The 122467-nt window shown below is 33.5% G+C and overlaps 14 protein-coding genes across 17 annotated transcripts; 10 read left to right on the top strand and 4 right to left on the bottom strand.

Moving 5' to 3' along the window:
• Positions 1-12448: 12448 nt before the first annotated feature.
• LOC133701336 (uncharacterized) lies at positions 12449-14389 on the top strand. Its single transcript, XM_062125219.1, has 2 exons — positions 12449-12938; positions 13764-14389. The coding sequence occupies exons 1-2, from the start codon at positions 12684-12686 to the stop codon at positions 14031-14033; spliced, it is 525 nt and encodes a 174-aa protein (XP_061981203.1). The 5' UTR covers positions 12449-12683; the 3' UTR covers positions 14034-14389.
• A 247-nt stretch (positions 14390-14636) lies between these two features.
• Positions 14637-17741, top strand: LOC133701328 (reticulon-like protein B11). The gene is made up of 6 exons (XM_062125207.1): positions 14637-14965; positions 15136-15316; positions 15647-15788; positions 15889-15958; positions 16047-16216; positions 17403-17741. Exons 1-5 carry the CDS (start codon positions 14905-14907, stop codon positions 16214-16216), a joined length of 624 nt encoding a protein of 207 aa, XP_061981191.1. The 5' UTR covers positions 14637-14904; the 3' UTR covers positions 17403-17741.
• A 579-nt stretch (positions 17742-18320) lies between these two features.
• On the bottom strand, positions 18321-21778 carry LOC133701319 (protein TIC 21, chloroplastic-like). Its single transcript, XM_062125196.1, has 4 exons — positions 21412-21778; positions 20612-20869; positions 18947-19150; positions 18321-18571 (listed from the first exon to the last, which is right to left on the bottom strand). Exons 1-4 carry the CDS (start codon positions 21715-21717, stop codon positions 18458-18460), a joined length of 882 nt encoding a protein of 293 aa, XP_061981180.1. The 5' UTR covers positions 21718-21778; the 3' UTR covers positions 18321-18457.
• A 12345-nt stretch (positions 21779-34123) lies between these two features.
• LOC133701038 (receptor protein kinase-like protein At4g34220) lies at positions 34124-37897 on the top strand. The gene is made up of 2 exons (XM_062124803.1): positions 34124-36147; positions 37044-37897. Exons 1-2 carry the CDS (start codon positions 34497-34499, stop codon positions 37706-37708), a joined length of 2316 nt encoding a protein of 771 aa, XP_061980787.1. The 5' UTR covers positions 34124-34496; the 3' UTR covers positions 37709-37897.
• Positions 37898-43432: 5535 nt separating this feature from the next.
• Positions 43433-45766, top strand: LOC133699624 (probable carbohydrate esterase At4g34215). Its single transcript, XM_062122954.1, has 2 exons — positions 43433-44263; positions 44493-45766. The coding sequence occupies exons 1-2, from the start codon at positions 43718-43720 to the stop codon at positions 44721-44723; spliced, it is 777 nt and encodes a 258-aa protein (XP_061978938.1). The 5' UTR covers positions 43433-43717; the 3' UTR covers positions 44724-45766.
• Positions 45767-48152: 2386 nt separating this feature from the next.
• Positions 48153-51303, top strand: LOC133668415 (D-3-phosphoglycerate dehydrogenase 1, chloroplastic-like). The gene is made up of 4 exons (XM_062088255.1): positions 48153-48722; positions 49540-50027; positions 50115-50210; positions 50327-51303. The coding sequence occupies exons 1-4, from the start codon at positions 48185-48187 to the stop codon at positions 50996-50998; spliced, it is 1794 nt and encodes a 597-aa protein (XP_061944239.1). The 5' UTR covers positions 48153-48184; the 3' UTR covers positions 50999-51303.
• Positions 51304-51871: 568 nt separating this feature from the next.
• On the bottom strand, positions 51872-57531 carry LOC133693122 (sodium/proton antiporter 1-like). Its single transcript, XM_062114254.1, has 10 exons — positions 57022-57531; positions 56281-56457; positions 56025-56153; positions 55712-55888; positions 55253-55359; positions 54414-54534; positions 53162-53223; positions 52749-53051; positions 52156-52450; positions 51872-52085 (listed from the first exon to the last, which is right to left on the bottom strand). Exons 1-10 carry the CDS (start codon positions 57289-57291, stop codon positions 51966-51968), a joined length of 1761 nt encoding a protein of 586 aa, XP_061970238.1. The 5' UTR covers positions 57292-57531; the 3' UTR covers positions 51872-51965.
• Positions 57532-59113: 1582 nt separating this feature from the next.
• LOC133678419 (stress enhanced protein 1, chloroplastic) lies at positions 59114-61024 on the top strand. The gene is made up of 4 exons (XM_062100714.1): positions 59114-59266; positions 59351-59455; positions 60225-60403; positions 60772-61024. The coding sequence occupies exons 1-4, from the start codon at positions 59218-59220 to the stop codon at positions 60874-60876; spliced, it is 438 nt and encodes a 145-aa protein (XP_061956698.1). The 5' UTR covers positions 59114-59217; the 3' UTR covers positions 60877-61024.
• Positions 61025-61175: 151 nt separating this feature from the next.
• Positions 61176-63577, top strand: LOC133678397 (ADP-ribosylation factor 2-like). Its single transcript, XM_062100690.1, has 5 exons — positions 61176-61778; positions 62279-62349; positions 62449-62568; positions 62814-62932; positions 63072-63577. Exons 1-5 carry the CDS (start codon positions 61631-61633, stop codon positions 63160-63162), a joined length of 549 nt encoding a protein of 182 aa, XP_061956674.1. The 5' UTR covers positions 61176-61630; the 3' UTR covers positions 63163-63577.
• An 86-nt stretch (positions 63578-63663) lies between these two features.
• Positions 63664-65318, bottom strand: LOC133678405 (uncharacterized). Of its 2 annotated transcripts, none has more exons than XR_009835957.1 (4): positions 65129-65318; positions 64941-64990; positions 64174-64319; positions 63664-64066 (listed from the first exon to the last, which is right to left on the bottom strand). XR_009835957.1 is itself a non-coding variant. In XM_062100701.1 (4 exons), the coding sequence occupies exons 1-4, from the start codon at positions 65287-65289 to the stop codon at positions 63979-63981; spliced, it is 480 nt and encodes a 159-aa protein (XP_061956685.1). In that variant the 5' UTR covers positions 65290-65318; the 3' UTR covers positions 63664-63978. The 2 variants fall into 2 exon arrangements, 1 of the variants encoding a protein (XP_061956685.1); XM_062100701.1 differs by having other exon boundaries at positions 65094-65318.
• An 18907-nt stretch (positions 65319-84225) lies between these two features.
• LOC133694259 (receptor-like protein 19) lies at positions 84226-85834 on the bottom strand. The gene has a single exon (XM_062115754.1). It carries the CDS (start codon positions 85578-85580, stop codon positions 84417-84419), a length of 1164 nt encoding a protein of 387 aa, XP_061971738.1. The 5' UTR covers positions 85581-85834; the 3' UTR covers positions 84226-84416.
• Positions 85835-89875: 4041 nt separating this feature from the next.
• Positions 89876-93458, top strand: LOC133690870 (cyclase-like protein 2). Its single transcript, XM_062111138.1, has 6 exons — positions 89876-90448; positions 90587-90631; positions 91200-91272; positions 92297-92394; positions 92760-92830; positions 93140-93458. The coding sequence occupies exons 1-6, from the start codon at positions 90034-90036 to the stop codon at positions 93263-93265; spliced, it is 828 nt and encodes a 275-aa protein (XP_061967122.1). The 5' UTR covers positions 89876-90033; the 3' UTR covers positions 93266-93458.
• Positions 93459-97163: 3705 nt separating this feature from the next.
• LOC133684393 (cyclase-like protein 2) lies at positions 97164-101070 on the top strand. 3 transcript variants are annotated; one of them, XM_062106831.1, is made up of 7 exons: positions 97164-97694; positions 97866-97910; positions 98131-98203; positions 99083-99180; positions 99271-99341; positions 99727-99864; positions 100479-101070. In XM_062106831.1, exons 1-6 carry the CDS (start codon positions 97298-97300, stop codon positions 99850-99852), a joined length of 810 nt encoding a protein of 269 aa, XP_061962815.1. In that variant the 5' UTR covers positions 97164-97297; the 3' UTR covers positions 99853-99864; positions 100479-101070. The 3 variants fall into 3 exon arrangements, with proteins under 3 accessions (XP_061962815.1, XP_061962816.1, XP_061962817.1); XM_062106832.1 differs by having other exon boundaries at positions 100468-101070; XM_062106833.1 differs by having other exon boundaries at positions 100453-101070.
• An 11252-nt stretch (positions 101071-112322) lies between these two features.
• Positions 112323-115172, top strand: LOC133679862 (cyclase-like protein 2). Its single transcript, XM_062102581.1, has 7 exons — positions 112323-112840; positions 113753-113797; positions 113903-113975; positions 114230-114327; positions 114473-114543; positions 114619-114756; positions 114959-115172. The coding sequence occupies exons 1-6, from the start codon at positions 112423-112425 to the stop codon at positions 114742-114744; spliced, it is 831 nt and encodes a 276-aa protein (XP_061958565.1). The 5' UTR covers positions 112323-112422; the 3' UTR covers positions 114745-114756; positions 114959-115172.
• Positions 115173-122467: the final 7295 nt, after the last annotated feature.

Here is a 122467-nt window from a genome sequence, read left to right as displayed (position 1 = left end):
CCCTTCATTTAAAACATTGTTTTTATTTTTTATGTGAATTATGGTCCTCATTCTTATAACCTCTTTTTTTTTCCTTTGCTAAATTGGATATTATTTTCAATTTCATCTTTCAATCAAATGAAAAATTAATTTTATATTTTAATTTTTATTCTCATTCTCATTCTTTTAATTGCTATTTTAAAATCCTTTTAAATAATTGAAATTATTTTTTCACTTTTATCTTTCAATAGTTAATTGATTGAGAATTGAACTTTATATATATATGTATTAGGTGTTTGGGGTTAATAACCTGAGTCACAAGGGTTTGAAAAGTTAACATGGTTTTTTTTAAAAAAAAATATTTTATAATTTTTTTTAATTTTTTATAAGGTTATTTGAATCTCATGATCTAAGCCGCAGGTTTGGTGAGATATCTCGAGTTGGATCAATCTTAATTACCGAGGATACAAGTTTGTCATAACTAGTGTTTTATGTTATTTTTAATCTAATTTCAACATCTAAATATTAGTTTTTTTATAAAAACAAAATAAAATTGTTTAACCTCAAAGTGCGGATACCAAAACCAGTAGGAATACTAATTATAAGTATTTTTTATTGGATCTTGAAGGTCTCCCATGACACATCCAGACAAACTAGTTACATGACCCGCGCGATGTCGCAGGTCAATTTTTTTTGTATAAAAAACATTTTAAAAAGCTAAGATTTAAAAGTATTAGGTTTTTTTACAAAGCTATATCCAAGAGTCTTCGATTTGACTGCAACGCCTGATCCAAGAGTAATATTTATAATAACATTCAACTTGAAAGACCCAAGTTTAAGTGGGTCTGGCTGCAATACCAAACCCAATAGTCTTAGATATGAATTTGGCTGCAAGGTTGTGTCATAAAAGTGTGATACTTAAATAGATTAATTAAAAAAAACAAAGAAAAAAAACCAACATGAAGAAAAAAACTAATGAAGAAAAAGAAAAAAAATCTGAATTAACTGGGTTTACTTGTCAAACCTGAGATCCGTGTCATGAAAGTCTGATAACTAAATAGAAAAAAATTTAATATCAACAAAATAAATAAATAAAAGTTAATTAAAAAAAAGCATCAACCTTTTCACCGTGGACTGTACTGTACAGTCCATAGTGAAAGGCATAAAAAGAAAAAAAAGAGAAAAAAAATTAAAAGCATCAGCCTTTTCATCATGGACTGCATGTAATATTAAAAGATAAAATCGGAATAACAAAACTAATGAGGAAAAAGAAAAACAATCTGAATCAACTGGGTTAACCCGTCAAACCTAGAATCTTTGTCATGAAAGTCTAATAATTAAATAGAAAAAAAATTAATATTTAGAAACTAAATTAAAAGAATAATTACGAAACAAAAAGAAGAAGAAAAAAAGACAAAAAAAGAAACTAAAAACATCAGCTTTTTTACTGTGGATTGCATTGTGCAGTCCACATTAAAAGGCTTAAAAAGAAAAAGGAAAAAAAATAAAACAAAGGCATACGACACGGGTTATTTTTTTTTCTTGCATAAAAAATATCAAAAAATGCTAAGATCTAAGAGTGTTATGTTTTTATACAAAGATATACCCAAGAGCCTTTGGTCTAGCTGCAACACTTGACCCAAGAGTAATATTTATAATATTTATAATAATATTAAACTTACATGACTCAAGTTTAAGTAAGTCCGGTTGCAACACCGGACCCAAGATCCTTGGATATTGGTCTGGCTGAAAGGTCGTGTCATAAAAAATATGATAATTAAATAGATTAATTAAAAAGAAAAAAATAAAGAAAAAAATCAACAGAAAGAAAAAAAACTAATGAAGAAAAAGAAAAAAAATCTGTATTCACTGGGTTAACCCTTCAAACTAGGTTAACCCGTCAAACCTTAGATTTGCATCATGAAAGTTTGATAACTAAATAGAAAAAAAATTTGATGGGTTAACCAGTCAAGCTCGGGATACGTGTCATGAAAGTCTGATAATTAAATAAAAAGAAATTTAACATTAATAAACTAAACTAAATGAAAAAAATTAATGAAAAATAAAAAAAGCAAAAAATAAATAAAATTCCGGGTTAACCCGTCAAACTCGGGATTCGTGTCATGAAAGTCTAATAACTAAATAAAAAAAATTTACCATTAACAAACTAAATTAAACAAAAAAATTCATTAAAAAAAACACAAAGAAAAAAGCAAAAAAAAAAAACCCATAAAGGCAAAAAATGTATATATATATATATATAATTATAATTATAATTATAATTATAATTATATATAAGTATAATTAAAAGGCATGAAAAAAATACAGTATTTTCTCCACATATTGTTTTTTAGAGTATTTTATAATATAATAATAATTTGTATTAAATTCATCTTCCTATGACTTTCACTGGGAAATGAGTGGTGCTAGGGATAATTAGAACTCTCTGTTGTCATGGATCCGAATTTAGTCGTATTAATTTAATTTAATTTTAACAAACACTAGAAGATGTGGAAGATTTACCGTGCAAAAATATATTATACATCCTCTCACTAAACTGTGCACTATTCATAGTTTTTTTTTTTCCAATACTTTTTTTTTTTTTGCCCTTAGAGGACCAAATTATAGGCAATTTAGATTAACTTAATAGAAAATAATAGATAAAAAATCAAACTAGAAAAAATAAAAGAGATTGATGGCTTTTTAAAAACTTTGGATGAAATGCTCGTTGTGAACCTCATACTTTTTAAATTATAAATATTAAATCCCTCTAATTTTCTAGATTTTTTAAAGAATTTCAATTTTAATCAAAAACTTAATTTTCCTTGTCTCCAAGTCCATGGTTAGAGAGAAAGTCGCTAAATTCAGGCGATAAATATAAAAAATTAATATTGACACCGATTTCGACCATTTAAATAGTCGTTTTTAGTATCAACATGTTTTATTTGGTGAAAGAAGTTCCACTTATGTTTTTTCCACCTTTAGATTTCCTAAAAAATCAAAACTAAACTCGAAAAATTCTTTGGTTTTGGTTTGATATCAAGTTTTTTATTCGATTTTTTAATGTTTTTAATAATTTTACCAAGGTGTGTATAGTATTTTTCTAGATGTTTGGGTCAAAATGGATTGAAAATTGAATTTTCAAGCAAAAAACACCCAAGGCTTGATTTCCCAACAACCCTTATTTTTAAATTACTGGCAGTAAATGACGGGTTGTATGTTGTTTTTCTTTTTAAATTAAAAGATAAACAATGTGTCATTCATCCTCTATTATTTAAAAAAATAAAGGTGTGGCTCGCTGACCAGGTCTTTTTATAGGCCAGGTGTTTGTATGCCCACTCACTGGCTTATTTTTTTAATGCATTTTTAGCTGTTTAAAATTAAAAAAAAAAAAGACATCATTTCATTGTTTGTTTTTACTTGACTTGAAAGAAAGAAAAAAAGTCGTTTTGTTATTCATAATAAAAAGAAATAGGGTTTTTTTTTTATTTTTTTTCAGTTCCATGTATAATCTCTATTTTATTTTTTATTTTAAATTGTTTTTGATATATATAAAAAATCCATTGCATCTAGTTGATGCATAATTAAATGGTGTGTATAATCTAGATTACAGGTTTGGTAGATTAATCTTGATTATATCAAGTTTTTTTTTTTTTTATCTTATCTAGCTTAAATGTTTTTATTTTCATCTCCAGCATTCAGCCTTTTGCTTTATATTGACTATTAAAAAATATATTGAAAGAATCTGCCTATTCACATGTTCATTCTTTTTCTTAAAAACAAATTCCGACTGCGGTGAATAATTGCGGGTGAAATGGGTAGATGCACCTAAAACTTTTCTTATTTAGCTGTTGAGTGGTAGAAATTGAATGGCACAGCAGCACCGGCACGCAAAAAGAGTTTAGATGAATTAAAATAAAATTGAAAAAGTCGAATCATGGTTCTATAAATACGAGAGAATTGATCATACAAGCCTGCGGAGGAAAACAACCTCGGAGCAACTAGCCAACTAGGATGCGATGACAGAGCATCAAATGACAAATTTTGTTAATGTGTGTCAGACCAGGAAAAAAATAAAAATAAAAAAAACTTGAAATAAGTGGAGGATTTTTTATTAGGACGAGCCGTTTTATCATTTCGTGAACGTGAAAGAGAAAAAAAATAGGCTCACACACACCTCCATGCGTATCGATCCCCTATGCGCAAATGTACAAGTACATTCTAAATGTATTTCATCTTAAAAAAATTAAATTAATATTTTTTAAATAATTTTAATATATTAATATTAAAAATAAAAAAAATGTAAAAACAATCGTTTTACGCTTCAAAAAAAAAAAAACACGGCCACAGTAACAAACAACTGTTGCCAAGAGGAAAAGTTACTGGACAGGCTGGAGCGCAATTACGCGACGTTTTCTGTTTTGTTTTGTCGTTTAGTCAATTGCGGAGTTCCTAGGGGGTGCGCGGATGTGATGACATGGACACAACGACAAAAGGAATTAGAGAAGCGATGTTTTCCGACAAGTTGGCAGTCCATCCAGTCTAGTCTGTGAAGCTGACACATCTTTGAATGATAACGGCTCTTCTTGTCACCGACATGAAGCGGTCACCGACTCAACCGAATGTTATTATATATTAATTAAATGAATTTCTAAGAAATTTAAATCTGATTTATCACTGTCAGTTCACTGCAGTGGCTGGAATAATTGATTTTAAAAGCATCTAGTTGATGAGGAAAGCAACTCTTCAATCCAAAGACAGACCCCGTGCCAAGAAACGGAGCGGTGATGGGCTTGGATAACTTGAGCTCACTCTCTTCTTTCATGAATTAAATTCTTGATGATCAATTATTTAATTCTTTTTTATTTCATCTTTAAAAAACAGTGCCCAATATCATGTTGAAACACACAATTCTTTCTTCTTAAGTCGCTTAAAATGTCGGCATTTTTTTCTGAAATGTCCATTGAAACTAGCTAGTTTTGCTGTCGAACATATATGGAATCTATTGACAATTACAGCACTTTGTCCTAACTCCTAAGGTCACGGATGTGGACAAAAACACAAGAAGACTATAAGCAAGGGCATTATACTGTGTCGATCATATACAGACAATTTTCTTGCTGCAGCACCGATCAACATAATGTTGAATTCAAGGTATAAGAAAATCGAATTTTTTTTAAAAATCATCGCATTTTCTAGATGAATAGCTGTAAAACATCATCTTCTAGTCACTTAACAATGCAATATAAGTGTTTTTCTCATTGATTTAAAACAACTTTTTTTTTTGCTCTAGATGAATATCAACACAAGGTGTGTAGGAAAATTGAAACAAGGCTCGATCTTGGAAAGCTAGCATAATATATATTTGTGCATGTTGCGAATGTATTTTTACTCGCAAATTAAGTGCATTGGGGTATGGACATGATATGAGTAGATTATCATATAAGCAATGTGCACGTGTTAAGGAATAATCGAGGATGTTTCATTTTCAGAACAAAATGGTGGATATTACTTTCCCTAGGCATTCACATGTGCTGCACTCATTGCAGGAAAAGAATCAAAACTGGATTTTTATTCACACAAAGGATACCAACTTGCAATATTTATCTAGGAATACAACCAACTAAAGACGACTGGCCATATTGAAACTCCCCGAACAGAAGACATGCTGCAGTCAACAGCACTGAACCCTTAACATAAATTATAAAAGCAGCATAGGCTAGTGCAGTTAGGTATGTTCTCGTTTTGAAATCAAAGTGCATTGGACACTGGGGTTTTTGATATAGAAATAGCTATTAAAAACGATATTTTCATGGCAGGGAACCATGGAGGATGTTTCCTTTGCTGTTGCTACCTCCGAAAAAGTTAATAAAATTCAGGGCTTGCTTTTCCCAAGCAAGCGTTGCACATGTTGCTATCTTGATTGCAATCGAAAGTGATGATGATGCTAGAATGCCTCGAGCCGGTGGTTGATTGATTCCGCTTTGAATTTGTATTTATGTGATTCAAGAAAGTTTCGGGTGACATAATCGGGACAGGGGAAAAAGATTAGAGGTTGACGTGTCAGGAGAAAAAGGTTGCTTTTTGAACGCCTTCGGTATGAAGGAGGGAGGCAACTTAGGAGAAAAGGGAAAATAATAAATCACTGGAAATTCGTAGCTGAGTGGACGCGATCACACTGTACACAGATTTTGATATTTATTCTATCCTTTTGGTATAATGCTTGCTTGCTTTCTTAGTGTGGTATGAATCGAGAAGAATTATTTAGTACACTCGAAATTACACTATTTTCTCTCATTGAGGTCTTTCAATGTACATATGATCTCATTAATTTAATTTTAGGATTAAGAAAAAAAGTAAGACTTCGGAGTATTTTCTTAAAGTGATCCGAATTGCATATGACAGAAACAAATCAGATGCCCGTCTTAAACTAACACTTGTGTTTGGCTAAAATGGTGTGTTGTTATATTACTTCGGAAAAATTCTTACAATGACGTGGAGTATCCTGGCATATTCTTTGTAATCTAGATTTATTGATTTATCAATGGTTTTCTTTAGTAAAAAATAGATTTCAAACTTTGGCTTGAAATCTCCTTTTCTTCTATATAGCATGGAGTTTTTTATTCATAAAAAATAATCTAGTTTTTAACAAGGTGTAATAGAGTTGAGACTCTAATTTCTTTTCCATCTTATATAAATTTTCGGTTTGACTGAAGTATAATGATCTAATTTTAATTATACTGATAATGACCTCATTCGTAGTGCATATGGTATTCAAATGTAAACAAATACACATCGTTAATTTGGATGCTCTTTCCTATTATGTTTTTTAATTTTTGTTTTCTTTTATCTCATTTATAACACAACCATTTTATTTTTTTTATAAACAACTATTCAACTTTTCAGAGCCATTTTTTAAATTAATGACTATCTTTTAATTAATACATTCAATCATTTTTGTTTTTTTTTATTAAGCATTCTCCATTAATCACATTCAAATGAAGTAGTTGTTCATGTTAGGCTCTATAGGGATAGCCTAGGTGAATCTAAGAGGGGGTTAATTAGATATTCAAAGTATAATTGTGGTTACAAGTAAGTAATATAGAATAGATAGACTTTCTTTAATGTGAGTGAGTGGTCACAAATGGGAATCTTGGTTAAATGTCATTTTTAGTTTTCGTTTGGTAGTGTAGTTGCAAGTGAGGTTCACCCGTAACCACATATATTACCATTTGCTTAAGAAAAAAAAGTGATTTATGCTGGTAGAACCCACCAATTTTGCAGTTGTGCCGCATGTTTTGTAGAAGCAGTATTTCCTGCTTCTCGTGGGGCGGGGGGGAATCAGTAAACGGTGGAGGCATGCTCCACTGTATAGTGATCTGGTCAGACCGAGTCTGGTTTAAAGCTAAAAATACATTAAACCGGGTCTGATCAAGCAAAATAAAAATAAAAATAATTTATTTTTATTTTTAATTGTGTTTTATTCGAAAAACTAGTGTTAAATATTATTCAATAACACTACATAAATTAAATGGAGATCGCTTGATGACGTAACATTTGGAAAATTTGATCGCAATCTCAATTTTATAGATAGTTTAATGGAATAATAAAAAATATTTTATATAAAGTATTATTTATTTCATGATATAATAGTAATAGTTAAATTTACAATATTTAAATTAAAAATCATATATATTTCATCATTTTTTAGGAGTTGTCCAGCAATGGCAAGATTGTCATCAAGGCGTTTGATGTGCATGAAGTATTCATTGGTTGTGTGGTTGGTTTTGCGGGCTGGAGAAAGTTGAGATCACACTCGAATCACTTGAGTCTTGGATTGAGATTCAAAAGAGATGGTGAAAGCTAGCCATACTTCACGAGGAGTGGTGCGATGAGCAACATCGGCAAGAACCTCATTAGCGAGAGAGGTATTAAAACACATTCCAACCCAACCTAGCTTAGAACACATACTGTTGCTGGGGAGGCAATTAACCAGACCCTGTCGGACCCATTTCCATTTTCATCTCCATCTGTATTCGGCTCTCTGACATTTTAATGGTCTTCTGCTCTGCACACTGTATTCATGGACCTCGTCTTATGGGTTAAGAAACTCCAATTTGGTTTTAGCTGGCCTTCGATCACTTATTTTAAGCCCGCCATTTTATTATTAATTACGAGCAATGTTTCACGTGCTTTGCTGGGGGCTGCTTACGAATTCCATATTTATTATTGTGCAATAGTTATGGAGAGATTAATTGATCTTTCAAGAAAATAGTGAAATGTTAAACCTGCCATTGAAGCATGGTAAGTACATAATTCTATTAACAATTATAAATATTAAATTAATAAAAAAAAACTAAAAACTAAAAGGAGTAATGTTTTTATTTACCATCACTTTACAAAATACTATTTATTTTAATGGTGTTTTTTTTCTAAATCTATGTTTTTTTTTCTCTAATTTTTTTCTTTAACATTTTATTTATTAGATATTGAACTTTAAAATTTATTGCGGTATGCTTTCTATATCTTTAGCTCTGTCTCATGATTCATGTTGTGAGCTTGGCGGTTTAACCTGATAGACTCGATATTTTTTATTTTTTTATTTTTTTTTAAGTTTCATCCTTCAACATAGAATTGATTAGGAATTAGACTTCATAAGGCTTGTTTTCTATAAGGTTATCCCTGTCTCATGACTCGGTTTGCATGTTTTGCGGGTTAACTTAGGTAAATTCAGGTTGTTTTATTGTGTTTTATTTTTAAATTGATTTTTAAAAAAAATTTCATCATTAAATAATGAGTTTATTGAGAATTGAGCTTCATAATTTCTTTTTTTTTTATGGAGTTATCCAAGTCTCATAACCTAGGTCACGAGTTTGACAGGTTAACTCGAGTTGTCTCGAGTTATTTTTTCTGTTTACTTTCTATGAAGTTTTTCGGTCTTATAACCAAAATCACAGGTCTGACATGTTAACTCAAGTCATCCTTTTTATTATGGTCTTATGACCCGAGTTGTAGATTTAGCAGGTTAACCTAATTGATTTAATATGTTGTTATTTTAATATTTTTTTTAAAAAAAATATTTTCTTAAATTTTTTTAAGAAATTATATTTTTACATATCGTTTGAGGTTTTTTTAAAAATTATCAAGTTAATTAAATCACATTAAATCAATCTACATACAACTTAATTTTTTTTATTAGAAAAATATTGGTAATACTTATATATTTGTTTTGAAATGTAAAAAAAAATAATTATCATGCAGCGTAGCACGGCCAAGGATCTAATCATATTTCTATTTAACAAGGATTGAAGGATGAAAATAAAGGATGGCATTAAAGCTTCAACATATGGCAAAAGCTGTTTGCTATGTTCCATCAGTCATGTACAAAACAATGATTAAACATTTTTCCAAAAAAAAAAAAAGAAGCTATTTCTAATACAGCAAACTTTGAATATCGTGTTGGCCCTTGTGTCAACTCAGAAGAAATGCCTAACAGTTCAGAGGACATGATAAATCATCTAGGATAGCCGGATGGTTTTGGAGCTGAACGGAGAAAATACAAATGTCTTGCGACTTCATAGACAGCATAATAGTGAGCAAGCACGTGTGTGACTCTGCTTCCACATGTGTTAGCAGCTTTTGGAGGCTTAATTACGTGTCGTGGCTGTGCAGAGCTGCATTGGAATAAAGCTCGAGTGGTCAGGTAAATATGTGCTCGATTGACAGATACTCGGCGCAGTACCTGATTTGTGCATTTCTTTTCAGGGGAGGGGTGTGGTGGTCTGGGAAGTTGCTCTTCTGAATTGGTGGTTCTCTGGGGATGGAGAAAAGGGCAAAAGATCGACCACAGAAAGCCAAACAAAAGATGTTATGTCCGAAAAATGAACTGAATGCATAAAGATTGCACGTGTCACCTTTTTAACCCGAGCGAGAAGGCTAAAAATTGAGGCATGGTTTCGGAGGGTTTTTCTCTCGAAAAGCGACACCTTTCAGAAGTAAATAAATAAACACAAACAGAAAAGGATCTTGAGAAATATAGTTATAGGACCAATGTTTTCTCCATCAATTTCTTTTGAAATATGTATTAAATCCTAAATACAAACCCCAAACCTTACGTTCTAAATCCAATTTCTTAGATTCAAACGTTGAAATTCATTTGGGAAATTCCAAAAAGGCGCCATCTTTTGTGTGCATATCACCTGATGGGACATCCTTTGATTCGAGATGTAGAGGAAGAGGAGTTTTCATCGTCGATTCAGCTAGAATTCGAATCGACAATTGCTTCTTTTTACACTTCACAGCAAAATGAATTTTAGTCCAAGAGGGCCACGGGACCTTCATATCTAGCTACTTCCTAGGACAACATTCTACTGTTGGAGGGGATCTAGGCGAGAGATTTTTCAGGTGCTGGCATTGACCTTGGAAGCAATGACGATGCAATCACGGATGTTCTTTTCAGCTCCCTCTGGTGTGTTATCAAAGGGGTTAGGCCAACACTAGTCTGGAAACATTCAAGTAATAGCATTGCCCATGAATTTCAAGGTTTAAATTTAGAATTTAAGTTTAATTCTATAAGGTTTGGGTTTAGGATTTTGAATTTTGAGTTTAATATCTAGGTTTCGGGGTATATTTAATATTTAGATCCTATTTGTCTGCTAAAAAGTATTTTTTTTTAGAAAATGAATTCCGAGAAAATGAATTATTTTTCAATGTTTGGTAGTGTAATGAAAAATAAGTTGGAATACACTTTCAAGAGTTTGGTTATGTCATGTAAAATGAGCTGGAAAATAACTTATTAATATTTTATTTTTTTCAAGCTTATTAAAATAACGAGAAACAAATCTTACAAATTAAAAAGTTAAATGAGAATGAAATTGAAAAAAAAATATAATTTCATAAATTATCTCAAATAAAATAAATAATAATCAAAATAATAGAGATCAAATTGAAAAAATTAAAAATTAAAAGATGAAGAAATTAAAATAATAATAATTAACATTTCATAAATTATTTCAAATAAAATAAGTAACAATCAAAAGAACGAGGACCAAATTTGATAGATAAAAAATTTCAATTAAAAAATAATAAAGGAAAAGCAAAATAAAAATGAGGACCAAAATTAATATAAAAATTAAATTCTAGAGGATGAAATTAAAAAACAAATATTCAAAAAAAAATATAAATATAACAATCAAAAATTTGATGACCAAATTTGATATAATCAGCAAATAATATGATATTTCTAAATTTTTCATAATTTTTGAAAAGTATTTTCCGTCTAAAATAAAAGGAAAATACTTTCCTGAAAACCAAGCTAAATTTTTCTTTAACTGGAAAGTGTTTTTCATTGACCAACTTTTCTAATAACAAACAAATATATAAAAATTTAAAAATTAATTTTTAAAAAATTACTTTTCAGAAAATAAATCATCAAAGAGAAAATACTGCTGCGAGCCGAGGACATGCGTTTTCACTCTAGCTATGCTTTTTTTTTTTTTTTTTCCTGCGCGTGCTATCTTCCCTATTTGTTTTTCTTGAAATGTGCTATTTGTATTTTTTTTTTAAAAATGATTTTAATGTCAGGATATCATGAAACATGATCGTGTTTATTTAACCTTTGAGCAAGGCCCATTCTGTGTATCTTGTAAAATCATAACCCTCATTTTACATGGGTAATAACAATGTAGGCCTGGGCCTGCAATCTAAGCCCACGCATATAAGCTTGGGAAGCCGAGATCTTTATTTATAGATAGTGAGGAGAGCATCGTTTACCTGCAACATTTTTTTGGTCGTGAAACTTGTTTTTGGTCATTATGCACTTTGAAAAACCAAATTTAGACCTTTAAAAATTCATTTGCAACCATAAATAAAATTTAATTAGTTTAAAAACTTAAGGAATAAATCAAATTTTAAAATAAACTTAAGAGCTTATCTATTTTTTTCTAGTATCATTAAAGATTAAAAACATTTTAATTGAGTTGATCTTTCAAAGCTAAATCTATAAACACTAAAGTTTTTCGATGATTTTTTCTTAATTTTCTTAATTTTTAGGAATTAAAACATGAAAATAAGTTTTAAAACATGAAAATAAGTTTTAAAATCAAAATATAATAACCTAAAACAAAAGGGATTCAAGATGAAAAAATGAAAATGTGAGGGATCAAATTAAACTTTTTACATGCCTTCTGCAAAAGGGGGCTGCGTTTGTTCCAATTTTAGTTCTTAATTTCTCAATTTTGTTTATAAGATGAAATTAATTGTTAATTTGATGTTAGAATGTCTTATAATATATTATTCAAGCGAGAGAAAACAAATCTAAATAGATTAAGTTGACAAAATAACTTTAAAGAAATAAATTAAAAATAAATAAAGTTAAGTGATGTAAGTATAAAACAACAAAACGCTGAAGGATCTAAAAAACAATTTAACTATAACCAACGGGGTGCACATGTTAAGGGATGAACGGTGGTTATCAAAAACATCGACCGCTTTTATTGGAGTTTTATTTTCTGCCTTTTCTTTCTCTTTTTGGATAGCTTGGTAATCGAGCACCGTGAAATCTCCAAACCAAGTCCGATACGAGCGATTAACACTAAATTAAACCCATCCATTATTTTTCAATCGATAATTATTTATAATCACATCAAAACCGATATCCAAAACGACAGAAACCCTGAAGCAGTGAATTAGGGTTTTGGATCAGAATGTCGACGGGCGGGGCCAAGGACGGTGAGTTGCAGGTAGTAGCAGCGCCGGAGAAGACAAAACCGGCGCTCCCTCCGCTTCCACTTGCGGCAAGGACGGGATCGACGGCGTTGGTGGAGTACACGGCGCCAGTACTCAAAGAAGAGGAGGAGGACCTAGAGGTGAAGCTTCGAAGAATACTTGAGAATGTGCCAGTTCGAGTTAGTAATACCTCCGGTAGTTCCGCGGGTTCTGGTTCCGGTGATTTTCACCAGGTAATATGATCAATTGATCATTTATTTTTTAATTTCTAAATTGTAAGCCGAGAAGTTTTTGTGTAATAGTTTTTTCAGTTTGCAACTTTCTAAAGTGTTTTGTATTCGTGTTATATAGATAAGAGTAAATAATAATTGTACTGCAGGATTAAGATTAGGGTTTTATTTGTTTGATATCAGGAGAGATCGATGCTGGATTGATTAACGTTTGTCTAGACGAGTATATTCGGTAGAAACTGAATGTGATTTGGAACTTGGTTTTAGGCAGTATCGAGTTAGCAGTCGTTGCCACTAAATGCAATTAACACTGATTCATGCTGATGACCTTTTCCGCCATGACCATAGCGCTTTATATTAGAGATGCATGCTCATGGCGTTGTGACAGTAGTGATCCTATTGTATAATCTTTGCCCGTGGAATGCATTGGCTCAAACCTCTTCTATTAGAAAAAGGATTCCTCTGCCGTTTATGGTTTGGTGGCACCCACTATAAATCTAGAAAAGCAGGAATACAGAGGTCTAAATGCACAGGACATCTTGGTGATCTCAAGAGATCAAAGTAATTGGATTGTAACAGACTGAGGGTTGTATTGAAGTTGTGTTTGGTGTCGTTGAAAGAAGAATCATGCCAGGTTAAACTTATCTAATAATACCATGTTGTTTTGCATCATCTGTGTGCTCAATGTCTAACATGTATTATATTTGTTCATCGGTGAAGCAGGAAGACATGAGTGCTGTGGGTGGGTGTGCGTGTGAATATCCATGTTTGCATATGTTCGTCTCACTATTTTGTTTTTTGGTTTTTTATTTTTTTGGGTCACAACAGTATCGGCAAATGAGACGGAGAGAGCAAGACAGGCTTGCAAGGATGGATGCTGATTACCAGAGAAGGAAAGAGTTAGCTGAATTTACTATGAGGAGAGAGCAAAGGATGAAGGCTGCAGAGGAACAAACAGAGAAAAAGCGTTTGAAAAGGCAGAGGAAAAAGCAAAGGAAAAAAGAGAAGAAGATGAAACCAAATGCTGGTGGAGAAGAGTGCCGGAGAGAAGATGACGACGAGGACTCTGATGATGATGGCGATGAAACAAGAAACTAAACAGGCTTTTACCTTATCGTTTTAGTCCAAGCTTAGGTTCAAGCTTGATTCCTGCCGGAATCTTTAGGCAATGACCTCAATCAGCTTTCTAGTTGTTATGCTCGAACTTCCTAATTATTGAAGTAAGATTCCCTTGTTTGTAACCGGTGAAGTAGTGCCTCTCCATAGAGAGATGGAACTGGACAAGGAAAGAGTCAACTTTGAAGGGTAGCCTGATGGCCTGATGGCCTCGTCTTGTTGATCATCAGAGTGCCGGGTAAAACATATAAGATGAAATTTCATCATTGCCAAGCAGGTTTTTTATTGTAAAGCACTTGTGTTCTTTTGAATGAGCGAGTGAACTAGTTAATGCCCAAGACTTCAATTGCAACAAAATTCCTAACCGGCCCATTTTCTACCATAATTTATACACCCAATGAGCAAGCAAGAATTATTTTTCAAAGGCTAGACATCAACAGTCAACACTAATCAGCACGCATATCAAAACTAATTAGTTCATTCAACTCTGATGATAAGCTACAGATAAAGGGAGGCATTACCAGTAGCATATTTACCGTGAAAACATTAATTTAGAAATAAATGACTTCCAATAGACCCTGCAGGAAGTAATTACTACAGGATGGCTAGAAAGTGATGTTAAGCAACGATATCTTTAATGTAAAACCTTAATGCCTGGGCTGATTCCATTTTGACCCAGCCCAGTTCTACATCGTCCAGTCCTCAGCGGACGTTATGAGCTAGATTTTGCGTCGGTTTTCTGTTTAGTAATAGAGCCACCGTTTGGTATTTTATAGTATTCTCTCTCACACTTCCTCTATCAGTCAACTCTTCGATCGATCTCTAAATTAGCTACCTCTAAAATTGAATCACAATGGGCGAGTCCGTCACCCCTCGTCGCATCTCCGTCCATCAAGCTCTTGGCGGCGGCCCAGGTATCCGTTTACCTGCACGTATACACGTATTTATGCATGTATAGGAATACTGGTGTGCATCAAAACCATATACCTTCCTCGATCATTTTGATTCTAAATAGATCTGAATATTTTTTTATATCAACCTATAATCTTGATTTTAATGTTAAGTATTGGTGTTAAATGTGTAGTGGCTGATGTGTTGTTATGGAAGAGATGGTACGCAAGCGTTGGTGTTTTAGTGTCTGCAACAACTCTGTGGATCTTATTTGAGAAAGCTGGTTACAATTTGTTATCGTTTGTGGCTAACGTGTTGTTCCTTCTTGTTGTTATTCTCTTCTTTTGGGCTAAATCTGCCTCGCTTCTCAATCGGTAATTAATTTATGCTTTTTTGCACCTTTTTAAATGTTCGCGATTTTATTTGTCTAAATCTTTTTTGTGGTTATTGATTTCGTATGTGAAATTCTAACACATTTCACAATTTTTTATTGGTATAAATTTTTAGTTATGGATGTTGTTTTGTCTTAATTTTTTTGGTGGATTACATGCATCAAAGAGAGATGTTTCATATAATTCTTAAATTTCAATTTTATTTACTGATTTTCAGTCACTGTTTGCTGTTTTGGGTGACGAAATCTAGATTTGTGTGCATGTGTGGTTTTGGATTCTAGGAATGAATATTTATTAGTAGTTGTGATTTAGGCCATTCCCTCCACTTCCAAATTTGGAAATTCCCGAGGAGATTGTTGCCAAGGCAGCTGGTATTATTCACGTGTATGCCAATTATGCATTGTCGATTGCGCGTGAAATCGTGATCGATAAGAATTTCAAGGTTTTCCTCCAGGTTAGTAGCCATTTCTATCTTTCCACGAAAGAATTAGCTATACTTTTGTTGATCGCAAGAGGGTGGAATTTATATGTGTGATGCACATGTGGTTCTGCAGGTTGTTTCTGGTTTCTGTGTAGCATCTTATATCGGTAGTCTCTGCAACTTCCTAACTCTTGTCTACATTGGTGAGTTCTTTATTGCTTATTGTGTTTTCTTAATCAGTCCATTATATGAGGGCAGACATTAGTTCATTATATTTGATTACATCTACAGGGGTTCTTCTTAGTCTTTCGGTTCCTTTGGTATATGACAAGTACCAGCACCACATTGATGAAAAGATTTGTTTAGCCCATAAAATAATTCAAGAACAGTATAAGAAAAGTCATGATGCCATCTTGAAGAAGATTCCATTACCATCAAACAAGGAAAAGAAAACACAGTAGGTAAGTTGCTGCCTCTCTCGTAAATATAGACTAAAGTAGGAAGAATTTCATTGGTAAGCATTTATGATTCCGTGTCTAAATAGTGCACATCTGACTGAGATTATGGCTGTGTTTTTATATGGAGCCAAAGCATGCTGTGGCCTTTATTATGTTTGAAATTTTGATAATGTCATTGGTGCAATTTCAATGTCATTATTGTTGAGACTTGATGATTTTGCTAATGTTGTGGAAGGATACATGACTGATTAGGCAACATGATGAAGGCTCTGGTAGAGTATTTGTTACAAAAATCTGATAATTTACCTCCAATAGGTTAGAAGTCTTCATTATAATGGGCTGCAGTTAGGTTGCTTATGACAAGGGCATTTTGAGTATATGGTACTTTTATGTTGAGGATCTGATAGCTTGTGCGTAAAATGAACATTACATCTTTGCCACATTGGATGCGCGCTGAAGAGAGGCATGCTCATTTGCTGTCTTAGTTGCTTTTTATTTTTGTGTGAATTATAAATAACATACTTGGTGCATTTTGCTTGAAACTGTCACCATGGTGAAACTAACCTGTGATTTAACATGTCGATAGATTAATGGACTTGCCTTGGTATAGTTTTTTCTTCTGAGACTTCCTTGGAATATCATTTTCCATAAGAAATTGAGTTTTCATGAATGTTGCAACGAGGAGTTGAATTAGCACAGATCATACTGAAATTTGCCAATACATGGGTCTCCAAGCTTCTTGCATTCAGGATTATTATTAAGGAGTCACTGTTGAAAAAATGTACGATTACAAATATTGTTCTCCAAATTTGCTTTCTCTGGTGAAAGTCATCCTGATTATATTTTCATCTTATGCTGATTCACTGGCCTTCCTCCCATCTGGTCGCTCATTTCAGCATTGTTTACTTCCACCTTCCCTGTAACTGTCTCCACATGAACAGCTTCGGTAGGCGGGATGAATGTCCTAGGTTGTCTATTTATCAGCATGCTACCTTCATCTTGCTCATCAATTTGCTTCCTTTATTTGTTACATGGATATCCATATACTGCATTTGTTGTCAGAATTAAAACCATTTTGGACAAACTCAATTCATACTGGATGGATCTGGTCACTGGTGGTTTACTCTGTCCTCTATCTCTCTGGCTTTTGTTCGTTGAACAACTTTGAGTAAACTATCTTTGGATACAGGGTTTCAAGTTGTTCAGCAGACAGTGACTATATGAAGCTGTTGAGGGGTGATTTTTCTTTTTGGTTGGGATGCTGTCAATATTAGCATCGAACATCAGCTACTCATGGTAGTTCTTTAGGAGCAGAACTAACCTTAATACCACCAATGAAGAACAGTAGATTTTTCATTATTTTTTATCTGCAAGAAAGCCATTGTTTTGATTCTCTTGATCTGTAATTTTGTCAGTCCTTGCTGTTGTTTTTATTTCTCACTATTTCATTCCCACTGGATTAAGTTCTCCGATTGTGGAGAGGAAACTAGCTTTTGATAATGGAAGTCTATGATAGCCAACTTTTTTACTTCTTTCTTTGAAGAGCAAGTAAGCTTCTTGGTATTATCACAGCTTTGTGCTCGTTTAATCGCTTCAACTTTTTACGTTACTGCCGTACTGCTCGCTTCCTCTACCCCCTCCAGTTGTTGGCATAAGAGGTATTGGGTCTGTCATTTTACTGCGTTGATTCACCTGGTCTTTCGACCTTTCAGTCCTGGAACACAACCATCTTTTTTTTCTATTTTTCATAAACAACGGTTTTTATTAAATTCAACTTTACGATTGCAAGCGTGACGCGCGGATCTACCACCTTTCAACCTGTTTGCATTTCCTTTAACAATTGAATTGAAGAATAGCATCCCAGACAAGTCCAAATGTATTGCTTCATCCTACTTCTTAGAGTTGTTTCTTCTGAATACACCAACGCATGCTCCCATGCTGCTTCCACGACATAATAACGAGGGCAAAATTCTCGCTGTTATGCAACTACCGTACCATAGAAACAGGTTTTTAACCTCCCTTGTCACTCTGTTGCTGGTGGATGTTATTACGCATGAGTGTAGAAAGGATTGATTTATACCACGAGATCAATTGCAAGTGCTCGAGGTTTTGGAATCAATCATATTTCATTGGAACAGTAGGCTACAAATTATCACTATGAGAATTGCGCGCATTTTGTAGTGTCCTGCATAAGTTTTAAAATCACTATCTTCAACCTCGGCTACAATATCACGCAGAAGAAGCTTATGCCACCTTAAAGACTGGAATATTTTCTGATGGTGGTAGTGTCACTGAGCGTAAAAGTTCCGAGGAGAACACAAGTCCCAGGAAGTGAGAAAGGATGGTGTTCGCTGATGCCTGCACAAGAGAAACGGTGAGGGCTGATATCAATCAAATAACTGGGACCAAAATGTTTACCCCAATTAAAAGTTATCATTGATTTATCCGAGAACTGAACACAGATGTTGGGTTAAAAGAACATCACTTTAGTAAATTGATAGAAGGTAAAAAATTTTACTTCTTCCATCGTATAGGCAAATATTAAAGTTATCCTTTGTATCCTCATTGATTCATTTGTTGATTTATTTGGCTGAGAGCATAAATGCTAAAACTGATAAAGCTACAGTGACTTCTATAATAACACAGAGTGATTTCTGAACCTAACTCCTACCATGAGTCTGTAGTCAGCAGAACTTTAAAATATGATGGTAATTAGATCTGTATAATATTTACCTGCACCAAAAACACATCCAATGCAAGAACTGGACTGTAACCAGGAGAGATTTGCTGGTAATAAGGATTTGCAGAAGAGGTTAGGGCCTTCGCAACCAACAATCCAACTGTGGCTTGCATCCCAAGAATGGCAGCACCCATTCCCAACAAATTCAGTATTATGCCATTTTTAAAGCTTTTAACAACATCAGCACGAGGAGGTGCCTGAAAATATAAAAAATAAACAGAACACCAAGCATAGAAAAAATATTTTAGAATTATGTAAACAATATATATCTGGTTATTTAACTTCAGCAAAAAGAGTCTTTGAGTAACAGTATGACAATCAAAGGAGCCACTTCATGTGTGCTGAATTCTAGCACCATATTTAGACCACATCATCCTCACGAGAACCTAATGCGATCCACATTTAGGTATGGTTTTCTATTTTTCTTGTTTCTTTTAACAGGTGTGAAAAGCTGTACAACCCAAGCTCAACAAACACTAGCAGTTTACTATTGATGATCTTCTGCACTTCAATGGTATGGAGTTCATCTTACTTGTGTAGTCCAATGACTCACATGAATAAAGAAGAAAAATCACATGGATAGATAGATGGGAAGCAAAGACAAAGGATACAAGATGAGCCAGCAAATACAAACTGCATGAAAGTTCCTTCAAGAGATTCTCGTTGACAAAATAAACCTCCCCAGTCATTTTTAAACTACAAGGACTATTTGTAGATATAAAAATGGGATCCAGACTCTAATTGCCTCTTATCATTCTTTTCTCTTTAAGAGAAAAAAATATCAAGGAAAATATTTGCTAAATTTGAATGTCCACTTATCACAATATCCCAACCATTAAGTTTCTTGCTTCAACATTGGACTTCTCCTTAAATTACCGCAAATGGCATTTGAAGGAAACAATGTCTCCATTTCCCTAAAGCGCCACATTACCAATTAATTCTTTGGCATACAGAAACAACAAGATTCTCTCATGTAAACCCACCGACTTCATCATGCATAAGTTGTACAAACTGCGACTACCATAAACAAAGTACTTTGCCCAAGGTCAATGAGAACAATCAAATTCTTAAACAGACTGCCAGGTTATTTCTGTCAATCAACCAATAAACCCTGAGGGTTGAAATTACGAGAAATATATAGGCCCTCACAACATGCCTGGCTCTCACGATAGGACATTGCCAATTGTAAGGGACACATGGCACTCCCACCTTAATCTACCTAATGCAGGGAGGACAGTACAAGTGACAGTCGTACCCAAAGCAACATCTCCTCCTGACACTTTCGACAGGCCACGGATCATCATGAATGGGCCTACCACAAACATAGGTACACAATGAGGCTCGTTTTGCAAGTTGCATTATGACTCTTGCTCAATTTGGCAGCCCACGTTTGAGGCCCGTCATCAAGCTCGTCATGTTACCAAATCCAAAAGAACTCAAGACGAGAGGAGACCTCATCAAAAAAATCATTCAGAATACAAATGACAACTAAAACAATCATTCAGAATACAAATGGCAACTGAATAAGTAACATGTCCTTTCCAATGATTAAGTTGAAAATCCTTGGAAACAACCATTATTCAGAACGATCAAAATAAACACTGTTTATGATTGCGAATAACACATAGTAAAAAAACTAAAACAGTATGTATACATACCTTGGAAGGATCATTGGCAGTTTTTCGGAGCTTCTCAGAAAGCCGGATGTACCCAAATGACCAGAAAACAGAAATGAATGCAGCTGCAATGCCACCAAGAGTAGCATAAAAAGTGGGAGGCGAAGTGATCTTCCCAGTGACAACCACAGAAAAGGAAAGAATCACAGCTGCCACTGTACTACATATTAGCTGCCCCCAAAATCCTAGACTACCCAACCGCTTAAAATACCTTGATGTATTCTCTAATCTCTTAGCCACCTGCACACACAATAGCAATAATCTTAATCTAGTCTCCACAACAGTTCCCACATTTTTCTTGGAAACCAAATATAAAAATCGGCAACCAAGAACGGAAACTAAAATGACATTTAGAAACCCGTTTTAAAGCAGCTCCTTTCCTCAACTCAAGTCTCATATTCACAAAAAATTGCATTTCGCTTCGATTTCTCTTCATTCCCATCATCTCTTAGTAGTCAAACAGAAAACTTACCACACAAAACGCAAAACGAAAATGACATTTAAAAATTAAAATCCCATATGAAAGGCAGCTCCTTTTTTAGACATGTTAATGGGTTTCCAAAATAATGCATGTATAGCCCCCCATCTAAGCAAAGAGAAATTAGTGCATAAAACAAAAATAACATCAAGAGAAAACAAAAACCCTTATAAAAGACAGTTCCTTTTCTTTTACTACACAAATGGATGGCCACATAACAATGTGAGTTAGTAAATTAGACTTCAAATTCTAATGTAACTTTCTTTTAGAAATCTTGAGCAAAGAATTTGGAGAGGGTTTGAACCTGAGCGAGTTTTGCCCTTTCTGCCTCGTCGTTTTGGGAATTGAAAGCAGGAGCAGTGGTATTAGAAGCGTTTGTTTGGGTAAATAATTTTTTTGGTGTTTTGTTCCTAAGATGATCATAAATAGATAATGAGCTAATGTAAGAGAATGATGGGAGAGGTTGTGTGGATTTGTGAAAGATTAGGATGGAGTTTGGAGGAGGGAGGAGAGGTAGGTGTTTTGCACGGTGGATAAGGGGAGGCGTTGAAACAGCCGCCATGGATGCCGCCGTGCCGGAGCGAACTGCCGGCATGAGTAGCGTTTGCATTTTTCCCGAAAGTGTGACTGTGAGCGGAGTAGGCTAGTTCGAGACAATGTACTGCTAAATACGAATCAATTTTTTTATATGAGCTGCATGTCGTTTAATAAGGTCATGTAAGAAGCTTGTCGTGCCACTATCTGTCGTCCATGTACTAAAAAACAATGTGTCGTCTGATGTGTAGACGACACTCGTCGTACTTGGATTATTATTAACCTCAACTAACTGAGGAGGGAATTCATTTTTCCTTCTCACAAAAGTTTTTTTTCCTTCAAATTTTTTAATTTATTCTTCAATAGAATTGTTTATTATGATTTCATAATTCTGATTGCAGATTTGGTAAATTAAATGAGGTTGGCTCAAGTTATTTTTTATGTTTGAATTGTTTTTTGAACAATTAAATTGATTGTATCATATCAGGTTAAACTTTAAACAGTTTGATTTTTTTTTGTTAGAAAACACATTAACAATACCTAGATATTTTTTTATATTAAAAAAATTGATCTAACTTGTGGTGTAGCCAGATTAACTCGAGTTGTTTTGTTATTTTTTTAATTTTATCATTTAATATTGGATTGATCGAAAATTAAAATTTATAATTTTTTTCATTTGCTTTCTATGGAGTTATCCTAATTTTCTGACTTGAGTTTGGTAGGTTAATCCAAATTGATTTCAGTTATTTTTTTATCCTTTTATTTTATTTTTTCAAATTTAATTCTTCTACATTTAATTATTTGGGAATTGAGCTTCATAATTTTTTTATTTGCTTTCTATGAGGTTATCACAATTTTATAACCCGAGCCACAAGTTATGCTAGTTGACTCAGTTTTTTTTTCTATTTTAATTATTATTATTTTCAATTTCATCATTCAATATTGAATTTATTGAGAATTAGGCTTCATAATTTATTTTGGTTTGCGTTCTATAAGGTTATTCGATCTTATAACTTGGGTCATCAGTTTTGTCAGTTGACTAGCGAGGTGTTTTGTGTCCTTTTTAAAATTAATTTTTTTTAATTTTATTTTTCACCATTTGGTTAATTAGAAATTCAACTGCACAAATTTTTTTATTTGTTTTTTATTGGTCTCATGATCCAGATTTGGCAAGTTAACCCAAGTTAACTCGACTCATTTTTTTAGTTGAATTTTATTTTCAATTTTATCTTTTAACATTATTGAGAATTGAATTTAGTAATTTTTTATTTATTTTCTATAAGGTTATCAAGGTTTCATGACTTGGATAATGGATTTAGCAGGTTAACTCAAATTAATCAAAGTTGATCTAATATGTTGTCGTTTTAATAGTTTTTAAAAAAGTTATTATCATGATTTGTTTTAGTCAAATTATATTTTTAAATTTGTCAAGTTAAATAGGTCATATCAAGTAAATCACTATATAGTTTAAATTCTTTTACGCTAAAAAACAAATTAAGAACACCTGAATATTTTTTTATATATATAAAAAAAGTTATCTACCTTGCAATGTAGTGTGAGAAATGATCTAGTAATAACTAATTGGGGTATTGTCTGTGTTGGATGATGCATGACTTGTTTGAAGGGAATTTTTTTTCCCTATGGTATTTTAAGGTCAATTTTCATGTACATAGGATAGGATGAGCTTTTTTCCAATTAAATTTAGATAAACTACAAGCTATTTAACTCGTGATTTACCGTGGGTCAGATATTTTTTTCCACTAAAAACAATCAGACATGTAGGCTTATTCAACCCATTTTCTTACATGAAAAAAAAATCCTAAGTGTATATTAAAAAACCTACACACGTATCTAATTAAATAAACAAAAAACTTAAATTGAAAAGTTTATACATGTATCTAATTAAATAAATAAAAAATTACCTGTGTAAATGAATGAAAAAAAAAGTCATTAACGATACCGAAAAACAAAACTAGAAAAATAAAGATATATATGAAGAGCAAAATATTTAATCTTGCCATATAGAACATTTAGTTGGTTGTGTTTATTGAATTTATTTATTAAAATTATTTTTTTATTCAACCAAACGATAAGAGAAATAGATACCCACATGAAACTAATTGAATAAAATAAAAGAAAAAAAAATATTATGCAAGGTTATAAATATTAGAAATATTATCTAAAACTAAATATTTTTTTTATTTTAAAATTTTGTTATCTATATAAAAGATAAAATAAAACTATAGATAAATTAGAATAATGTCTTAAAAAATTAAATATACACAAAACAATTAAAAAACAAAATCTCAATTCAAAAAGGATAAGTAAAAAAAAAAGAATTCACACAGGAGGGATACTTATCAAAACAAAAATTAAAAAATTATTAAAAAAACTAATTAAAAAAAGTACTGATTAACCAAAAAAGAAAATTAAAAAGAAAAAAAATAGCCTAGTCTTTACGGTTTAATCTGTCAAACTTGTGATCTTGATCATGGACTCAATTGGACATTTTCTCTTAAATTTATATTTAACCTAGATAAAAAAAAAAAAAAAAACTCAATCACGGTAGCCTATAGTTTAGCATGTTTGGACCATTACAAGGTAGAGACCAGACATGTGGGTGGGCCTTCAAGCTTAGACCCATGAGCCTGAACTTGGTTTTATTTATTTTATTTGTTTTTAAAAGTCCACCCAGTTTTTTTTTTAAATAGACATGCAACTGTGATGGCTGGAAAATTAAGGCAGTGTTCTTTAGGCTTTTAAAAATGATTTTCAAGCCATTTCAACCACCTCCTCATCAACACTTTTATAACTCCTATAAATCAATACATTGACCCAAAAAACCTAAAATACTATCAAAGAAATTGAAATCAAATCGGGTTAGATTTGTCTTTTTTAATTTAAATTTTTTTTTTTAGACGACATTGAGGCTCCAAATAACCATAACCAAACCCCTCCCATCGCATGGAATCTGTGGACACAAAGAACAATCATTTTGGTGGTAAAAAATGACATCAAGACTCTCTCTCTCTCTCTCCCCAATTATCTCTTTCTAACTAGGAACTGAAAAATAATAAAAATAAATTTTCATACCAAAATAGAATTTTCAAAGTTTAAAGAGACCTAAATTGTATTATTTTAAAGATTGAGAATCTAAGTACTGTATTTTTTTCAAAAACACTGGAGAGACCACCCATTATTGATTTGTTTCTTGTCTTGGTCTCTCTTATAATTTCATATTTTCTTAAGAAATAAAAAACTATTGGTCTTTAACTAAGATGAAATCATCTAAAATTAAAGTTTGATAACTAACTTGAAAATTAAAAAAAAATACAGTGCATCCACGGTAATATACTAGTGTGTGAACAATGTTTTTTTAATATTGGAAAGACCACACTTTTTAGATTTCTATTAATATTCATATTCATACTCATCTGTTTAAATAAATAATAATAATAATAATAATAATAATAATAATAATAATAATAAATAGTATTTATTGCTTTTATCAGTAAATATGGGAATTGCATTTGTTTCTATAGGGGTCAATCTCCAACTATTCGAATGAAAGTGGATATGGAAGGATGTTTGTGACGATAGAGGTTGTTAATGGATATTTACAGAAAAATATATATCTAAAATAAAATTATGTAGTTTTTCTCTTATATTACTTATATTAGCTTTGGTTGATACATGTAAAATATTTTAGCCTTTTTTTAATGGTTATAAACTTTCTTTAACAAAAACAGAGTGTGAAAACAAACATGGGATAAATTGATTTAGAAGCCAAATTCAAATGGAGAGTATTATGTCAAATCTATGTGTAAACTGCTTTCATCCCCAAATCATATTAACTCCATTAATGGTTTGTAGAAAGAAGTGGTCCCGCTGAAAACTGAAGTCTTTTGTTGGCTGAGCTAGAAGAGAAACTATTGATACTGATGCTCTATGTGCCCAATTTGCTTACTGTCAGAGGAATATGTTGATCGTCTCCTTGTCAACTGTCAGAAGCATCGGTTTATATGGTCTAAATTTATACATTTGTGGGGTCTTTCTTGGTGTTGTTCCAGGAGCATGTCGGCCTTGTTTCAGCAGTAGGAATATCTGGCATAGGAGTATTTCAAAGGAAGGTATGGTCTGTGCTATTTTTTGCTATATCATGGTCATTATGGCTTCTGCGAAATGAGTTTATTTTTAATCTTAAGAAGCCTGACTATGATACAATCTTCATTGTGTGTGGATTAAAGCCTTATTTCCAGATTTCCATTGTTTTGCTCTTGACTTGTTGATGGATTGCTTAAATGGACTAATACCAAAAAAATCTAGACCTCTAATCATATGGTCTGCACTTGACCCTTCAGCTTTAAAATGAAATGTGGATGGATCTTCTTCTGGTAAGCTTGGTCCTGCTGGTATACGTGTATTTTGTACTGGGTATTTTCTCCATCCCTGCAGGGATCAGAGACTCCAATGAAGCAAAACTGTTAGTTGTGGTTAAAACCCTGGAATTATCCTCTTCTAGAGAAGATTTATCTGGTGTGAAGATTATTGTAGAATTTGACTCTTAATTCTAATGTGGTAAACTGGATGCATAAACCATATTAGGCCATGGTATTATCATGAAATCTTTGTCCTTGCTACTCATTTCTCTTCTCGCATGGCTGATGGTCTTGCTCAACAAGGTGTGTCTGGGAATTGTGATTTTATAGCATGGCTGTGAATTCTACAGAGTTTTCTCTAGGGATTTGGTATTTTTTGAAGCTGCTGGAGATATTTTACAGTGGCTGAGTTTTGTAATTTGCTTCACTTAATTATTTTGAAGAACTGCTTGGAGTAAAGTTGAGAACAAGGGTATGGTTGCTTCGACACAAGTTGTTAACTCTGTTTTTTTTGTCTTGTTTCGGGGCTCTGTGGTCTTGTTTCGGTAGCTACCATGTATAAAAGGGTGAAGACAATATATATATATATATATATATATAAGTTAAAAAAAATTATGGACTGAAGTTCAAGTGTAAACAACCAAGAGGAGGGTATAATTAAGTCAATAGGCCATGTGAAAAGACATGAATGTCTTTGAAAGCATGTTTTAAGTTTTTTAGATGAAGAGATAAAAATACCATTATACTGTTTCAGTAAATAATAACTATAAATCTGGAGTTAAAATATTTTTTCTAGAGGTTTTAGTTCTTTTTAAAGCGATGATTTTTTAGATTTTATAAGAGAAGTCATTTAAGATACTGAAGAATTTGAAAAAACTTCAATGAATTTCTGGGATTTTCCCTCACTAGTAGTGGATTGAGCTGTATTTTTATGGTTGGGTTACTTGTAAAAACAAAAACTCGACGCTTAAGTCACTTTGATTGTTTTTTTAAGTTATTAAGCATGTTAGGAAAATAAAAAAATTCAAAAAGATAAATTGTGTGTGTTTTTGTTTTGTATGGATCATAAATCCTTTACCTCACAATGATCCCTAAGTTGTTATTGAATTATCTTTATCTTTTTCAAGGAAAAAGGTTACATGTAAGGCAACATAACTATTTGTAGCTAGATGCATGGAAAGGTTTTTATGGAATAATAATAAATGAGTTTTATTGGTTTAGAGAATGGTATTTTATTGATTATATTGGTTTTCTAATAAATTTATTGATGTGAATACAGGTAGAATTTATAGGATTGAATGCAAAAGAAAGTAAAAGAATCTATAGAATTGTGTATAGAAAAATATTTAAAATAATTGTATTTACAATGAAAGAAAGAGTAGAAGAAAATATACATAAAAATATATAAAATAAAATAAAACATGCACAAAAACATTCACATTTTTCTTGGAAGTGTAGTTATTGTTATTTTTCAAAGTGTTTTTCACTCAGAAAAGTATATTAATAATATTTTTTTATTTTTTAAAAATTATTTTTGAGATCAGCACATTAAAATGATTTAAAAATATCAAAACATATTAATTTAAAAAAAATTTAAATTTCTTTAAAAATACTTTTTGATCGCTAATCAGATTGCGCCTTATGGCGTGTTCAAATACCTAAGCTGAGCTCAACCAAGCTTGATTAAACCTTTAGAAATTTTTATTTTTTTTAATTTCTTGGCACATCATGAACTAAACATTCCCGTGTTTGTTAAGCCAGAACATCTCATGTTTCAAGAAATCTCAAATGTCCCATTGCATTAGGTTGCTTGCAAGACTAGGAATTGAATTCTTTTCCAAAATGAAATGAATTTGAGATGCCCTGTAGGAATTTAAATGCCAAGAATATTTCTTTTTCATCTTTTATAATAATATTAAGCTATCTAATATCCCTTTGCTCTGATCACCGGTAATTATACAATTTTTTAAATTTAAATTTATTGTTGGATATATTCACTTCTATATATTAGTTTTAAACACAAAATAACATAAGTGTTTGTATTAACAAAGATAAATATGATATTATCAAATTGTATACGTTAAATTTTAAAAATAAAATACTAATTTGTCTCCTAATTAAATTTTTAATGATAAATTAAATACAATAAAAGCATATTTTCCATTTTTTTTAATCTTTTTGATAATTATATATATTTTCAGTAATGACATCTCAACAAAACATGTAGTAATCCTTGTATAAAGTATATATTCGCGCAAGTTTGCCATGAGAGGGAATTCGAGATATTTGGTAAAGATGCAAGGTCCAATATGGCAAACACAATTGTCTCTTCAAACACCCACAGTAATTAAGAAAAAGAAACCAGCACACCCCCAGTAAGAAAAAGAAACCAGCGCAGAGCCACAGGCAGAGGTGCTTCTCAACAAGCTCCTTGAGCATTTTGATCAATGTAGACTGGAATGGATTGGCAACATGTTTATCCACAAGGAATGGAGAAAATGGTTACATATGTGAAAGAGAGATACAATAATACTCCTATCCTATGATCATCACAGAGAATGGTAAGTACAGAAGCTAAAAGAACTTAATTTAGCTAGATAAATTTTCTTATATAGATGCAATGCCTCTTGTGGGTATATGCACAGAAGAACAATTCAAACCTCAGCATGGAAGAATGTCTCCGTGATGTGAAAAGAGTAGAATACATGTCTAGCCATTTGGATTCCTTGCTGACAGCAATGAGGTAAAATATGTAAGAATCCATTTTCCCGCAGAAGGTCGTCTTGAAGCTTCTGCTAAACATAGTCCAGCCAAATATATTAGAGTTCCAAAACAGAAGGGATCGGAGAACTGATTTTTGGCTAATTTTTCAACTTTTTCTTGCAAAATCTTGCCCCTTCCATTTCCATGCAATCAGGAAAGGAGCAGACGTGAGAGGGTATTTTGCCTGGTCCTTTCTCGACTGAATTTTGCCTCCAACCTTGGATTGCCGTTGTTATTCTGATTTTCAGGCTGAGCTGCACAATATATGCTAGCATGTCAGAAATTACTTCTGGTTTGAACAAAGAAAGGAATACAAACTTCTTGTTAACTGTTAAGAGTCTATTCGCAATATTGATGATGAAATAGTATTTGAATTTTAAAAATTATTATTATTAATTTATTAAAAAATATTTTCTATTTAAAAAAGTAGATAGATGAGGTAACTTTCCAGAGAGCTAGCTAAAATTTAATTAAAAAATAAAGAGAATGGAAATGAATTAATGCCCCTACTATATCTCTCCACTCGTTTTGATCTTGACCCGGATCTAAAACTGTTGCTTTTCATTTCACGTGCAGACGTAGGTAAATGAGACAAACGTAGTAGCTGCCACAGAACCCAAGCCGTGTATCGCAACAGTTACATTATGATGATACTTGAAAGATAGGATATCTGGACAGGTTTTCTGCGTCCAATTCACATACATGGACAACATGGGGGGGGTAGCATTCTAGCTGCTCTTCTTTGGAATAGTGAGATGCAGTTCCTATCTAGAAAACTTTCTAACTAGCTCACGGAATTTGGGATAGACAGGAAACTGTGAACTGACCGGGGTTCATGTGGGTGTCTAATATAAAACACGAGAAATGAGCTCAGTTTGACCATGCATGACTTGGTCATCATTTGCTGATATTCTGTCTGAAACCCAAAATGAATAGCCTATAACGCTGAGAGAATTAGAGAAAATAGAGTGTTGGTCGCGATATATCAGAAGGTGAATTAGGATATGGTTCTGCTCAGCCAGCTATAATCCTAGATCGAAGGGGAGTAGTGCTCAAACATGCTGCTATAACCCTTTGAATGGGTCTTTCAAAACAACATTTAAATCCTCTATCACGAGGCAAACAGCGGTATATTGTGAGTTAGGATACAGCCAAACCTTGTATTTAGCCACTGTCCCTAGTTGCAGAACATCTGCCCATGGTGAAGTCTAGGCTCCATAGATTCTTGGGAGTCTCTCTAAGCTCGAATGTGGATCCAATGATTAACATGATTTGGAGTGACTGATTTCAAATAATTAATTGTATATTAGTTGAGATGATGTAAAAGATCCGCGCGTACCCTGCTGTCTGTGAACATATGGAAGATATATATCTTCAACCATTTCTAGATAAACAAGGACGACGGTAGCAGACTGGTTTGGAAAAAAAGGGCAGTGCTGGTAAATGGTGACATAGAAAGTAAAATATTCTGAGTCAGGAACAGGAGGGGCATATGAATGCACATGGTTGAAGTCATCTGAAGTGTTAAATTGTTCTAGATGCACACCATTTTCACGCTTGTTACTTTTTAACCAGGTGATGCAATCCAAGAGTATTTAGACTTCCTTCCATCAAAGTACATTTGATTCTATTATGTTCTAGTAGCAAGGAGAAAAAAGAGTAAAATTCACCGTTGAATCGAATGAAAAAGGTTTCCGTTACGTTTTACTAAAGTTTATGAATGCAAGTAGAAGGAATTAATGTACTCTGTTCTCAATCATTTGCAATAAATGGAAACGACCTGCTAAGACATTATGTAGGAGCTGAAGAGGACATGAATTCTTGCCAAACCTAGCTAGCTTCTTCACTTCTTTACTCATTCATTGAACTTTTATGGGCATTAAATTTGAAAGCTCATTCATTATATTATGAAAAGAAATTTTTGGATATCCTATTTGTCTAAGCCCGTACTGGTGGTAGCTCTAGTTTTCACCAAGGGGCATGGTCTGCGTGTGAATCCTGTCAAAACTAGACAAAATTAATTCACATTTCAATGCTTAGTTTAGATCTGCTTAAATTAAAATGGGTTTCAATGAATCAATCAAGCGGCAGGTGGAGCTAATCTATGGCAGCATAATTCTCAACATTTGTAACAGTGGCAGCACATGCTAGATAACAGGCCAAGCATCCCAAGGCTATAGGTACAATGGAACCGCAGCATATTATCGTAGTATGCGTGATGATTCTCATATAAAACACAGAGAAACCGAATTAGATGCATGTGCAGGGAAAGCAAAAAAAACTTAGGATCATCAGAAAAATGTTTTATCGGTATTGGACGAAAAAGGAAGTCGATCCATTAATGATATGTTATAAATTAAATTCTTGATTAAGAATTATTGAATCAAACTTAGAGCGACAACTTTTTTTTACTGTAACTTAAAAATGACTGGTTCTTATTACAAAATCAAGGCAGCCAGTACCACTATGGCATCACATCCCCTGACTTGCCAAGGAAAGATATTGGACACTTTCACACCACAAGATCTACACGTGCAGTTCAGACAAATCAGAAACGTTGCACCATTTTTGGAGAGGGGAGAGTTGGGTTAATTTGGGACCATTTTTTGCTCCTGCAAGATGCACCGTCCCACTATGGCGTAAGTCTTGTCGTGCTCCCTCGTTAATTTAGGGTCAATCCAAGTTTATGAAACAATACCGGCATGCATTTTCACGGGTAAGGATCGTAAACAATACCGGCTATAAAGAGAACTAAACTTTTGGTGTGGTAAGAATTGATGAGATTCTTGAATCACGAAGGAACTATGAATCTTCAAGTTGGTTTGACATAGTTTTAGACATTAAACCTTGCAGTATCATGCTGACAGGGCTGGCCGGAACTAGGTTGAATGATGGGGTAATGGCACCTCAAACTTTAAAGATATTTACATTTTAGTTCTTTCTTCAATTATACCCTTTAAAATACAGTTTATTTTATAGGAAATACACGTTTTGCTTTCTCAAAAATCGTTTATAATCTGTGTGGATTTCTCTTTGTTATCTTATTTTCCAGCTTACCATGTTTGTTTTTTTAAATTGGCCCCTGATCCTAAATTTAAGCTTACGCCCCTTGTACCGTGGCCTTTTTTTAGTTAAATCTTAACGAGCTTGTGATTTATGAATTTACGAGTCTTGATACTTGCGAGCATTTGCTCTTCATTTTATAAGAGTTTTCCAAACTTACTCGCATGAACAGAACTATATTTATAATTCTTGGGGCTTGGTTTGATTTGGCGGAGTTGGTAGGCAAATCTTATATCCTCACAAAATCATGCTCGTCATATATAATTTAGCAGACTTAAATTATCATTCAAATATGATGTTCTATGAAGTCATCTAAGATTTGATAAAATTGACTCGGCTTCTTCGTATATCTCCTTGCTTGGAAGCTTGCCAAATTTCGGGACTGTTTGATGTGAAGAGCATCAAGAAAATAAGTTCTCGTAGTTAATACCTGGTGATCAATTATCAAGTGACATGAACCCGTGACTCTGATCTAAAGGTGCCTAGGGGTTCGGATTTTATGCTGTTCAAAGAATTTTGAAAACCTTTCCTTGATTTCAAGCATGCGTAGAACAAAACATCATGGCCCCACAAATAAAGCACTAGCCATAATGGAGTTGTTTATCAACTTTATAACTGGATTACCATAACCGAGTATTTCTAATAAAAATCGTTAACTGATAGGGTGAGGCGAGCTGCAGTAAAAGATGGAGAAAGGGAGGAGTGGATATGGCCATGGATGTTTCTTTTCAAGTGTGTACAAGGCTGGTTGTCCTGGCTTTCGGCTATGGGAGTAGTTTTATCTGGCAGACCACTAGCATACGAACGTCCAGATTTGATCGAAAAAAGAATTATCCTTGGTCAGGGCCCCTTTCCTGTGTGTCAAGAACACGTCAAGTCTTTTTCCTCCCCTCCACAAATTAATGACTTGATTTAACAGGGATTAACTTGACTATTTTAGGGTTGTAAAGAATTTCAAGTTACATGCACTTGAATATTGCAGATGCTGAAAAATGGGAGGAATGTTTATAGATTAATGGGTTCACTTACTTTCTTTTGTGTGGTACAGGAATTTAATAGCTCTTTTTTTTTTTTTGAATGAAGTTAAAAAGGGAAAATATAAATAAAAAAAACAATTCTACTATGTAGATTAAAGTGAATTAATATGGTTTTTAACTGGTTTGAGGTCACTGATTTGAGTCTCATAAATCTTAAAATTATTGAAAATTTATATGGTTGTTAACTTCAGGGTCCGTAAAATTAATGGAAATATACGCAAGCTGGTTCAAATACTCACGTTAATAAAACAAAATTGATTAACATAAAAAAAAATGATATAATTATGTATTGTTTGGATATATTTGCGTATGATACAAATTCAAATTCTAGTTTTAACATAAATGATTTATCTTACTAAAAAAAATTAAAGTCTACCAAGAGAACAAATTTGGTTTGACAAATTAAAAGAAAAACTATAAATTCTTAGATTCTTTTAAGAAAAAAATATTCAACATAAAAAGATATTGTAGAACGAGGCAAAATAAATTTAATAAAAAGAATCTTACTATTTATTATGCATGGAAACAATATAATTAACACGTAAGCAATCATGTTTTTTCACTATAGTATTATTATTATTATTATTATTATTATTATATTTTTTAACCCCTTGTTTGGATTCTCAAATAGATGAGCCATCTAGAACGCAAAATAATGCGTGCTTGAAAATTTATTTTTCTACTCGGAATCATAATTTAAAAATCTGGTACAGTGTGAGAGGCTGATTGAGGACTAAAAGTCTAAAACTGGGCTTAGTTTAAACAAAATAAAAAAAGAAGATAAAATCTCAGGTTTATCCTGGTTAATTCAGTAAAAACCTGTCAAGAATCTGGTTATAATTTGTTAATTTTTTAATAAAAACAATACCCTTTTGTTTTTTTAAAAAAAAATTAGAGGCGAGGCCTGGAAACAGTTTGTCTACCGGGCAGGTTAAAAAACTATGTCTGAATTGAGCCCTGGACAGGCAACTTAGCAACGTTAATTATTTCTTCTTCTTCCGTCTGACATGGGATGTTCAAATTGAGTCAATACTGAATAGGATGGTGGACTTATAGGGTCCTCTGCAATCTGATGAGCTCCAACTCACATACGTGTCTTGTAGCAGCAGATACAAGATTCTTTCCTCCCTGCTTTCCAAAAATAAAAAAACAATTTATTAATTAAAGTTAATATTAATTCAATGGCTCCATTTGGACCATTTCTATTGTTTCTCTTCACTATACCAACTACATGAAGTACACAGTAAATAATAAAGAACCACTCTTTTTGCTAGCCTCCCTCTCTGCAGCCATATCCAAACAAACCAGCTTTTTTCCTCTCCAGGGCATCCATTCTTGCATCCAAAAACATAACATTAAGCAAAAGACACAGCTAAATTTCTGTTATGTCCCATGTCTAGTTAAGTTCCTTTCATTACACCCACAGCACTTTAACTACATTAACTGCTTCTGTCCGTCCCTCCTCTGCTCCATCCTTTTATTCTCATCGATTTGGTCACCAGAACAACTACAACTGCAGTGGGTCACCATCTCCTTCTCTCTCTCTCTTTCTCAAACTATGAATACGTGAAGCGCAGTTCAACTCCAGGCATGGTTCAGTAGCTCAAGAAACCATGAGTTCCAGTAGCATCAATTATCTCCATTTCTTTGCTTTTTTCCTTCTTGGGATTGCACTTCCAACCTTTGCTCTCAGCACAGATGGGGTACTTTTGCTTTCTTTCAAGTACTCCATCCTTAGAGACCCATTATCAGTCTTGGAAACCTGGAACTATGAAGATAAAACACCATGCTTTTGGAAAGGAGTGACATGCACAGAATTAGGCCTGCCGGGAACACCAGATATGTTCAGGGTCACAAGTTTAGTCCTCCCCAATAGTCAGCTTCTGGGTTCTATCCCACCAGACCTGGGCTACATTGAACACCTAAGACATCTTGATCTTTCCAACAATTTCTTGAATGGGTCATTGCCAAGTTCGTTTTTTAATGCAACTGAGCTACAAGTGATTTCTCTTTCAAGCAATGAGATCTCTGGTGAGTTGCCTGAGTCTATCGGTGCATTGAAGAGTTTACAGCTGTTGAATCTTTCTGATAATGCCTTGGCTGGGAAGGTACCTGAATATTTGACAGCTTTGCAAAATCTTACAGTTCTTTCTTTAAGGACTAATTACTTTTCAGGTTCTGTTCCTAGTGGCTTCAATTCTGTTGAGGTGTTAGATCTGTCTTCTAATCTACTCAACAGTTCTTTGCCTCTTAATTTTGGTGGGGATAATTTGCATTACTTGAATCTCTCTTACAACAAGCTTACAGGACCAATTTCACAAGCTTTTGCAAAGAGAATTCCAGAGAAAGCAAGTATTGATCTCTCATTCAACAATCTAACTGGAGCAATCCCAGAGTCTCTATCTTTGCTCAGCCAAAAAACAGATTCTTTTAGAGGAAACCTGGACCTTTGTGGAAAACCTTTGTCAAATCTTTGCTCAATACCTTCAACCATCTCTACTCCGCCAAATATTTCAACTACTTCACCAGCTATTGCAGTCATACCCAAATCATTGGACTCGGGCTCCCCACAACTAAACTCAACAGGAACCAGTCCAAGTTCCACTCGAAATCAAGCCAAAAGTGGGCTAAAACCAGCCACAATTGTAGCCATTGCAGTCTCGGACTTGGCCGGTATAGCCATTCTTGCTTTGGTCATTCTTTATGTGTACCAAATCAGAAAAAAGAAGACACTCGTCAACCAAACCAACCCACCGAATAAAGAGCGAAAACTCCCACTTCCTTCAACAACCGTTGCAGTAAAAGAAGAGATCGAAACAAGGAAGCCTATAAATTGGCCGTGCCTAACGTTAAAAGGAGACGAAACATCGGGAACAACCACTTCTGATGACGATCAAGACAACGAAGATACCAACAACGCAAACTGCAGCGAGAGCAATCAAGAAAAAGATAGTAAGCTGGTGGTACTAGATGGGGAGACAGAACTTGAGTTGGAAACATTGCTAAAAGCATCAGCTTATGTACTGGGAACAAGTGGAAGAAGCATAGTGTACAAAGCAGTTCTTGGTGATGGTACTGCTTTTGCAGTGAGGAGGATTGGAGAGAGTGGAGTTGAGAGAAGAGACTTTGAGAATCAAGTGAGGCTTGTTGCCAAATTAAAGCATCCAAATTTGGTTAAGATTTGTGGTTTTTACTGGGGAGGTGATGAGAAGCTTGTTGTCTATGATTATGTCTGCAACGGCAGCCTCGCAACCGCTGGTTACAGTAAGTCCTCTGTTCTCTCTCTCTCTGTTTCTAGCGCATGTTAGCATACTTCCCTGCTTTTTGCTAAGTGACGCTAAATTATCAGGTTCCTTATACATAGTGTTCTGTCACAATTTTTTGCTAACGCGCGCTTTCTTCCGCTTCACCTAGCTTTGAGGAGCAAATAGTTGTAAAAATCTTGGGCTTTCGCTAAACTAGGCTGTTTGGGGTTAACAGTTAGATCTTTCCACGTGGGATCCACTGTTAGTTGATCAGACGGTCCAAAACTAAGGAGTCAAAACTCTTTGACAAAGCCTGATTTTATGGAAACATTCGTTTAGCTTCGATCTGAATAATAATCACGTAGTTTTAGCTCGGCTTTCAAGAATCAAAGCTTATTTTTTTCAATTATCAGATTTTACATAGAACATTTGCACCGAAATATTATTTTAATATATTTTTAAATAAAAAATATTTATGAAAACTTTCACAGTAAAAAGAGAACGCATGATGCGCCGGTTCACGTGTCACTTTCGTAGAAAAACAGCAATAAAAAACCGACCTTTTTACTTTATATTTAATTGAACACCACCACTTCTTAAATTCCGAAAAAGGAAAAGAAAAGAAACCTACTACTTGGTACTTATTGTATAGCAATCTAGGAGACACCTGCTACTGGAACCCGTGTTAGCTCCTCGTGAGTTCTGGACTGTGTTTTTTGTCTGCATCCTTCTAGTGTTAGTTTAATTCATTATTACACTATTCCTCATAGATCTTGTATTAACTGACAGCCATTGGAATTAATCCTCTAGTTTAATGATTGATTAACATCTCATTAGTTTAATGGCCTGTCTAATATTCCGGTTCTTTTTTTCTTTTTCCCCCCTCAAATATGTTATTATTTCTATACAATTCAGGGAAACCAGGTTCATCACCGAGTCATCTACCACTTGAAGTCCGGTTCAAGATAGCAAAAGGAGTGGCTAGAGGACTAGCTTTCATTCACGGGAAGAAACATGTGCATGGCAGCATTAAACCAAACAACATCCTCTTGAACCTTGACATGGAGCCAATAATCTCGGATTTCGGACTAGACCGGCTTGTATTAGGCAACAATAGCAACAAAACGAGCAGCTCGAGTCGCCATTTCAGTAGCCAAAGGTTCGCCTCCACGACGCAAGACCTCTCTATAAATGCCAGCAGCCACTATGCGCCTTCCAGCTCCTCCGCGGCAAGCTCATTGCCATATCAAGCGCCCGAGTCATTAAATAATCCAAAGCCAAGCCCTAAATGGGATGTCTATTCATTTGGCATTGTGTTGCTTGAGCTTCTCACTGGAAGAGTGTTTTCAGATGGAGACTTGAGCCAGTGGACTGCCGGTTCAATCATGGAGGACAAGAACCGGGTTCTGAGATTGGCTGATGTGGCAATCCGGACCAACGTGGAGGTTAAGGAGGATGCCATTGTGGCATGTTTGAAGTTGGGTTTTAGCTGTGCTTCTTTTGTACCCCAAAAGAGACCGTCCATGAAAGAAGCGCTTCAAGTCCTAGAGAAGATCCCTTGCTCTAATGTTTCAAACTAATCACATATTTGGGTCCCATAAAAGTGTCCTTTGTTGTATTAAAGAGTAATTGTTTCTTTTTATCTTTTGTTGACTTGAATATTGCATAAGAACAAAAGGAATTAATGTCGATATCTTAATTGTATGAGGAGGTGATGTATGTACTCTTAATTAATTAATTAATCGAATGTTGTTTCCTAAATATAATAATACTATATGGTAGCAATATTTGTCTGCTTTGTTTATAATTTGATAGTTTTTTGGGGTACAAAAGATTCTAATGGTATCTATCCATGTTCTCATTAACAGATGTTTGAGATTGTATTTAGATAATATTTTTAATTTTTTATTATTTTTTATGTTTTTTTAATTGTTTTTTATGTGATTATGTGAAAAATATTATTTTAATATATTTTAATAAAAATTACCATACGTACTAAGACTAAGAATTATTTATGCTCTTTTTTTTAAAAAAAAAAGAGAGGATACATGGAATAATTTTTCTAAATGAATATTAAATCAACCATCTCCATTCAAATTAATTGTTGAATGAGAGATTTTCTTTTGACAATCTTATTTTATATTTGAAAATGAGATAATAACCATCATGCTATCTAATTTGCTTTCAGCTTAGATGTGATTTGAGAATGTCATCCATATATAATTTTAGATATGCAACGATTATTCTTGTGGTCTCAAGTTTGAACCAATAGTTATTAATATTGATAACCACCAGAAACTTTCTTGATCGTTAACTTCAAAACTTATAAAAATTAATTGAGATATACGTAAATTGACTCCAACATCTCCACGTGAATAAAAAGAAAAAAGATATGCAATACTTAATTTGAAGTGGGTATCCAATCAATTTTTTTTTTTTTTTAGTTTTGGCGAGTTCAAGAATTAATGTTCCGAAATGGATTGGTCATGTATTCTGGGTGGCCAAACATGATGGATTGGTTGGCTTCTTGTTGGGGAAGGAACGACTCCAAAGGTTGTTATAAAAATGGGAATTATAGCAGCAGGCCCATCTCAAAAGCAAAGGCATAGAATATTCAAAGTCATTGTCAATGTCGTGATCCAAAATGGACCATTGCGGTCTATGGATGATCGTGACCCAGCACCAATGGACAAGGAGACGGCTCCAACGTACCAGCCGAACGTGGACCTCCTAATTCTTATGTTAGAAATATTTGTTCAGCATAATATCTCATAAGCTCCCAAAACAAAGAGGGTGTTTACTTAGCATGAAAAAAGTTTATCAATTAAAAATCCTTTTCAATTAAAAATTTTGATTTTATTTTTAAAAAGTATTTTTTTTATTTTAAGTGGAAAATATTTTTCAGAAATTGTAAAAAATTTAAAAATATCATATTATTTGCTGATTATATCAAATTTGATCCTCAAACTTTTGATTGGTATATATTTTGTTTGAATCCTTTTTAATAAAAAATTTATCCCTTGAAATTGAATTTAATTTGATTTTTATATTGACTTTGATTCTTATTTTTATGATTCTTATTTACTTTTCTTTTATCAATTTTTTATTTGAAATTTTTTATCGTTTGGGCCTCATTCTTTTGATTGATACTTATTTTATTTGAAATAATTTATGAAATTATATTTTTTTCAATTCTATTCTCATTCAACTTTTTAATTTGTAATATTTGTTCTTTTTTATTTTAATAAACTTGAAAAAATATAAAACATTAATAAGCTATTTTCCAGTTTATTTCTTATAACATAACCAGATACTGGAAAATGTTTTTCAATTTATTTTTCATGATACTACCAAACATTGAAAAATAATTCACTTTTTAGGAATTTATTTTTCAAGAAAATTATTTTTAAAAAAAAAACTACTTTCCAACAAATAAATGGACGTTAATGTGTTTTTGCCCTTACATTAGTTACCACCTAATGGGTCGGTTGGGCTCAATAGTCAAAGAAAGAAACCAGCCCCAAATTTATCTTACAAAACTTAGGAGTTGTAGTTGGACCCTAATTAGTTCTTCAGTTCTTTTAGCCCATTAACATCTGGAAACGGAAAAAATGGCCCAAGCAACCAAACAGATTTTCATCTTAGGATGGCAGAGCAACAGTTCCGGTCGCGGCGGCGTCGTCAAAGACTCCAACCACCCCCAATAAGATCTGGGACGGAGCGGTACCACTAGAGTGCCGACCTCACCCAAACTTCCTCCGTTAACCAGCCAAACAGGAACAGGAACAGGAACCAGCAGATGAACCAATCCACGCCGACATTGACACCAAAATGAAGTCTTATATTAAAATTTTTTATTATCTCTGGGTCATCTTTTTAGGATAATACCAAATGTTAGTTTATTTATCCTTGGTGGTTCGATCATGAGAGATAAATTTCTTAGTCAAAACTTAAAAAATATATTTATTTCAATGATGAGCAAAAAATATTTTTTTTCAAGTAATTTCAATATTGTTTTTTATCAATTTTAAGGATAAAATCATTGATGGTTGAGAAAATTCATTAAATATTTATTTATCTCACGTCAATATAATAAAAAAATATGATTTAAATAAATGTTTTTATTATTACTTTTACATTCACTGTTGAGTACTTCTAAAGATAAAAACCTAGTGAGGTTTTTAACTCATGTCAACTTATGATACTAAATTCTTTGAACAAATATTTAGGAGTTAAGAAAAAATATTATTATTAAAAAAAACAATTCAATTATTAACTTAACAGCTAAAAAAAATCAATCAAGCACATTTTACTAATGTTTTCATAATCAATTTAAATCACAAAAATTATATATATCAAACAACATTTCAACCATAAAAAAAAAATCAATTCAACGTTGTGAATAAATTAATTTCTGCAACATTCTTTCCAAATCAAACATGTAAATTATAAAAACATACACACAAAAATGATGCATTAATCCAGGAGTTCATGCTTCAAAAGTATGAGGATTAGACCTTCAATAAAAAAAATGGAGACAAGGCCGCTGGACTTTGTTACTCATGGACTGCTATTGCCCACCACTGCACTGCTGGACTGCCGCTGCTGCTCGGATGCTGCAATGCTGTTAGAGCTGGAAGTGGTGCGCTTCTGTTGCTGGAGTGGAGCTCATGGTGTTGTGCAGAGGTGCAGTCGTTGCTGGTGCCCGTGGAGACGGAAACAGCTGCACCGCTGTGCAGTCGTTGCTTTCTTTTTTTATTATTTATTGCTTTTCTTCTAAGTTTTATTATTATATTTTTTCTAGAAAAACTTTTCGATACAAAAAGCAGTACACAAAATGATTTAAAAAAATGAAATGACTAGAAATTAGCTAATTAATCTCATCGAAAATATATTTATTTTATGAGTTTTGATGTTTTTATTTTCTTGAAAACACATCAAATTAAAACATGAATAGTGATGACAGAGAATATGATGGAGAGTGAGTGAGAGATTGAGGGTTTTATTGTGGTTCCAAGGAGAGACTACTCGGATTGATGCTGATCGATGCATACCAGGAGAACATGGAGAAGCTAGCTGGTTGAGAATGTTAGTGAGGATCTTGGTACGTTTGCCTTTCCTTCCCATCATTCAGGTTAGGTTTACACCACTTGTGTGTGTATATATATGTGTAACGTGTGTGTGTGTGTGTGTTCTGTAGGTAGCACCTAATTTCTATCCTTGATTAAAACAACAAGGCGAACAAATTCCTAATCTGCTGTCTTGTATTCAAGTTGTTTGTTCCAAGTTTTTTACTTCACCTAGGCTGGAGACCCGTAATGAGAAGTGATGTTGTACGAAGTAAAAAAAGAAAATGCTCGATTAAATTTATCAATTTGTTTGCAATAGCTCTATATATAGATGCAGCGTTTTCCGATATATAAAAACTTGTGCTAGATTCAAGCATCTTCCCACTGGACAGAAGTGGTGTCTTGAACTTCGATTTTTGTCGTGTGTAGACTCTCGCCCAACTTGAGAAAGAGATGATAGGATATGAATGAAAAGTTGTGCAGGTTAAAACTTTACTTCAAATAAATTCGTGTGTTTTTCGACTAAAAAACTGTAATTTTTTTTTATAAGAAAATTATATTAAAATTAGCTATCAAAATTGCCAATAAAAAATAATAATTCTAACATTATTACATGATTGTGGAGAAAATTTCTAATCTTCTTTTACCTTTCTTTAGTAGAACTATTATAAAGAGTGATATATAAATTTTATTTCGTTGTTTATTCTTAGTTGTATTATCAAGAATAAGAAATTGAGTAAGCCTGATGATAAGTTTTAAAATTCAAGATATTTAGGAATAAATCTGATATATTGGATAATTGATTAATTTTTTAATTCAAGCATTTTGATCTATTCTTCATAGTTAAGGTATCTGACGACTTGCTATGGAAAGTACAGAGGGTTGGTAACTGATAAAATGTGATGTTTGGTAAGCAAGGTGACCAGTAACTATGGTGGTAGTAGGTGATGCCTGGTAAGTCGGGTGATTGGTAGCTAGTTCATGCAAAAGGTTTTTCTTGATAGACATGGAGACTCTCTAATGGTAAAGCCAATAACTCTATAGAGAAAGAAAGTGCAATAATAGTATAGAAAGAGATGCTCTGAAAATATATATACAATAGAGAATGAAGAGATTGTGAACCTTTGACTTAAATGATTCATGATGTATTTATAACTCACGAATCTTGTTCTTTTATGGATAAAAAGGGTTAGAATGTAATTTCATCTTTTATGATATTTTTAGTTGTATTCTACTCAAAATAATATGTATCAGATCAGTATAAAATATTGGGGGATCCGCATGAGATTTTGAAAAAAAATCTCTGGTGAGTGTTGGGCTCAGGTCCTTTAGAGATGAGAAATAGATCTAAGTGCGCTGCCTAAACTCAAGCATGTTAGACTTAGGGTGTGCTCCCGAGTCTGAGCACATTAGGCTTGGGCGTGGAAGCACAACTCTACAAGAGTGTTGAGGTGCACGCCTAGTAATAGCTCGAGCCCAGGCTCTCTGGGTGTTAGGCCCAGCTATGACGGCCAAGCCCAATAAGTGTTGTTGGGCTTATTTTAGAGAAATTTTTTGAATTTATTGTATTTAAAATTCATCATCTAATAAATAATATTATAATCAAACTAGAATCATCAAATAGCAAACAATTAATTATTTTAAAGACAAATGATCGATCCTTGTTTCAATCTACTTCTTCAAGTCTTTTTTTCATTCAACAAATACTGAAAATTAGTTTTTCCTTTCTGTTGTTGATTTATATACATATTTTATATTTTATAGAAATCTGATCATTACATTAAAGAAAAATAACAATCTCAGAAACTATTTAAACTGTCCAACAAGATCTCGTATACTTGTCAAGCTTTGATATGAAACAATTGTAAAGACTGATGATTAATAAAATGGCCGACACGAATAAGCTTGACAAGAGAAAGTGTGGGTGTTCGTTTTAACATGCAATGCGTTTGAAGTTGGGCGATTCTTTACGATCCCCTGTGCAGGAAAAACAAAATTACTCGCGTAAATTCATGAAGGTAGCCATCAAAAGGGAGTTGAGACAGAAGACGATTGGTACTCCTTCGGTCCTTCCCATAAACAGCTAGATAAGCATTTAATTGCAAAAGAAATTACACAAAATTTGAATGTGGGCTGGGGCTAGCTGTAACCGGGCAGCTCGTAGAAGTGATTTAAAAAATCTTTAAACTTCCATGCGGAGTAATTATTTAGAGTAATGCTATCGCTTAAGAGTTAAGACTGAATTCTTATAATGAGCTGCACTGGCATAGCAGTCAAGGCGGACAATCCACGTAACAATTTCTTAAAAAATAACCAATTTGACTTCATGATTTTTTTTTTCTTGGGACCCCCAACTCATCGATCCATGAGTTTGTCCAACAAGAAAGTGATTCAACAAAATGGCCCCAATCGAAATATGAAATATACAGATCCCCAAAGGGAGAATACCAGAAATCTGTTCAAAAGCATCCCTCCAATTTTCCAACCTAAGCCAGCTCTCACTAATTAAAGATATCTGAGATGGAAGAAATACCCAAAACAAGCAAGCAGATCTTCATATTATCAGGGCAAAGCAACATGGCCGGTCGCGGAGGCGTTTGCAAAGACCACCACCACCACAACCACCAGTACTGGGACAAGTTAGTCCCACCAGAATGTCAACCCCATCAAGACATCTTCCGTTTTTCAGCCAAGCTCCATTGGGAACAGGCACATGAACCACTACATGCTGACATCGACTCGAAAAAAGTTTGTGGGGTTGGACCCGGCATGTCGTTTGCTAACATGGTGAGGGAAAAGATGAGGGTGGTGGTGGGATTGGTGCCGTGTGCGGTGGGTGGGACGGCCATCACACGGTGGGGGCGTGGAGAGGTATTGTATGAGAATATGGTGAAAAGGGCCAAAGAGAGTGTCGAAGATGGTGGGGAAATCAAGGGGTTGCTATGGTATCAAGGAGAGAGTGACACGTCGGATATTCATGATGCCGAGGTTTACCAGGGGAACATGGAGAAGCTTATTGAGAATGTTAGAGAGGATCTTGGTCTGCCTTCCCTTCCAATTGTTATGGCTAGTATCGTTCTATCAAATCATAACACCACATTGTTCTTTTGTTTCAATTCATTAGAAAAATTAGAACACTTCATGTGGACAAACTGTTGGCTTGATCAGTGCAGTGAATTTTCGTATAGTTAAAAAGAAGTGATTAACACATAGATTGTAGTAGCTTATTACTAATTAGAAGAGCTGATGGATTGTTTGTGTGATTAAATTGGTGATATGTATTGTGTTAGTGCAGGTAGCAATTACATCAGGAGATGGCAAGTATGTGGATAAGGTGAGAGAAGCACAGCTAAGGATTAATCTACCGAATGTGGTATGTGTGGATGCCATGGGATTGGATCTTAAAGACGATCATCTTCACTTAACAACTGAAGCTCAGGTTAAGTTGGGCCACATGTTGGCAGAAGTTTACCTCAAGAATTTTGCACCATCATGGAAACGTTTCTTTTCTTGCTTGCTTTGCTAAAAATAAGGGGAATGGGTTTCCTGTGCCTGATCTTTTGCTGTATTCTACTGTTGATTTAATTTTTGTTTCTACCCCTTTTCTTTTTGCCGATTCCCGGATTCCGATGGAGCAATTTGGGGTTCGGTGGATCTTAGCTAGAATTGTTATTGGGACTTCTATTGTCAAGTAACTTTTGCAGTCCAAAAATCAGTAATCTGTTTTTTGCGTCCAGCAAAAAATCAAGTGTTCATTGCAGATCATACCAAAATATGGAACAGAGAAGGAGAAGCGCATTGCTTTGGCCCACTCAGGTTCCATTTTGGGCTATGAACTTGTGAGCTGTGACCAGCTGGGTTCCATCGGAGGTTGTATGCTTATGTTGGCTCTGTTTAAGGCTTTAAGCTATAGCAAACAAAGACTACGTTAAATATGGGCCATGGCCAAAGCTTAGCCGACATAAGACTGTGTCCCCGTTTATAGAAACAGATTGGGGTGGTTATTTTTTATTTAGTTTAGTTTTTATTAAAAAAAAATAATTAAACTAAATTTTTTTTTTAAAAAAATCAAAATCAGTTCAAATCGGCCAGTTTTGGTTCTGTTTGGTTTTTTAGGATAAAACCCGGTTCAAATCGGTTTGACTCGGTTTTTTTAGTTTTGCTCGTTTTGGCTTGGTTTTTTTCTGTTTAGGTTCAGATTGGTTTGATTTTTTTGGTTTCAGGCATATAAAACCAAAACAGAATTGAATCGGTCAGTTTTTTTAAAATTTTAATCGGTTTAATCGGGTTTTTTTCATGGTTTAGTTTTTTCAGTTATTTTTTTTCTAGTTTTTTTTATTTAATTGATTTTTTAATTTTTTTGCTCATTTCTAGAAACAACAATGAATTATTACCCTGGAGTGAAGAGTTCAGTCCCCATACCACTTCAAATTTAAACCGGGTCAGGCATGGGTCGTCTACTGTATTATTCCGATTGGGTTTTTGGCATTTTGGGTATCTAGCAAATATGGACTAGGTCGGCTTCTTTTGTTTTTCTTAATATTTTGTAATATATTAATATTTGCATTATCTTACATAGAATAATCAAAGTCAGATATTTTAGATTACAGGGGATCAATTAATTTAAGAAATAGATATCATGGGATTACGATTTTTAAAATCTGGTGAATCCAATTCTATTTGTACATCTTACGCTCTTTTTATATTTATATTTAATACTTTTATAGATTCATCATTTGTTTTTATTTTATTTAGAAATATTTTGACTTTAAAATTTTTATTAGATTTTTTTAATATAACAAAAAAGTGCTTGTTTCTTTACTGGAGGAGAGTGGGAAGGTAATTATAATTTATTCGATGGTGTAATGTATAAAAATTAAACCTGACATGAGGGTGTTATGGAACCTATTATTCATGTTGTGCGTTTATCTTTAAAAACAAATTTATGAAAAATAATAATATAAGCTTAACTCATGAATATTTATAGTATTTAAAAAAAAATTAATTCAATTGTTCAATTCTAAAAATTATTAATGTATTAAATTTATAATTTATAAACTATTAAAAATTAAATATAAAATAATTATGTATCCAACATCGAGTCAATTATATCATATCATGAAAGCTTACTTGAAAGCCAATCGTGTGGGTCGTGACTCGTGAAGGAATCTAGTGGCTTTAATAGAAGATCTTAACATCACACCAAAAGGTACATAAATAAACTAAATGATAGTAGGTATGAACACACATCACTATGTGCACACACGGTCCATACATTAAATTTTATTTTTAGATTAACATGAATGTACAAACTAGTTTGAATGTAACTCGATTAATTACACGAGTTCTGAAATTAATGATCATGTAAGTTTTCAGTAGCTTCGAAGTTTATAAAACTCGAACTAGTAACGTTCAAGAAATAAATTTAAAATTAAATTAGTTAAAACCCTTTAAAATTTACACCGAATTTGCTTTAATTTTTCATTGGTTTAAAACTACTGGATCTTCCGGTATGTTATGTATGGATTTCGATGCATCCAATTTTCAACCAGTCTGTAGACTCCACCACTACAACGTGCTCCAGTCATTTTCTTGCAAAATTATGTCATTGTGTGATGGAATATAATAATTTGACACTAAAATTACACCTTCTTCTTTCTTTTTTTTTCTTTGTAGCATTTTATGGTGTATCTTTCTGCATCGGTACACATATTATTTTGAGTTTAAATTTAATATAAAATATATTTTTATAAACATATCAATTTTTTTTATTAATATGAGTGTTTAAATCAGCACGTATCTTGACTAATTCTATGAACTTTGAAGTTAACGACCATATAAACATTCAGTGATTATTATATTAGTAACCACATGACTCGAATTTGAACTCACATGAAAAACAAACTCCTTAATTTAAAGTTTTTACTATTATATCACCTCCTGGGTAATTAAACACACGAATTTTAACATATATGATATTATTGAAAGAACCTAAATCCCCGGTAGGTCCTGATCAATTAGCACTGTTTACTATAACAGTATAATAATGTTTTTGTTCATGACTTCGTTCACTACAACAAAATCATTTGTTATTTTTAAATTGTTTAAAGATAAATAAATTTTTTACTATGTTAATTCAAAATAATTTTGGAAGTAACAAATTTAAACTTGTAGACAAGAAATGTACTCATTTTTTTATGATTATTAAGTTAACTAATGAATAATTTTATATTTAAATAAAAAAAAAAAGTAGCAGCGTGCACGCCTGCACGGCATCCAGGAGGCGGGTGCAGCACGTCCTGAAATCTAAAATTACCTTTTTATTATGTTAATGGGAACGTGATCGCGTTCTCTTACTCATGATGTGGTGAGGTGGATGTCTCCGGCATTTTTGTTAATAATCCAAATCGCTCACCAACTCAGATTTTACACTTCCACGGCTAAAAGTAAAGCGTATACGACAGATCTGTTCAACCCCCTTCCCTCACCTACCCAAATCCAACCACCCTCTGGGTCCCCATCCCACCATACTCCCCGTCTTTGATTCGCCCAGTCTAAACCTTTCCACTTCCTTAAACTTCACGCGGTTGCAAAGAGCGTGGATGCTCTTATAGTTTTTTTTGCATTTCAGGACCCTTTTTTTTCACCGTGATTCAGTTTGTTTGTTAAGGGCTCTGTTGCTGCGACAGCGTGGAAAAGCTGTATCGATAATTATAATCTTCCATTTTATCAATCATCTTAGGAGTTAAATCACATTTAAGATAAAAACAGTAAAATTGAGAGTTAAAGGACCAAACACACCATCTTCGTCCACCTGGACCCCGTGAATTGCCAACCCCCCACTCTCAACAATCAACGCGCCCCGATCATGAACTCCCACGCGCGTGCACTACTTTTCCGCTTCACATCCCAAAAACCCTCACCAAACCCCACACATATAAAATCGCACCTTAGATCCTTTTTTCCTTTATACAAATCTTCACCAAAATGGCAGCCACCACCTCCACCGCCGCCTCCAGCCTCCTCGCGACCAAGAAAAACCTCTCCTCCCTCTCCCTCACCTCCGCCAACAAACTCCCCTCTTTCTCGCCCCTCCTCACCTCCTCGCGCAGACAACGTTTCATAGTCCTTTCCGCAAGCCTAAACTCAAAGCCAACAGTCCTAGTTGCAGAAAAACTAGGAGAAGCGGGTATAAATCTCCTGAAAGACTTTGCAAACGTTGACTGTTCTTACAATCTAAGCCCAGATGAACTTTGTACTAAGATCTCACTCTGTGATGCGATTATTGTACGTAGCGGTACGAAAGTGAGTCGTGAAGTGTTTGAATCTTCTGGTGGTAGATTAAAGGTTGTTGGCAGAGCTGGTGTTGGTATTGATAATGTTGATCTTGCTGCTGCAACTGAACATGGATGTTTGGTTGTTAATGCTCCCACTGCTAATACCGTTGCCGCTGCAGAGCATGGGATTGCGTTGATGGCTGCAATGGCTAGAAATGTTGCTCAGGCTGATGCCTCTGTTAAAGCTGGTAATTAATTGTTTTCATTTTCTTTGTTTTTTGGGTGATTAAAGATTAATTTTTTTTTGAGTTTTAGATCCTGGTCCTGATTGAAAAGCTGGTTCGGTAAAAGCGCATTATTTTTGCAGCGATGGTGTTTTTAGGGGTTAGAGTTTTAATTTTGGAAATTAAACTTGTGTAAGTTGGATTTCTTTTAAGTTGGAGTGGAAAGTAGTACTACTACCTGGAAAAAGACAGTACTTTTGTACTTGGCAGATCCAGGCTTGTCGTGCTTTGTTTTTTCTTTTTTTCTTGGCGAAATCTGGTTTGCATGTGTTTTTTGTAGATGCTTAAGAGATTTATTATTGACGCGCTATTCTCTCAAAAAACCAATTAAGACTTATTATCCTTGCAGAGCATGCTTACGGTGGGGTGGGTTTAGAAAGGGTTTAAGGATAATGAGTTAAGAGAAACATCGAAATTTTGCGTTATTAGAGAGATTTCAAAGAAAGATTTAACCAAAAACACGGCATAATTCAGGTAACTGATTTGTAGCTAGTAGAAAACTTTTAAATATTGTCAAGGAAAGTTATTTTTAATCCATGTCCTTTTGACTACATAGCATCTTTTCATAATGGCTACTTCAAGTTTATGGTTCGGTGCATATATTGAATGCGCATCATAAGATTACAATTATTGAGTTCTTCCATGATTGCTAATGCAGCGATCAGGTCATTTATTTCTGGTGCCAACTATGTTAATTCATATGAACACTTATTATGGTAAAGTTGGATTTGATTTACACTGTCCAGAGGCACTTATTTCATATGTTTCTTGATTAATGTAGGAAAGTGGGAGAGGAACAAATATGTGGGTGTGTCACTTGTTGGGAAAACGCTTGCTGTCATGGGATTTGGAAAGGTTGGATCAGAAGTTGCTAGGCGTGCTAAGGGGCTTGGCATGCATGTGATTGCTCATGATCCATATGCCCCAGCAGATCGTGCTCGGGCAATTGGTGTGGAGCTTGTAAGCTTTGATGAAGCCATAGCAACTGCAGATTTCATCTCCTTGCACATGCCACTTACTCCTGCTACAGCAAAAATCCTCAATGATGAGACTTTTGCAAAGATGAAGAAAGGAGTTAGGATTGTCAATGTTGCTCGTGGAGGAGTAATTGATGAAGATGCCCTAGTAAGGGCATTGGATGCTGGAATTGTTGCTCAGGCAGCACTTGATGTTTTCACCGTGGAGCCTCCTCCACAAGACAGCAAGTTAGTGCAGCATGAGAGGGTCACTGTCACCCCACATCTTGGTGCCAGTACTAAGGAAGCTCAGGTGTGGCCACTGGTCAGATAATAATAATACTCCTTTTGCTTCTTTTCCTTACCATGGAATGAAACAGAATCCTGGTTTGATGTGCAGGAAGGTGTGGCTATTGAAATAGCAGAAGCTGTTGTTGGAGCCTTGAAAGGGGAGCTTGCTTCTACTTCTGTCAATGCACCAATGGTGCCTGCTGAGGTATCATTACAGACCGTGTCATCTTTACTTCGATTCTCTGTTTAATCCATGCAGCTTTTCTGGTGAAAGAAAGGGACATAATCTTTTCTCCCGTCATTGTTCTTACTTCATTGCAGGTTCTGACTGAGCTGAAACCATTTGTTGAGCTTGCTGAGAAGCTTGGGAGGCTGGCTGTCCAGCTAGTGTCAGGTGGAAGTGGTGTGAAAGATGTGAAAGTGACTTATGCTTCTGCTAGGGCTCCCGATGACCTTGACACCAGGGTGCTCCGTGCAATGATCACCAAGGGTCTGATCGAGCCCATATCCAGTGTTTTTGTGAACTTGGTTAATGCTGATTTCAGCGCTAAACAGAGGGGACTAAGAATAAGTGAAGAACGCATTCTTGGAGATGGTTCACCTGAGAGTCCACTTCACTTTATCCAGGTTCAAATCGCTAATGTGGAATCAAAATTCGCTAGTGCCATATCTGAGAATGGGGAGATTAAGGTCGAGGGACGAGTGAAGGATGGAATTCCCCATTTGACCAAGGTTGGATCTTTTGAGGTGGATGTGAGCTTGGAAGGTAGCATTATACTGTGCCGACAAGTTGATCAGCCAGGTATGATTGGCAAGGTTGGAAGCGTGTTGGGAGTAGAGAATGTCAATGTCAGCTTCATGAGTGTTGGAAGGATTGCTCCACGAAAGCAAGCTGTCATGGCAATTGGAGTTGATGAGCAACCCAGCAAAGAAACTTTGAAAAAGATTGGCGATATCCCAGCCATTGAAGAGTTTGTTTTCCTCAAGTTATAGGGTGGCTTTGTCATTTTGCGAATTTTTTTCTTTGGCAATTCTACTCGAGTGGGTATCATTACTTCATTGTAGCGCCCGATTTTGATTTGAGTGTTCTGTAGTAGCAAGCGTAGGGAGAGGAAAAAAATAATTCAGGTTTGAGATTGAGAATGTACTTCAAAGATGTACCTGTGCCTTCCGCCTCAAATTCAGGTTTCTTTTCATCTTCAATGTCCTCATGGATGAAATAGTTTTTTGAATGTTTCATGATTCTCGTGGCGTTTTATGTCTTGCTTATTAATGAATAAACATGATTGTTACTTGAATCTATTAGCATTGTGTGAGAGCTAATTTCAAGTTGTTGTTTTATTAAAAATTATTTCTTTTTAATTTTAAATTAATTTTAGTGTGTTTTTGAATTGTTTTGATAGGTTAATATTAAAAATAAATTTTAAAATAAAAAAAAATATTTTAATATTTTTATAAAAAATCTATTTTAAAAAATAACTCTTAGGATACTTTAAATATCTTGTAACTCTAGCTTATTCGGTAATGTTAGAATACTTTAAATATCTTCTAACTCTAGCTTATTAGGTAATAATTGTTTTTTAAAATATTTTTTATTTGAATATATTAAAATAATATATTTTTTATTTTTTAAAATGTATTTTTAACATCAAAACAATTTAAAAATATATAAAAAATAAATTTAAAATAAATTTTTTTTTAAAAAAATACAAAAACAAGTCTAAATTGGTTAGATTCGCCCAGCAATGTTTGGCCCATAATTTGCAATTTTGGAGGAGCACCGTCTATTTTTGGCCGGCGATTAAAGAGCAAAGCAAACAAATGTGATCTTTCATGAGTGCAAGCATTTACAGAACCACCACATGATAAATCGCAAACACACGGCATTTCAGATTTTCATATTATTCAAATCAAGAATTCATACCTAGCTGTTTAACCATCAGAGACTGAATACTAAGATTTATGAACCTGAGAGGAAAGGAAGCTCAGCTAGAGTCGTGGGTAGGGAGATGCTGAAGTTATGAACTGTCAAGTAGGCAGCAATACCAGCAGCATAACCGGCAAAAGCAAAACCGCTCACCTGAAAAGAAGAAAACAAATTGTTTACTCAAAAGAAGATAGACAAGGAATACCATTCATCCAGGAGATACCTTCCGCAGGTACCAAAAGAAGTCCACTTTTTCCATCCCCATAAAAGCAACTCCAGCGGCAGAGCCAATAACTAGCATGGAACCACCAGTGCCAGCACAATATGCAACTAACTGCCAGAACTCATGATCTTGCGGAAAAGAGGAGAGATCATACATTCCCATTGTTGCTGCAACCAGTGGAACATTGTCTATAATTGCTGACACAACTCCGATTGCACTTGCAATCAGTTCAATATTTGGAATATGTGCATCAAGGTAATTTGCCAGTTCACGAAGAAGCCCTGCTGCCTCCAGACTGGGAAAAAAAATATCATTAAAAATTATTATAACCAAGAAAATTAAAACCTTCTATTTCCCAATGGCAATATAGATTTTCATGAGAAAACATACAGAAAGGTGGGACGTTGTGTTTGTGAAAGGAAGACGAATTCTAGTCACTAATAGAACTTGTAAACATCAGTCAAAACCCAAACCTAGACATGACACAAAATTCAAAGTGAAATGAATGCAGGTAAAAATTGTAAGCACAATGTACAATCATGGAACCGGAAAATCCATTCATTGTTTGCATGTATTTTGTGTTATGTCACTACCTGCTCACAGATAAAAGGATTCCAAGGAAGAAAAGGGCTCCTTGAGTGTCGATTCGTGATAAAGCCTGTGGTACTTTTAACTTTTGCCCTTCTGATTCACCATAATGAATAGCATCTGTGAGAATCCAAAGAACTCCAAGCCCAAGCAGCATGCCCATGAAGGGAGGCAATCCAGTCAGGGCCTTGAACACTGGAACAAAAATTAAAGCTCCAATACCCACAGAGAAAACAAGCTGTCCTCGAGGAGCCATCTGCTCAGATGCCAAAACATTCGGCGTGTCCAGTCCCTTTCCATTAACTTCACTGAATGGAACATGAGTAACATGTATCAATCATCCATAATCTGTGAAGTTAAACTAACCCTTCAGAATTGTAATTCTTATTTTGTTTTAATGTTTCAAGAAGAATAGTACCTAGTTAAGGACAATAGAGACAGTGGGACAGCAAGAGAAACAACAGAGGGTACAAGCAAGTCCTGCAAGCAAAGGCCAAGTGCTTTTTAACTGATCTTGTTTGGTTAATTTTTTTCAAAGAGCTCAGTTATTACTTTTCCAAGCATTAGACTGACATGCATGCACTACCTATCAACTGTAACATAAATTCCAAGTGCTTCTCCACCTTCATGGTTGTAAAGTGTAATGTGAGATCATATGAAAAACATGTATTCACCATAGTTATTAAACCCAACTCAAGGGTTGACCTGGCCAAGAAGCCGGGTCCTGAGACAGATTGACTTGGGTCAACCCAAGAAAATTAAAAAAAAATGTTTTGAGGTTTTAATATCCCACATAAAAAAGTTAAGAAACAATGCATGTAAATGTAAGCTATATATGTTCTAAATAATGAACTCTAAAATATTATTTCAAAAGGTTTTTTTATCTCATATTGAAAAGATACTATCTTCTCCTTTTAAGTTGGAGTATTTAAACCAAAAAGGTTTCTTATTCTACATTGAACATACACAACTTTCTTCTTGTAAATATATAGTATATATACTAATGGGTTTCCAAACCCACGTTGGAAAAATAAAATCTTCTTCCAGTGTTTATATAGTGAACTTGAACTAAAACCACTACTAAAAACTCATGCACTCTTTGTTATTTAAAACACAAGTAGAAAAAGTTTAGAAACATGCTAAAAAAAAATGCTAAGACTATATATTCATCAATTATTTTTTTGGTTTATTAAGCAAAATGTAAACATTAAAAAAAAAAGTCTCACTCGAGTTACACCGGGTCACCCGATTTCTAGGTTGACATAGCGGGTCGTCCAGGTTTTACAGGGTTAAATGTATACTTGAGTTTTGCCTACTTCAAACCTGGCCAAGGTCTTGCCAGGCTGAGCCGGGTTTGATAACTATGGTTTTTGCTTCACAAGACCTTGTTGAGGTTGTAAAATTACTAGCCTCCGGAAAAGAATGAATCTTATCCAATCATTTTGATAGGACCTCCGTAGTTAACCGGTCTATTTTGAGGGTAAATCCAATGTGCAATTTGATGTATGACATATTTCCCTCCCAACAATGCATTTTAGCATATTTTCCACTATGTCTAAATGTACATTATGGAATCCATTAAATCAAATCATGGATATGGATAGCAGAAAAACAAGAATACCAACATATCTAAAACAAGGGACTGATTTCTCCAGCATAATGAAAAATACCTTCATGGTTGGCAATGTTGATATCTGCCCATGTATCCATAGCATGGTGGTTGTAACATCACCAATAGGAGTCCATGCACCACCAGCATTTGCTGCAATCACAACAACAGCTCCAAGAAGCCTGTAAGCAATATCCATATATGTAAACAGAGCTCAACTGAGCTAAAGAAGTTTCCAAATTAAAAAATTATAGAGGGATTCCAAAAAATGAAAGGTGGTTCAGGCAAAGTTGAACGCAAATACCCTCTTTCACCCTCAACTGAAAAAGAGGAATGGAAAAGAAAAGGAAGATCACGAGTAAATTAAGATCCCGATTTTTCTCATAATCTATCAAGCGATGCCATTATGGTGAAACTCTATATTCGGGTTCTGATAAATCAAGATTCAACACCATTCTAGGATCATCCATTTTTTTTCTCCCTTCTCTTCTTTATCCAATTGTATATCATCAAAGCTAAACAGCCGAAAAGGATCCACATAGCCAACCCCGACTATTTTGGGATCAAGGCTTGATTCATGTCTCTTCTTTATCCAAATTCAACAACTTTTGATAAGGTTTTCATACAAAAATCCTAATCATCGTAAATAGAATAGACTTTAAAGGGAGAAAACTGGGTAAATTGCCTCAAGTTAACACATCCTAGTTTTGTTCAGGTAGTGTTAAGCATGGAAACATCCAGAACTTGTCCAAGTCAGTACAAATCTAATAACATTTTTCAAAGAGGTATGCTAGTTATATGAAACCAGGAATTTGAGACAGGATGAGAGACTAATGTCAACCTATATTCTACAAGATTCTCAATAGGACAGGATAAGTCAGTAAAAATGCCAGCACATACTTGCGGTATTCTGATGGAGGTACTAATTTCCTCAATAAAGAAACCATGACAATGGTAGATGTCAGGTTATCGAGGACTGAACTAAGAAGAAATGTGACAAAACCAACCTGCGGATCCAACAATCACTGGTCATGAACAGTTCATATGGAAACATAACACAAGAATGATGAGGATAGTAGAGAAATTTCAAACTGAAAAATAATTAGAATCAAAAGCTAATCATTTTAGACCATAAATATTAGTACTTCGACTAACTACGTAACAGAGGAGTTGACCCTCCTTTAGAAGAAAAAATGATTTTTTGAATTGGTATATAGCTGTAAGAATTAAGATATTGGACCACAATCAAAAAACATCCTGCAACTATGCTGCTTCCTCATCCAATAATGTCTAATCTACAAAACATTTGAAATAAAGGACTTGTCGGTATGCCCATGACCGAAGAAATATGGCACTAACCACCCAAAGGAGAGTCCTCGGCTTTCGAGTAGTTATAATGTCAGTAACCAGCTTAAATCCTTGGTGAGCATCAACTATCTCTACGATGGTCATTGCACCAAGCAAGAAAAATACTATTTGACTGACTTCTGCAGAAGCATGTGTCAGCTCTGAAACAGCTATATCAGGTGAAGGAGCCTGCACAAGAAAGTCAAACAGCCAAGATTATAATACGAATATTTAATGGAAAAGGTACGAATTTCAGATAAAAATGGAACTTGAATATAGTAGCTAAATCGGTTCATGGTAAACAAGCAAATATTATGAAGCTTACCCCAATGCTTCGTACTACCCATAAACTCACAGCCATCAATAATCCCACTCCACTTTTATTGAAGGCTAGAAACTCTTCAAAAATAATGCCTGCATATCCTATTCCAAAAAGCAATGCCATAGCAAGATCCTGTCTCAGAAAAAACATGAAGTAAACTACTAGTTTACCATTTTCCATAAAACCAGTCCTAATATGTTCAGATGCAAGTGTTGGTAACAATCGAATTAAAGAACTATCACATAAGATTAAGATAAACCTGATTGGCTGCAACCCAAGAATGGTTGATTGCTACTGCCCCTGTTGCAGCTGCAGCAAAAACTGCAAGAGCTTTCACCAAATCAGTTCTCGGCTGGTAGTTGGCTTCAAAATCTTGTGAGCTTGTTTCATCAAGTGAGCACAAAGGGTCACACGTTCCGGATGCTGGTTCCAAATCCTGATTACATGCTAAAGGGTGAATAATAAGAGTGACAAATAGCATAGAGTGTGAGAAGACACCAATAAATTATAACAGCGTTCTCAACAACAATAACATTGATTCTTGAGTAACAAAAAAAAAGAGTTCCAAAGCAATAAGTTGGACTACAATCGATATTTCATGTACAGTCAGAGCCCGTCAGTATTTTCAATAAACTTTCCACGCCACAAAGAAAGAGAAATCTGCAGACCACATCTGCCTTTAAAGATATACGCATTCATTATCTATCGAAAATTCATAGTACGCGAGAAAATTAACATATGCATGGAGATAGCACTTCCCAGTTATAATTGCAGAACCATAGTGATAGATTAAACAAAAACATTCATAAGAAATGCAAAACCTTACCGGATAAAATTACAAAAAAAATTTCCAGTAATATGAGAGCGCTACATTCACACAAAACCAAATTCACATGCATAATATGCCAAAATCTAAAATTCAAATTCACCAACCAGCAAAACAAGTAAACGGGACATCCCTAAAATTGAAACTTAATGAAAATGCAACATAAAAGAGAACCTGAAGCTGGTTATCAATGTTGGGCTGTTGACCTTGTCGCTTATTTGAAGAAGAAGGAGGTGGTGATGATGACCCTTTAGCCCTGTCTTCAGCTCTAGCAAGTAGTCCATTACCAAGAATTCTTGAACCTCTTAATTTACACAAAGAAGAACCAAAAGAAGACTTATAAGGTAGTGAGGATAGAGGAGTGGAAGAAACAGAGTGGAAAGAATGTTTCTTGAGTTGGTTTGCGGTGTGCGTTTGGTGTGTCCCAATTGAGAGGGATGCCATTACAGCTATAGACTCTGAAGACTGGAGACGGGAAGAGGCGGGCTTTGTTTCAGTGTAGAGCTAATGATTGTGTGTTATTGCCACGGAGAGGAGAGATTTTGAGATTTTTTTTCTTTTTTCTATTTTGGAGGATAATATGGAAATGGCTTATCAACAGGATTCATAGGCGTGGAAAATCCAGAGAGGAGCAGGCTGACGCCACCACTTGTCGTTCTTCTTTTTTTTTCTTTCTTTTTGGTCATTCTCTTGCAAGTTACTATTTGTCCACGAGGAGAGCGGGCTGCTTTGAATTTCATGGTGTTTGGAAGAGTGGAATTTATTATTTTTTAAAGTTTTTTTTATAAATATATTAAAATAATATTTTTTATTTTTTTATAAAAAGAAAAATAGGAAACAATGTAATTTTGGAAAACCTTTTTTTAGAATCCAATAAAGAAAATCAATTTGAAAAAAAAAACTAATCAAAATATTTTAATGATCAAAACTATAAAAACTAAGTAATACTAATCCCCTAATTTTTAAATAAAGCGCTCTACTTGGATACAATTTGTACGGAAGAAATCTTGGGCTATAGAGACATGAGAATGTTTACTTGAATTCAAGAATCCATAACTGGCACATTTCATTTTTTACCACAAGACGAGGAAGTTTTGCTGCTGGGAAGTACCCTTGATTTCATTACTGAAAATTCAAATAAAGTACTCATTTTCCGCAAAAACCATACTCCTTTTCTTCCATAACACAACTTTCGGGATGTTCTATCTATTTTCATTGTTATTAGATCTGGTCTGACCAGACAGATTAATTTGGGACCTGATGATCACAAGGCTTGATCGAGTATGAAGGGTCTCAAGGGGTGTAGCGTGGCGGTAAAGAGCTGGAGGTCTGCAAAGCAGGTCTCGAGTTCGAGTCAGGGCGTGCATCTCTTGTAAGAGCCTGAGACAGCCGAGGTTTTACTCACTCACCTGGGCCCATAAAATGCGCTTTCTGGAGAGTGGGGTTTCCTCAAATTCAAAAAAAAATAAATATAAAAGACAAACTTGAGCATGCAAACCTGGAGATACCTGTCCAACCTACCAGGTTAACTTGAGATCCAGGTGATGTAGCCTAACCTGAAAAAACCAAAATAACTAAACTACAAATACCTAGAGTCACTTATGTTTTAGAGGGTTCACAACGCCTAGCCTCATGTTTTTTAGAACCGAAACAAATTTCTTTTGGGTGGGAGCTGAGCCAAAAACAAATTATTATTGAAGATAAAAGGTTTAGAAAATATAGGTATTGCCTCGCGCGCGCAGAGGAGTGATCAAAGGTTTTTCTCTTACTTAAATTAATTTTGTGCGCATGAGCCTACAACCATATCCTTATTAGTTACTAGTTTAAATCAAAATTCAATATATAAGCACTAGAAGAATGTTTTGTTTTTTCATTGTAGGATTAGAAACTCATTATAATATATATTTTATATTCACAAAAAGAAAATTGTGTTTTTTTAAATGTGGAATACAAAACTTTTTTAATTTAAATACTTCAACTTCAAAAAAAATTAGATAAAAAAATTTATTTTTTAAAATTTATTATTTATAATATTTATCTCTTAATTATTTTTTAATTTTTTGTTATAAGAATTTAAAATTTCAAATATATATATATTTTTTAAATTTCCAGGTTACCCAGTCTGTATGCAATAACTATGCTTATTTCAGTAACATGAAAGCTGACTGTACTTATTTCAGCAACACTTTGCCCATCAAAAGACATGTCGTTACTTTCTGCAACGACAAACCTTGTCAATCCAAATTACACGTGTCAGTTTGGCTCTCACCAATATGTCTGGTCATCTATAAAGAATGAAAGATAACAGATTGCTAAAGTTAGTTACTGTGGCGCCACACAAATTTTCTCAAACATCACCACTCACAAACCATGGCTGCAGTAGCTCAAGTCACTGCTTCTCTTTCCCTCTCCATTCACGGTACACTCTCTTTTCTCTGTGCGAGTCTTCATGTTTTTCTGTTCTGTGGAATTTAATGTAGTTTGTGAAATACTAATGTTGCAGATGCTAGTGCTGTTGGCTCATCAAGAACCCACCTTCCAATTTCTCGATTGCCCACTTTTACTTTTGCACGAAATGGGACTACTTTCGCTACTGGGTCTCCATTTTGTGAGGATTTCAATTGTTTTGCACCTCTTTATTTTCTGCTACTTGCTCTGTATTTATTCCTTAGTGGATACCATATTCTAGCTAGCAAGCTGTGTGTTCAAAGTTCAAGACTTTTATCTTCATCATTTAGTAGGATCATAAATCAGAAGGCAGAAATTTTTATTTTTATTTTTTTTCAACTGCTCTATCGCATTGAGTACAAAATGAATTTTGACGGGCAAGAGATTGAAAAAATAAATGAAATGTAAAGACTTCTTATATACAGGCACACTTGGTGTTATTGGTCTAGCAATCCTCACCTTTGGGGAATTGACAGCTAGTTAGAGTTATCATTTACTTGTGCTTGTGATCTCTGAGTCAATAAATTGGTGTTTTCTTGATCTATTGTATCTACTTGTTTGTTCTAGATAATCTGAAATATTTCACCCAGTCAATGCAATGATCCCACATCCACAAGATTTGAGCTTTAAATGCTTGCTTGAATAAACCTCAGTGCTCGGTAGATGCAATAAGGTTTTTGTTGGTTATCTAGGGTGAATGCCAGGATAGTGGCCATGTGAATTTAAATCATAATATATAGTCTGCTCTTGCCATTCTGCTGCTGTATTTTTGTCGCCAAGAAGTTGTGCGACAAGAATAATTTGGAACATGTAGTTGAACACCTGAATGTAGCTATGCGGTTCCAAATGTTACTTTCTTATCCTTTAAGTTATTGGCAACCAAAGAAACATTAAAAGTATTGGGAGCTAATACTGAATTTCTATTCTAGTAATATCAAGAACTTCTCATCAGAAAAAGGCTGCTGGGAGAGCAACGTTTGTTTCTGTAAGATGTGAGCAAAATACCCAGGATGGCAGCAGTGTGGATGTATGGATTGGACGGCTTGCAATGGTTGCCTTTGCTGGGGCCATCAGTGTTGAAATAGCTACGGGCAAAGGACTTTTGGAGGTATGGCATGCGTTAATTATGAGTTTCAATGTCTCGAAAAAGAAAATGCTTATGTTGATTTTAAGAATCATCCAACCCCCCTGTCAATGATCCATTATAAAACTTGTTACTGATACACTGTGATGTAAGACTACAAGACTTTTAACATGCAGCTTGTATTAAATTGTGATTGCCTGTACAATATGATAGTGATGCTACTTGATTGATTAGGTTTGTAACTGAACGGAGTAATGGCTACTTTATTCAAATGTGATTTAATTCCCACCCATCCCCCCTGCACACACACAGACATAATCTACATGTTGATGGAATAATTGGTACTTGGTGAGCAATTACTTATCAAATTTATGTCCATTTTGCTTTTGCAGAATTTTGGACTCACAAACCCCTTGCCTACGGTGGCCTTGGCAGTCACTGGATTGATGGGTGTTTTGGCAGCTGTGTTTATCTTCCAATCGGCATCTAAGAATTGATTACACTTAAGGTTGTGTTTTGTGCTCGTAAAGCTTGTGATTCTGGAGATATTAAAAGTTACACTTTTTGTTCAGGTTATATAATGTGGCAATATTTGAGAATGTAAAGTCATGTCGATCTTTATTTATTCAAAGCATTTTCCTCCGAGGTGTTGCGTTTTTTTGAATTCCAAGTTGAAAATAAACTGATTTGATATCATTTCATGGTATTAGATCAGCTTCCGTACAAGGATATCTTCGACAGACCCTGTTACGAGGACAACTATCTGATAACGGGCGGCTTTGCTTGAATAAGCATTATTCCCAGTCCTTTTCAAAGGCTCTTTAGTCTATTCTTATGTGATGCAAATATAAGTGAATATATGTCTTTATAAAGCTCAGATATATTATGTTCAGCTTCCAGATTACAAGGAAATAGAATCTCAACTATCTCCACTAATGTCCCATAGATATCTCCTATGAAATGGCATCAACTGCTGATAGAAGAGCAACAAAGCAAATCAACTCCATTCTTTACTTGTTCAGAATTTATTCTTTTGCCTTTCTCATCAAAGCATTGCCTGCTATTTACACAAGGCACAAAAGATCTCTCCTTCTATACTCGTTGCTCTTCTATAAGTGCTTTTCATATTTGATCAAATCTTCCATCTTTTATCATCGTTGGAAGATCTCTTCCTCGGTGCCAAGGCTTCAGCAGGACACCCTTTCTCTACCTTGATGCACGAGTGTTTAATAGGTTTTAACTAATTGTCGTATGGGCGCAATCATATCCCGATTTGCAAGAAGGTTCCTTCCTAAAACTGAAGTTAGGATTCTCATGGTGGGGCTTGATGCATCTGGGAAAACAACAATTCTGTACAAGCTGAAGCTGGGAGAAATTGTTCTAACGGTACCCACGATTGGTATCTGCCCCCATAAACTCTTCACTTTCCATGACACAAAACTGGCTTCTGGTCTATCTTGTAGGTCTTTAGTTTCTTTCTTGGCAATATCTCCCAGTTGTCTTTCCCATCAAATGCTGCGTATGCATAAAGCCAAGGATCAGACTAGATAATCTTGTGCTTTCAGGGAGAATTTCCAATCATTAATAATCTGTTCGTAATATGGCAGGGAGAGTAGAAGTAGTATATACCAGATAGAAAGCATTACCCCTTCGTTTAATACTTGATCAGCTCTACCTGAGATCTTATTCTTATTCTTCTGATTCGGTTTCATTTATTCCTTAAATCTCCAGCAAAGTAGAGCTGTGGTTCCGGTTTTTAAAGATCTTCTGTTTGCAGCTGCTTCTTTGTTTGACAGAATGATTCGTCTCTCTGATCTCTTGATGTATAGTATGATTTTGAGTTTCGAGTTTGTTCATTTTGCATATCATACCTCTTTGCCTTGATGTGCTATGACACAGGTTTTAATGTGGAGACAGTGGTGTACAAAAATATAAGTTTCACCGTATGGGATGTAGGAGGACAACAAAAGGTACAAGCTTTGTGCTATTTTCTTAATTAAAGAAGAGAGTTTGCTGAATGTTTTCACAACAAACTAAGAAGCTGTTTTGAATGTTTTACTGCAAAACAGATTCGGCATCTATGGAGACACTACTTTCAGAGTGCCCATGGACTCATCTTTGTCGTGGACAGCAATGATAGGAGGAGAATTTTGGAAGCACGAAATGAGCTCCATTGCATTTTATCTCATGTTAGTAAGCTCCATGTATCAAAAATTAAAGTTCTTCTTTGTCATTGATGCTAGAAAATCCCCAATTATGAGAGGCGAAGGGAATGATAATGGAGAATATAAAAGGAGAATGAACTATTGATCCTGATTCTTAGTAATCCAGATGGTTTTCCTTAATAAATGCAACTCTTTTCTATGCGACTGTTCATATGCTGCTTACTCTAGGTGAATCTAAACGGGTGGGCGCATTTCTTTTCATTATGCAGATCGAACTAAAGGATGCAATACTGCTTGTCTTTGCTAACAAGCAGGATGTCCCAGATGCTATGCCTGTTTCTGAGGTTGCTGATAAGCTTGGACTACCTACTCTTACACAGCGTCACTGGTAAGTCAATGTGTTGTGCTTTAAGATTGGGCTTGCTTCTGTTTCTCTTTCCACTCACTTCTCCTTTCCTATGTTATAGCAAGTGTGCCAAAACTTGCACAACAGCTTCAAAGGTGGTAATATGGACTTCTTTATGCAGGTACATTCAAAGCTCTTCTGCGACTTCGGGACGTGGACTTTATGAAGGTCTAGACTGGCTATCTAACAACATCTCTAACAAGGCAGCATAACATGGGAAACTTTCCCCAGTTTTTGCAAGAAATCTAAAGGGACTTCTAAGGGTTGCAGCGTATCTTCCTTGCCAAATCGGCCCGGTCATATTACCCTTCAGAGGACGCATTATATGTATCTTTGGAACTTTCCCACTTATCTTGAGTTCCAATTTCCAATCTTGTTTTGACTTATCAGTACGAAAGGAAGAGATATCAGAGGAATCTATCATATAGGATTAGAACCTCCTCGTGCACGTTGTATCCGCCCATGGTTGTTCTGTTTAGTGTAAAGAAAGATAGCATCACTGTATAGAATCACCATGAAGCAGTGCTCCCACCCGATGCCTTTAGCTTCGGTGCCCTAAATATGACCGTGGGGATTGTAACAGGTCCAATAATAGAAATGGAAGCCGGTGAGGAATATGATTGACCATCCAATTTTCATTTAAACTTGAATGCTCGGATACATTTGTGACTTGGTCCTTGCACTTCCAGCTGAAAAGTAATAATGCAGAAGGCTACAACAAAAGGATATGACTCCATATGTTGTCATGTAAAATGTGCCCAGAAAAAGAGGTTCAATAACACCACTCCAAAGATAGAGCATCCTATAGGACTGCCCGCTTGATTACATTTTTCAACACGATTAAACGTGCAAGGGAAGTAATAATCAAGATTTTGAGTGACTGAATTCTTAGGGTACGATATGGACATTATGGCTCATCAGAAATCCATAGACTGAGGTGCAGTTGATGCTTTCAATTTTTCCCCTTGACTTTCTTCCCTCCTTTTTTGTTTATTTTTTCTTCGGCTTCTCCGCAACAGGTTGTGTGCTCAGCAGTGTTGATGAATGGATCCCAGGGCATCTGCCTGGAAAGCCTGATGGTTAAGAACCATACTCAACCGTTTCCCTTCCTTCAATCTGATAGGAACAAACCAGTTGTCACATAGTAAAGGTTCATATAAGATAACGCAATGGAAAAGAAGAAAACTTTGACAAGATAAAACATAAGGAAGTGAAGCACGCACATTAGTTTTTGCCTTGTTTTAGAATTCAATTTAAACTCAGCAACAGGTTTTGATTGCCGGGGAGGCTTCAACGCAGGGAGGAACTCTGTGAGGGAAGAGAGGTCACATGCTTTCAATTTCTTCTGTCGGCTTAGAAGCTTGTTCTTCTGAATGAACATGAATTATTTGTTTAGTTCACCAGATAACAAGGCACAAACTAACAAGATCCCACCAATGAAAAAGAACGAGTAAGTAGTCCAAAGTGAGGTATAGGCACCAGAGCCTATATAAAAACTCCAATTGGCATTTGCACATTTATAAACCTTTGCCTTTCTGGATTTATATCCATTCTGAGCAACTGAATCAGACCAATACATTTCTTTCAGCGCTCGAAAAAGAAAAGGTCAATTAAAGCAAAAGCACATTCATCAAACCTCTCAAGTTGTTGTGAGCATTAAACAATAAAAATAAGAAACCCTAGAAACGGCCTATCATTTGCAAAATATCAGAGAGACGTAATTGCAACTAATAAAAAGGAAAGTTCTTCTGGACTCAAAAGGCAAAACATGAATAACAACTCACTGGTAAGCAGTCTGAAACTAACTAATAGAAACACCAAAGTTATAACAGAAGAAACTCTGGATGTATTTTCTACAAATACAGCCTTTTACGCAAGCCTGAAAAGGCAACATCCAGACCAAAATACCCCATATAGCAATCAAGATAAACACAAAAACCCACTGCAAAGACAACTAAAGTACAGATAAATTAAAGCAAATCTTGCTTACCTTTGTAATCAACTCTTGAGCATTCAAAATAGCAACTGCATCTCTAACCTCTGCATTGAAAAGCAGATGCAAGAAAGAAAATTATATTGAGTATAGAGGTAGAAAAGATAATCCAAACGTTCATTAATCCGAACAGATTCAAGAAGCAATTACGGTGAATTGGAAGGTTTCTTTCTTTTATAGCGTACCTTGTCGACCTTCCCATGATTGAAAATTCTAAGTTCCAACTTAAACAAATAGTAATCCAAGGTATAAAACGCCAGGGAAAGTAAAAAATGTGAAAGTAAATAAAGTATATACAACAAGGAACACAGAAGTTGTTGATGTCTGAGTGAGGGAGAATCTTCATTCAGGTTGCCAAGTTAGGAGCAAAGAGAATTGCGCCCGCATTTGTTAGTCCTTGGTTCTAGTTGTATGGTCAATTATGCATGCATGGCATTGTAGGCCCATCACGTTGGCGGGCTAAATATGTAGGCTTAGTTTTGAAAATTATGGAATCTAGGCCTGTCCAAACTTGAAGCCTAAAATTACTACACCTGCTAGGCTGCTACATGGAAAAATTGTCGCATAAAATAATGGCTTTAGGTGGCCTTTTCTTTTCTTTTCTTTCATTATTTTGGGCCTTCAAAGGGTATGATATAATTCTAGGAAAAAGATAATTGTAATGAACATGTAACGAATACACTTAAAAAATCATTGTTAGTGAACCCAACTCGGGATTAACCCGATCAAGGAGTTAGGTCCTAAATCATATGAGTTGATCTAAATTAATCTGAGTCAATTTAAAAAAATTAAAAAAATAGTTGAACTTTTAGTATCTCACATTAAAATGTTTTAAGAAACAATTAATGTTGATATAAACTATATAGGTTTTAAATAATAAAGTCTAAAATATTATTTTAAAAGATTTTTTTATCTCATATTGAAAAGATAATATCTTCTCCTTTTACATCGAAGCAATTGCTTTTTAAATAACTTTTTTGTGCCGAAATGCATGCCAATAATGTTTTTTTATTTTTAAAAAATTATTTTTGACATAAGCACATCAAAACGATCCAAAACGTATAAATCATATTAAATTTTAGCAAAAAAAAGTTAATTTTTTTTGGGAACGTGGTTTGCACTGCGTTTCCAAACATGTTCGAAGTATTTAAACCAAAAACATTATTATCCCACATTGAAAAAACACAATTTTCTTCTTGTAAACATAGAGTATATATACTAATGAGCTTCAATCCCTCATTAAAAAAATAAGATTTTCTTCTAATATTTATATAGTAAACTTTGATATGGGCTAGTAACCAATGAGAAAAGAATAATCGACTCGCGTGCATAAGGTTGAGATGAGCAAAACAAAAACATTTAATTACCTCTCCTCGCGCATGAGGTAACAACAACCTTTTGTGTTTTGTAGTAATTTGTTATTAACCCTTAAATGAAACTAGCATTCTAGATTCCCTTGTGAGGCTAGGTGTTTGTACATTAATTTTTTGGCTTGTTAGGCAAAAAACGACCTTTTGTCTTCGGTAGTAATTTGTTATTGACCTTTAAAATGAAACTTTCATTTTAGATTCCCTCGTGAGGCTAGGTGTTTGTACATTAATTTTTTGGCTTGTTAGGAAAAAAAATTAGTTTGTTCTGGGAAGCACCCATGACCCACCTATGAAAACATTGTTCCTACTATAGATAAATATGTTAGTCTTGGTGTTTGTAAATTATTTACTTTGATTTCAGAACAATCACTTAAGAGAATTTGTTCCATCTCTTAAAAAATAGGTATTTGAAATTTGATTCATTTGTTTATTAAAAATAAAAAGGTTGGGTCTTTATCGGGTTACAGCGAGTCCTGGGTTTGCAACCCCAGTTTTCTTCTTCTTCAGACTCGGTCAGGGCCCCAGATCTCTTGGGTACCAAGTCAACTTGTTGAGCCGGACTGGATCTAATAACTAAACAAGAAATAAATAATGAAGAAGTTTTTGTTAAATTACCAATTTGGCCATTGTTTCTATTTATCGCTTTCATATAGTAATTTGTGTGTTGTGGCAATGTTTATAGTTTTAATTTTAAGTTTGTGTGTAGCATAAAATGTTATTTTTTTTAGATTGTGTGCAATGTTCTTCACTGAATGTATAATGCATATCAAATTTTAATGCTAAAAGTTTTAAACCTAAACTCGATCCATTTATGAGGATTTTTTTTTAATTTTAATGGGAGATCTTTCATGTCAAATAAAAAAGACATGTGATAAACCTAAATTTAAGGTGCCTAAACAACTCTAAAGACCCTTCTCCCTTTGGCACAACCAAATGAATGAATCTTTTTCATTGGGCTCAGCTAAAGAAATGATCCTCATCCTTTGGACCTAGCTAAGGGAATGACCCAACTTCCTTGGGCTCGGTCAAATGAATGACCCATATCCCTTGGACTTCGTTAAGAGAATGACCCTTCTTCTTTGGGTACAACTAAAAAAAGGACCCACCTTTCTTGGACTTAGCCAAGGAAAAGACTTAATACACTTAGGTTCAATCATGTGCTGAGTCAAGACAACATGCGTTTGACAAGTTATCAAACTCAATATAATTGGGTTCAGCCAAATAAAAGACCTTGTATATTTAGGTTCAACCATGTGTTGAGTTCAAGGCAATATGAGTTTAACAAGTTGCCAAACTTAATATAATTGGATTCAGCCAAATGAAGGACCTTATACATTTAGGTTCAGCCATGTGTTAAGTCTAAGGCAATGTGGGTCTGAAAAGTTCCAAGCTCAATATAGTTGGGTTCAACCAATTGAAAGACTCAATACACTTGGGTTTAGCCATGTGCTAAGCTCAAGACAACATAGATCTGACAAGTTGTGAAACCTAATATAGTTGGATTCAGTTAAGGAACAAACCCAGCTCTCTTGGGCATCGCCAAAAGGAACATCCACCTTCTTTGGACTAAGCTAATGAAAGGACCCAACTCTCTCGAACTCATCCAGGGGAAGGACCCACCTCTCATGGGCTCAACCAAGGGGAAGAGCTCAACTACTTTTTGTATCCTACTCTCCCTACATTCATAGGTGTATAAAAATCTTTCAATAACCTACTTCATTTATCTCTCATTAAATGTTATCAAGGCAAGATAACACTCCAACCTCTTGTCTCCATAAAAAAAAACTCATGGCCTTTAAATACTACATGAATCCTTCAAACTTCGAGTTCACAATCTCTTCACTTTCAATACTTGTTAGCATATATATTTTCAGATTTTATCTTTATAAAATGTCATTGTACTTTATCTCTCAAGATACATACTTAAGCATCTAGGAGTCCTCTCATTCACCAAAGAGGATCTTTTGCAGATATCTTCTACCAGTCTTCTTAGCTTACTAGACACCAACTATCATCTACCTTATCTAGGGAGAATTGATCAAATTTCTAAAACCAAGTGATTAACAAATTATCCATCACATGAACCTTGTTTATAATCTATTTGGATTTTTTGAGACATCTAAGTGGTGTTATCTGTGAGAACCTAAGCAAAAAGCCATCAATTTCTTACTAAAGCTTGCTTTTAACATTTCCACACCATTCCATGACACATAACTGATACCTATCTAGGTCAGGAATCGAGACAAGTCTACTCATTGCCGTAGACACTCTTGCCCAACCAGAGCTTCAACAACTCTTCAATCGGGTGTAACTCCTCATTGAGGTAATTCTAGCCACTCAAAGTGAGATGAGAAAATTTAGGCTATGCTTTGCCAACTTTACAAATGCAGTTGGAGCCTCGATATTTTGAAAAGCTTTCAACAAGTACAAATGGAATGTTAGTTCAAACCGTAAAACATGTGCAGTATCTTTAACAACTATCCAAGGGAAAGAGGAGAGTCTCCCTGACACCTAACACTGTGCTTAAATGGAAATTTGCCATACCCAATGAGAATAAGAATGTAAGTTTTTTATATACAAATGACTTATTTAAAAAAGATTATTTTCATTTTCTCTAGGTGATGCTTAAGGGCCTTTCAACAATACACCTTAGAATAGATGGATCTGAAGCCTCCATGGTGCAATAATACAATTGTCCTAAGAATGTGCAATTCTCCTAGTAATGGATTGACTTGACCTCCCTAAAGAAAGCTATCCCTCAAATTATCAATGAATGAATTTGGTCTCCACAGGGCAATTGATCTGCTCTCCAAGGGATTGGTATGTGGTTTTCCTTAAGGCAATAATCTTATTTTTTCAGAGGATTGATATGTGGTCTATCTAAGAGAAACAATCCCTTAAATTACTAAAGGATAGACTTGGTCTCCTTAAGAAAATATCCCCACTCTCCATGGGATTGATATGTGATCTCCCTTGGGCAATAACCTCATTCTCTAGTGATAAACTTGTTATCCCTAGTGCAATAATATAATTATTCTAGGAATATGTAATTTTTTTAGAAAGGGATTGACTTGATCTCCCTAGGGAAATAAACCCATGTAAACCCTCGAATATAATAATCTCATCTTGATTTAGTAAAATAAAATAAAATACAAAGGATGTGGAGAAATGATTAAATTGAACAAATTAATTGGATTAATAGAGAAGTTATTTAATGAGGGGTGAAATTAAAAACAATAATAAAAGAGTAAGGAGTTAGTAAAGAGGAAGAGAAGTAGTGGGGGTCAATGGATTGATAAAAGGAATGGTTGGGACAATGTGAAAATAGAAGTAAATATGGGGGGTAAGATGCAAATAAGGAAAGAACATAATTATAAATAACAAGAAATCTCTAGAAATCCCTAGAGTAATGGCCGACCAAGGAGAGGAAGATAGAGGAGAAAAGAAAAATTGAGAGGAAACCTTGTAAATTCATCTTTTGATTCCAAAGGAAAGTGAGAGTAAGTGAATTGAGAGCGTTTCACGTAAGATTTAGAAAAAAAACTTAGAAAAAAAAATTTACTAATGGAAAGGGAAGGGTTAGAAGAAGGAAGGAAAGAGAAGAGAAAAAAAAGGTTGTTCTCAATCTCTTGACTCATTGTTTTGTAATAAAAAGTAGCAAGCTCTCTTATTAAGTCACTTGAATTTGTTTGTATTTTCTTGAAAAATTGAGATTTTTAAATGCCTTAGTATAGGTTTAAGAAGTTTATTAAATAATGATAGGTGGATGAAATGATGGGAACCGAATTTATATTTGTTGAACTTAGAAATCAAAACTGGACTAGTTGTCTCTCAACTTCTTTGTTAAGATTTGGACCCTAAGATAATAAAATTTGAGATACTTGTCTTCATGAAAGTTGTAGACTCATGTTATAGTGTAAAGCAACAAACCATGCATAAAACCAATCTATGTAGCTTCGGTTATACTGAAAATACTAAACAGTTTTCAGACGATAACAATTCAATTTTTTTTACAGTAACAGTCCAATGTTGTTCGTTGATGAGTAATTTTGATTGTCTGGAGGCAAAACTAGGTTATCCTTCTTTCATAGAACTTTTAGCCTTGTGTCTTAGCTTTCCAATGAGACCAATCTCGCTTGAAATAGAGTTTTATAACTCCAGATATAGTTAAAAATCTAAGAAGAGGTCAAACAGTAACAGTCCAGCGTTCGTTGATGAGCAATTTTGACTGTCTTGGGGGCAGAACTGGGTTATCCTTCTATAGAACTTATAGCCTCGTGTCTTAATTTCCAACGAGATCAATCTCGCTTAAAATGGAGTTCTATAACTCCAGATATAGTTAATAATCTGAGGAGAGGTCAAACACTAACAGTTCAATTTTTTAGACAGTAACAGTCCAATGTTCGTTGATGAGTAATTTTTGACCATCTTAGGGGCACTTATAGCCCCATGTCTTAAATTTCCAACGAGACCAATTTTGCTTGAAATGGAGTTATATAACTCCAGATATAGTTAAAAATCTAAGGAGAGGTCAGACAGTAACAATTCAATTTTTTAGACAGTAACAGTTAGATAGTAACAATTCAATGTTTGTTTATAAGTAATTTTGACAGTCTTGGGGGCAGAACTTGGCTATCCTTCCTACATAGAACTTGTAGCCTCGTGTCTTAGCTTTCCAACGAGATCAATCTCGCTTGAAATAGAGTTTTATAACTCTATAAATAGTTAACAATCCGAGGAGAGGTCAAACAGTAACAGTCCAACGTTCGTTGATGAGCAATTTTGACTGTCTTTGGAGCAAAACTGAGTTATCCTTTCTACACAGAACTTGTAGCCTCGTGTATTAGCTTTCCAACGAGATCAATCTCACTTGAAATGGAGTTCTATAACTCCAGATGATGTTAAAAATCTGAGAAGAAGTCAGACAGTAACAGTTCAATTTTTTAGACGGTAACAATTGGACAATCCGTTATGTTGAGCCACCTAAAACTTGTAAATTGGTAACTTCTGTTTGGAATTGTTTTTGAATTACAAAATGTTGAATTTTGAAGGTAGTATGTATATGTGTGTATGTATGGTCAAGACTTGAAATTTAAATTAGTGTAGCTATTGGTACAGATGAAATTGTGGAAAATACACGGGAGCAGGGGACAACTAGCAGAGCATAGTTTTCAAATAGGTATCCAACACTTTGATTTCTAATTTAAATTCTTGTGTAATTCTTTAACTTAGTCCCTGATAAGATGTAATTCAAATTTATGTATTTATATGTAGTGTTTGAACGATGAATGAACTAGTGTCTTGGTTTGAAACTGGTGCCCTGTGAATGGGCTGATGGTTGAACTAGTGTCCTGAATTGGAACTAGTGCCCTATAAATGGGTTGATGGTTGGACCAATGTTCTGGTTTGAAACTGGTACCATGCGAAAGGGCGATCAATAGAATTAGTTATTATTGGCAAATGAGAAACTATAGAAATTGATGAATAAAAGAATTAAAAAGCAAATTGTTAGTGTAATGAAAAATATACTAGATTTCCTTAATTAATTTAATTATATTTATGCAAATTACTATACAGGTTCATCTCAGCAGCGTAACCCTTAGTTGATGCTTGGGTGTTCCCTCTGTATAGTTACTTAAGTTAATAGAAAGATGAAAGAATTTTTCCTTTAGGTTGTATATAATAATATTCCTAAATTGTATGTATAAAGTTATGTAGTATTATTTTTGTAAAACTGTAAGTAGTAAATTGAAATTTAAAATCTTTATTATGCTAACGTATGAATGCAATTACGATGGTTAATTAATGGTTACCTCTTAAATCCTAGAATTCTTCTCATTTTTATAACGTGATAATTGTGTGAATGTTATCTTAAAAGTCTATAGATTGAGACTTGGAATGATGGGATTGTGTATGAACAATGAATATAGGATGTGTACAAATGATTTGTCGATAACTTGGGACCTGACATAGGGGAAACTCTGCTGAAGTTTCAGTAGAAATTTCAATAAACAGTGTATGAGTTCAATAAAGAGAATTTTTTTTTTACCATGTTTCCTTTTTTAAGGTTGATGCATTAGTTTCAGTACGGGGGATGTTATAACCCATCACACACAAGGGATGAACTTGCTCTTCCTAGTATAGTAGCATAATTATCATAAGAATGTGAAATTCTTATAAAAAAGGATTAACTTGGTCTTCTTAGACTAATAGCCTCACCACCACTCATAAAGGATGGACTTGCTCTACCTGATGTAGTAGCACAATTATCTTATGAATGTGCAATTCTCTTAGGAAGGGATGAACTTGGTCTCCCTAAGGCAACACCCCCACCATATAAGGGATGGATCAGAGATCCCCCTAATACAATAACAACATCCTCCACTGACCACTCTTTAATGGGAGGGCTCTCATGCCTCGTGTCATCATCACCGAGGCCACATGCCTCCACTCTAAAAAAAATGATGATGACCACTCCTTAAGGAGGGCTCTCATACCCCCACTCAAATGCAACCACTCCCTTTAAAGGGGATTGATTTATTCCCTATAAAGGCAATAGTCCCACACTCTCAAAGGGATTGATATGAGGTTTCCCTCATGTAATAGAACCACCCCATTTAGAGATTTCTAAGTACGAGCACCATCCTCCAATCAGAATTTCTTTAAAGGGAGTTGATTTCCTCTAATGAGTTCAGAGATAGAAGTTACTCAAATGGAATGAGTTCTTCTTCCTTTATTAGGTTCCTCAAACTTAATGAGTTTCTCCAATAGGTTCCTCCAGCCATTTAGAAACTTTTCTAAGTATAAGTCAACCCTTTATGATTCCCCTTTACATACTTTATAATTTCTTCAAACATGGTGCATGCCCCCTACACATGGGTTCTCTAGTGTATTACCTGGGGTTTCCATCCCTCTTCTCATATAATAAAAACTCATTATAGCGAGCAATTTTGCAAGTCTTTGCATATAAATATCACAAAGATTTGGAGGGTTTCAAATAAACCCAAATTTAACGAGCCTAAAAAATTATGAAGACCCTTCTTTCTTGGGCTTAACCAATGGAATGACCCTCCTTTCTTGGGCATGACCAAGATAATGACCCTTTTTCTCTTCTCGACCAAGGGAATGACCTATCTTATTTGGGCATAACCAAGAGAATAACCCTTCTTTCTTGGGCACAACCAAGGTAATAACTCTTCTCTTTTAGGCACAACCAAGTGAATAACACTCCTCCTTTAGACTTGGCCAAGGGAATGACCCTTTTCTCTTGGGCATAGTCAAGGAAAGGACCCACCTCTCTTGGGCTCAACCAAAGAAATGACCAAATTCACTTAGGTTCAGCCATGTGCTGAGTTCAAAGCAACATGGATATTACAAGTTACCAAGCCCAATATAGTTGAGTTTAGCCAATGGAAGGACCCAATACACTTGGATTCGACTATGTGTTGAGCCTAAGGCAACATGAGTCTGACAAGTTGTCGAACCCAGTATAGTTGTATTCAGTCAATGAACAGACTCGACTCTTTTAGGCACGACCGATAAACAAACCCAACTATCTTGGGCATAACCAAGGAAAGCATCCACCTCCCTTGGGCTAAACCAAAGGAAGGATCCAACTCCCTTGGACTCATCTAGGGGAAAGGCCCACCTCTCTTAGCCTTAACCAAGGGAAGGACCCTTTGGGTCCAGCTTAGGAGAAGAGCTCAGCTACTCTTTATATCCTAGTCTCCCTACACTCATAGGTGTATAAAAATCTCCTAATGGCCTACCATATTTTTCTCTTATTAAATGCTATCAGCATAGTTATTAAACTCGGCTCAAGGGTTGACCCGGCCAAGGGGCCGGGTCTCAGGTTTCATGGGTCAACCCGGGTTAACTCGGTTCAACCCGGAAAAATTAAAAAAAATTAAAGTTTTAATATTTTATATGAAAAAATTAAGAAAAAAAATCCATGTAGATATAGGCTATACATATTGTAAATAATGAAATTTAAAAGAATATTTTAAAAAGTTTTTTATCTCACATTAAAAAGATATTATGTTAAATTTTTAAGTTAAAGTATTTATAACTTTTTTTCTTGGGAACATAGAGTATATATACTAATGAGTTTCAAATCTCACGTTGAAAAAACATAGTTTTTTTCTTGTGAACATAGAGCATGTATACTAATGGGTTTCAAATCCCATATTAAAACAACATAACTTTTTTTCTTGGGAACATAGAGTATATATACTAATGAGTTTCAAATCTCATGTTGAAAAAATATTGTTTTTTTCTTGTGAACATAGAGTATATATACTAATGTATTTCAAATCCCACATTGAAAAAAAAATAACTTTTTTCTTGGAAATATAGAGTATATATACTAATGAGTTTCTAACTCCACATTGAAAAAAGATAACTTTTTTCTTAGAAACATAGAGTATATATACTAATGGATTTCAAATTCCACATTGAAAAAACATAATGTTTTTCTTGTGAACAGAGTATGTATACTAATGTGTTTCAAATCGCACATTGAAAAAAAATAACTTTTTTATTGGGAACATAGAGTATATATACTAATGAGTTTCCAATCCCACGTTGAAAAAAGATAATTTTTTTCTTAGGAACATAGAGTCTATATACTAATGGGTTTCAAATTCCACATTAAAAAGATACTATGTTATCCTTTTAAGTTGAAGTATTTAAATCAAAAAGTTTTTTATCCCACATTGAAAAAATATAATTTTTTTCTTGGGAACATAGAGTATATATACTAATGGATTTTAAATCTCACATTTGAAAAAAAAACCAGGTATTGGCCGGGTCTCACTCAGGTCATGGGTTGACCCGCTGGGTCAACCGGGTCATTGCACTAACCAGTCTTTTGACAAACTCGGACCGGTCCAGGGTTTAATAACTATGGCTATCAGGGTAAGATTGCACTTCAGCTCTTTTTCTCCATAAAAGAACAGAATTTATGAACTATAAATACCCCATGAATTCTTTAAACTTCAGGTTCACAATCTCTTCACTCATAATATTTGTTAGCATACATATTTTCAGAGTTTATTTATCTAAAACATCATTGTATTTTTTTCTCTAAAAAAATATTTATTTAAACATCTGAGAGTCTCTGCATTCACCAAAGAGAATCTTTTGCAAGTACTTTCTATTAGCTACTTGACTTACCTTAATCATCTATCAACTATCTTGACTAAGAAAAACAAATCAGATTATCAAAAGTAAATGATTAGCTGATTATCCAATACAGAAAACTTGTTTCTAAACTAATTCATTTTTTTAGAACATCATCAACATGTCATTAAACTACATCTTCATTTGGAAATTATAAAATCATAAAAGAATATTAGATTCGATCATGATTTTTTAAATTTATTTAAAATAATAAAATATAAACTTAAAAACAAACTACATCTTCATTTATCTTCATTTGGGGAATTATAAAATCATAAAATGGAATCTAAACTATATATATATATCAATAAAAACTATTCATAGAAGATAAAATATAAATTAGTTCATTATATTAAAAAAAAATCTATAAAAACAATTAAGAGACTAGATGGAGAACGGGTCAGAAGAAACCTTAACTCGTCTCATCATTATCATCATTTTCTATCTTTGACAAAATTGAATCAAATTTTATATATTTTTAATTTGATTATGATTAAACTAGATGATTATACAATCCCATCAGATCAGATGATGCCGGATATTACACGAGCAGGATGAATTTATAATCTCTAAATGACAAGCATTGCGTGCCACTGATGCGAGAAGGCTCATAGTTATATATTATTCATGGATGTCTCGGACTTGAACGAGCCACTTCATTAAAATATAAAAGATGTTCTGCACATTAACAAATATTTCCTCATATTTTAAGCCCAGCGGTGCCTAACAGTTGTTTCTTTCTAGGGGAACTGATTAAACTTTCGTGAAATTTGGATTTTATAAATTAAGTTCACATGCATTGAGGTATTTTGCCTGCAGGTTGCTTATTGACGAACACGTAGGAACAAATCACTCCTGCCGAATCTTGGATTCCAACACATATGCTTCTTTTTTTTAATTAAATGGGTTTTCCCTAATCACCTCGATGAGTCGAAGCATACTTTTTATTAATAGATGCATTCGAGGCATTCGAGGCATTCGAGGAGAAAAAAAGGGCGTATGAAAAGTTTTCTTTGTCTCGAAGTTGGATTGATTTTCGGTCGATTATCTCCAACATTATACAGTAAATGATTAGAAGAAAAACTTAAATTTATGATAGGCGTTGGCAACCTCGATCATACAATGATTTGCAGTATTATCATTACAATAATCTAGCAACAACTCCTATCATTCTTCTTTTTCTTTAATTTGCTCCCTCACTTCACTTTGCTGCTGCTACTGTATTTTTTTTTAATATAATAATAGTTATTTTTAAAAATATTTTTTATTTAAAAATATATTAAAATAATATTCCCACGTGTCAAAATTATCACGTTATAAGTTGACGATGAACTGCTCCAACCTAATGAACTATCTCATAAATTATAATCATGTACTGTACTAGAATTTCTATTCCCCGCTGTGCGATTCTATTTTGACTTATTTATGATGAAATTTTATAGTAAGAGCGTTTCTATGCATCAAAAACTAAATTATTTTTCTATTAGGTTTTAAAAAAACTATTCACAATTAAATTGATGTGGGAGATGTCAATCTATAAATCAATTTATGAATTTTAAAATAAAATGAAATGGTTAATTGTTTAATTATTATTCCGAGTTCGATTGGTATAGATCTTAAATTGCTTATTAACTATACCTAAAGATTGCTCATTAATTTAATTAGAATACTGAGAATTAGTACTGTGATTTGTAAAAACAACAATCTCAAAACCCAAAATATTTATGTAACATATTATTTAATTTGTGGGTAATAGTTAATTAAAATATTTAGGTAGATTATTTTCTTCTTAGCTTAACCAATTTAATGGCAAAGCTCTAAATATTTGTAAAAACAATCTCAATCGAAGAATTTAAATACTCTGATGATAAAATTAATAACTTTATGAGAAAGATAATACAAAACTTTAAAATACTTTAAATTCCAAGAACAAATTATGTTTATTCTTGTATTTTAGAATAATTAATACTATGAAATATATACAAGCTAAAGAGAAATAAAAAGGTTCTAAAACTCCTATTTGAAAGGTTCGAAGGGTATTTATATTCATGAATCTTGTTTTCAGAGAATGAAAGGACTGAAAATTCTCTTGCTTTCGGTGCATTAATGATAGACAAATATCTCTTATATATATAAAGAGATGATAAGTGTGGTAGGTCATTTAACAAATTTTTTGTACATCTATCTATAAGTATAGAGATATCATTACGATATTATCTCATATAAGAATAATTCATGTAATTGTTCTAGAAGTAGGATTCATTAGTATTAGATATTCAAGACGTGAGATGTAACTCAATCTAGGTTAAAAGACATGATAGTTTATCTAACTTATAATACTTTTAATTTAGATATTCATTTAGAATTTGATATCTTGTCTTGGGTTTAGTTTATTACTGAACTTAAGTATGTTGAATTCGAAGTTTCCTTGAATTTAGCATTTTATCAAGCCTATATTTTATTGGATTTGATTAATTGATAAATCTAAATGTTTTGAATTTAGCATTTCATCAAACTCATGTCCTCCTACCTATATTTTTGGATTACTTCTCCTAGTACTACTTTTCTTTACATGTTGGGCATACGATTTTTGGTTTTCAAGTGTCTTCCATGAAATCATCTTTGGTAAGTTTTGCCACAGGATTTGTTGCCAATTCAAGGTGATATAATTATAGAATATACCTAGCAGGGTAATCCTATATTTGTCACTTTGTTTTTCAATTTTCTTATTCCATGTCTACGATAAGATTGACTTGCTCTATAATTAATGAGGTGGAGACGGAGGATTTGATTTTTTTTTCCCCTTGAGAAATGATATCTAGTATTGTAGTTTTCATTAAGTGTTTTGAGTCCCTTTTTATATTAGATTTATGTTTCTTTAAATTGAGTAGATTGTTGAAGGTAAATATACTAAGTTTGATAATTTGATATGCTCATATTATAGAGTGTAATAATATAGTTGTTCTTGCCATAAAAAACTTGTTAGGTATGCAGTTGAGGGTGAGGTTATTTTTTTCATTTGATACATTTAGCAATGAAATAATCGTTGGGAACAGAATGGCCCGTTCAGGTTTTTTGAGGTCTGGCACTAGGGAATAACGTAGTTGTCAGACACCTGGCACTGAAGACAGGCATGTCTGTAACACCCTTAATGCTCGGGCTAGATTCGTGCGCCCAGGTCTCTATATGTTTGGGTCTGCAGACCCGCACCTGAGTTTGGCATTATACATGATTGCTAGACCCGAATAAACATATCTTCATTATTATAAACAAATCATCATAAAAATATAATTTAACGTTTTACATCTAAAAATTCATATCATATCTTCTCATTGAAATAATTAATGTTTTATGTTTAAGAATTTGTTATTCTTTCAATAAAAATTCTATCTTCTATTATTAGTATGATTATTATTGTTGTTGTTAGTTATGATTATTTAAATAAATTTGAGTTAGGCATGTTTGTCAAACCCAAGTAACATGAGTCAAAAAATTATTTATAAACGAAGTACAAATAATTTATAAACAACAAATTATCATAAAAATCTAATTTAACGTTTTATATCTAAAAATTCAAATTATATCTTCTCATTAAAATAATTTATTTTTTGTGTTTATGAATTTGTTATTCCTTTAATAAAAATTTTATTTTATGGTTGTTACTGATATTGTTTTTGTTCAAAAGTATTTTTAAAAAAATTTATTAAAATAATATATTTTTTTATTTTTAAAATTTATTTTTAATATTAATACATAAAAATAATTTAATGCAAAGAAAAAATAAAAATAAAAATAAAAATAATTTTTTTCAAAAATATTTTTGAAATGCAATAACAAACCTGTTATAATAATCATGTTTTTTTCTTATAAATCTATAATTAATAAAAATATTTTATAAACTATCATAATTAAATTAATTAATACAAATATTTTATAAATGCAATAACAAGTGTCTTGGGTTTGATATGGCTGCCAGATTCTAGTGTCTTGGGTTTGGTTTGACCGTCAAATTCAAGTCTTTTTAAAAAATATTTTTTAAAATGTAAAATATTTTTTTATATTTAAAAAATATATCATTTATTCTCTGTGGAGCGCGGATCAAGACACTAGTACAAGACTATAAGGCCAAGTTAGTACTTAATAAATCAATTAAATGACTTGAAAAATTTTAGGGATAAATCAAGCATGTAGACGTCTTAAACAAAGTCATCCTCGGTCATTTTTTTTCTTACAATTGGATGATATTTCAAATTAATTTGTATGTTAATTAAAAATAAATTCCTTTTTTATAATTTTTTATTTTTTAAAAATCAATTATGAGCAGAGACTGAAAACTTAACTCTATTATTGTACATAAATTCAGGGATGAAGTTATGCAATTCTTGGCTAATCTAGGCCAAGCAATTTATATATGCCATTTATATGGAGGGCGATGCCAACTTGGGGGCGGGGGGCCTAACCTTTGAAAGATATCGCTGTTGTTATCAAAAGGTTAGTCATAAAAGGTCCGGTGGTGTGCTTGGACTTTTGCAAAGAGTATTCTAGCCCTTCTGAGAAGAGGTTATTCTAAATTATTTTTTATTAAATTTTTATTTTTTTTATTTAAAATTAATTTTTTATATATTCTTTTTGTTGATTTGATGTGTGTATGTTTAAAATAATTTTTAAAAAATAAAAAAATATATTATTTTAATATATTTTTAAATAAAAAATAATTACTAACACCCTCTCAAACACTACTATAAAACTACTAAAGAGTAATCACCGTCTTTGTTGTACTTATAGTAACCTCTCTCTCCTTTCTTGTGTTTAACAACCAACTATTCAATAATCATGTAAACAAAGCGTTCGTTGTTTCTTATAAGTAAAGTAAGTATTTGTTTTTGTGATGAAAAATATATTTTATAAAATCTAGAATTTTTTTAATTTTTTTTATATTCTTGTATTTTTTTGATGTGCTGGAATTAAAATTAAATTTTAAAAATAAAAAAATATTATTTTTATACATTTCTAAATTAAAAATATTTTAAAAAATAATAGGTAATGCAATAAAACAAATGTTGTTATTTGTTTAGGGGAAATGGTGGAAGGAAAGGGAAATTATTAAAAATCAAAGCCGAGTCGTGGATGGTGAGATTGTCCGATGAGCACCAAATGCTCTCTGTTGTATGCAGTGGCGGAGCCACAGTGGATTAATAAGGGCAATTGCCCCCTTAATTTTTTTTTATATTTTTTATATTAAAATATTAATATATTAATTTAGTAAATTATTGCTACATGGAAGGGAGCATTTATTGTTTATTGTTGTTGACTCATTAATATATATATATATATATATATATATATATATATATATAGACACACAGCTCATTACCCCAATTTTTCCCCCTTTTCCCTTTTCTTTTTTTATCTTTCCTGTCTAATAAAGATGTTTTTTTGTTCAGCTGTCGTTCCCTGCCCTCTTCTATATACAAATTTCTCATCAATTAATTTTTTTTGCTTTTTACTTTATGTTTTAGGTAAATTTTCTCCATCTTTTCTATTTATTTCATTGTCTAATTGTAGTTTTATTCTCTTATAATTAATTATAAAAAAATATTAGGATTTTTAATAATTTAGGGATTTTGATATGAATATATTCAAAATAAATATTTAAATTTGTTAATTTAATCAATTAAGTGTTTCTTTTCTTATTATAAAGAAATAAATTAATATTCGTCTTGCTCTCTTTTATCAAAGAAAAGCTTATTCATCTTGCTTTTTTTATCCTAGTGAATTCTTTATAGTGGACCTTATAATATTTGATGACCAACTTGATACGTATATTATTGATCTATGCGGTGATGAAGAGTTTTCTAGTATTGAAGGTATTGTTAGTCTTGCAGAGAAAATGATAAAAATAAAGAATAATTTGATATTTTTATTAGTATATATGCTTATCAAATTGTCATTACTTCTACTAGTTGCAACTGCTACAGTGGAGAGAGTTTTTTCTGCTACGCATATTGTCAAGAGTAGATTGCGGAATAGGATGAGAGATAAGTAGATGAATGATAGTTTGGTTGTATACATTGAAAAAAATATCTTTAATAAGATTGATAATGAAACTATTATAAAGCGGTTTTAAAATATAAAAACTTGAAAAGAACAATTATAATATAAGTTTTTTTATTTTTAAAGTATTTTTAAAGTAATTTTATTTAATATGAATTAATATATATATTAAATTAATTTTTAATACATATCTATATAATATAGTATTTATTAATAATTTACCTTCTCATTTAACAAACTCTAGCTCCGCTGGCTGTAGGAATCTCGTCCTGAGACTTTGGGCTAGAATTTGAACACAAATATCACCCACGTACAGTTAACTGGCAAGGATCGTTGATTATAATGGCGAAGACCCACCACATTCAAGATGTTCACCGCTCCACCGACAGATGACCGCGGACATCTACCTTCAACGACTTTTCTCTGCTCTTATACCTAACTTTTCCTTCTCTTTTTTTTTTTTTGGTTCGGATAACAAAGCGAAATCAAGCACCTAGCACAGATGTTATCCCCACATTTGACTGGTGCAAAGCAGTAATGATAGATCCGAGATAATTGAGGTGAAAAATGCTTTAAAGGAGCAGCCACCGAATATCATTTTTACCCCTTTCCTGAAGCGTGTTCACTTTTTCGCCACTTTCCTCTACAGTGTTACTGATTTGTGTTCTTTGGGATAATCGATATTTAATGCATGTTTCATATACAAAGTATTAAGTAATTAAATTTTAGAAGTATAAGTAATTATATAACAAACATTAGTATAAACCAGCTATTTGATTCGGTTATGCTGCCAATCAGATATTTTTTTCTATAAAAAATTATATATGCAAGCTTTTCTTACATATATTTGTATATAAAAAAAATACAAGTGTAAATTGAAAAGTTTATGCATAAATATAATCAAATACATTGAAAACCACGTGTGTTTAAAATGATAAAAAAATTAATAATAAATGAAGATGAAAATAAAAAAATCAATAGAAATATATAAATTAAAATATTTAACCTTGAAACAAGGGTCTTTGATTTAGTTGTATTGAATGACTTTGTTTACTAGAATTAAATTTTTATCTAATCAAACGATAATAGAAACTGATACACATAAAATTAATCGGATAAAATAAAATGAAAAAAAATATTATGTAAGGTTACACAAATTAGAAATATTATCCAAAAATAAATATTTTTCATTTATACAAACATAAAAAAATTATAAATGAATTAGAATAGTCTAATAAAAAATCAAATGTATACAAAATAACTAAAAAATAATTGACATTTAAAAGAGAGTATATAAACAAAACAAACTAGAGAATGAATATATATTTTAATATAACTAAAAAAATAATTTTAAAAAAATACATATAAAAAAATCACTTAAAAAATAATTTTTTTTAAAAAGAAAAAGGCCAGGCCAACCCGCTTAATCTATTTTGTAAGGGCCTCCGCGCTTAGGCCCTTAATATTTTTTTTTAATTGCATATCATAATCTATTTTGGTTTATTCTTCAAATTCATTTTTTTTCAAAATAAAAAATCAAAAAAATAAGTTACTACCTTACATGAAAGCAATATAGTGTGTTTTCTTCTCTAAGCGCGCTTCTGAACCCTTACTTTAAGCACTTCTAAAAGAATTGATCATTTCTTGATCTGGTGGGTCCTATTATATCTTTTTTTATATATAAATAAAGATTACTATTTAAAGTCTCTTACAAAACTTTATATCGTAAGCATTGTAAAAAGGAGATAATTGTCATAACTCATTTATGGGTTATTCTTTAAATTTGCTTTTTTTTTTCCAAAATAAAATGAGAACTAGTATTTTGGCAAAAGTAAGTTAAGAGGATTTCAAATAAAAAAAAATTAAGCTATAATTTTAGATAAAAACAAGAGCCTAACCTTATTATTATTATTATTTATTTTAGAAAGAAAGAAGATAAAATTAAAAAATAACTCACAAATGAGTTATGAACATTGCAAATAGGATCCACGACATGTCATCTAATTTTACCAAGATTCTAATAACCATAGTGGTTGAAAAATTAGAGCTAAAGGTTTTTTGATCAAAAAAATCACTTTTCAACTCATTTTAATCCAAAATTCCTAGAAAACACCTTAGGCATTTTGATAAACTTATTCATGACCTCACAAAACCCAAAAAACCATTCTAAAACCTAAAATCAACTTGAAACAAAAAATCTTAGGAACTTAGATATGTTTTTTAGGCACTTTCAAGGTAAAAAAAACACTTAAGTTAAACTCTCTTCATCAAATAGAACTGTTTTAAAAAAAAATAATTGTTTTGTTGTTGTAATCTGCGCAAATTTTGATTATCTCCCTCTCATTTCTTAAAACAGAGACTAAGAAATAACAAAATCTTATATCAAAATTGAATTGAAAAAAATAATAAGAGATTGTATAGGTATAATTTATAAAATCTAAGGACTAAATTAAAATTTTTATGTGAATTTGACACATCATTTATTTATGGTGTCTTTTTCTATTTTGATCCCATGTCTTTTAATTTTATTTTTTAATCAATAAATTTGATTCAATTACTTTTTAAGTTGGCAGAAAAAATGCAAACTCAAAAAAATTTACTAAAGGAAAATATGTGCATATTGTTTTGAGTTTTGTATAATATAATATTTAAATAAAAAAATCACAAAACACTGATCATAATAAAAATCTAGAAAAGTGTCATTTCAAGGTAGCAAAGCAACAGAAAACAATCCAGGGCCAGGTGAGGCTCGTTTATCCTTTCATTTCCAAAAGTGACCATTCACTATTTAAAATCTCTCAATACACATTAGTGTTATTTCGTGTAATTAATAAAAAAAATAAAAATATCTATATAACATTCTGACAAATTAAGACCTTGGTTTTCCACCATAGGCTTGCTTGCATACAGAACTTGGCTTCTGTGAAGGCATGCACAGCTGAAACGAACCTGGGCATGCTTGCAGACAATTATCCCCTAGGCTACCGGAAAAAGATGTGTCGGCGGCGAAAAAAGCTGGTGGTGGCTTCCCAATCAAGAAATTCCCATCGAGAAACAACCTTCTCAAACTCTTCTTTCGACTATACTCCAATGGGATCGGGCCACGTAACCGGTTGTACCTTAGTGACAATGAAGACAGCAGTGGATAATCGGCAAAATGCAAGGGGGCATTTCCCTCGATTTTATTGAACCCAAGATCAACAGCAACGAGGTCACTTTTAGCATTACTAGGCTTTGATACCTCGACACGTGTCAAACTGTTATTGGCTAAATCAACCTGTTGAAGTGCAGGTAAGAGAAAGAACCAGGGTTCTAATGTGCCAGTGAACGAGTTTTCACTGAGTTCAACGACTTCTACACGAGTTAACCTGTCAAAAGATGATTTTGATAACGAGCCAGACAAGGAATTGGCCTTCAAAGCCAGTTCTAGTAAGTTATAAGGTAGTTTTGGTAAGGGGCCAGTCATTTTATTGTAGCTAAGATCAAGTCTTCTTAAGCTTGACATTGAATTCATGGTTTTTGGGAGGTACCCAGATAAATAATTATGTGAAAAGTCTAAAGATTCGAGGGATTTAAGGTTGGTGATTGAGTCAGGGACTGCGCCAGAGAACGAGTTGGAACTCAGGGTCAAGGTTTGGAGGTTGATAAGCGAGGAGATGGAGGAGGGGATAGGGCCATAGAAGTTGTTGTCTACAAGGTCGAGGATGGTGAGGCTAGTGAGTAGGGAGATGAGTGGGGTGAGCTGGCCTGAGTAGCCAGCTGGATCAAGAGTGAGCTGGGTAACTCGAGTTGAGTCAGGGGAGCAGGTGATGCCACAAATGAAGTGGGTCCGACGAGGAAAGGCACAGGGGTCGGTGGTGAAGTCCCATGAAGCTAGGCAAGACCATGGCTGGATTGAACTTGGCTTGACCGAGGCTTTGAAGGCTTTGAGAGCTGAGATGTCTTGTGGCGAAGTGAGAGCCACGGCTACGAGATTTTCGGTGTTGAAGACAATAAAGTAGGAAAGCAGGAACGAAAGGATGCTAGGCAGCATTTTCGCTGGTTAGAGATCTTAAGGGGCTTAAGAGGTAAGAAATGGCAGCGTGGAGAAAGTTGGAGGGTTGTCTGTGTGGAATAGGGGCTTCGGTGAGTTTATGTATGGCTGGACAGCACTTCAAAGAGTGGAGTTGGTGTATGGTCAGACATGTACATGTTTGTATCAAGACATTTAGTACTGTTCGCTAGGATGACCAAGTGCATGATCTGGAATTTTGGTTGGCTGAGCTTTGGACTCGGTAGTTGTTCTGTATAAACAAATTGCATAACTGGGGGCTGGTAGCATATAAATCGTCGAGTTTTTTTATTTTGCTTTTTAACACGTAGAATATATCTCGAGCCAGCTTATGTATACCACCGAACTAAATCTCTGCATCCTGTACAAGGTGAAACACTTGATAAGTTTTCTAATAAGACAATCACGATTTTCTAATGTAATCATCGCAACACTGCAACTTCGAAAGATATCCAATCCTCCTCTTTCATCCATAATTTCTCATGTCATAATTTCTGTGATTCAAAGAACTTGACGTCAGATTCTTAATAAAAAATAAAAAGAAAGAACATGAGGTCGGCAGTTATCCGTTGAATTACCCATCTCCACCCTGCACATTTCTATTATAACATCCTTTCGTTGGATTTTTTTTATTTTTTTATTAATTTACAGATATCTTAACTAATTAAATATATCTTAAAATTAACGATGATTTAAACTTTTATTATTTTTAAAAATATTATAATAAAACATTTTTTTTCATATATATATATATATATATATATATATATATATATATATATATATAAATGAAAATTTATTGAAAGGAAGGACCCGTCTAGTTATTGTTGAAACAGGGAATCGGATACGATTCCGTGTTTCTACCACGAATAATTATTGCAGAAACAGTTTTTTTTTTTCACCAATCATCTGAGTTTTATTTAAAAAAATACAATAATCTAAATACAATAATTAATTATTATCAAAACACCGAATAACATTATTGTTGAACATATATAGCTACCTGATCGATCCAAAACACGAAAGATTTTACTGGTCAACGAGCAAAGTGCTAGAAGAGAGCGTTCTCATTAACAAAACAGCTATTTATTGTTTATCCGTCAGCCCTGCATGCATTTTACGGCTTAGTTGTTGTTAATTAATCAAAGCAAAAAAAATATATTTTAGAGATAAGGAAATCGTAGCTGTTTCGCTGACAGTGTTATATAAAACAGTAGACATAGCACACTGATATATGAAGAAATTAAATAGTAAATAGACATGGATATGTACTGGGCAGATCACGCCATGGAAATACATGTTGTTTAAAGGATACCTAACTGAATGTTCGAAGGCAAATTGTCAGGCTGGTTTTTTATTTAATAAAATTTAAGACAACAACCGCACAACAAATATTAAAGGATTAGAAATTAGCTGGCATGTTTCCATTAGTTTTGTTTGCCCTGCTCAACATGGTATTCAAGGTTATTAATTCTGTTTTATTTCATCTGGAATAATCGAAACATTTCATATGAATTCAAAAAACAGAATAAAACGGAATAAATTTCATTTTATTTTAAATCTCGATCCGTTATGGATTTTTCAGCTAAATTCCGCTCGAAACGTTCCAGTTTCATTCCACATATTCCGTTCCGTTCTTGAAAAATCATTAAATCAAATTGAATCTTATTCAATTTAATTAATTAAATCACTCAATTATAAAAAGCTCTTTTTCATTACTACTTTCAATAACAATGATATTAATAATAATATTGAAAATTATTATTACTATTTTCATTAACAATGATATTAATTTTTTAAAATTAGATTTATCACTAATATATATGATTTATATTTAAGTTGTTTTTTTCTTGTTTATACTTTGTAGGAATTTGAGCAAAACAAGAGATGTTTTAGATTTCATTAGCCTTGATAACATTGACTTAACTTTATATTTAAAATATTTGTATTAAAACATTGTACTTTCATAATATTTTGATATTTTGTTTAAGTTGAATTACTTTAAGTTAAAGATCTATTTAATCTTGACTATTTAGAAATATTTTAAATTTTAAAATTATATTTGTTTGGCATTGTGTTTGTATTGCATAATTTATAATTAATTTATCTTGAATTTAAATTATATTTGTTGAATATATATAGATAAATAGTATGTTGAAATATTTTAAAACTAAAATATTTTATTTCAATTAAAAAAATAAAATATCTATCAAAACGGAATTTATAATATTGCTGGGTGCTAGGTTTCAACATGGTGTTCATTGGGCTTGAAGACATGGATCCTGGTGACATTGCACAGCAAGGTTTTAAAGATACGTGCGGTGTGGCTTATTTACACGGGCCGCTATATAAAAAAAAAAACAATTTCAGGCCTTGATTGGGAATTCTTGGGCGACCATATCCTGTATAGATGAGTTCAAACAATTTCATCCAATTGCTTACACTTGATTGCTTGCCCAAATATACAGGGGTAGGTATTGCGAATAACTTTACCCATTTAAGCTCATTTTGATGAATTTCATTTCTAATTTGGATTTCAGAACCTCAAGAAATTATGCAAAACGGTTAGATGGAAGTTTGGACTCGACGAAATGTAATGAGTTAAAAATATTTGGTTAAGGTTTTTATAAAAATTTTAACCAAGTGAAATGGATCACATGTTATACTAAAAGAATTTAGCCAACAACCAAGTCTAAATTTTTTGGGTTTGATAAACATACCGGATTCAAAGTATTTAAATTCAATCATTACTAAGTTTTAATACTATATACCAAAGCCTAGATTATCTCTTAAAATAAAAGTATTTAAAATATGATAAACTGTCATGTCTTTTCATCTAGAATAATCATTCGTATTAATATAATGATTTTCTCATGCTCATAGATGTATAAAAGGTCTCTTAAAGGATCTACTATACTTGCTGTTTCATTCCTATATATACAAGATATTTGTCTCTCATTAATATCGTCGAAAGTAAAGGACTTTCTAGTCCTTCCTTTCTCTAAAAACAACAGGGTTCAGGTGGTATAAATACTTTCTGAACCATTCAGGTAAGAGTTCATAACTTTTTATCCCGTAAGATTAACTCTTATATATTTCATATTATTAACTCACTTGAAACTCAAAAACAAATATCTTTATTTCTTAAATTTAAAGCTCTTTTAAGATATTTATTACCTTTTCTATACATATTAACTTTATCATTGGATGATCATTAAGTTTTCCTAAGATTGTCTTTACAGGCACTAAAGTTTTTACCATAAGTTTAGAATTTCTAAGACTAAAAAGACGAGATTCAAATAAACACATATGTATTTGGAACATCATTCGACCGCAGGGGGAGGGGCAGCATTTCACGAGTCTCCTCCATCATTCTAATTCTAAATTACAATCCAAGGTTACCTAACATCATTTAATAATCTATATTTTATATCATAGTTATTAAATCTAGATTAACTTGGCGGGTCAACTCGATGGCTGAACTAGTATGGGTAAGACAAAAGACTGAAATGAGTAAAAACCTGGCAAAACTTGGTTGACCTGCTGGGTTGACCCGTGACCCAGGCGACTCGACAAAACTCGGTTGGGACTCGATTTTTTTTTCAAATGTGTTTTTTCTCCTAGCCAAAAACCCATTTTTTTTTTTTAATTGGTTATTAACTCTTTTCAAAGTTCACTATATAAATACTAGAAGAATGTTTTATTTTTTCAATGTAGGATTTGAAACCCTTTAGTATATATACTTTATATTCACAAGAAAAAAGTTATATTTTTTTAATATGGGATAAAAAAACTTTTTAACTTAATATTTCAACTTAAAAAAATAACATACTAACATAATATCTTTTCAATGTGAGATAAAAAACCTTTGAAAATAATATTTTAAACTTCATTATTTATAATAGGTCTAATTTATATTTATATGGATTGTTTCTTAATTTTCATATGAAATATTAAAATTTTAAATATTTTTTTAATTTTTTTAGGTTGAATTGGATTAATTTGGGTCAAACCATGTAGCCCGGGATCCAATTCCTTGACCATGTCAACCCCGGGTCGGTTCGATAACCATGCTTTATACACAAAAAAACACAAACAAAAAAAAATTCTATACTCATTTTCAGCATGGATTATGAATTCCAGGTTCTCTGGTGACCACCTTGAAAAAGAAAATCTATCCACCTATAATATTGTTAGCCAGAAGTATCATGAGCTAATTTTCTTGATCTCATTCAAGTTATAAATTTATAGATTACCAGATTTTATAATGTGATCTTTAGAATTTAGATAATTTTTCAATTTCAATTTGAGAATTCACATATAATCCACTTCTCCTAGGCCCTAGGCACTTCCGTCGCTTCCCAAAACAACTTACGTGCGAGAAGACAATCCAATTTCAACAATCATCAAAAAACACTTCGCTTCGTACTTCGCCATGTCCACCACCAAAACCATGATCCCTCTCCTCTCCCTCCTCCTCCTCCTCTCTCCCCTCTCCACCACCGCATCAACCGCCGCCTACCCCACAATCCCGGGCACCATAGACACCTCAGTCTCCTCCTCCCAACCCGACAACCTGATTCCAATCCGCAACGAAATCTACGGCAATGGTAAAATCTTTGACATAAGTCACAGATACATAAACGATATGCCGGTTTGGGACTCTAAAGACGGGTTGGGAAAGTTCCTGTCTTTACCAGCAAGCATGAAAAATGGGTCTCTCGCTAACAACTCAGAAATGAAGTTACCTACTCATACTGGCACGCATGTTGACTCACCTGGACATGTTTTTGATCATTACTTTGATTCTGGGTTCGATGTTGATACTCTTGATCTTGAAGTCCTTAATGGTGATGTTAAAGAACAAAACTTGCTTGCTGGGTTTTGTTATCTCTATAATTTGATTACTTCTCCTTTGTTTTGCATTGGATTTCCATAAAGTAAGAAAAAAAATTTATTAACTTGATCGTGGGATTTTGTTGTTATAGGTCCTGCTTTGCTAGTGGATGTTCCAAGGCATTCCAATATAACTGGTATGTATTTTTGATACTTGAAATCAGAAACAAATTAGTATTTTCCTTGAACTTCTATTTTGGATTATGTAATTATGTTAAATTGCTAATAATGAACCTTAGGCAGAAGATCTGAAATTCAAGTCATACAATTTTGTGCCATTGCATTTGTGTGTGGATAATGTTTCTGAACATTTGTGCTAGTTTAATTACTGGGGTGAGAAAGATAATCTGGTTTAGCTTATTTTCGCTGGTAATTAATTATGGATTCATCTGATAAAACAATAAATTATGAGATAGTGGCTTAATAGCTCCCACAGTTTACCTTCCACACAATGGCTATTCATATGTAACCACCTCAATATATTGCCATATAAAGGCTTTAAATTTAGTGCTGGTAACTTCAGCCAGTAATAGTATCAGTAAAATTTAGCCAAGTATGTATCGCAAATTATTGCCATACTGCCCCTTCCCAGCAAAAAGCTGTAATCAGTATTTCTTTTAATTACTATTTTTTTATATGTCCTCTATGCTTTCCTCATCCCCTTCCTTTTCCATGGGGATTTAATAATACTGCATGATCTTGTAGCTGAAGTTATGAAGTCCTTACACATTCCAAAGGGAGTTCGTCGCGTGCTTTTCAGAACACTAAATACTGACAGGTGAACAGTTTCATCAACTTTTGTGTGGTACCATTATTTTCTTGAAGATACTTTTCTATTGTTATCTAACCATAAAAGGATTCCATCATTGGAGGTTAAGGAATTAATCAGATGTTGCTTAAGTAATTGTTATGGTGCCATAATTAGTTATTCTTTGAATTGTTTTTTGGTCTTGTTTAACTATTTTTGTATGGAAAGTGCTGTTTGGCGTATGGTTACTTTTTTTCCTGAAGTACTTCTCGTTATTTGTGCCTTTTCTTAGATAGCTTTTGAACTTCACACAAGTTCATTTACTAGCTCTATGGGTATGGATTATTTCGTGGGATTTCTATGTTATATTGGTTTATCCAGGGATTGCAAATCCTTAGAACTATCATTAAATTTTATTTTTTATTTAAATGCAACAATTTTAACTTGACAGTTTAAAAGCACATATCATCCTGTGTGATTTGAAGGGATTTATGAATCTTTTTTCTCCCTCTTAAGAAACCGTTACTACCCATGTCCTTCCATTTTTCTCTTACATTTTCTTTTCTCATTTTTCTTGGAGTTATATTCCATATAAGTCTTAAATGGATGTAAGTAATGATGATTTAGAGTGTGGAAAGTGGTTAATATCAAACTACCAAAGTGCATCGTAATGTGCTGATGTAAGTGATCTTAGACTTTACAAGGGGCATATGATGATGGAATTGAAAGATTTTGTAGTGGTGATGGAAGTTATAACATGTTAAACAGTTTGATAGACTCTGTTACAGCTACAAATTCTGTCCATTTTTAGTTTTCTCTAATTCAAAATGAGTGGATGTCATCGAGTTGCAGAGTCTTGTAGTCACAATTCATCTTTTTTCTCGCTGTTCTTTTTGCTGAATCTCTTCAGGATATTCACCATAATATCCTAACTTTTTTGCAGTGCAATGATAAAGATAGCGAAATGTCTCTTGCGTGAATTTTGATTCAATGAATGAAAGTTTCTAAATGAGTTTGGACTGTGTTTATGTTACTAACTCTAATTTAATTTCAGGCGGCTTATGTTCAAAAGGGAGTTTGATAGAAGTTATGTGGGGTTCACGAAGGATGGTGCAAAATGGTTGGTAGACAACACTGACATCAAGCTTGTTGGTAAGCTATATACTTTCGTCAGCAGTTTATGTTTTTCTTTTTTTTTGCTTGCTTGAGCATCTTTTATCTGTGTTGCTCGCAAAAAAAAACTTTAGTCTTCATGTTTCATGAGTGGGGTGGCGCGCAGTTCTTTGAATCAAACATTGTTGAATGAAATCGATTAACAATGGTGATAAATTATACTATAAAGACATCGTTTAATACATCCTTAGATGATTTTTTTGTTATACAAGTCAGTCCTCACCTTTTTGTGTGTTTTGGGTGTTGTTCACATTTATCACTTTTAATGGGTTCAAATTCATATGCTCTGTTTTTTCTTTCAAAACTGATATATAACCAACAAGATTTTCTGTTTCCTGATGCAGGAATTGATTACCTATCTGTTGCTGCCTGGAGTGATTTGATTCCATCTCATCTTGTCTTTCTAGAAGGCAGGGTATGGCAATTTTTTGTCCTATGATTATGGAATGTTTTCTTTTGAATATTTTTGTCAGTTTTTCCCTTAAAAACTTAATCTTGTCCACTAGATTTGAATTTCCATTTTCATTCACTTGGCTTGTATAGCAGAGAACTAAGCTGGGATTCTGGTACTTCAGAGGTTAATAGGACATTTTGTTTTCTGGAATTTTGAAAACCAAACCAGAATTTAAGTTCGATTTTTTTTTCCCTCCCAAGTCTTTAGATTTAAGACAAAAGGTTTGTTAGCGATCAACATTAAGCACTAACGGTGGTACTATGCTTTCAGGAAATCATCCTTGTGGAGGCTTTAAAACTGGATGACATCCAACCTGGAGTATATTCTGTCCATTGTTTACCCCTGAGGTTGTTTGGCGCCGAGGGATCTCCAATAAGATGCGTTCTCATCAAATGATAACATTCAGTGTTAGTTATTGATATCATCGCAAGACCATGCCAAACTGGTGCACGGGTTGTGCTTAGGCTAGAGCAGGAGACAGGCTGGTTGTAAAGTAACTAATAATTCGAAGACTCTCTATTAGGTTTATGGACGTATATGAACTTATTTTACCTTGAATGTTTTTTTCTTGAGATTTCATCTCTTACCATTCACCTGCGTTCATTTTTGCCTTTGCTTCCCTTATGGAGATACGTGAATGATAATGCCCTTTTGGGGAATCTGATTATTTCAAGGCACACTGGCCTTTGTAATGAACCCTAAAGAGATCCGGTTCTACTTATCTCTAACAATTGTTGAATGGCCATAAATGGAAGTTTGAGTGATCTGACTGATTAGAGGATGAGAATTAGAATAATGAGTGGTATATAATCATAGCGTGCAATCTTGGCCAGTCGTTTGGCTGTTAGGTAGTTGCATTTGATCTGAAAACAGGGGCTGGTTAAGATCTGTTTTCGATTGAAAGCAAAGCTTTTGGCATTTTTGTTATGATTCAAAAGTAAAACCATTCATCCAAAGATGCATTTTTAAAACTCAATTTCAATATATGAAAAACGATCAGTAACAAAGGATATGTCGCATTTTGGAGTTAATTGTGACGAGGGAGACACTCTCTTGTCTTCTTTCATGGATCCTTTATTCACACTTGTTCAATGCTGCTACCAGCTCACATGGCACAACAGGCAAGATACAATCTACCACAACAAAAGCCTACTGTTTATCCCACGTGAATTGTCTGGTCAGAAAGGATCACAAACAGAGGCCAGTGTGAGTGACCAACTTCATCTCACATATTTTAGCAGTTCCATTGTCTCTTCTCAGCACATTTTCCCAGCGAGCCCAAATCGCAGGCAGGTCATATTTGCCTAGCCTGTGTGCTGGTGTAATGATGAGGGAGATACATTCCTTTCTGATCAGGATTCAAATTTAGGCGGGCGCTTCATTGACTGGCAAGTGGCAACAGAAACCTTCCACGACCCAGGATCAGTGCTTGTATAGATTTTCTTTATGCTCAATTAGAAAAAACTCAATCACGCAGTTTTCTGGGCAGATTTGTTTTAGTCTTGTTCCTGGCGAGAAAGACAATACAACAACAAATTATATCAATGGTAGCATTAATGTGAGGCTGTGTTAGTAATTGATGATGCCACAATCAGTAATTCCTTGTTTGGAAATCTTGTTTGACCATCTTCACATGGCAAGTGCTAGTTGGCATTTGATTATTTTGTTGTGGAGCAGGCACTTCTCATTATCTTAATTTCATTTGAATAACTTTGAACTTCATACAAGTTTTTTTTTTTTAATGACATTAGTTTGTTCCTTCACTAATCGAAATGAAAGGAATAGCATGAAGTTCTGAACAATGCTGGCAGGTTAGTGTTGTCATGTAGCAATCCATCCTTTCTTCCACCATTTTTTCCGCTGAACTTCTTCTTCAGGATATTCTCAGTCATATTATGTCATACTTTTCAGACGAACGTGGGTGTGAGTGATCAACTTGATCACAGGCGTGCTGTATTGATGACTTTAGCAGAAATGCTTTTTCCTTGGTTAGTCTCGGGCTAGATAATTTGATTCTATGCAATCAAATAACAAAATTTAATCCTATCAAGCAAAATTGGCATAAAACTGAAGAAAAAACAAAAAAAAACTATGCATACAATACTATCAAATCAATGAACTTTATTGGGGAAAGAAAATCGGAACCTCCAATTGGAAATCTAAGTCTACAAGCAATCACAATTCACATATTTTTACTTCAAAGATTAAGGACTTTAATTAAATTAATTTTTTTAAAAATAAACTAAGGGGAAGGAAAGTTATTGTATCCCAAGGAAAAAAAAGCTTTATTTATTGTAAAAGTATAATAATAAAATTATAATTTAACCATTCAATTTTTGAATTAGATATTGAAGGTAAATTTACCATGACACAATTAATCTTTACAAATTATATGGGGTTAGATTGATTCTTTTTTTTTTTTTGCATAATAAAATTACTGATTTAATCATATAGTAAAAGAATATAATGCCTATTACTTTGCTCTCTTTAATTTTAAAAAACTTATTGGCGTGTGTGGACGGTCCCTGCACCGTTCGGACAATGTGTGTGAAGCTGTTCGACCACCAAACATTAACTTCTAGGATGACGTTTGAAAGATTTTGATATCCTCTATGTGATGACATAGTACGTGGACCTGATGAACCTCTAGTTTAGCGTCAACAATCATTTTTTTTCCTTTCTTATTCTTTCTCTTCTCCTCAAATTCAACATCAACTCCTTCAAAATTTTAGACAAGTTCCTTAAATTTATTTTTCCTTCACATTTGGTTTTGTCCTTTTAATTACTATTTTTATTTATTTTGAATAACCTATAAAATTACAAATGTTTTTCAATTTCATCCCCTTTTATCTTTTAATATTTCAAATTTGCTCCCCATTTTTTTTATTAATATTTCTTTTATTTTGAATAAGCTATAAAATTATTTTCTTTTTCAATTTCATCCCCTATTATTTTTTTAAAATTTTAAATTTTTTTTATTGCTATTTATTTTATTTGGGATTATTGTTTAGATTGTTTTTTTCTTACAATTTCATCCTCCATGGGTGTTTTTGATTAAATTTGATCCTTATTCTTTGTATTGCTATATTTTTTTCTTTGACAAGTTTTTTAATTGATATTTTTTCATGATTTTATTCTTAAAAATTAAATTGGCTATGAATTAAGCTTCTTGATTAAACCGAGTCAAGGATTTCTTGATTTATCTTAATTTTATCTTTAAATATTTAATCTATTTAAAATTGATCTTCCTACCTTTCTTTTTTTTTTCTTTTCTATTGGGTTATTCTAATATTGTATCATAGTAGCAAGGTTTGTGGGTTAACCTAAGTTGACTCAATTTTTGTTTTGTTTTTATGGGGTTAGTCTTGGGTTCATGACCATAGTATTTGGTTTCAAAGTTTTACGTGGATTGACTTTTTTTTGGGTCTTTTTTTTTTAAATTAATTTATTTTAATTTCATCTTTCAACATTTAATTTATTAGAAATTGATCTTCATACTTTTTTTTCCTTTTCTTTCTATTATGTAATCTTGATCCTATACTCATGGTCGCAAGGTTTGCGAGTTAACCACGATTGACTCATATATTTTTCCGTTGCTCTTTTAATTTTTTTTGTTGTTTTCATACTTCACATTAAGTTCTTCATTAATTAAGCTTCATGACTTTATTCAATTTGCTTTCAAACACGGTCATCTTGATATCACGACTAGATTAGAGATTTTGTAGCTTGACCTAGGGGGCTCGAATTGATTTTTCTTGAACTTTTTTATTTACTTTTTAAAATTTTTGTGATTCAGCATTTTATTTACTAGAGATTGAGCTTCCAATGTTTTTCTTTTCATTTTTCTTTATGTAAAGTTATTATATTCTCATTTAATTTATTAAGAATTGGTCTTTAATTTTTTTTTTCTATATTTTTTTTATAAAATTATTCTAATCTTATGTCTATAGTTGTAAAGTTTTCGAGTTAACCTGATTTAACTGATTTTTTTTCTAGTTTCACCTATCAATATTTAGTTGTTTAGTAATCCGAGTAAACTCAAGTTAGGTTCTTTTGATTTTTTTTAATTATAATTTTTTTGTTTTATTTAGTATTATTGCATTTTTTTAATCATATTATTTAACCTCAATTTTCTTTTAATATTTCTTTTTACATTCAATTTTTTTTTATAGACTGGCGGTCGAGAACGGGACACAAATCTAGTAACATCCAACACGGATTGGTTGTCAAAATAATTAATGTCATAAGGTTGTAGAAATAAACCACTATATGATTCAAAATATAATATAAAATATTATAAATAACTTGTAGCGTTGCTTCTTCTCTACAACCACAGGTATTCCCATCGTAATCTTTTAGATATATACAGTAACTTCAACTCAATTTTCGGTGATTTCAATTGTCATTTGAGTAGCTAAGGCCAAAGCCATGGCATCCCTCCTCTTGTTACTGCTCCTGTCTCCCCTCTGCACCACCGCAGCCTCCAGCGGCGCTTACCCCACCATCCCTGGCAGCATGGACACCTCTTTCCCCGCTTCACAAGACAGCAAACTTATCCCAATCAGGCGTGAGGTGTATGGTGATGGGAGAATATTTGACATAACCCACAGGTACACAAGCGACATGCCGTCCATGGGATCAGAAAATGGGCTGGGTCAGTTCCTGAGGCTCCCTGAAAGCATGAAGAATGGGTCCTTCGCCAACATATCGGAGATGAAGTTGATCACTCATACTGGCACACACGTCGATGCACCTGGACATTACTATGATCATTACTTCGATGCTGGGTTTGATGTGGACACTCTTGACCTTGAAGTACTTAATGGTAATGAAAATATTCTTATACTTACCTATATAGTTGTGGTGTTTTGTTGGTTTAATCCTGTTTTTTTCTTCTCTCTTGTTAATGGGCTTGTGGAAAGGAATAAGGTTTGTGTATGGTAGATGGTGCGTCTATATGAGAACCTGATCGATCTTGAAATTGTTGTTTCAATAGGTCCTGGACTATTAATTGATGTTCCAAGGGGGACGAACATAACTGGTATGTTTTCCACTTTGTTCTCCGTGCATATTTTATAGTATAAATACAAACTCAGAGAATTCTCAACCCTTTTCTACCGTAGTTTTATCAGCACTGGTTTTTCTTTCTTAATTTTCTCAATGTCCTTTCTTCGGCTCTTTTACGGGTCAACAGTAGGTTTTTTTCTCTTCCTCTGTTTTTTCCCCAGGATTTATTCAACAGAATTGTCTATTTTGTACAGCTGAAGTTATGAAGTCCTTACATATTCCCAAAGGAGCTCGACGTGTTCTTTTCAGGACAGAAAATACCGACAGGTAATTCTATTTGGGTTGATGTATTCATTGGCTTAAAAAAAAATGATGATTAAATTAAAAAATATAAAATTATATATTAAAATATGAGAGAATAAACAGTGAGGTCAATGCACTATAAAAACACAACACCATTTAGATTATAGATAATTAAATTGTCAAGAAACTCTAATTGGATTAACTTTAAATATAAATAATTTATATATTAATAGTATACGAAACTGTTTAAATAATATACTAAATCAACCTCAATTACACGGTAAAAAATAAATCTAAAAATAACAAGAAAAATAAAAAATTAATCCAAAAATAATAAAGAAGTAATGAAAATTCCAAAACATAAACTTCCAAGCAATACTTGGGCATGAAAACGACTTTAGTCGGTGCTAACTAGCTTATTATTATTTTTTTTAATATAGACCCGAGTATGTCGAACGTGCTTACAAAATTTCAGAGTAATTTAGCATTTGAATTAAAAATTATGCTCGTTTTTATTATTTAACTGGTTTGATTAGTTCAAACTTTTTTTAGATTTATAACTCTGATGGTATATAAATTTACCTATCAAACGTTATGCATGAATTGATACGCCTTTTGCGTCAAAATGAATGCTTTATATAGAAGGGATCATCTCATGCTTCAATCAAGGATAAAAAAACTTCTTATGAGTGCATCAATCCATAGCCTAAATGGAGCCTGAAAACTTCGTATGGTAAAACTTTCGATTAGTTTCATGAGTTTTCCATGGAAAAAATTGTGAGGTCAATATGCTGTAAGAACCTCAAATACGGTGGGGGCTGGCCGAGACCATTAGATTGGGTATGCTGATTGCTGATCTGCGTCATAGCTATTTATTTACGTATCTGATAACTAAAATTTCAGGCGACTTATGTTCAAAAATCAGATCGATACAAGCTTTGTGGGATTTACAACGGATGGAGCAAAATGGTTGGTAGACAACACTGACATTAAGCTTGTTGGTAAGCTACTAACCTTCTTCAATCTAGCACTTCTGTTCTTTAGCTATGTTTTTCTCAAAACTTCTATGCATATGTTCTTTTTCAATGTAGGAATTGATTACTTAGCTGTTGCTGCTTGGAGTGATTTGGTTCCAGCTCATCTTGTCCTTTTGGAAAGCAGGGTGAGACTAATGCAGTGTAAAGTAATTAAATGATGTTTAATTTTGACTAGCATGTTGGAGCACCTCTTCATGTTGATTAGAAGCGATTATTTAAGCTTCCAGCCGTTTAATTTGGATTCTTCTGTTAAGCCACCTTCAGAATTTCGATAGTCTTCTCCGCCACAGTAGAAAGTCACTTTCGATTTTGTGATGATTAGAGAACTAAATTAATTAAGGTGGTATTATTGGTATCTACGAGCTAAAAATTTATTTTCTGTAGAAGCAATTGGCCTGATTTCGCTTTTTATCTCCTCAGTAAAAAAAAAAAGTTTAAATTGTTTGCTCTCGAGGAAAAGAATGTGTTGGAAATCAACATCCCAAACTAAATATGCCTAGTATGTTTCAGGAAATCATCATTGTGGAAGGCCTAAAACTCGATGACATCCAACCTGGTGTGTATTCTATCCATTGCTTGCCTATAAGATTGCTCGGTGCCGAAGGATCACCAACGCGATGCATTCTCATCAAATGATAACTTTATATTGTAAGTTTCTGGCATCTAAAGTACTGATTCCAAACTTGATCGTAATTTTCTAAATTATCTGTCAAAGATAAATCCAAGCTTTGTGCCAGTGACATGTACATTTTTGTTTGTTTCATATACAATTAATGGATCTTTCTGAAATAAATTCTGTACCATGGCATATTAACTTTTATTTACTGCCTAATTTCTTGGAGAAAACTACTATGGTATCAGCCCAGGGAGGTATCGAGTAGAATCAGATGGTACTAACAGCCGACCATCCTTGTGCCTCCTAGGACTCTTGACCATGGTATAGATAAGACAATAATAATATATTTTGAGTTCTCTGTTTTACGATTTATGAATGTGCTTAATGCTATATGTAATTAGATATAGTAATTCATATATCAAAATTAGCTTACCAAGAAATTATACTTATTATTAGCAGGGTATATCGATTGTTGTCCAATGATAATAACATGTTCGAAGTTGGCTTACAAATCTTAATTATCTTGTCTTTCGCTTGATTCCGAATTTGTTTTTGTCTGAATTGTCCACAATACAACAACCAAAACTTACTACCAATCATTTATCTGACCACAAATCCAGCTTGATGACAAGTAGTTTGGTATCAGGAAAATGAAGCAAACCAGTGGGTTCCATTTGTTCCGAATCTATTTTCCGAGCCAGCGAAGGACATCAACTAGTGTGCTGTTTTACCGACAAAACCCGGTAGAGGAAGGATTGCTCAAGGCACAAAAAGAAAAACTGAAGCAATGAACCCATTGCAACCTGTTAAATATTCAAGAATTTGTTAACCTTTGCTGCATGCATGAAGCCGTGAATCCATCGGGACATTTGTTTCGTTCTCTTTTGCATCTTGGTTGGTGGTCGCTTCTCATGTCTCTGGATACCTAGAAATGCAGGTGGCAACAAAAGTTACACGGCGGAAACCCCTCCTTTTCTCCCTCTACCTTTTCTTTTCTTTTCTTTTCTTTTTTAACAATCTCAAATTTAATTATTTTTAGGAGCCCAAATAATTATGAATATAGACGTGCAAGAGCTAAATTTCATAGTTTTATTTGTGCTTTCACCCCTCAATTTTATTTTCTGTGCCGACTACATATTTGTTGAAGGAACCATAATGGATAGAAGAATGGATTTACAATTGTGTTGAGATTTCAAGAGATAAAGTTATTGGGTCTCTTATAAGAGAGCCTTGAGATTTGACTGTAGTCTGTTGTGCATACTGGACCAAAAGCAAACACAAATAAAACACAAACAAGCAGATTTTACGTGGTTCCCCAAAACCGGGTACGTCCACGGAGGCAACAGATTGTATATTAATGGAGGAATGATACAAACACTCAACTCAACCCAATACAACCCCACAAAACCCAGTGTTTCACTCTTACACTCTTTTCTCTCAAATCTGTTTTGTCTTCCTCTGCACACTTGCACTCTCTCTACACTTCACTACTCTGCACTCTCTCCCGTCTCTCTCTTTATAGGTGAATGGAGAAGCATTGACAGCAACCCATGTGCAGAACCAACTACTACAATGACAAAAGTCATGGTGGTTGGAGAAAGGTTGACAAAAATGTTGACAATTGCTACAAATCTCCACCTTGGCAAGATTTTTCCATCCAATCCTCGTGATCAATCAATGCTGCCTCTAACGCGCCATATGGCGCTGCACCCTGAAGGTGCTCAACATCGAGAGATGTTGACCAAGTCCAAACAATGTTGGAACTTGATCCCTGAGACACATTTTGTGAGCATGTCAGCTGGATTATCTGCAGTACCAATCTTCTGTAGCAGAATATCCCCTTCATCCACAATTTCTCGAATAAAATGAAATCGAACATCGATGTGCTTGGTGCGGGAATGATGAACCTGATTCTTTGCAAGACAAATAGCACTTTGACTATCACAATGGACATCCACGTGCTTTTGAACAATTCCCAAATCTTCAATCAACCCATGTAACCAAATAGCTTCCTTGAAAGCTTCCGTTACTGCCATATACTCTGCCTCAGTTGTTGACAAAGCTACTATTGATTGTAACATTGACCTCCAACTTACAGGCCCTTTAGCAAGTGTAAACACATAGCCTGTTGTGGAACGGCGCTTGTCTAAGTCACCAGCATAGTCCGAGTCGACATAACCAACTAAATTTTGTCCGAGTCTATCATCCCCCTCAAACTTCAAACCAATATCAGTTGTGCCATGAATGTACCGTAAAATCCACTTAACTGCCTGCCAGTGACCCTTTCCCGGATCATGCATATACCTGCTCACAATACTGACAACATGTGAAATATCTGGTCTCATACAAACCATTGCATACATTAATGCACCAACTGCATTTGCATAAGGAATTTGAGCCATCTGTTTGCGCTCTTCCTCTGTGTGTGGAGACATTGAAGCACTTAGCTTAAAATGAGGAGCTAAAGGTGTGCTTACAGGCTTGGTCTTACCATCTACCCCAAATCTCTGTAGAATTTTCTTCAAGTATTGGGTCTGTGTCAAACAGACTGTGCCTTTTCTTCTGTCTCTCTGAATCTCCATGCCAAGAATCTTCTTAGCTTCTCCAAGGTCCTTCATTTCAAACTCAGTTCTTAGTTGAGCTTTCAGTCTATCAATCTCCACCTTGCTCTTCGATGCGATCAACATATCATCCACATATAAGAGCAAATAGATGAAAGAACCATCAAGAAGTTTGCGAAAATATACACAGTGATCAAACTGACTCCGTGTGTATCCATGTTCTGCCATGAACTTATCAAATCGCTTATACCACTGGCGAGGAGATTGTTTCAATCCATACAATGACTTCTTCAGTTTACAAGCCCAATTCTCTTTCCCAGTGACTTTGAAACCATCTGGCTGAGACATGTAAATTTCCTCTTCCAAATCTCCATGTAGGAAGGCAGTTTTCACATCAAGTTGGGCTAACTCCAAATCAAACTGTGCAACCAAGGCTAACAGAATACAGATTGATGAATGCTTAACAACGGGAGAGAATACCTCATTATAATCTATCCCCTCCTTCTGAGCATAGCCTTTTGCTACCAATCTTGCTTTGAATCGGATGTTGTCTTTTCCAGGATTACCTTCCTTCTTAGCATATACCCACTTGCAACCAATTGTCTTCTTTCCTTTAGGGAGTTGTATCAAATCCCAAGTCTGATTCTTGTGGAGAGATTTCATCTTTTCATCCATTGCCTCTTTCCATTTTGCACTTTCTACACTCTGTACTGCTTCTTTGTAGGTGTAGGGGATTCCATCATCAATCATCGGAAGTGCATAAGCCACCATGTTACAATACCGAGCAGGTTTCTTAATAACTCTTTTCGGTTTACTCGTTGCAATGGATTCTTGTTGTGTGGTTGCTGGAGTTGTTGCATCCTCTTCATCTGAACTTTCATCTGGATCTCCTTCAGTAGGGATTGTCTGAACAGTCTTTATAGGGATGACTGAAGTCTCCAACTCCACCTGTTGTGCATCACCAGACTGTTTTTCCTTCTCCTGTGATTTCTCTTGCTGTAACATGCCAGACTCATCAAAAGTGACATCTCTACTCAAAATCACTTTCTTTGATTTAGAACACCAGAGTCTGTAGCCTTTTACTCCTCCACTAAAGCCCAAAAATATAGCTTTCTTGGCTCTAGGATCTAGCTTGGACTCAGTAACATGATAATATGCTGAGCAACCAAATATACGCATAGAGTCATAATCATTTGCAGGAGAGCCTGACCATACCTCCAATGGGGTTCTTCCATCTAATGCGGCTGAAGGTAACCGATTAACAATATGACGAGCATAGCTTAATGCATCGCCCCAGAACACTTTGCTTAGTCCTGAATGTGATAGCATACATCAGACTTTCTCCACCAATGTGCGATTCATGCGTTCTGCTACTCCATTCTGTTGTGGTGTTTTGCGAACAGTAAAATGTCGCTTGATCCCTTCATTCTGACAAACTTCAAAGAAAGGATCTGAAGTGTACTCACCACCACTATCTGATCGAAGAGTCTTAACTCTCCTTCCAGTTTGAGTCTCCACCATTTTCTTCCATTTCAGAAAGATATCAAGGACCTCATCCTTGTGTTTCATCATGTACACCCATACTCGTCTTGAGAAATCATCAATAAAAGTAACAAACCAACGATTACCTCCAATAGATTCATTCTTTGAAGGTCCCCATACGTCTGTGTGAACATAATCTAGGATCCCTTTTGTGTTGTGTACCGCAGTGCCAAACTTGACCCTTGTCTGTTTTCCAAGAACACAATGCTCACAGAACCCATGCTTCCCAGTCTTGGCGCCTTTTAATAGACCTTGCTTGACTAATCCTTGCAAAGCCTTTTCACCAGCATGCCCTAAGCGCATGTGCCAAAGTCTGGAATTATCTGCTTCATCATCTTCTATGCTCTTGGAGACAGCTGTTGTACCAGTAACTGTAGATCCATCCAGGAAATATAAGTTTCCTTTCCTCGTGCCTCTTAAGACAACTAATGCACCACGGATTGCTCTTAAGACTCCACCATGCATGATAATCTTATAACCACTGGATTCTAGGACTCCAAGTGAGAAGAGATTTTTCTTCAAATCAGGTACATACCGTACATCTGTTCGTGTCTTGACTACCCCATTATGCATCTTCAGATGGATAGTCCCAATCCCTTTGATCTCACCATCATTACCCATCAACACAACTCCTCCATCGAACTCCTCGAGTCTCGAGAATAAGTGCTTGTTAGGGCACATGTGATAGGAACATGCAGAATCAAGAATCCATTCACCAGAATGGTTTTCTGGTGATGAGACCATGAATGCAGAGTCTCGTTCATCCTCATCTCGTGCAACGTTCACAGTTGGTTCATCTTTTTCCTTGTTGCCCTTAATTGGACAATCTTTCTTCCAGTGCCCTTTTTTGTGACAAAAGGCACACTCATCTTTTGCAAGATATCGTCTGTTTGATGATTCTCCTCTGGATTTTGAGCGAGATCTCCCTCGCCCTCGAAATCTTCTGGGGTTTGTTCTGCCTCTAACTGTCAATGCTTCTGACGTTGACTCCTTGTGAACAATCTGGTCCTTCTTCCGATACTCATTGTTCACCAAAGCATTGGACACATCAATGAATTTAATTTTTTCTTTACCATACAGTAAAGTGGTGACAAGATGTTCATATGTGTCAGACAGTGAATTTAATAACAGTAGAGCTTTATCTTCATCATCAATTTCCACATCTAAATTCTTCAAATCAGCTATCATTTTATTGAAATCATTCAGATGCTCATTCATAGAAGTACCTTTCTTATGCTGAAATCGGAAGATCCTTTTCTTCAAGTAGAGACGATTCTCTATACTCTTCTTCATAAACTTGTCCTCCAGTGCTTGCCATAATTTCTTTGCAGAGTTTTGTTCTGAAAAGGCGTACTTCTGATCCTTTACAAGACAAAGTCGGATGGAACTGCAAGCCAGCCGATTTATCCTTTCCCAGCTTTTATCATCCAGATCCTCTGGTTTATCTTCTAGAGTGAAATCTAAATTCATTTGGACAAGCATATCCATGACTTCACATTTCCACATGCCAAAATTACCTTTCCCATCAAACTTCTCCACCTCAAATTTGGTATTCGATACCGGGATGTATTGTGGAGGTATACTAGCATTCCCCACTGATTTTTCTTCTGGAATATCAGCCATTATGACGTCTTTGGATTACAAATGGAATCCCGAACTTGTTAAAACACACACTTTTATGCTCAAAAGTGTCAAAACAGTAACTTCGGTATGCTGTTTAACAAAACGGACACCACGATTGCGTCCGGAATGGTTGAAAATGCTAGGAACCAACTTGACTCGGCCAAAAACGGGTCAAAAAATCACTGAGTTGGCCAAAAACACCAATCTGACCGAGTTGACTCAGGAAAGGAATATTCTGTCTCTGATAAAGAATATTCTGTCACAGGAATATTCTCTTACTGTTAACGGAATATTCTTATTCTGTCAAGAGAATATTCTGCCACTGTTGGATGACGTGGCTGATGACAGGGCGATGTGGACCCTCTGTTGATGACGTGGATGATGACTCAGCGCCTACGTGTCGGATGACGTGGCTGTCTTCTCAGGCGAGAATTCCGGCACTGACTGGTTTTTCCGGCAGTTTTCCGGCGAAACTTCGGCGAGCTCTACAGGGCTCGTTTTAACTCCGATTTCGACGATCTTTATATCGCCGGACTCGTATCGACGAGAGGAATCTCCGCAGCTAGTCAAAAACAAGATCTGAGAACTTTGAAAATTCTGCAACTTTGAACAGAGAGCTGAAAAACGTGTTTTTCTGTGTTTAAGCTTCCCTAATGCTCTGATACCAATTTGTTGTGCATACTGGACCGAAAGCAAACACAAATAAAACACAAACAAGCAGATTTTACGTGGTTCCCCAAAACCGGGTACGTCCATGGAGGCAACAGATTGTATATTAATGGAGGAATGATACAAACACTCAACTCAACCCAATACAACCCCACAAAACCCAGTGTTTCACTCTTACACTCTTTTCTCTCAAATCTGCTTTGTCTTCCTCTGCACACTTGCACTCTCTCTACACTTCACTACTCTGCACTCTCTCCCGTCTCTCTCTTTATAGGTGAATGGAGAAGCATTGACAGCAACCCATGTGCAGAACCAACTACTACAATGACAAAAGTCATGGTGGTTGGAGAAAGGTTAACAAAAATGTTGACAATTGCTACGTAGTCTTCATTAGAGAGAACAATTGATACCAGGCGTACGGCCTTAACAAAATGGTTTTTTTTTTCCTAAATTATTTTTTAAAATTAATGTTTTTTTATATGTTCTTTTTTCAAAATTATATTTGTTTATATCTTTTTTTTTTATTTTGTTTATAGAGTTTTTTTTAAATGACACTTATTTTCTAGTTATTTTATATACATTTAATTTTTAAAGAGATTTTTTAAATTTATTTATATATATATTTTTATCTTTTATATAGATAAATTTTATTTTTCAAAAAACAATTATGTGCGAGATTAAATATCTTGATTTATATTTGTTTTTTTATTTTTTCAGTTTTATTTTTAGTTATTATTTATAATTTTTTTTATTTATTAACATACATAATTCTTGATTTATTTAATTACATAAATTTTTTATATTCACTTTAAAACCTTTTTAATTACAGAAACATGTCAAAAAAAATTCTATGTATATAATTTTTTTTATTGGAAAAAAAGCATCTAATCTAAAACGCTAGTCAAGTAACTAATACTATGCAACTACTGCGATTATAGATCAAGATACCCTTCAAAGCTCCCAGAATGCAAGAGAGACAGAGACATATAATATAGCGTTGGAGACCATATTGATGCTAGATCCATTTTATATGATTGGATTAAAATAGATAATTGCCGAAGCCATGCTAGCTCTGAATTTCCACAGCTGCTACCTGTTTTACTCCTGTAATACTTGATATAATACTTGAGAGCGTGATTGATGATTTCATGCGTGCCACTGTCATCATCAGTCAGCAACTGCTAAAGAGTTACTGTGATCTTTTTTTAAAACTTTAATGTTGCAGTTTGTATCACTAAAATATGTATCCACACGTTTGCATTAATATTTGTGTTATGATGAATCTAATGAAAATAATTACTATTCCTTACCTTGCCTATTACCTCAATTAATTGTCCAAGGTTTGGTAGTCTGATATGAATGCTACTTCCATGTGTTCACATGCATGTTCTTGGATTAAATCTGGGATGGTGATATTATCATGTCACGTGTTCACTGGTTAAATGTGCCCTTACTTCATTTATCAAATGCTTATAGATCGAAGTGTCCTTTGTTTATTTGTCAACTAGCCAATATTTGAGAATGAAAATACCAGTTTGTGTTGGTGTGGCAGTGACTGGAACACCCATATTCTTGGTTTAAAGAGCGTTTGGAAATGCGAGCCAACCCGTATTTTTAAAAAATTTAATTTTTTTTGTTAAAAATTAATTTTTTTATATATTTTGGATCGTTTTGATGTACTGATATCAAAAATAATTTTTTAAAAAATAAAAAAATATTATTTTGATGCATTACGGAATGAAAAACACTTTGAAAAGCAACCGCAACCACACTCTTAAACACGCCTAAACCCAAGGTTCAGCCCAATTCCAGACCAATTAGCCTATGTTTTTTTTTAAAAAAAAGTTGCTAAGAACATTGTTTTCTCTTTTTTCTTCTTTCTCTGCTGTGACTTTCCTCTTTTATTTACAAAAGGATTTCAGTTTTGAATTGAAGTGTTTGGTTCAAAAAAAGATTGAAGAAATAAGCAAGCATCTCCTTTTTTTTTTTCTCAGTTAGGGATTAATTATAGAAGGATTTAAGAAGTAATTAGTGTTTTTATATTATTTTAATGACATAATGATTTAAGGGATTGAATTAATGTATTAAGATGCTAGTTGGCTCGAAATAAACTCATTTAATGTCTGGAATTATGGGTTGTTGAAGAACAAATTGCATTATTATAAAGTTTGCAGATTTAGAGACTGATAGATCAAGATTCTGGAAATCTTAATCAATCGGTAGATCGATTTGCTAAACTGACCGATCAACCAACTAATTGTTGCTAGTTGACTGGTTGGTTTAAATCAGCCGTCCTGTTGGCCTATAATAGTGGTCAACCGATTGGTTATTCCGGTTGACCCAATAATAAAGTTTTATCGGGTGTGTTAAGTTTGATCAGTTTATGTTATATTCGGGATCAATTGAGTGAATTAGTTCGGTTTTATATTTACATTTTGGTCTTTATGCTTAGAGTTTTTAATCTTTGATGTTACATTTCATCGAGTAATCTTTTAAGTGTTTTTCGTATTCGTTATAAGCAGTGGCGAAGGGAGGGGGGGCTGGCAGGGGCCCCGGCCCCTGCAAGAAAATGCCCCTTCCTTGTAAATATGTAATAAAAGTAATGAAATTTTTTCTTGGCCCCCCAATTTATAATTTGGCCCTCCCTAATGTTTTTCTCTTGCTCCGCCCCTGGTTATAAGTTTTGCTAATATTTCTCCCAACGATCTTCAATAGTTTTTTGTTCTGCATCCGCTTGTCTTTTGCTTTTATTTTTTGGGTAAGTGAGATATTCTTTAATATGCATATAATATAAATAAATATGTATGTTGATTATATAACGAGTATAGCTAGCTAATCTCTTGAATATTTATATATGTTGCTTTATTTTTTAAATACTCATTCATTCTTGAATTTGTACTCGCATTATGTTGAACTAAATTCCATATAATTCGATATGATATATATTGCTCTGGTAATTATGTGAGTATCTATTATGTCTTGATGTTGGTATACTTGTTAGTAACTACATGCTAACAGAGAATATTTAATTTATATGCACATAGTATTTTGTATACCTAATTGGTGAGAGAGACATCAGCTTGTGATGACTAATCCTTTTATAATTGTAATATTTGGGTGTCATTTGATTATTTTCGGGTGTCATTTGATCTTTGATAAATATTTTATTATTTTATGTTAATATGTGTAGTATATATATTTAGATTGAGATATATTGAGTTAAAAAATATTAAAATATCTAAGATGTGATTTGTATAAATTATCTTAATATCTTTCGGTGAGAATAAAGAAGAAAACAATAAAATATCAAGAATATTTTTTTTAATATAAAAAAATGAGTATTGTCTATCCATCTAATTAATATGCGCGTAGATCTGACCAATTTCAGGGCCTATCCTAATTAACGGTGTAGAAAGGTATCAAAAATATAAAAATCAATTTGACACTAAAGAGTCAAGGAGATAATATTTATTTAAATTTATAATGTCACGCTATTGTTTTTGAAGAGCAACAAGACACGAGCAACACGGAACTCCATACACGGAGATTGCAGCTTCGAACTAAAAAAATGCCGTTCCCGATCTGATATGCAAGCCATATATAAGGACTTGTTTGGTTATGATAAAAAGTCATATAAAAATACTTGTTCAATACAAGTTGATCATTGGTCGGTTCTCGAATTTAGAAAAAAAGAAATAGTTCTTCTGATCAAGGCACTCCCAGTAACAATTTGATAATAAAACAGAGCTATGACTACTGACATATTAAAATTATAAACTTGTATATTTGTCATATTAAAATAATATTTTTTTATAATTTTAATATGTCAGTAATGTATTTTTTAAAAATATATTAAAATAATTTATTTTTATTTTTATACTGACATATTAAAATTATAAAAAAATATTAATTTAATATTTTTTTAATATAAACATATTTAAAAAAACATATAAAAATATAAGCTACTGTACTTTTTACGGGATCCAAAACCAGAAGAAGGTGACATTCAAGAACCATCTGTGCAATGTATTTACCAAACTCAAAGACAACTATAAAAGACATTTACAAGTCTTGATAGCCAAGAAATTGAATAGAATAAAATGGTACAAGAGACACCTTATACGTATGATTTTTCAGCTAGGTATATAGCAGAAACATGTCAAAAAACCATCTCAACCCAAAAGTTAAGTTGTTAGATGAAACTTCAATATATGATTTATATTATTTTCTAACACACCTCCTTAAATGAAAACCCTTTAAGCTTGAAATTTATACAGACTTACATTACCTTGTGCTTAATTTTTATCAAATAAATAGGGATGGTGAAATTCAAACTTGTAACTGTTTGGTAAGGTCGCAGGAAATGATTTATATTATTTTCTAACAAAACAACCTTCTTTAAAGAAACATCAAAGAAAAGAAAGATCCATTTCGTTGCAACAGTGATATTGCTGATACCAAATTATAAAATCACGGTTTCCAAATTCATACACAACCATAAGTTATCTTAGAAAAATCCAAGAACATGACCCTCGCTCCATCGATCATACACATAGTTTATTTATTTCTTGAAAGGATTAGATTCACTGCTCGAAACCCAAGAGTACATTTGAAGTGCATCTCAGACAAGTATAATTAAAAAAAAAAAACAGACATTATAAGACATAATAATCGTACTTGCATTAATGTTTTATTGACAACTTGGGGAAAAAGTAAGTTTTTATCTTTATGAATATTAATATTTTTGCAGCCCAGTGGCATGATAAAAAAAACCTCAGAGACTCATGCCTTACAAAATAATTAATTACTAGTTTTTTTGCGTGCACTCCATTGTTTCTGTGGATTTGAGATGTTAATAATGTTCCTGTGAGTATCGCTTCGTAAACAGCAGGTGTAATCTCATAATCTGCAAAGCAAACCCAGTTAAAGCCCAATATGACCGTTGTGGGTACGTATTCAAGATGGCAAGCCATGTGAGCATCTTTTTGTAAGGAGGAGGTAAATTAAACCCGGTCAAAACCCGATATGAATCTTAAAAAAAAAACAGATAGAAGGTGATGTTGGCTTCTTTTTTTTATGCAAAGAGAAAGTATAATCGTTGTTGATTTATTCAACACCAAAAACAAAAGAGTGCAGACCACTGGTAACAAGTTGACAGTGTCATTAAACCTGTTATAATAGGTTTAATTTTAAGATCTTATGACTCGATTTTTTACCTATAATTTGGGCTTGAAATTAAACCTATGAAAATTACTAAAACATAACCAAATTGATTCAGTGAGGTCAAAGATAATTTTGAAGAATAATTTTTTTATACATATAAAAAAGTAGGGTAAAATTTGTTTTAATACCGAGATAAATACATATTATACCATCCTCGTTAAAACTGAACTTAACATCAAATTCATAATCTGTGTTATGGGCATGTTATAAGTTGGTCCCCTGTTTCTTTTCCCTTCCCTTATCCTCACCCTAGTCAAGCTTTTATTGGGTTTCGGGTGGAATTGAATGTGGGTCTCAATTAAAAGAAAAAGATTTGAATTTGGTTCGGACTGAATTCAGAACTCATCAATTGAAGGTTTAACATGAAAGCATGGACTAAATTAAACAAATTGTCTAGAAAGCATGGGGAGCAGGCATCATACATGCCTACACGTGGAAACAAATGCAGGACTAAAGATACATGTGGTCTTTTTTCTCCTCATATTGGCGACGATGACCTTTTTCCTTCTTGTTTTTTTTTTTTTTTTGGTAATCTACAATATCAAATTGCCAAATATAAACGAATTCATAGTAACAATTTAATATATATATATATAATCAAATTATATAATTAGCTCAAATATAATATATAGAAAATTCCTCACTGCATTGCCAATCCCAAAGGGATGATCTGCTATTCCTCATCCTAGAATGATCGTAATATGGCGAGACAACATATCATGCTATTCCTCATCCTAGAAAAATGAAAAATGAAATTGATAATTTAAAAATAGTTTAATGGTATTATACAAAAACATACACTTGCATTTAAATATTTAGAATATTCTAGTAGGAAACTATACAACGAGCTTCCTCGATCGGCATCCCCTCTACACGTTAAATATCAACCATGCACCCAAAGAAACCGCAACCATCGTCTTCACAAGATAGTACCTTGCTCATTTTCTTTAACAATCTGTAACTCATTTCACAATGGTCAAAGCCAAAGGCATGACGCCTTTCCTCTTGCTACTCCTCATCTCTCCCTTCTCTACCACCACCGCCTCCAACACCGCCTGCCCCACCAATATTCCCGACACCACAGACACCTGCATCTCCTCTTCACAAGAAAACAAACTTGTCCCAATTAGACGTGAAGTCTATGGTGATGGTAGAATCTTTGATATTACTCATAGGTACACAGCCAACATGCCATCTTTCGGCACAGAAAATGGACTGGGCCAGTTCTTGCAGTTCCCTGAAAAAATTAAGAATGGGTCCATGGTCAATGTATCTGAGATGAAGATGGTGACTCACACTGGCACACATGTTGATGCACCTGGGCATTTCTATGATCACTACTTCGATGCAGGGTTTGATGTGGACACTCTAGACCTGGAAGTGCTCAACGGTAACTGTTTAAACAACCATATCAATCTTGATTATAGTTCTTGTTTTAATCTTTACAACAAGTAGAGATAATAATTTAATCAGATTTCCACCGATAATATTCACCCGACCGAATAGATAATTATTTATTGGATAGTTATTAATGAATAGAGTATAAATATTATTAAATTCAATCCAAAACTTGTTTAAATCTAACCCAAAATATATAAATATATGTATATTATATATATATATATATATTAACTATTTTTAATTTTTATTAAATGATAAATAATAATTAAATAATTAATACTCATATGGATACTCAAAACTTGATGAAAAATTTATAATAAAATATTTAAATTTTTTATCAAATAAATACTAAATATAATATATCAAGAAATATAGCTCATGAATTTCCATTACCATCCCTAACGATAAGTCCCTTCCTCGTTGGATTTGGATATTAATATGTAGAAAAAAGAAGTATCTTTTATTGGTTAAAAAAATTAGACAAGTTAATCTATGTATGATATTAGAGTACATTTAACATGATTTATGAAAAACATTTTTTTAGCCTTGAGTTTAATTAAATTTTTTTATATAAATAACTTATGGAAAAAAAATTAAACTTACTTTAAAAAAAAATTAAACTTACTTTAAGTTAAAAATATACTTCATAACTGTTATTGAATCAAAATATTTTTTTTTAAAGAGATATTGTATAAGTTAAATTTCATAAATTAAAAGTTAAAATTAAATTTTGATTTAATCCGGTTGGGGGAGGAAAAGGTGGTGCAGTTTGGCTTTTAATTTTGTAACATTCATCTTCTTTTTTTAATTTTGAGTGACGAGATCTCGTCCGTTGTTTTTTTTTTTTTTTTCGCTGTAGTGAATGTTATTACTAATTATTTACGTGCACTTAATTCTAAAGGTCCTGGGCTATTAATCGATGCTCCAAGGGGTACGAACATAACTGGTATGTATTTTAGTTACTATAATAATTATCATGTGTTTAGTTTTCCCTCTATGTTATTCGGCTATTTTGTGACGCTTGCACCTCCTTAATATTGCCATTTTGCAGCTGAGGTCATGAAGAGCTTAAATATTCCGAAAGGAGTTCGGCGTGTTCTTTTCAGAACAGACAATACTGATAGGTATACCAAATATCCTATAGATCTTAAACTTGAACCATATCTATATATATATATGAAATTATAAATGTTTTACGTCTGTGTCAGGTTAGATTTGACCCAGATTTCAAGTTGTAAGGCCCAAAGGGCTAGAATGGAAAATACATGACTTTTATTGGGCTGGCGCAGGCTATTATTACATTCGAATGTGACGATTTTTTGTTTTGGAGCATTGCTAAAATTTATCATCTGAAGGAAATTCAATTGGAAATTTTCAGGCGACTTATGTTCAAAAATCAGTTCGACACGAGCTTTGTGGGATTTACTCAGGACGGGGCAAAATGGTTGGTAGAGAACACTGACATTAAGCTTATTGGTAAGCTTTTGATCAATCTTCTTCAATTAAACATTTTCCACGTTCTATAGTTTAGTTTTTGTCAAACTTCTGTGTATGCTGTTTTTTCTTGAAAATTAAACTGATGTTTCCCTAACAGATAAGTTTGTTTACCTTGCCAACGTAGGAATTGACTACTTATCTGTTGCCGCTTGGAGTGATTTGGCTTCAGCTCATCTCGTCCTCTTGGAAAGCAGAGTAAGTCTAATTTGTCGTCCATTGACATTAAAGGATGTTCAACACTAATTAATTGTTATGCTAATTGTGTTGCAGGAAATCATCATTGTGGAAAGCTTAAAACTTGATGACATACAACCTGGACTATATTCTATCCATTGTTTACCTCTAAGGTTGCTAGGTGCTGAAGCTTCACCAATAAGATGCATTCTCGTCAAATGATAATTTTCCACTGTAAGTTTCTGACATCTCAACGTATTTAGCTTCCGGCGAGATGTATTTTCTTTCTCTAGGAAAGAAAATCTTCGTTCAACCAAAGCAAACGATGATAGTAAATTATTTTTATATTACTTCCCACTATATATTTTTTTTTTCTCTTTTATAACTGAACTTGATTAATTGTTATAGATTCAAGAGAATTGCTGAATTCTTGCAGGAAATGGGGATCAAAGCTTTGGTTGGTGGAGACAAATAAGATAAAGCTGACAGAGGATCATGGGCTCTGGCAGCATGAAGCTGTTTTATTAGGGTTTTTAGCCTATGGTGGTTGTATTTTTGCTTTTGTTTACGGGTTGTTCTTTATCATTGTGAATGGTATGTGTTTGATGGCAAAAAAATAAAAAATAAAAATAAAAACAAAAATTACGTAACTTCTCACAGCTGTAGGTGATTGAATTGGCAATCTAAATGGATGAAAACTGATATACTCTAAATAACCGAAATCTTAACGCCTAGTTGTTTTTACGAGTCTGGAAAGTTAGGTGTTTATTTAAATTATTTTCTTCTAACTTTGTCAGAAACATAGATCATATCGATGAAAATGGTTGTGCATGGATACTATCTATATCCGAATCTAAACTTAAAATTATTATTCATATTCAACTTGGAATCCTACGAGCATGAATTTTTAATATCCAAACCAGAAATTTATCGGCTTTCAAGTATTCATACTTGACACCTATACACGTTAAAAAAAATCAAAACAAAGAGCTTAATCAACCAGTTTTACAATTTAAACAAAACAAATTGGCGGATCTGCTACTAGAGCTGCATCTACTGTTGTTGGAGTTGGATCTTTTGCTTCTTCTGGAGCTGTTGCTGCACTGTTGGAGTGGCCCTTCCTTTGCCTCGGGTGGTTCTTCTACTGGTTGGAAAAGAGAGTGGGAGGGGGTGAGAGGATCTAGAGGAAGGAAAGTGACCGGAAAAGAAAAGTGTTCATATATATATCTTGGTATAAACATATTTTTTAAAAATCTTTAGGTTATTTGTATTTTGGATTGGATTCAAGTAGGGTAGAATAATATTCATATATCCAACTGGATAGGTCATGGTTTTCTAAAAATCTCTTCCATTTAAAGGCTATCACACGAAAATCATAATAAAAAATGGGGTTATGTTTTCTTCATGCTCAACTTCAAGTTTGATTAAGACGTGTCCGCGCCCAACTTCACATTGGATCAGGGATATAATCTGTCGATTTAGGGCACCTAGGATACTGATCACCGACAATAAAACCCAATTTGACAACTAGAAGATGAGAGAACAATGTGAAAGGCTGCAGAATAATCACAGGTTCTCTTTAGTATCACACCCCCAGACAAATGGGCAAGCTGATTTACCAACAGGGTCCTACTTAATGGTTTGAAGAAGAAGATAAAAGAGGCTAAGTTAGAATGGATAGAGCTCTTGAATGAAATCTTATAGACATACAGGACAAGAACAAAGACCTTAACAGGGGAAACCCCTTTCCTCCTCACATATGGAATTGAAGCCATGATTCCAGTAGAGATTGAATGTCTTAGCGCTAGAGTACTACACTTCTCTCCTCAAAACAATAAGCAAGGACTCAGAGTCAATCTGGACTTACTGGAAGAGTCCAGACTCACAGCTGCAATAAGGAATAAAGCTTACAGATACAAGGCTACTCAGTACCACAACATTAGAGTTAAAAACAGAACCTTCAAATAAGGAAACTTGGTACTAAGAAAGTTAGAAGCCACGAGCAACATAGAAAGTATAGGAAAGCTAGCTTCAAAGTGGGATGGTCCCTTCAGAGTGACACGAGTGATCAGAGCTAACACCTATCACCCACAAGATCTACAAGGCTCTAACCTTCCTCATGCATGGCATTCAGACCACCTTACGCTGTATCATTGTTGAATTCATCAATAAAGAATGCATATCTTTATCATTTGTGTTCTTACTTAATTTACATTCATTTCTCAAGAATACTTCCTACCAATCCAAATAGGGTTACAAACCTTTGTGGCATCCGGGGTCCACCTCTCCAAAACGATAATGAAGTTTTAAGTGAGCATTAACCTCCACTATCACCAATCAAGGTTACACACCCTTGTGGCATTTGAGATCCACTTCTCTAGGTAGTATTAGGGGATCAATGCTTCACTTTTCATGGTGACTTTCAACGCCCCCTTATTTCTTTTTGTCTAGCCTTTTTAGTTGGAAGTAAGAGCATTGGAGCGACCTTATCAGGTCTATCCTGTCTGTCCAAACGAGCTAAATACCTATATGTGCGGTCTGGAACCCGTATCTCTCATAGCAGCACAAGACCGATCTCTATGGCATTCAAGAGTACTGAGGCAGCCTTATCAAGCCCACCCCGTCTATCCAACTCGGGTTACATATCATGTGTGCGGTCTGGGACCCATATCTCTCATGGGTAGCACGAGTACCAGCCTTTACAATATTAAGAAGTGTAGGAACCAACCCTCCTACAACAACACTTCCTACTAATCCAAATAGGGTTACACACCTCTATGGCATCTAGGACCTATTTCTCCAGGATAATAGTGAATACCCAATGCTCTTCTGAGGAAGGACTGAGAACACATTGAAGACTCAAACAATGAACTCCATGTGAACATCATCCCTACCAGTAAGGCCCTGATAGGGGGAGTGTAAAAGACATCCTGATCAGGATTACGACTCAACTAAGGTTAGTCAAAAATTTATTTGGTTCTAAGTCTCCCTATCTTTCTAAAAAAAATAATTTGAGCACACTTGGGGGGCTACTGATGGGTCATGATTTTCTAAAAACCTCCCCCATTTAAAGGCCATCATATAAAAGTCATAACTCAAAATGGGGTTATGTTTTCTCTACACCTAACTCCTACTTAGGTCATGATGCATCCGCGCCTAACATCATGTTGGGCCAGGACTTACCCGCGCCTAACTTCAAGTTGGGACATGGCACGTCTGTACCCAATCCAATGTTGGGTCAGGATGTGCCCGCGCCCAACCCCATGTTAAGCTAGGACGCGCTCGCGCCCAACTAGTATTGGGTATAATCACAAGCTGAACCTAACTCCCTTTGGGTTTAATGTTCAAGCTGAACCCAACTCTTTTTAGGTTCAACGTATAGTAAAAGGTAACTCCATATTGAGCCTCTTATACTCCGGGTCTGGGTTAGTAATTATGATACTCATTACATCTCATTAAATACAAACAAATAGTCCATGCTTATATTAATTAGATGTGATGGTATGAGCAGTAGAATAATAATATTTTACCATTACGAGATTACATCTCTACCCCTCCTATGTTTTATGAAGCAAGTCAAGTCAGGTAATATAAAAGGAAGCTTGAGTATATAGAAAAAAAAAAAGGTTTGAAACCTTATGCTTTTAGACATAAACACAATCCTTATTCTTCTCTAACTTTTACAACTTCTTCTAGTTCCTCTCTATCTTCATAAAAGCTTATTAATACCTTTATTAAAGTCTTTTTTCTACATAAAAATACCTTATACTAACTTGATCTTCGAAGGGTCACACAACAACACCTCTAGGGGTCTCTAAAGGACATTATGCAGGTATTCACTTAAGAGAAGATTTACAACCTCTGAAGAAATCTATTAAAAAAGAAGTCAATGCATTCTAAAAGTAAAGGTCGTAGAACACACTGTGAATGAGCTACAAGGATCTTAAGGAATAATTCCTTCCAGAATATTCCCTATGATTTTTGTAGCACCATCACAACTTAAAACTTGATATTTTATATATGAGTCAATAAATTTCTTACTTGCTCGGATCGGGTGGAATGTGTATCCATCAAACACAAGAGTAAAATTATCATCTTAACATACATGCATTTTCTATATATTTTTTGATTAGGCATGTCATATTGATCGTTGTATTTTATATACAGAGAGAGATTTTAGGTTTATGTACGATCATAACATTTTAAATGAGTCAGGCAGACAATGGAGACATTAGATCAATTTTAAAAATGATTTGGGACTTGATTGAAATGACATTGTTTTATTTGGTTTTCCTCTGCTTGTGACGAGGCAACTCTATCTTAAAAGACTTTGTTAAAAAATTAAAATCATATCTTTGAATTGTTTAATAATTACATTTTAAAGATTATTTGATGTTATATTACTAATTCTTTATAGGATATTGTTTCCACATCATCAATTTCCATTATATATATATAATGTGGGCTTTTTACTATATCACTAGATTGTGAGTTGCTACAATGAAATTATAATTTTATCATTTAGTGCAAAAAAAAAAAAATAGAAGCCTCCGTGCCAAAAGCAACTTGATCTTTTTCAATAGTTCATCGGTTATTAAAAAGTTATTAGAGGGTATATACATCTTTAAAAAAACATTTACATTTTTCTCTAAGTAAAAAACAAAATAGAACTATCAACCAAGGTTTTTTTTTAGTCATTTTGTTTTTTAGCATATAGTAAAAAGATATTTTTGCCCTTAAAAATAAAGAAAAAATAAAGCATGGATTTTAAGGCATTTTAGTTCTTTCACACAGTTTTTTTTTTTTTTTTTGTAAATTTTAGACTCAAGAAGTGCATTTTCATCTTTTAACATTGAATAATTAATTTTTTATTCAAAAAAGCTATTGACACATGCTCATAACATGCCAACATGTGAGAGGTGTCTGTACCATTTGAATGTCACATGCAATGCCTCCTAGTGATGGGATTTGCCCTTTCATCATGTGTTGGAAGTGCCACCATTCCCTATTCCTCTTGGCACGGTGCGTGATGGTGGTTGATGAGCAATTTGTTGGTGGTAGTTATTTCCTTTTTCCCTTTATTTTCTCTCTCCAACCTGAAAAAAATACACATTTTTCCTCTTTGTTTTCTATATTTCAATTATAATCTTTATTCTTTTAATTTTAATTTTATTTTTGTTCTTGGCTCTTTTATAGAAGTTTTGTTTTTTTTTTCAATTTAATCCTTTAATTAGAATTTGTCATATATTATTTTTTCTAATTTGGTCTTTATTCTTTTGATTTTTCTTTCTTAGCCTTTTTGTTAAAGTTTTATTAGTTTTCAATTTCATCCTTCAATCTAAGTTTATGGTGTATTATTTTTTCCAATTTGGGTTCCATTCTTTTGATTTGTTTTTCCTTTTGCTAAAGTTATTTTTCTTTCAATTTAACCCTTTAATTGAAATTTTTTGTTGCTCTCAAATTTATTTTTTATTTTGATTTTCACTCTCATTCTTTTAATTATAATTTTTTGATTTAAATCTTTTTGTGTAATTGATTTTTTATGGTTTCATCCTTTGGCGTTTGATTTGCCGAAGATTGGGCTTTGCGGCTTTTTCATTTGTGATGCTTTTAATCTAATGACCCGAGTCAAGAGTTTGAAAGGTTAATGCAGTTCAACATTTTTTTTTGTCTCATTTTCTTTTTCGATTTCATTGTTCTACGTTATTGTTTTTTTTTTTTAAGATTGGTTTTAGTAGTTATCTTTAATTGTTTTTTATCGGTTTATCTCGATCTTATGATTTAGACTACGGGTTTTACGGGCCTTTCTTGAATAGAGTGTTTTTTTTAAAAAAAATTGTTTGTATTTAATTTTTTATATTGTTTTGATTTATCTAAAATTTGTTTTGTTTTATAGAGATTAAATGTATTTTTTAAAATAAAAATATTTATTTTTTGATAATATTTCTAATGTGTTTGGCCTTGTATATATATATTTTTTATTTTATTCAATTAATGAACTTCTATTTCTATTTATCTTTCATTGATTTTAATAAAAAATTTAGCAAATATAACCAGGTAAATATTTTATTTTATGATATCAAATATCTTAATTTACATTTATTTCTCAAACTGATAATTTTTTTAGTTTCACTTTTAGTTATTGTTAATTACTTTTTTTGTTTATTTACATAGATGATTATTGATTTATTTATTTAATTAGATGCTTGAATAAACTTTTTGATTTACACTTTAATTTTTTTTTATGTTAGAAAACACGTTGAAATAGCTTGCATATCCAATTGTTTTTTGAAAACAAAATATACAACCCTCGGCAGAGCATGAGTCAATACTAGGTTGTTAGCCTATGTTACGTTGTGAGTTGGATTAAATTTTTTTTTAACATATAAAAGAAACATTCAAGCATTTCAAGCATTGCTAATGTTTTCTAGTAAAAAGAAAAATAAATCATGTGGATGTTGATTCAAATTGACTTGATCGACTTGATGGGTTCAAAAGTAATTCGAACGACTTATAAAAACATAGTTTGACTCACATAAATTCAAGACAACATATTTTCAAAAAATATATTTTGAAATGGTAAAATTGTTTTAATTATGTGTATTTGATTTTTGATATTGTTCTGATTTATCTATAATTTGTTTTGTTTTATAGAGATTAAATTTATTTTTTGATAATATTTCTAATATGTTCGACTTTGCATAATTTTTTTCCTTTTATTTTATTCAATCAATAAATTTATTTTTTTTATTATCTTTCATTGATTTTAATAAACAAATTCAGAAAATACAATCAGGTAAATATATTATTTTACAAGATCAAATATCTTAATTTATATCTATCTATTAATTTTTTTCAATTTTACTTTTAGTGATTCTTAACGAGTTTTTTTTGTTTATTTATATAAATAATTATTGATTTATTTAATTAGATGCTTCCATAAACTTTTCTATTTACACTTTGAGTTTTTTCTATGTTAAAAAATGTGTTGAAATAGCCTGCCTGCATATCCAATTTTTTTTGAAAAAAAAATACAACCCTTGATGAAGCATGGGTGAATACTAGGTCGTTGGCTGATGTTATGTTAAGAATCATATCAAAAAAAAAATTGAACGTATAAAAGAAACATTCAAGCGTTGTTAATGTTTTTCTAATAAAAAAATAAATAAATTATATAGAGGTTGATTTGATATAATCTTATCGTTTTAATAAAATAACTTGGATGACCTGTAAAAATATAGTTTAGCTCACATAAATTCAAGACAACATATTTAAAAAAAAATATTGAGAAATTAATTAACACGTAAATTGAATTGAAAAGACAACATAAATTCAACCCTGATTTCTATAGGATTATGGTGTATTTGGTGGGTGCTGTTGAGCTTATACTGTTTTAACTAAAACCTGAGATACAAACAAAGAAATCATGCCCGGCTCACAGTGATGCCGAAATTTGCAGGGTTGAAACAGTCTATTTTTGTGGGTAAGATTGCAATTTGCATTTTCAACTCATCTCATGCAGTAAACTATGAAACAAAGACACACCAAGCGTAAGGTTGCCAACATCCACTGGGATGAAAAGGCTGGTTACTACGTTGCTGCGAAATTAACTCTGCTCATCTGTAATAAGAAGTTATTTTAGCAACTATGATTTCAAAGTACTCGGGTATGCTATTTTTTAAGTCATAATGTTATGTTGTTGCTGATCCAATTTGGTTCTCTACCGCTATCTAGTAGTTGTGCTTGCTTCTGAAACAAATATTTTCTAGGTTGTAGTATTAGATCCCGAGGCTTATACTTATGATGATGAAGTGATTAAGAAAGCAGAAGCTATGGGGAAACCTGGAATTATTGATATTCGCGCCAAGGAAGACAATTTTGTATTTATTGTGGGATCTATTGGTGCAATCAAAGCTTCTCAGTTGGTCCTTGATGCTATTGAGAT

The sequence above is a fragment of the Populus nigra genome, chromosome 1, assembly GCF_951802175.1.
Source record: "Populus nigra chromosome 1, ddPopNigr1.1, whole genome shotgun sequence".
Classification (NCBI taxonomy): Eukaryota; Viridiplantae; Streptophyta; class Magnoliopsida; order Malpighiales; family Salicaceae; genus Populus; species Populus nigra.
Note: the sequence above shows the minus strand (reverse complement) of the source record. Positions and strands in the feature narration are given on the sequence as shown.

Excerpts from the sequence above, each read along its gene's own strand:
- LOC133701336 (XM_062125219.1), top strand. The coding sequence starts at position 12,684 with ATGTCGACGGGCGGGGCCAAGGACGGTGAGTTGCAGGTAGTAGCAGCG. Across the intron at positions 12,939-13,763 it reads GTTCCGGTGATTTTCACCAG|TATCGGCAAATGAGACGGAG; the intron begins GTAATATGATCA and ends GGGTCACAACAG.
- LOC133701328 (XM_062125207.1), top strand. The coding sequence starts at position 14,905 with ATGGGCGAGTCCGTCACCCCTCGTCGCATCTCCGTCCATCAAGCTCTT. Across the intron at positions 14,966-15,135 it reads AGCTCTTGGCGGCGGCCCAG|TGGCTGATGTGTTGTTATGG; the intron begins GTATCCGTTTAC and ends TTAAATGTGTAG. Across the intron at positions 15,959-16,046 it reads CCTAACTCTTGTCTACATTG|GGGTTCTTCTTAGTCTTTCG; the intron begins GTGAGTTCTTTA and ends TTACATCTACAG.
- LOC133701319 (XM_062125196.1), bottom strand. The coding sequence starts at position 21,717 with ATGCAAACGCTACTCATGCCGGCAGTTCGCTCCGGCACGGCGGCATCC. Across the intron at positions 20,870-21,411 it reads AAAGGGCAAAACTCGCTCAG|GTGGCTAAGAGATTAGAGAA; the intron begins GTTCAAACCCTC and ends TTGTGTGTGCAG. Across the intron at positions 19,151-20,611 it reads CTGCCAATGATCCTTCCAAG|GCACCTCCTCGTGCTGATGT; the intron begins GTATGTATACAT and ends TTATATTTTCAG.
- LOC133701038 (XM_062124803.1), top strand. The coding sequence starts at position 34,497 with ATGAGTTCCAGTAGCATCAATTATCTCCATTTCTTTGCTTTTTTCCTT. Across the intron at positions 36,148-37,043 it reads CCTCGCAACCGCTGGTTACA|GGAAACCAGGTTCATCACCG; the intron begins GTAAGTCCTCTG and ends TATACAATTCAG.
- LOC133699624 (XM_062122954.1), top strand. The coding sequence starts at position 43,718 with ATGGAAGAAATACCCAAAACAAGCAAGCAGATCTTCATATTATCAGGG. Across the intron at positions 44,264-44,492 it reads CTTCCCTTCCAATTGTTATG|GTAGCAATTACATCAGGAGA; the intron begins GCTAGTATCGTT and ends GTGTTAGTGCAG.
- LOC133668415 (XM_062088255.1), top strand. The coding sequence starts at position 48,185 with ATGGCAGCCACCACCTCCACCGCCGCCTCCAGCCTCCTCGCGACCAAG. Across the intron at positions 50,028-50,114 it reads CCAGTACTAAGGAAGCTCAG|GAAGGTGTGGCTATTGAAAT; the intron begins GTGTGGCCACTG and ends TTTGATGTGCAG. Across the intron at positions 50,211-50,326 it reads CACCAATGGTGCCTGCTGAG|GTTCTGACTGAGCTGAAACC; the intron begins GTATCATTACAG and ends ACTTCATTGCAG.
- LOC133693122 (XM_062114254.1), bottom strand. The coding sequence starts at position 57,291 with ATGGCATCCCTCTCAATTGGGACACACCAAACGCACACCGCAAACCAA. Across the intron at positions 55,360-55,711 it reads CGAGGACTCTCCTTTGGGTG|GTTGGTTTTGTCACATTTCT; the intron begins GTTAGTGCCATA and ends TTGGATCCGCAG. Across the intron at positions 53,224-54,413 it reads CAACATTGCCAACCATGAAG|GACTTGCTTGTACCCTCTGT; the intron begins GTATTTTTCATT and ends CTTTGCTTGCAG.
- LOC133678419 (XM_062100714.1), top strand. The coding sequence starts at position 59,218 with ATGGCTGCAGTAGCTCAAGTCACTGCTTCTCTTTCCCTCTCCATTCAC. Across the intron at positions 59,267-59,350 it reads TCTTTCCCTCTCCATTCACG|ATGCTAGTGCTGTTGGCTCA; the intron begins GTACACTCTCTT and ends CTAATGTTGCAG. Across the intron at positions 59,456-60,224 it reads CGCTACTGGGTCTCCATTTT|TAATATCAAGAACTTCTCAT; the intron begins GTGAGGATTTCA and ends TTTCTATTCTAG.
- LOC133678397 (XM_062100690.1), top strand. The coding sequence starts at position 61,631 with ATGGGCGCAATCATATCCCGATTTGCAAGAAGGTTCCTTCCTAAAACT. Across the intron at positions 61,779-62,278 it reads TCTAACGGTACCCACGATTG|GTTTTAATGTGGAGACAGTG; the intron begins GTATCTGCCCCC and ends GCTATGACACAG. Across the intron at positions 62,569-62,813 it reads TCCATTGCATTTTATCTCAT|ATCGAACTAAAGGATGCAAT; the intron begins GTTAGTAAGCTC and ends TTCATTATGCAG.
- LOC133678405 (XM_062100701.1), bottom strand. The coding sequence starts at position 65,289 with ATGAAGATTCTCCCTCACTCAGACATCAACAACTTCTGTGTTCCTTGT. Across the intron at positions 64,991-65,093 it reads AAGAAACCTTCCAATTCACC|AGGTTAGAGATGCAGTTGCT; the intron begins GTAATTGCTTCT and ends TTTTCAATGCAG. Across the intron at positions 64,320-64,940 it reads CTCAAGAGTTGATTACAAAG|AAGAACAAGCTTCTAAGCCG; the intron begins GTAAGCAAGATT and ends ATGTTCATTCAG.
- LOC133694259 (XM_062115754.1), bottom strand. The coding sequence starts at position 85,580 with ATGCTGCCTAGCATCCTTTCGTTCCTGCTTTCCTACTTTATTGTCTTC.
- LOC133690870 (XM_062111138.1), top strand. The coding sequence starts at position 90,034 with ATGTCCACCACCAAAACCATGATCCCTCTCCTCTCCCTCCTCCTCCTC. Across the intron at positions 90,449-90,586 it reads TGATCTTGAAGTCCTTAATG|GTCCTGCTTTGCTAGTGGAT; the intron begins GTGATGTTAAAG and ends TTGTTGTTATAG. Across the intron at positions 92,395-92,759 it reads CACTGACATCAAGCTTGTTG|GAATTGATTACCTATCTGTT; the intron begins GTAAGCTATATA and ends TTCCTGATGCAG.
- LOC133684393 (XM_062106831.1), top strand. The coding sequence starts at position 97,298 with ATGGCATCCCTCCTCTTGTTACTGCTCCTGTCTCCCCTCTGCACCACC. Across the intron at positions 97,911-98,130 it reads AAGGGGGACGAACATAACTG|CTGAAGTTATGAAGTCCTTA; the intron begins GTATGTTTTCCA and ends TATTTTGTACAG. Across the intron at positions 98,204-99,082 it reads AGGACAGAAAATACCGACAG|GCGACTTATGTTCAAAAATC; the intron begins GTAATTCTATTT and ends CTAAAATTTCAG.
- LOC133679862 (XM_062102581.1), top strand. The coding sequence starts at position 112,423 with ATGGTCAAAGCCAAAGGCATGACGCCTTTCCTCTTGCTACTCCTCATC. Across the intron at positions 114,328-114,472 it reads CACTGACATTAAGCTTATTG|GAATTGACTACTTATCTGTT; the intron begins GTAAGCTTTTGA and ends TTGCCAACGTAG. Across the intron at positions 114,544-114,618 it reads TCGTCCTCTTGGAAAGCAGA|GAAATCATCATTGTGGAAAG; the intron begins GTAAGTCTAATT and ends ATTGTGTTGCAG.